Source organism: Adiantum capillus-veneris, chromosome 26 (assembly GCF_014529385.1).
Source record: "Adiantum capillus-veneris isolate H3 chromosome 26, ASM1452938v2, whole genome shotgun sequence".
Classification (NCBI taxonomy): domain Eukaryota; kingdom Viridiplantae; phylum Streptophyta; class Polypodiopsida; order Polypodiales; family Pteridaceae; genus Adiantum; species Adiantum capillus-veneris.
Genome location: NC_140956.1, coordinates 9140979 through 9246773, shown reverse-complemented (window position 1 = coordinate 9246773; position 105795 = coordinate 9140979). Strand labels below are relative to the sequence as shown.

The window sequence follows — 105795 nt, the reverse complement described above, 5'->3', positions numbered from 1 at the left end:
GGCTTGGATGCATTGCTAGAGTAGCACCTTCTCCAAGGCATTGACTTGTTCTTCTAATGCAAGAGAAAGAGCTCCCTCTTCTTCTATAAGTACTTCCTCCACCAAGGAAGTACGTTCTTTTGCCACCAAGGAGGTGAGGAGGGCAAAATAATTCTTCTTCTTCTTTTCTTAGTTTAAGAGGGTGTTGATCTAGCGGGTAGCCGCCTCATACGAGGAGCTTGGTTTACCTTAAGAGCAAATGGAACCTTGCCAGTTTCAGAAGAGGACTCTTGTTTCATTCGGGTTGGGGTGGTGTGTGTGTGTGTTGGTGGTGGTGGTGGGGGCGCGGGGGGGGGGGGGGGAGTCTCTTTCGCTCCTTGCATTCCACAATGGAAGCATGCATCGAGCTTATGCTTGTAGCAAATCGCATGTAAGAAGCTAACAACGCCATCTCGTTGAATGAGAAGGTACTCATGTAGGTCTTCGAGAGGTTAAGCTCCATTAGAACTGAGGACACCCTCTTGGATTGAACTCCTGCTATGGTGAGACACACTGCATTTCCTAAGGGCTTGACAATAGTATTGATGGATAGATGATAGTCAAGAGGGAAGTTTGGCAACTCCACCCATACCAGAAAGAGGGAGGGCTTGATGGCAAGGAGAATTTTGGTGACCACCTTACAAGCTACATCGAGGGTTGTAGAACATCCAATACCTTGCTCCATGGACATGCTCTCATCTCTGAGCATAATTTTTTAAAAGTCCGTGTGGTGCACACCTCCACCCCTTTGGGAGCCCATTGTGTTTTTTGCATGATTATATGGCCTACAACGGGGGGCCAAAAAGTACCCAATGATGTCTCTTGAAGCATAGTGATCTGCATATTTCTCAATAACCAAAAGAGGGAAGAAAAATTGCCTGAGGCATACCTTGAGAAGGTGGAGGAGTCGTTGGAGATTCCAAAGCCATTGGAGAGAATTCGAGAGGCAATATGAGGGGTTTCTTGGGGCTCTTGGGAGAGGCTAAGATGTTTGCTTATCTCTAGGAAGTACTAGTCAATAATAAACAATGGGGAAGAAGACAGAAGAGAAAATAAGCTTGAGGAGAGAAGTATGGGGGGAGAAGCTTGCAACAACAAGAGGGTAGAGGTATCATGTGATCTAGGGGTTCTTGCAACAAAAGCGATGACAACAAAATCTCGAGGGTAGAGGAACGGCTTGACAAAAGTCAACGGCAGGTCGATGATTGTGGATTTGAACCCACTACCTCACATATGGAATCCTAATGATCTAACCACGTAGGTGTGTGTGGTTTGTTGAAACAATTGTGACTTCACATCGTCATAGTTCATGTTTACTCCCCCCCGTGTCCTTGTTTATTTTTATGTTTGCGCGCACCTTTGCTTTTGTGTCCAAGCTTCTCTACTGTTGATCCCACCACTTTAGCTTCATTTACTATCTTGTGTCATATAGTGCTGAGGGATGATGACGGGCAACCACCATTGCTGGGTTTCATAGGTGTCCCAATGCGAAGGGGGCATCCCATAGACACTCATCTTCTTGATTTTATCTCTCTCTCTCTCTCTCTCTCTCTCTCTCTCTCTCTAGCATGGTCTCGAGATGTTCCAATAAATATCCTTTCAAGTTTTATTAGTCTCTTCAACTTTTGTTGATATTGGCTCTCTATTGGCTACTCTAAAAGAAGAAGAGAAATTTTAATATCGTAGGTACAAGAACAAGAGACCTCAAAGATCTATTTGACTAGTCTTGAAAACAAACCTCCTTAGTGGATGGGATGCTTTTGTTCCTTTATAATGATTGTTGATTTTGGCTAGCATAAAAGTTAATGGCAAGACATTAGTTTGAACTAACTCAAGGACTTTAGGTCTTTCAATGCCACATACACACACAATATTTGTATATGATAGAGCTTTGTCTTTTAGCTGCTCCACTAGATATTGATTTTTTTGAATTGTGCAAAAAATCATCTCCTTTTTGGCCCATAGAAGGCCTTACTATATTCTTGTGGTCAAAGGTCCTCTCAATGATCATTGGGCCACATCTACAAACAGTTTACAAAGTAGCGTGCTCCACCATCATGAGCGGCTAATCATTAGGTGTGGCTTCCCCTAATCACTATAGAGATATGCATGTACATAGACCCATTGTCTGTTGGTTATTGAACATCATGGTGAACATGCACTTGAAATGACTCTTGTAATGCACATAGTTTCCTTATGAAATGAATGCTAGATTGTATTAAAAAGAGAGAGCAAGACCCTGGAGTTCATTTAACTGGACTAGAATGCCCTTAAAAAATTGGGCAACAATAAAAATATAAGCTATGATGGGCTTTCAAAAGAACTCCCAATTAAAGTTTGGTATCCCTTTGAGATTGATATTCTAGGGATTTAAATTCCAACTAGTTAATGGTCAATTTGATAATCAATTGATATCTAGCATTGTTAAGTTATTACCTAAACAGGTCATGTTTCACACATTAAATCATTGGAGACCTATCACCATGCTTTGTATACTGTACAAAATACTAGAAGCATTATGGATAATATTTTAACTTTTAAACTTGGTATATAATATACTTAGCTTACACAATAACATAATGGCTTCTGTACACAAATTTCTTACATTCCAGATTGCTTCTCAAATGATCATCAATGATAGAATTTCTCCCTCAATTTCTTTAGCCCAATCCGTTAGGCAAGGATGTTACTTTAGCCTTCTCCTTTTTTCCATTGCTACACACACCCTCTTTTATGTTATCTAGAATATCTTGCTAATAACCATGAGATTCTAGGCTTGTCCATGCCTTCTAGACAATTTATAGGGATTGAGTTTTTTTATGATACTCTTGCGTTTCTTAAAGCAACAATGTGAATTTTCCACATTGTATGCATGTGTTCAATTGTATGCTCTTGCTTCTAATTGCACTCAACCTTGACAAATAAACGTTAGTTTACATTAATGCCTCTGATTTTGATTTACTTGTATGGGGAGGGAAAAAGGTTCCTAAATACATGTCTTTGCCATTTGGGTTATCCTCTTGGGGTTGATGTCTCCACCAAACAACTCACAGACTCAGTAAAACACAATGTTCACACAAAGATGGCTGCATGGAATTGCTTTGAAAGGCCACCTCATGTTTGATTCATGTTGTTCAAGCTATCATCATTCCATATTTTTTATATCACTTGCCCTTGCTAGATTGGAGGAAGAATCATTTCCTCTCCTTTTTCTCACAAATCAAAAAGTTCTTTTGGTCATCTCATGATTGTTTATTTTGATACTTTGCTACCATTTTTTGGGATAAAATCTCATGGTCTAAATGTCAAGGGGATCTATGAACTTGGATCTTACTACTCACATGATTACTATAAGGGCTTCATTCACAATTTTTTTAAAATTTGCCACGGTTTGGTCACACATATTATCTAATATTGTGCATTAATCTTCTTGTTACTTTTGGTATAAATGGAACATATCTGATTGGTATAAGATATTCATCACTACTTTTCCTTTAAAACCTCCCTCTCACAATACCACCTTTTTTATTGCTTCAAGAAACAAGTTTTAACACCCTGGATTGGAATGGTGGGAACACTAGGAAACTCTATAGGGTTTAAAACATGCGTTGGAGTTTTTTCTTTTAAAGATCTGCGTGCGTTATCATTAGAAAATCAAAGTATATCAATCAATAGCAAAGACATGACTAGGATGGCTCAATTGAAAGATGCTATATATAATGATTTCTTGTGTTTCTTTGCAACTAAGAAACAATTCAAACTTGGTGCTTGTTTGTGAAACTCTTAACATATTCTTTGCACATATGTACACAATATCCCTCTCCCACCACCAATTCAAGATCATAGACTACAAGATTGGTAGTTACGCAGTTCTCAAACTCCTTGGTGGAGAGCCAAAAATTCACACAATGCATGACAAACACACTTGGAGCATTTACAAAATTCTCAAAGCCTTGATAATATTTGGTGCTCTTGATCAATTTCATTGAAGCACAAGTTCCTTTTGTGGCATGTTGTTTGAAATGCCCTCTCCATAGCAACCATTTTGTATACAAGAGGATTCATGAATCTGGAAGACATTGTGTTTGGTACTATGACTTTGCCATTGTTTGGAAGAGTAATCTACAATCCCATTTACGTTCATCTCTCGACATTTGGATCACCCAAAAACAAATCACTTAGGCTTGTGGGATCTTGAGTTTCCAAAACCTCTCCAAATTGTGCTTAAGGTTCTTTGATATTGGTTTCTTTTTAGTATGTGGACTTGTAGAAATGCCATCTTTTTTAAAATGTTAAATGGCCACATTCTCTTTCATGATGTCATATTAGAGATGGAGTGTTGATTGATGTTGGTTGTATTCAAAGTGATTCTAAAGACTTTGAAGAAACTCATCAGTTATGCTATTTGCTTTGTGTGTGTGTGTGTGTGTGTGTGTGTGTGTGTGTGTGTGTGTGTGTGTGTGTGTGTGTGTGTGTGTGTGTGTGTGTGAGAGAGAGAGAGAGAGAGAGAGAGAGAGAGAGAGAGAGAGCACTGGGGGCTCATAATGCCATAGGACCGGGGCTCTCTCTCATATGATGTTGGTGCAAGCACCCCATGTGGCCTTTCATGGGATATTGGCTACATATGCGATTGTGGGGGAACTGGCAAGTAAACACCCCCCCAAGCGTTTTCCATCTACTTGCCTACTGATTTAATTGCTTTCCTTTTGTGAGACTCTTTAATTTATCTCCTTCTTCTCTCTCTTCTTTTCTCTCATGGGATTATAATGGTTGGTTAGCAAGCTTAATCATGGAGATTGCTGGAGAGTGAGAGAGACACCAAATGAAAAGAGCTCTAGAATACAATACAAACACTACTTCATTACTTCATGTGTTCTACGAGGATTCTTATAGAGATGTGCAAGATATAAGATAAATACCGAGGGGGATGTGGAAGATAGCATTAGGAGGTGGCTTAACTCATCAACGATGTCATGGGTAAGAGAGGTTTCCTATATGCCCCTAGAATTGGTAGCACATATCCCAACACCCTCCTTAGATGGTATCCAATTAAAAGAGTATTGGGACAATTCAAGAGGGACTCTAACCCTAAACAAGAATTCATACATGCCCCATGAGAACACAATTATGGAAACCTCCACAGTATCTAAAGTACCCAAGTAAAGGATAAGATACACGTAGGAGAATTAAGAGGATAACATACACCAATCAATAACAAAAATTTAAGCCCAAACGTTTTGCCCTCTTCCAATGTAGGCTATTCAATTGATTCTTCTTCTTCATGTGCATTAATTTCTCTAACAAGATTTGTCAAGATCTTGTTCTTGATGTAGAATTCCCAACAAGTGGTATCAGAGCCAATGGTTCACATCTAGGCCTAATTAATCTCTCTTAATTACACACTTGATCACTCTCTTTTCATCAAGTGTTCGTAGCCATAAGCTACACAATCCTGATGCGACTCTCATGGATTTTGAGAATGTTCATTGCAAGCCATTACCCTCATCCATGAGAGATACATGTGATTAGTAGTATTTAGTGTGTGCACTAGTCCGCATTTTCACTTAGGCTTGATTAGCACACAATTAGGCACTTGCATATAGTGATTGGAAGCATAATTTGCAATCATAACTAATCCCGCTAAAGCATCAAATTGTTGCATTGGCCAACAACACCAATGAAGATCAAGCAATTCAACATAAAATCAAGACAAAGATAACAACCATCAATGAGGAAGAACAACACCAACACATGAAGATGACAACATTAACAATGACACATGACAATGAAAAATTACCAGATCATTATGAGAAAGTGGTGTTGACATCATATCTAATTGATAAATACTAGGTGTTTGAGGTTCAGGTTGCACCACGCAGTAGACAGGTGTTTGAGGGTGTTGAGGTGGAAGTCATTCTAGATGACACATTAACAATGACACATGACAATGAAAAATTCCCAGAGCATTATGAGAAAGTGGTGTTGACATCATATCTAATTGATAAATACTAGGTGTTTGAGGTTCAGGTTGCACCACGCAGTAGACAGGTGTTTGAGGGTGTTGAGGTGGAAGTCATTCCAGATGATCTCAAACCACGAAAACTTTCCCTTGAAGAAGGTGACAACAATGAGGTGGAAGTCCAAGTTCTAGAGGAAAATACTAAGAAATAGGTGGATGCAATTCCAGGATAAGACATGGATGAGGATAAAGTGGATTCAATTAATGCACTTCAATTATTTGCTGAAAGTGTTGGAATAAAGTTAGAGATAGATATTTTTGGAGCTTTGGATCTTTTTGAAGATGAAAGATCAATGGACACTTAATGTCTCACTTTGTAAGTAACTTTTTAAAAACATCTTCTTTCTTATCACTCTATTTTTCTCCAAGTGTACAAAGTGTTCTAGCTTATATTTGTTGTAAATTTTTTTGGATTGTTTGTGTGTATAAACATTTTATATTATGTATATCTACTATATTATCATTTTGTGATAGAGAAATATAACTATTGATTTGCTTTAATGTTTAATGCTTGCTTACAATGTTTCTCCACCATGGATACTTCTCCAAGGGACGATTTCACCGTTTTAGCGAGTGGTATGCCAGACTTCACCATGGGCCTTGATTGGTTTGATAGATGGGAAGGTATGGCCATACTCGAGCAATAGCAAAGTGGCAGAGTCAGGCAGTGTCCCCCGTTGGTCCATCTACATCTACTACCACCCCCTTCGGATGAGCTACAAACACTACACCATTAGGTTCGTCTACATATATGAATGCCATCGGTCCCTGCCCCTTAGGCACTCCACCTTGAGGGCATACTCTAGCCGACACCACACCGGAGGCCACACCTTCATTGTCCTGTACATCAAGAAGCTCCAAGACATAAATATAGTAGTAGCAACGGAGAATGGGGAGGAGGATTCCAGAGGGATAGCTCTACCAACACCCACACTCCAAAGCATGTACATCCATTGACATCGATTGCTCCAACCACACCATTAAGCACATCTGAAAGCACACCATGCAGCACATCTAGTACACCTTGGGAAGCTCATAAGTATACTCCCACCAAGGTGTATAAATGTGAGAATAAAGTCCCACTACAAGATGAGTCTAGAAAAGCAATGACAAAGTGCATCAACAACTATGCAATATTCGATTTGGTCATAAAATAATTTTTATTTTTTTTGCCAACTAAGGGATTTGAAGCAGTAAGTATTCAATGGATGTAGACTTGTCCATGTAATCTCATGGCACATTGCCACTTAAAATCCTATGGTGCACAAAGAAATAGGAAAGGTAAGGTCGTCTAGATGGACACGTGTGAGTGGGTGTAGCTCAAGGAAGAGTTGGCGAGGACTCCAAACAAATACATACAACAGAGGGAGATTGCATTGGCGAGACTATATATTTTAGGTGTTTTTTATTTGGATAGTGGTGGATACAATACTTTATGCTATGAGTTTGTAAATGCATTTACATTGTCTAAAAATCGTTCACAATTTGAATTTTTTAATATGGACACAAACTGTAGTTAATGTTGTTTTCTTTGCAGGAGTATAAGCATTGATATTAGCAACAAACTCATACCATTGATATATGCACTGAAAATATCGATGTTTATACTGTCAAAAAACTTGCAATTTGTTTTTGGATAGAGTGCAAATTCCTTTGCTACAGCTACTACAAATGACTTATTACAACCATTTTAAGGAGCTGCAGTAAAGAACCCACACTCTACCCAAAAAAATACAATCGATTTAAAACTTTCACTCTCATAACTAACTTGATAATTTGGCATTGCAAAAGAAACAAGACTTTACGGTAACACTAGGGTTGTATGAACACAAGCCACTTTTGTGGCTATAAGCAAGTTTTTTGTAAATTTTTATTCTTACAAACCATAGAAAACCTCATCAACACCTTTCAAGGATTGGTTCTCAAGGCATGTACAAAGTTTAAAAAAATAGAAAAAAATAATTTTATGTAAAAGTATTAATTTTCAAGAGCCATATTTTATGTACAATTGAACAAAAACTGATTAAAAGCTTTGATATCCCACGTAGACCCGGTAAAGGCCTTCAAAGCTTTGATGTCCCCTGTAGACCCCATAAAGACCTTCAAAGCACATTGAAAGTTTTGTGAAAAATACATGGACATGTATACACTGAGAATTTATGTATATATTATTTCTAGAAAAAAGACTGTCAACTTGTTATAAGCCTTAAAAACGTGTATGTTGTCAAATTCAAAAGCCATTTTTGTGGCTCCTTACTATTTTTAGAAAATTAAAAAAAGTTGAATTTTTTTGGGATAAATAGTATTTTAAAATTTCCTCCATGTGATAAAAACAAGAATCCTCTAGAGACCATTTGAAATTAAGGTTAATTAGAGACTAGTCAATAGAAAGAGGGTGGTGGACACACTCTATATCCTCAAAAAAGTAGGGGGACAAGGAAGCATTACCTCAGCACTATATGGCACGGGCATGCTCAAATGGGATCAAGGGTGGAGGTGAGAATGGTGAGATGCGCGCATTGTAGGCTGTGCGATCGGGCGGCTCCAATTTATAAAATTGTCTCGAATTTACAAATCGGCCCGCATTTACATATGTGGCATTGAAATGCCACATACTTTAGTGAACACATGCGGGCGTGGTGGTTAGAGCACATGCACTGCACGGGGGATGTTGTGGGTTCGAGGCTCAAGGTGCGAATCCGAATTTACCTACTAGCCCGAATTTACATGCTAGCCCAAGTTTACTTTTCACCCCAAATTTACACGATGGCCCAAATTTACAAAAACGCATCCGACGGCTCGAATAACCCCCACCGTTGATCCGATTTGAAAACTCCTGTGCCAAATAGTGTGGAGGGTAGCATTATACCTCCGAATGGTCACTTACCTAGTGAGAATGTCCTTAAGGGAGGTGGCTAGGGGAAAGGGATTGGGTATTCGGGGGGAGGGGGGGGGGGAGGTAACCATTGTGACGTCCTTCCCCCACTTTCTGGTATGGATTTGAAAATACACTACAAATTTAAAATTTTCAAAAAAAAATCAAAACTGATATTTTTCCTCCTTAAAAGCTCCCCAAACCTATTATATGATTAAAAAAAGTACCAAAAGTAAAAAACGTGAACTTAAAAACCCAAAAAAACAGAAAAAAAATCACTTTCCACCCTCCAAAGTCTCCCCAAACCTAATCTATACCTAAAAAGTGATTTTGTCTCTCTACAAACACTTTCCTAAGATCTCCATTGCTCCAACAACCACATGCACCCTATAGTCACACATTCTCTCTCTACTAGCTTTCTCCCACCTCCATTGTAGCACCAAGCAAGCTCCTCTCTCTTCTCTTCCCCCTGCCAGCACATATTTTCACACCAAGCTAGCTACTCTCCCTTATCTCACCTCCATTGTAGCATGAAACGATCTTCTCCTTCTACTTTCATTTACTCACAATACACATGTAGACCTCTACTCTCAAAGGTGGAAAAATGATGATCTCAAAGGAATTGTATCCACAACAATAAGAGGTGTAGATGGTGAGTAGGCATTGCAAGGGTTTACCTCAAACATGAGGATAGATTAGTAAGGAAACTATCCTTGTAGCTTAGATTCATAGCTTGACAGTATCTCCATCTCTAAGTTTATCATACTAGAGACAATCAACCTCTTTATGGCTTTCAATGCCTAGGGCTTTACATCAAAAGTAAGTAAATCTCATCATACCATTGGGGCGTGATATTTTGTTGGTGGCTTTGCAAAGTGCACCATCTAGTGTTGCATAACATGTGATTGAGTTTCACAATGCAAGTAAGTTGGTGGCTTTGGTGAACCATATGCAAGTAAGTTATGCTATCTATGGAGAGTCATTTTGTGCTTTATCCCTTTGTGCTCACAAAATTTAGTGTTTACTTACATTGTCAACTAGTTTTGAGGGGACATGAGCAAGCAACCATGTGTAGAGATGGAAAATGCTCTATTCTTTATCTAAGAGGAACCTTACAATACCATGTTAAAAGCTTTTGATAAGATTAATAGGATTTGTGTTAGCTACTCTCTAGGAGCTCCTAGAAAAGCCTTCCATCAAGTATTAAAATCTTCCCTACTATCATAGACACAAAAAGACTCAAGTGTATTTGAATCTCTAGATTAGGAAGATAAATACTTGTAAGAGAAGCCTCGCAACAACAATATTGTCTCGCTTTGTAAATTTTTTGATGAGGTCGAAATCCTCCATAAATTCTTTGTATTTATACCCATTTTGGTGCAATATAAACTTTTTTTTTCCAAAACGGTGTCATGTTGAGTGAGAGCATTTAATTTGAATTACTAGAGTTTCATATAGATAAGAGAAATATTGTTGACCTTTAAGGATATTTCAATTTGTTGTTATTGGTTGCCTCTAAGATGTTTCAAATCTCAAGTGATCACTCCACCATGAAGAAATGTAAACAATATTTTGATTGTTGCAGCTTAAAGAATATTTCAAATCTCAAGTGATCACTCCACCATGAAGAAATGCAAACAATATTTTGATTGTTGCGGCTTAAAGAATAATGTGAATCTTAATCTTTTTCAAGATTTTATTATTTGGGGATGTTGAATATATCTTGGCTCATTAGAAACATTTGACAAGTTGAGAAATCTAAGTTCTTTCTTTCCAACATGTCACTGTTTTCATATTAGTATGCCTATGCAAAGCTTGACTAAGGACAAGGAGAGCTTAAGATGGAGGTGTTGATGTATAGTAGTGATTAATAAGGGAACAATTAACTTATTGTCGATTCATGTTTTAGCATACATATGTTGTAACACCTTTGAGTTCCCACCTTCTTTGAGTAGTGTTGACTAGCAAAATACTTGCCTAGTTTTTGGTATCAAATAATCTTAAATCTCCCTATTCATTGGCTAGTTTGTTGATGATACCAATAGCTAAACATAAATTATAAATGCATATATTGTCAGCATAGAAGATATGTGCCATTGAAGTGTATGTCAACTGCTAATCAAGAAAACCTTTGGTTGGATGTTATAACAATAGGAGCCACATGTAGTTCCAAATACCAAAGCAATGACTTTACTAAAACATTTCCAAGAACGAGGGGTGGCCATAAGGGAGTAGAAATTGTTCCCTTGTTTGGTCGATTTTCTAGTCTTGAGTGTTTAGTATAGAGGTTTTGTGAGGCCTTTGAACATAGAGAAAAATGGGGGGGCCATGTATTAAGAAAGGTCTGGGAGCCATTCTAAGGCCCGAAGACCCCTCAATAAGAGGGGCGATTCTTATTTGGCCAATGTGTGGCCCCTCTCATTGAGGGGACATGGGGCCTTAGAATGGCTTACGAACACTTTTTTTAATGCATAGCCATGAGAGAGATGCAATGTGTTTTGTCGACCAAATTATGTGATATCAATCCTAAAACCCTATTTTTCCAACTGGCACCGCCTTTGGCTAGGGCCCTTTTTTTGCATCAAGCTCTCCAAGCAGCACACTTTGGACACCAAAGATCCAAGTTTCATGGACTCTCCAAGAGTTTCATGCATAACCATTTGGTACATAATTAGAGCTCCCATGAGTCACCTCATCAATAACCCAATACTCCCCATTAAAGAAGAGCCTTTGCATTTCCTGTAGCTCATTGTAGCACTTGTTTTCCAGAGCCAAATGTAACATGCGGTAGTGTTTCATTTGATGTTTTCCTCCTTTGTTGAGTCCATGTTGAGATTGGAGTGATATCAATATGCAAGATTTGGTATATTCTCTCTTGACCATGAGATTGATAACGCAGAGCTTGTAGTTGCTCTATGTGGGAAAAAGATTGTTCTTGCCTATATGTTGATCACAGATCTTTCGTTTTCAAAACATTTGATGCTTACATAGCATAAAAGGGCATGCCATCCTATTGTCCATAATTAATCTAAAGATTGTAAAACAAATTAACAAGTAATAGTGAGTGCACACAACATGACTATTAGGAGAGCCAAACCAAAGGCAGATAACAACGTAAGTTACCTACCTCACATTCTCTAGCCATGACCGATCCCTACACACCTTAGTTTAGAGGTGCACGGAGATCACGTGCACTGGGTAATACTTTTGTCTTTATTGGTCAATGCTTATATTCATGGGTGTGACATAAGTACACGCCCATGTTTACATGACGGTGCATGTAGATTGAGAATCCCTATCATAGTATGCCACCATAACCCAGCTTGCAAAATATTCTCGTAAGTGATATCAATGGAAAAGTAATCCCTTGAGCTCCCACTGTGAGCTTCAATTATAACTTGCATCCTACCCTGCATGGGCACACATTTTCTCATAATTCCATCGATTCCTAGCATGTATAGTGATCCAACTTGATAGTGAATTTCACGCTTTTAATGATCATAGCCTTCTTGTTGGACTAGGACCAATCCTTGGAAATCATCCAAACTAGAGAAAACCATACACATCATGTCACTCTTGAAAGGGGAAGCTAAATTGTGGTGGAAAGAACATTGCCACAACATGGGTGTATTAGAGGACTCCGAGAGTTGGAAGGAGATTAAGAAAGTAGTAAAGGAAATTCAACAAAGATGAACGATTTCTTTAGCTTAAAACAATATAACTTATCTTTAAAGGAATACTACCCGAAGTTTATATGGCTTAAACGTTATGGACCATCAATGACCATAAAGCAATAGGTGGATTTCTTTTGTCAAGGCCTAAGGGAATCAATTAGTTTGCAACTAGACATCATGAAACCCATCAGTGTGCAAGATGTTTACTATGAGCTAAGTGCTTGATGAAGGAGTAAGGGATTAAAAGAGATTTGAGCAGAATCAGAGTTAAAAACTAGTTATGTAATTGGACGCTCAAGTGTCCTAAGACGCTTTACTATTTTGTTTTTCAACCAAATGTTATATTTATTTGCCCAGGCTAGAAATAAAGTTTGAAGAGCTTGTTCATATTGTAGTAAGGAAATGAAGATTAAAATATTTTTTGTCATAGAAAAATATATAGTGCATGAAGAGATTCATGATAAGTTTTAAGGTGAAATTTGCAGCAAAACTTCTCCCAAGAAGTGCATATGTATCAAAGAGACCTTACCAAAGGCCATGAACTGAAGGAGCAGTTTTGTCAACTTCTAGAACAAGGATTTATTAAACCAACAAAATCAAGTTGGGGAACATTGTTACTCTTCTAAGAGAAGAAAGATGGAACTCTTTGTCTTTGCATTGATTATAGAGAACTGAACCAAGTAACCACCATTAAGAACAACTACCCTATACCATGCATCGATAGATTACATGAATCTACACAAGACAGAGAGCTGAAAAGTATACAACAAAAATAATGCACTTTGGAGGCCTATATAATGATTTGTTGGGTAGATGACATAAATCCACCCATGAGGTAGAGAGCTGAAAAACATGCAACAAAATAATGCACCTTAGAGGCCTATATAAAAGGGTAGAGGGGCAAGCACAGAAACTTTTATGCAATGGCAAGAGCTGCCTCCAATCCCGCCTCTTTCTCCCCCACGACTACCTCCAAAGAGACCAACAAAGGCCACCAACAACCAAGGCATCCAAGTAATTTTGATTGATTCTATCATTAAATGTGTACTATGCGAGAGATGGCTCCACAAAAGAGGAACACACAAAGACTAGTCAGCCCTCAAACAATAGTGCATATGAACGAAGTTATGATGGCTATTCTTGATCGCATGTCGATCTTGCACTCACACCCATCGTGGTAATGTTACCATGTATATGGTCGTGATTTGCCTGAACTCATTTAGGACCATCCACACACTTTTTTCCCTCACTATGAGGTTTTTTTCCCTCTTTCTTTGTACATCACTCTAGGGATAACTTATTTTGTATTTGAAATCTTAGTAATATGTTCTTTGTTGTGTGCCTTGAGATTTTTCTTGATCTCCAAGCTATGTACATTCCTACAACTCTAACTCCAAGAATTGGTGTCAGAGCATGTTGCATCCTCTCGAGGAAAGTCCCTAGCACCCTCCTACTCATGTTCTCCAATTTTTGTGAGCTTTGCCATGCGTAAGTAGATAAAAAAATACTTTTGATATGCTTGTAGACCTCGCTGTGATCACTATCTCAATTTGGGTTTGTTTTGGCCTTCATTTTCACTACTACAAGTACTATGTAGGCAATTTCATTCTTTTATGCAAAATTTCTTCCACTGCAACTTTCTGCATACCAAGTCTTCGATAGTCTATTATGGTTTGTGATATATAGCACATATAGTTTCCATTGAGTTTGGGTATTTTCTACATTAGATTTTGTCTTTCACTACTATGACTGAGAGCAATGATGTTTTCAAGATGTTGTCTGTTGATGACAAAATAAATGGAGACAACTATCCATTGTGGTCTTACATGATGCAACGTATACTTGTTTCCAAAGGTGTATGGAACATTGTTGAAGGTTATGATGTATGCCCACATTTTGTGGACAGTGGATAATGTTGCAGGTTCTACCATTTTGCTCTTATTGCTAATGCTATTTTACCTATAGTTGAAGAGGCTCATTGGGGCTAAAAAGGGATGTGCAGGCAAATGCATTGGTTGTGATGTGTGTATTGCTCCTCACATTCGTCAGCCAAAACAAAAAATATGCTTAGAGCATTCTAGCTAGCTTGTATCCACTAATAGCTAAAGAGGCTCATTGGGATAGTAGAGATCCACATATGCATGCGTAGATTGTGTTGTTTGTCAAGTGCACCATTCTTACATTCTTCAGCCAAAATAGAAAACGGGCTTGCTCAAACAACTAAAATCAAAGGTCACGCATGAGGAAGATGAAATGGACATTTTTCTTTTGGAACTCAAAGATATCAATGAGCAACTCATTGTTGTAGGTAAAATCATTCTCCACCATTCACTTGTGCGGATTGTCTCGAATGCATTACCATATTTGTATTAGACTTTTGCTTCTACTTTAAGGCTTGTTGCATAGGGCAATGGTAATGTTGTTAAGTTTTATGCATTGGTCACTTTGCTATTACAAGAGGCTATGTCAAGGAAAAACAGGGCTAAGCAATGTGCTGTTGATCAAGCTTTTATTGTTGCACAAAGAAGAGTAGCAATAAAAATGCTGCTACTTCCAATATTCCTTCTTCAAGTAGTAGAGCATTTGTGACAAATGCCTCTCATAACAACAAAGCATCTGGTAGATCTATTGAAAGAGAAAAGAAAAATTTTCATTGCAGCAATTGCAAAGCTACTTATAAATTGATAAAACAATGTCCTAAAGTTAAAGCAACATATAAAAAATAAAGTGAATCTTCTTCAGATGCCGTCGTTACAAAATCTACAAATCTGTTGTTGATGCAGAATGGGCTTTTAGTGTGCAATGTCAGTATGACCCTTCTATCCATGATACATGCATGCATGATTGAATTGCAGATTCACATGTGTGGTATTTTGACGGTAGTGCTACAAAGCACATTATATTTCATCATGACTTGTTTACTTCTCTTGATATTGTCCCTAATGGGAATACTTTCACTTGTGCCAACAATGCCACTTATCCAATTCAAGGAGCTGGAAAGATTGTGTTCACTACAGTTAAAGGCATTTTCTTCACACTTTCTGGTGTACTTTTTTGTGCTTGGGATCAAGAAGCATTTGTTGTATGTTTTTGCTTTAGCAAGACTTAATGTTGTTTTAAAGTTTGTGGATGATAGATACACTATTCACGATCTTAGTTCGAGTGATACTATTATGGCATCAAGTACCTTTTTTCATGGGTTGTACAAGCTCAATTTTTATGAAAAGTGTGTGGAGAACTTTGCAAACACAATTAAAGATTTTGAAGGTATTTCATGTGTTTACAAGAATTTGATATGGTTTCCTCATTGCCCCAATTAGAGGCACCATCTAAGCATGTTTATGAAGGTTGTAACTTGGAGAAAAAAAATGCAACGTTCTAAGCTTCCGAAAGATAGTTCACTGCAAGCTACTTGTACGTTGCAGCTTGTTCACCGTGATGTTTGCGACTCGATTCATACTATTTCTTTTGATAATCATTTGTACTTCGTGACTTTCATTGATACTTAAGTACTCATGGCATGCATGAATATATCTGCTCAAGGCTAAGTCTTAAGTTCTTATCTGCTTCAAATAGTATTTGTTGTTGATTGAAAATGTTTTTAGTTGTACTGTAGGCACCCTCCATTTTAATCGAGGGAGAGAGTATATGTTTAAAGAATTTGATGCAATTTTGGCTAGTTGTGGGATTAAATCACTAGAATCTACAAAGCCTACACCTCAACAAAATGTGTTGTTAAGAAGGAAAACATATCACCTATAGAGATGACATGATCATGTATGGTTAAAAGCCTAGATTTGTCACATGAGGCTACCCATGTGTGTTGCCTACATACTTAATAGGTATCCCACTCAAGCTTTGCATGGCATAAGCCCTAAACATGGAAAATTGGGTGATAAGCCTGTCAAATGCATCTTTGTCAAAATTGGATGATAAGCTTGTCAAATGCATTTTTGTTGATTATAGTGTTGAGATCCACGGTTACATGTTATATCATCCGTAGTCAAAATGCGTCCTAACTTCTCCAAACGTTATTTTTGTAGAAGATGCAGTTCATCCCTTCTTGTTGTGTCCTGAAGAGACATGCACAAGCTCACATGACATTTTTGATACCTTGTTGTTTCTTTTCAATGGTGGGAATACAAACGTTAGTCCAAATGAGGCAAATATTTAGCCTATGCAGATTTCAATTGATGTCACAAATCACTCTATTTCTGATGCAAATGTAAATGATACACTCAATGAGGAGATGGCTAGAGGTATGTCAAAATGGTTGGTGCAGACTTTGCGTGATAGTAAATTGGATGCACATTTGTCTGATCATACTCATTCAAGCTCTCATAATGCTTCATATTGTTACGCTTTTGCTATTTCAAGTATATGTAATGAGAAGGAATTTCTTACATTTGATAAAACACAAAATTCAAAAAACTGGATGGTTGCTATGACAATACTTCTGCTTTATGTGACTTGCCTCTTGGCAAGAAGGCCATTAGTACAAAATGTAGTAAAAATAGGCTTATAATCTAAAACATAAGGTGGATGGTAGTATTGATCGTTACAAGGCAAGGTTTGTTGTAGAAAGTTCTTTGTATGATTGTTGTTCATTTCATCTGGTGCACGGATAGCTTATCTTGGATGCAATATACAATAATCAAACATTAAAGATACGTGTGTAATTACATAGCATTTTTGACACCTTGTTACCTCGTTTCAATGGTGGGAATACAAATTTAAGTCCAATGAGAAAATTTATAGCTTACGCACATTTTTACTTGATATCACAGATCAACCTATTTCTGATTCTAATGTAAATGATGAGGATATAGCTGAAAATGAGAAAGCTAGAGGCATGTCAAAATGACTAGTGCAAACTTTGCGTGAATATAAATTGGATGCACCTTTGTTTAATCGTATTCATTCGGATTTTGAAAATGTTTTTTGTGTATCAAATTGTTATGCTTCGGCTACTTCAAGTACGTGTGCATTTCATGAAGCACAAAATTCCAAAAATTGGATATCTGCAATGCAAGATGTATATGATGCACTTATGAAGAACAATACTTAGTCTTTATAATTGCCTCCTGGAAAAACGGCCATTGGTACAAAATGGGTTTATAAGCTCAAACAGAAGTTGGATAGGAGATGGTCGTATGGCTATTGTTCATTTCATTTGTGTATTGACAACGTATATAATACAAACTCATGATTTTGTCAAAAAAAGACAAGAAAAGAAAGTATACATATGTAATAAAACATTGTATGGTTTAAAGCAATCTCCTCGTACTTGGTATGAGAAGATGGATAAACATTTGACCTCCACGTGGCTTTTGAAATAGTCCAATTAAGAGTACTTTGTTTGTAGAATGTGCAAATGATGTATATCTTATCATTGTTGTATATGTGGATAAATGATTACTCATTGGTCGAATGACACATTTTGTTGGATTTGAAGCTCATTTGAATGCCACATTTGAGACACCATATTTGGAGTTTGCTTCATTATTTGAGCATTCACTTTAAGGAGTATGATGAGGTGTTGCATTATGTCATACAAAGTATGTGAAAATTTTGCTAAGCAAATTTGGACTTGATGATTGCAAGCCAATTGCCACACCTATGGAAATAGGATTGACGTTACTTTTATATAATACTAGAGATCCTATACATGTTACCCTCTATAAGAAAGCTATTGGTTGCCTCATTTATGTATGTATTACAAAGCCAAATATTCAGTTTTCAGCCTCACAAGTGAGAAATTTTATGCATAGCCCAAGTCTAAGCATTGGGAACAGTGATGAGGATCTTTCACTACTTGAGTGACAATATTCTTGTATCCCTAGAGGAGATCATTGTCGCTAGATTTCCATGCTTTTTTTAACTTGGATTAGATAAGTTTCCATGACACACAAGTGTTCACAAGTGGTTTTTGTTTCATGCTCGATAGTGTAATGGAAATGGCCTATGAACTTTGAGGAAAGCGGAATTAAAAGAATTAGAGTGAGCATTTTTATGAGACTACTTTGAGAACATAGAGGGTGAACTTAATTAGCGGTAGCAACATAACCATTATATACTTAATTAACTTGGCATGAACAATACTTTTGCAAGAGAGAGAATTAGAGAACTTTACAACAGTTGAAGACCGGATTTATGTGGAGCCAGTCCCCCCTTCAATAGGCTTTTGTATTATAGATTCTCCCATTAAGAGAGACTTGATACAATACAATCTTAGGCTTCCTTGAGACCTAGGTGATGCAATGAAGATGGAAAACTCCATGCATCACAAGCATAACATAACCTTTGTAAAAGCATTAACCATCCTGAGCCTCAGTCCCACGGCCTCAAACTCCTTCAAAGATTGAGAGAGCTAGCGGGGAATGAGGGAAGGGAAGAGGAAGAAGAAAAATTCATATGAGAAAAAATAGTTCCTCAATTATCATCACTCTTCTTGCTTAGCATAGCATAATAGCAATGTAATGAAGACGGAGAAGATGACAAGCTTTAGCATTGGAGCATGGCTCTTGGTTGGATTTCATTCCATTTCCAAAAGTGTTGGTGTAGGCTCTCAACTTCTCAACAAGCTTGGAGAAGGAGATGGAGTTCTTGCACTTGGCACTTCACACAATGAGTGTGTGTGTGTGTGTGTGTGTGTGTGTGTGTGTGTGTGTGAGAGAGAGAGAGAGAGAGAGAGAGAGTATACCTGTCAAGCTAGTCCCCCAATTTTCTTGGATCGACCCCCTCTTTTTGGCCTTGTTGAAGCTCATTGGCTCTCTCAAGCCTAGCCAATCACAAGCCTGGGTCATAACTAGCAATAGGGGTAGTTCTTGGACAAGTGTCCTCCTTTCTCCTTTGAGAGAGAGGACTTGATAAATGCATAAAGAATCAATTTTATTAGCTAAATTATTATTGGACACCTTTAAGGGTCAATTAATAGCCTTTAGGCACACCATGAGGGCAACCTAGCTAGGGGCTTCACATGTGTCCCTTTTGCCTCTTTGAGCAAGGGGTGCCCTTTGGATGGGGGAGTGGACACTCCAGCCCATCCCCTACTCTCATGGCTCACCCCCTCATTTATAGGCTTTCTTTTGACTTTTTGAACACCTTAATCCCCTCTAGCACCTTAGTCATTAAGCACCTTAGTCAGAGAGCATGACAAGCACCTCAAGCTTGGGCCAGGTTTCCACCTCAAGCACAACCCTAGCTTGCCTAAGGTCTAAGGACTTTTAACACTAACCTTTGGAGGTCTTTAATGAAGCTAACCCTAAGGTCTGTAAGCTCCATTAGCACCTCAAGCACAACCCTAGCTTGCCAAAGGTCTTGCCTAAGGTCTAAGGACTTTTAACACTAACCTTTGGAGGTCTTTAATGAAGATAACCCTAAGGTCTGTAAGCTCCATTAGCTAGCATTTCTCTTTGACAGACCATCTCTTGTTTTGACCCTTTGACTTTGGCCCCGTGTTGAGATAGATCCATAAGCACATGTCTATATTCTAACCCTTGTTTGCCTTTATTCTCCCACATTAAATGATCAATTTAATATGAGAAAATCATTTGGGTTGGTTAGATATTAGATTTTATGATATTACCTCTCTCTTGAAATCATAGTCGTCCTCAACTATGAGGTAGACGAGATAAAACCTGAGTCATTAGTTGATGTTTCTTAGCGGGTAGAGGATCCCTTTTTACGCTACAACATCATCCCAAGATGGATGACTAATCTATTTAGAGCTTGGGAGACTTAGCTCCCACAAACATGTCTGCTCTTGAGTTCATTTTATTCTCCGATAGTAGAGTGACAAATTTTACTTGGTGGTTGAGAGACGTTGTCATCACAAACATGATTCTAAGTATGCATACTATTTAAATCTGTGCACAAGAAAAAGAGAATTAGTCTTATAAGACTAAAACATTTATCATTTAAAAGAAACATCTAAATTTGCTTACTCTAATGTAGCATTGTAAGCATTGACAAGGTTCATACTATCCTTAAGTTGTATTCCTTGCATCCATCTAGCATCTTCCAAAGGATAATTTTTGAATTTATATAAGATATCGTCGGATAATCTTACCATGTCGTAGCACCTTGTCCTCATGCCGAAGGATATCTTCGGAGTGTAGCACCTCTTCTTGATCTTCAATCTCTCATGGGTCTTCTATAATTGATTCTCTTGGTGGCTCTCCTTTATAGGTCTTAAGTAGGCTCACATGAAAAGCATTGTGTATGAGCCAATGGTTGGGCAACTTGAGTTGATAAGCCATGTCATTGATGGGCTTCCAGATTTGAAAAGGACCATAGTATCTTTTTTCTAGTTTAGCATAATACTTTTGATGGCCCGTAGGATTTTTGCACGTCATTTGCCTCAATCGAGCCTTGGAAAACTTGAGTAAGATCCAATCATTTTTCTTGAACGTTAAGACCCTCCTTTGCTTATCAGCAGCAACCTTTTGCTTTTGTTGAGAGATGGATATAGCCTTCTTAATCTTTTGGAAAGATACTTGTAGGTCACGGCTATACTCATCAGCAGTAAAGATCTTCCAATGTACTGTAAGTAGCAAGGCACTTTTAGGTCTTCCCTTTATTATCTGAAAAGGTGCTTTTCTTGTAGTAGTATGAACAATATTATTCTATGCGTACTCTACAAGGGGTAAGTACTTCTCCCATTGTGAGCATTGATCTACTTCTGTAACATAAGTCTTTAGTAGATCAAGAATCGTAAGATTGGCTATCTCACTTTGCCCACCCGTGATAGGCCGAAGAGAAATTCAATCTTATACCTAGATTTTCAAAGAGACCTTTCCAAAAATTACTGGTCATTCAAGGATCTCTATCTTACACAATGGATATTGGTAATCCATGGTATTTGAAAATTTGAGGTATGAAGAGGATTGCAATTTGGTGTGCCTTAATAGTCTTTTTTATAGGAATAAAGTATAATTGCTTGCTAAACCTGTCGACTATTGACCATATTCCCGTATTCCCATGGATAAACTTGGATAATCCAAAGATAAAATCCATGGATATACTCTCCCGTGGTGAATTAGGGATTGGCAATGGTGGTTGGAGTAATCCAGGTTGCTTTCCACTATCATACTTGGTCTTTTGGCATACCACACATTTTGAAACATACTCTTGTATGTCTACTTTCATGGTAGGCCAATATAAGTATGTCTCTACTCTTTGAGGAGTAGGTTGAATGCCTCTATGCCCTGCATAGGAAGGAGCATGGGATTCATACATGACTTTCTCATGAAGGGAGTGGGTAACACATAGCCTCTTGCCATGGAGAAGATAACCATCCTGTAAGGTGAATGGTTCTTCTTTCTTGCCCAATGCAAGGGCTAACATTATATCTTTAAAGTCAGAGTCAATAGCATACTCATCTATCATAGAAGATATAGATCATTGTGAGCTACTATAGACATCGCATTGACTCGTGGTTGTCGTCAAAGTGCATCGGCCACATGGTTATGCTTTCTAGTAATGTGAGCAATATGAAAATATAATTATGAAAGAAAATTTGCCCACCTGATTTGTTTGTCGAAAAGCTTGGTTTGCGCCATGAAGTACTTGAAACTTTGGTGGTCCATTCGCAAAATAAATGGAGTCCCCGATAGATAGTGTTTCCATGTGTCTAGGGCATATAGAACAGCTAAAAACTTTTTTTTGTATATGTCCAAGACCCGTTCATCGGCATTGAGCCTTCGGCTCTCATATGTTATGGCATGCCCTTCTTGAAGCAAGACTGCTCCAAGGCAATCACCACAAGCATCACATTGGACCTTAAATGGCTGTGAGAGATCCAAAAGCATAAGCATTGGTTAGGAGGTAAGATTCTCTTTGAGCTTGTCGAAAGCATTTTTCTCTTTAGCAGTCCATGAGTACTTAATGTTCTTCTTTATTAAGTCATGCAATGGTCCTCCTATTTGAGAGAATTTTGCTATGAAGCGTCTGTAGTATGCACACATACCAATAAAGCTTCGTAGCTCATGTAGATTCCTTGGATAAAGCCATGCTTTTAATACCTCCAACTTTGATGGATCCATACGGATACCATCTTGAAAGATAATATGACCTAAGTATTGAATCTCTTGTAGGAAAAATTCGCTCTTCTTTTGATTGATAAAAAGCTTGTTCTCCCTCAAAACTTGAAATATCACCTGAAGATGTTGCTTATGCTCCTCCAAGGACTTGGAGTAGATGTTGATATCATCAAAGAACATTCCAATGAATTTGCGGTAGGGTCTAAAGATTTTCTCCATTAAAGGATTGAACGTGGCTGGAGCATTTGTCAAACCAAAAGGCATAACAAGATACTCATAAAGACCAAACGTTGTATGGAACGCAATCTTTATGATATTTTCATTCACTATCCTTATTTGATGATAGCCACTTTTAAAGTCAATCCTACTGAAGTAGGTTGAACCTTGTAGCTTATCAAAGAGACCTACCCACATTAGGAAAAATCTGTTTTTGATAGTGATATAGTTTAGTGTTCAATAGTCCACACACATGCGGTATGTATCATCTTTCTTTTGCACTAAAAGGGCCGAAGAACAAAAAGGAGAGGAGCTAGGCCTCATCATCCCTTTTACCAATTCTTGTACTTGCCTCGTAATCTCCTCTTGTTGAGCTTGGGAAACTCGATAAGGAGGCTTGTTAGGCAGTGAGCTTCCTAGTATGAGCTCAATTCAATGGCCTCATCCCCTGGTTTTGGAGGTGAGTCCATAGGCATATCATCGACAAAAACATCTTGGAATCTGTTTAGAAAATTAGACAAGTCTAACTCTTGCTGATTCCTACCATTTTTATTTAATAAAACATTAGAACTTTTTATGGATTATGTGACAAAAATCATACACGCAAAAACTGAGCTTTTCATTGATTTGTCAAAAGCAAGAGAATTTACAAGGGATATAGTACGGCCAGGCTCATAAGCATCTATGTACATATTCTTTTACTTGTACTTGAAATACAACCTTCTTTCAGGGAACTTTACATTAACAGCCATACGGTCAAACCATGGTACTCCTAAGATGACATCTTCATGCTTGAGGAGGAGAGATGAAGAAATCTTCTTTGTCAACATAGCCTTGAACATTAAGCCTCAATTTTCCAATCAAAGAAGTAACTGCGGCTTCTTGTCCCTTGAAGGCTCTATCGGCTAGAACCACATCTCCCATCTCACGAGCTTGAATGCCTAACTTGGTGGTCAACTCCGTTGATATGAAATTGTGAGTAGAGCCAGGGTTAAAGAAGATGAAGACATCATGCTCGCAAGTATAGGAGAGAGGTGATCCTTTGCAATGAGCATCCTCTATTGGAGCTTCGATCCTGGAAGCTCTAGGAGTCTCAATGTGGGCATTTCTTTTGGGTTAAGAACGATAGCCATGTCCTTGCTTCCCACAAGCATTTGTGATCCTTACGAAAAGCTTTTAGCTCTTCAGGAGAGAGTTTATTTTTACCTTTGTAAACTCCCTTCTCCTTGGATCGATTGTTGTTGTTGTTGGAATTGCCTTGGAAAGAACTTACATTGCTCTCTCTCTTTGCATCATTTTTGTCTTTGTTTTTCATGGGCTTGATATTCCTTTTAACTCCTTGTTAAAAATTGATGCGCGAAGCAATCATAGTGTGGTAGATTACTTCGGTGATAGAACCAAGCCGTTGGGAGTTGACATACTCTGTCATTTCTTCAGGTAATCCCGCACAGAATTGTTGCTTTTGCTCGACGAAGTCTATCTTTTGAAAGACCATAGCCTTGAGATATAAATCCCAAGACTTGTGAACATATTTATTTGTGGATAGACTCATTAGAGAGCAGCTTTAAACTTCAGCATTCGATAAGCACTTTGTCATTTGCATCGCTTGCAAGGAATTTCTTCATGATGAAGACTCATAGAGTTTTCCATGTCTTTGGGGCTTCGTCGTTGCCACGAAAGCTAGGCCACCATCGGCGAGCAGATTTTTGGAAGTGCATACCTATATGACGTAGCTTAGAGGACTCTGTGAAGCCCTCGCCTCCAAAGGTCGTATCAAATTGTTGGATGAAGGCCAACACTTTGTTGATATCACCAAAGGTACTATCAATAGGTGAGAAAAGGGATACTCTTTCTTCCCTCTTTGCATTTCTTGAGCTTTTGAGACCTTCACCATGCATGGTAGGATTTGTGATGTCCTCTCCACTTGTATTCTCTAAGAGAATAGTTGTTCTTTTCGTCGGAAGAGGAGGAAGGTAAAGAAGAAGGAGAAGAGAGTGACCTCTTTCTAACCTTTTTCTTCTTTTGTTTCCTCTCTTCCTTTTCAGAGTCACGAGGACTATGAATCGATCGTTTCCTCTTAGGAGGAGCTAACGATCGTTTAGACCGCCATTTTCATGGAGCTATATTTCAGAGGAACTTCGTTATTCACTTCTCTCACGTTCATTGAATTCCTCCTCTCTTATGAGAGATAGTCTTCTTTTGGGAGTCTTATCAAGAGACCTCCTAAACTCTCTCCCTCGTGGAGAGAAAGGGAAATCCCATAAGCACGAAGTTATTGAGTAACTTCGGCTTACAAAGCAAGACTATCCATAGCTTATTGCAACCTAGTAACAAGATAGTTAACAAACATTGAAGCATCATCAGTAGCATTTTCATGTGCACAATGAAAGTTGTCAATATTCATTCTACTCTCTTGATTATTGTCAATTCTACTCTTGATTGTTGTCAACCATGCTAATTAAACTTATATAAAAATTAACTTGTGCTTTGGCATCCTCAAAAATCATAGTCGCTACTCTTCTTTTCCTCTGAATATTAGTTCTCGAACAACCACAACCGCGGCTTAGAGACTGTTGATTACAAAGCTAGTCAAAAGAGTCTAACATTGCTCGGTTCATTATGGTTTCTATAGTAGTTGTTAATAGCCCAATAATGGTCAAGCCAAAGGCAAGCCCCAAAAGACTCCATTATTAAGAACGGTGTAACTCGAACTAAGTCCTTTTCAACCAAGATAATAGATCCCTATCCCACTTACCCTATTGCAATGATCAGATCCAATCTTTCATGGACAACTTAAGGACCTCTCTTCTTAAGCAAGAAAAGAGAAACCAATAGCTCTAATACCAATGTAATGGAAATGGCCTATGAACTTTGAGAATAACGAAATTAAAAAAATTACAGCATTTTTATGAGAGTGAACTTAATTAACAATAGCAACATAACCATTTCACTTAACTAACTTGACATGAACAGTACTTCTGCAAGAGAGAATTAAAAAACTTGACAACAGTTGATGATCGGATTTATGTGGAACCGATTCCCCCTTCAATACGCTTTTGTATTATAGATTCTCCCACAAAGAGAGACTTGATACAATAAAGGGTACAACTAAGTCTACGTGGAATTTAGATCAAGGTCTTCCACAACTAGACTCGAGCATGTCTTTCTTTCCTTTAAAATTTAGAGCAAAATCCGCGTTCTATGTTCTTAGAACAGTAGCATGTTATGCTTATCTTCACAAAAGCACAATCATGTTTGTTTGAATATGTGCAATAAATCATTCAAAAAAATTTCGGAGTGAATATTCAACTCAAAATTACAATTTAATGGCATTCAACATTTATTTGCATACATATGTACAGAAGAATCTCTCTCTCTCTCCCTCTCTCTCTCTCTCTCTCTCTCACTCACACACACACACACACACACACACACACGTACGGCACTCGACATATTCTCTCTTATGCACAGAACACACCTGATTGCAAAATGGTGTATATGTAGCTATGGTTTCCGGCCTCTATGGTCATTATCAATCCTTTTCCTTTTCTTCCAAGTCCTTTTCTTGTGTGCATGGCATCATTATCTTGATTGTCTTACCCATGACTGCTTTTTTGAAAATGGGCCTAATTAGACGGCCAATAGTGCATCACAACATTTTACACACTCAAAAGCCCACCCCCAGACAAACAACCTTCACAAAAGCGGTTTTTTTTTTTTTTTGCAGCATGCCTAATCGACATATTTCACCCCACAGTAGGTAATTAGCATTGAGGCAAGAAGGCTGCGTTGGAAAATGTGCACGCAAGGCACTCACTGCTTAGGGTAGTAAGGCAGGCAGCGCCAACAAAAAGGTTGAACTCAGTACAATTGCTCCCTAGACTCAAGAGTAGAAGAAGATTTGCATCGTTGCATAAACACATGAGACAAGCTCGACGTTCAAGAAAGAGGTTGTAAGGTCATCTCCACACCTTTTCGAAATGGAGTGAGTGATATATTTAATGTCGATGTACATCTGTTCACATTCATGGATATGTCTGCTGGACTTGTAACTCCACGATTCACCTGTACCATCAGAAATAGACCTAGGGTTGTAATGTTGCCAAAACTTAGATTGGAAAGCATGCAGCCAATGAGATGATACGTACAGAAGCAGCTGAAATATCTGTTATAAGCGATTTATCAAAGCCTCTGACCTCTGCAACCACCTCCGCCATTTCCGCGCGTGAAAGCCTTTCGGGACCTCCAACATTCAGTAGAAGCTGTAAGGTGGATTCTGCAACCCAGACACAGACAAGAGGCGACAGCAAGTTGTTTCAACACCTAGACGAGCAAGTACTCCTATGAAGTAAAAGGTGGCGTTGAAGCATTAGCAGAGTCTTTCCTACAGAATCTTATTTCAACCGTTCCAAAAGACAGCGATTTCCTATTAGACTGTAGTACTAGAAGTATTCATTCCTTTCATACACCCACCGTTATTTTTGAGCTTCAAACAAATCTTATGCAGCATTTTTTAAGCTTTCTTGTGGTTGTGAGGATTAGCTCACGTAACGAAACCTAAGGAATGCTGGCTTTCGTGAGCTTGAGAAAATACTACAGCATCCAGAACCTCTGTTCTAAGTTAGAAGTACAGCATCCCACAGTAAAAGAATGTATTTTTTGTGTATAGATGGCTGCCCAAACTGTGAATGTTGACATTAACTTCTACTTACAGGCCATGCCATATTTATGAAAGTGTAGGGTGAACCTGTAAAAGAGGCTGCGGAAATTTATACTAGCTCGGCTGCATGAGACTTAAGAAACTATCCAACATGACAAGAACACAAGGATGCAAGCATACAAATGAAAGATGCACTACTAGTTAAAATATTAACATGCCTATGGATGCATCTTGCTGTCAGAAAATAACCAAGTTTCCATCCGTAGGCATCCAAGCACCAAGACAGGAATGCAATCTTGGTGTGTACCCAAAGTTTGTGTCATCAATCCTCCCTCATAGTCCACAAAGAAACAAGGCATGTTAACTCGTCAAAATTCTTGTTCATGCTGCATGCAAGTCCAGCCGCCCCAGTCCTTTTCCAGCAAAACTGCCCATCCGCATATGCCTTTTTAAACCCAGTGATAATCCCCAAGATCTATCCTCTATACCAAGATTTACTAGTTCAGAAATAATGAAGAAAAGAAGAGCAATTAAACAAATTACCTTTCTCTTGTTTTCTGAGTAGAAGCTCAACCACCATGACAACATCCTTTACAAAGACTGGGCATCGAAACTCATCATTGAAAAACTCTAGTCGCTTGCCATCGAAAAGGACACCTTCAATCCACTGAGAATTGTAACGGGATACAGTAAAGAGAGTTCAAGAAGCAGCACTACAAAAGAAACACGAGGCTACCAAAACCTTCTTACCTGAATAGGAAGTGATTTCTTGACCTGCACAATAGGTTTGGGTCCATAAATTATGCTGCTCCTCAAAATTGCATAATTGGGCCAATCTTTCATGATAGTCTGCTCTGCTTCCAGCTTGGACTTTCCATATGTATTTACAGGTTTTGCCTCATCCTCCTCTTTGTAGAAAAGATTAGTGCCTTCATAAACTGACATGACCGATTGATGTTAGCCATTCCGATTTATATAGAAAAGATGAAACGAAAATGGTAATAAAAAATCAGTGAGATGGAGGCATACAAAAATAGGAAGGAATTTGTAATAGACACTCTAAATCAAAGATCGACTACAACACAGGTGAGGGAATTGCTAACAACTGAATAAACTTGAATAAAGGGGGAAAGAGAAAGGAGAAGATGCATTGGCACCAAAGACCCGCGCCCCTCCGGTATTTCTTTATTATTACTTTGCACGAGTACCATGTCCGAGGGCCCTCTCTCTACAGTGCTCCCAAGCTAATCTACCAGAGAAGAGGCCTCAGCAACTTATTTAAAGGCTGCCAAAAGCATACAAGTGAAAAGCCCTGCTCCCAAAAGCTCCTGCTCAAAAAGCTAGCGCCCAGAGGGCTGTCCGTAAATCGCGGAAATCCGTACAATTGCCACATCAACAAGTTTTGCAATTCTCGGGGCGTCCGTACAGCTGGCTGCGTGAGAGTTGCATTAATTTAGGTTTTCAGGCCCCTCAGCCAATTTCTGTAAGTCGGGAGAAATTAACCCTTTTCGGCCTCTCAGCCAAAAACTTCTTCTGCTCTTCCATTAGGTTTTAGGCCCCTCGGCCGGGTTTTATCAATTAGGCCATGAGCTTGTGACATACCCCCCTCTTGAAAGAATTGTAATCGCCCTCGATTACGCCAGCAAAAGAAGACAGGACAGAAACTAGTTCCGCACACTATGACTCGTAAGTACCGACGTACTAGACCACACATATCAAACACTTGCACAAAGACAACAGTCATTAAACATATCTTGGATGAGAATCATGATCATCATAACTTATTTAGCAATCACAACTAGACCGCGCTGACCTTTTCACAGACGTCTTGATCTACTAAATCATGGTACTATCACATTCACATCACCCCTCGTGTAATCACTTCTGACAAAGGATCATATGGAAATTCAGAGATAACTACAATCTACACACTTGGCAACACTATTAGTACTTCAAAACAGCTGTGAAACGGAAAGAGAGAGACTCCACACGAATGACACGAAGTAGCGGAGTTCCATCCCTAGACGCCACTAGTCTCAAAGACAAAAGTATTTCTTTATTATTACTGTTCGCAAAGTACAACTCCCGAGGGTTCGACTCTCTCCAAGACTCTGCGTCTAGATGCTCCTAGGAAGTGGCCCTCTAGGCACTTATAGAGAGTACAAGGGATGCCAAAAGTAGAGCCCCAAAAGCGTCGGGTCAATAAGTACTTAATCCTAAAAGCACGTGTATCCAAAAGTTGGCGCTAAAATCTGCCAAAATCTATCGACGCAAATTGCGGAATTTCGTACAGCAATGCCACGTCTTCAATCAGCGCAAAAAGCGAAAAAGTCCGTACAAACTGCCACGTCAACATGTCAGTGCAAAAAGCGAGATTCCGTACAGTTGCTGCCACGTCGGCATGCTCTATGCAATTTTGATCTGTGTGTGTGCTTGTTAATTTATTGGACCCTCTCAGCAAGCATCTATAACTTGGTCAGGGGTTAGGATTATTAATTCCTAACCCTTTACTCTAGCCACTCGGCATGACTTTTGGACCTTCATTTTCTTCTTCTTTTCTCTAGGTTTTAGGCCCCTCAGCCAGTTCCTACAAAACTTAATCAAGTTAGTTCCAGACCCAAAGGTCACTCAGATGTCCCCACATCATGCAAATGACATTCAAATGTAGAAATCACATAGAGAGAACTGATCCCGACACATAGGATTCCTGCTTTGACCAAAAGATTGGCATGGACCACCTACCTAGGGACAGTGAGTCTCAGGCGATGCGTCTATGACCTCAAAGCAAAAACCCTAACCCTAAAACCCGTCACACCTCAAGTGACTAAGATAAAATGTTGCAGTCATCCCATCTTTCCAATACATACTCAAACAAAGCACACATGAGAGAGCACAATTAACATATTCATTTTAAGAATTTCATTTCAAATGTACATCTTTACATAAAGTCATTTGGAAGAATACTGTCAGCCTGTCAGTATTCCTGAAATTTCAAAAAAAAAAATGACTTTATTCGCATTGAGGTAACCTGTGATGAAGCAGTGGAGTGACTCCCCTCTTGTGCAACCCGCATCACACCAAATTCCACGTGCTGAATCATCGGTAACCTTTGGAATAGTCTATGCTAAACTAAAAGCCTCGAGGTAGACCTCTAGTATCTGAGAAGTATAAGTCCTCCTATATCCAGTTGGCATCAAAAGCCGGAGATAATTCCTGAACTTGACTATATACTGTCATGTCAACTTACCTTTCACTTTCCTTTCCTTATGGGCCAGAAACTGTTCTAAATTGAGTATCTCTTTTGTCTCTTCCACTTCTCAATGCTCGTATGGCTCCCTGTCCACTGGCACTTCACCTTTGAGAGGTCTCAATACACTCACATGAAATGCATTGTGAGTCATCTAAGTATCTGGTAACTTCAATTTGAAGGATACATCATTTATCTTTTCCTGTACCTGGAAGGGTCCATATTTCATACTTAGCTTTGGAAAAGCCTCTCCTTACCCTTCCGCTTCCATCAACGTGCTTTCTCAAACTTGAGTAGCACCCAATCATTTTCCTTCAACTGCAAGTTATGTTGATGCTTGTACGTTGTCTTCCTATGCCGTGCTTGAGACTTCTCCAAAGCCTCCCTTACCATGGCAAAGGTAGTATCTAGATCCTATGTGTATTAATATGTTTCAAGAAATGTATCCTTGGTGCTCAAAATAGGTGGAACCTTTCTAACACCCTCGACGATCTCAAATGGCACCTTCCCATAGACGTATGAACTCTGTTGTTGTAGGCAAACTCCACTAGAAGCAAAAAACTTATCCCATCGAGTCTTTTGATCCAAGATATATGACTTTCTTTAATAAGTCTAAACCCATTGAATTGGCTATCTTTGATTCCCCATTTGCCTGTGGATGAAACGGGTGTAACAAAATGCTGACCTGTCAAAGCCTAAAGAATGGAGTCAACTTACATATGTGGCCGAGGGGCCTAAACCCTAATTTCTGCCAGAAACCCTAATTCTGCCCAAAACCCTAATTCTGCTAAAACCCTAACCCTGAAATCAGATTATGCCCGAAACCCTAACCCTAAAATCAGAAACCCTACAAAGAAGCAGCAGAAGAAGAAGAAGAAGTTTTACAGACTTACAAAGTCTTGACGAGTGGCCTATTTTTAAAGAAGAGTTCCCACCAACTTATGGGACCCCGTCCGATGGGGCCCAAGTGACATAAAGGCATTGAAAATAAAGCAGAACACACTCCAAAGACTTTGCACATCAAAATATGATGATGTGACACATGTACGGACGTTCTGCAGTTCGTGGCAGATTTTTAGGAAAATCCCGAAATTTTAGGAAAGTGATTTTTTGGGGTCAGCTTTTCATATTTGATGCTTTTAAGCTTTTGGGCCTTTAAATATGAGCCTTGGGAGCCCTCTCTGGCACTCTTCAGTGCGCAGCTTGCAGAGGAGGTGTCCCGGACTGTTGTACTTTGCGAATCACCAGTAATATAAAGAAATACCGAAAGGGGCGCCAAGGTTTGGGGCCAATACTCTCTGGGGTGGAATTCCGCCACTCCGTGTCGCATGTCATCTCTCTCTCTCTCTCTCTCTCTCTCTCTCTCTCTCTCTCTCTCTCTCTCTCTCTCTCTCTCTCTCTCAGTTCAGTTGTTATTGAACAGTTGTTATTGAAGTGCTAAAATTTTGTTCAGCCTGTTCTTTTCTATTGGCACGTGGTGCCCGCCTTGTGACAATGGTATCAGAGCATCAAGCGTGTGCTTTTCTGAAAGCACACCGGTCCTACAAAAAAGCAGACAGAGTTATTGGAACTTTTATTTGAGGTATCTTCGCCCTCGAACCCGGACTTATTAGCCACTCGCACCCTTACTTCATCGCGCATAGGGCGCGCTCCCGTCTTCACCGCTCATGTCTTACAGGGCATAAGCCATTAAGATCACTTGCAAAGAAGGATCCAAGATTTGTTTCAAGTCACTTTTTTTTCTTCTCAGAAGCACTGCCATGCAGATGCTGATGTCTACAACTACCAAGCAGCATACTCCAAGTACTTGGCAAGCTTTCAAGAAAATTTTTGCTCGAAGTTCTATGGTTTCTGACATCTTCCTTCGGAGTGCGACTTCTGGCAGAGTGGGGTATCCTGAAATGCTCATGCCATGGAAACCCTAGCAGATTATATCTTGAAATTTCTAGACATCTCTTAGTAGATGTCTCTTCTCGAGTTGATAACCTTGGAGGTTCGGTGTGATTGCTATCTCTTGGGACTACCATCGCCGCCAAAGAAACACTGTCTGTCCAAGAGCTGATGGACCATGATGTGCTCGGCTAGGACCTTATGGAATGAACCTAACCCTAATTTTTGGTGCAGGTTTCAGGATGGAAAGTCAGTAGACTTTTCGAGCTAGACTGATGTCGAGATTGCTTTTTTAAGTTTGAGTTCTGTTTGAACTTGTTTGGTGATCCTGTTTGGAATTTGTTTAAAATGGATGCTTTATGTTTTATACCTGTCTTGGTGCCGATTTGAATTGTTTGACTCTGGTTTGATACTGGTTTCAATGATTGGTGATTTTACTCCCGGATGGAGAAGTGAGAAATACTGTTTTGGTATTGTTTGAACCTCGGAACGACCCACGCCAATGCCAGGGGAGCGTTTCGTTGTATATTTGAAAACCTCTGAACGATGCAGGCCAATTCCTGGGGAGCGTTTGGTTGTATGCTTGTAAAATAATTGTTGTTGTGACTCCCAGCCCGGACTTGGATGGTTATGCGGGAGGAGTATTAAGAAGTCTGAGCAATGGTTACTCTCAGCATCTCCAAACGACACAGGCTGCGGTTTGGGGGGGCGTTTGGTTGTAAAAGGCCTCTATATCTCCCGGCCCGGACCTTCTTAGGTTATGCGGGAGGAGTGAAGAGGGAGTCGTTGAAAATCTCCTGGCCCGGACCTTGTTAGGTTATGCTGGAGGAGTGTTCATCAACGGCTTTATGTTTCTATGTCTTGTAACATGCATATGTGAGCATTTGTGTTGCATTGTGATGTGCCAACTACTGAATATTCCTAATTGGATGAGATTCCCTGGGTATGTAATTTTAGTGCATCAACACACCCGTGGACGATCAGTACGGTCTGGTTCTAATGGCTAATTTTACTACACCGGAATATCAAGAGTTCCGATCTGGACGAAAGGAGAAGTTAACTCCTTGATCAAAACAGCCGAAAGGAGAAGCTAACTCCTTGATCAAAAGAGCAAAAAGGAGAGCTAACTCCTTAATAAAAAGAGCAAACTGATTGTCCCTCGGAATGTCCCTCGGAAATTTTTGAGCTAACTTGAGTTGTTTTGCAGATATGCTATAATCGAGGACGATTACTCTCTTTCAAGAAGGGGAGATGTAACAAATTGCTGATGTGTAGACCTACTAAAGAACGGAGCTACTGGCTGAGGGGCCTAAACCCTAAGAAGAACAAGTAACGGAAGAAGTGTCACAAAGTGATGGCGTGGTTGCCCAAGAGCAAAAACCCTAACCCTAATTTCTGCCAAAAGCCCTAACTGTTGAAACCCTAATTCTGGAAACCATAACCCTAAAACCTGCAAACCCTAAAACCTGCCAAAAACCCTAAAAGTTGAAACCCTAATTCTAGAAACCCTAACCCTAAAACCTGCAAGCTCTAATTCTGCTACCAGAAACCCTAAAACTGCAGAAACCCTAACCCTAACCCTAAGGGCAGATTTCCGAAATTTGCGTTGGCTGGTGACGTGGCAAGCTGTACGGATTCCGTGATTTACGTTGGCAGCTTTTTGGCTTTGCTTTTAGACTAGAAGCTTTTGAGTTTTAAAAGCTTTTTACTGTAACTGCTTTTTAGGCCAAGGGCCTTTAAATATGAAGCTAGGGCTCATTCTCTGGCATGCTTCCTAGCGAAGGTGCAGAGTGTGGAGTACCGGCTTGTAATGTGTTGATGTAATATAAAGAAATACCAAAAGGGGCGGCAAGGTTTGTGGCCAATACTCTCGGGTGGAATTCCGCCACTCTGTGTCGCGTCTCTCTCTCTCTCTCTCTCTCTCTCTCTCTCTCTCTCTCTCTCTCTCTCTCTCTCTCTCTCTCTCTCAATTCAGTTGTTATTGAAGTGCTAAAAGTCTGTTCAGTCTGTTCTTTTCTATTGGCACGTGGTGCCCGTCTTGTGACAACGGGGACAAGAATTCAAGTCGTGTATCTATATTCTCCCATATTGCTCTTCAAAACAAACTCATAAATCGGGGATTTCTATCTGACACAATAGATTCAGGCATACCTTGTAATCTAAAAATCTACCAGACAAACAGTTTGGCCAAATACACGTGTTTTGGGCTTCAATCGGAGAAGAATATTTGGTGGCTGGTAGCTTTTCCTCCTCGTTGGAGTCGGAGGAAGAGGAACTCTCCAAGCTATCAAAAGGAGAAGATGAACTAGGGTCATTCGCAAAGCGCACACGCTTCTTGGATTAGCTAGCTACCTTAAAGATGGATTCCTGACCCAAATAGCCAGGATAGTCCGAAGCGCGACTCTTCTTCCTAGTTTTCATTACTTTATTGACTTGTTGCTCAACAGCAGTGTCAAATTTACCTTGGGATTATAGTTTTCCCTTTTCTGTACTCCGCTTTGCTTTTTGTTTCATAGGTAGGATGTCACGAGGACGTAGCAACTGTTAACTATGTCACGAGGACGTGGCAACTGCTAACCATAGCTGTTGGTTTCTTTCCAATGATTTTTGTTTTATTTTTGAGACCCTCTTTTTGAAGTTGCAAATGGTCGGACATTGTATGGCCAATGTGAATGGTAGTTCCACCCGCAGACGGGAAGTTGGTCGGCACTGGAATTCGTATAGTAAGAGGATGTCTAGGCTCAGTTCAAGATCATGTAGGTCCCCCCGTCGCACTTAGCAAGTTGGTGGATATTACGAAGTGAACTCAATAAAGGCATAAAGCCAAGGTGGGGTCACCAAAGGAAAGTACCTGACAATTGGGCTACATTGCATTTTTGGATGCGGTCCCAAGGAGGATAGATGGTCAGAAGACCAATGGGAGACCGACGGAAGCCCAACGGAAGCATCTCCTAAAAATTAGGGAACTGCTATTTTGGGCCATGAAATTTGTTCACGTCATTACCTCCGGAATGACAAGGAGAACATTTTAGAACTGTGCTGCAAAATCAATTGGGCAACCAGACGGGAGATTTTTAAGCGGCAACCTCGAAACCGGAAATTGCTTGAAAATGGGTCTGCCTCGTGCAGAAACTTGGGCGCTCGATTTCTAGTTGAGAGAGAGCTCATTTGCAACTGCCACAGGTTCAGAGCTATTGACTGCAAGCTTTCCTCTCATGTACAGTGTGGTGCAAGAAGTCATGTCCTGCACACCTCACACTCCTCTCTCTTCCCTACGTGCAGTAATGTGATGCCCCACAAGAGGGCTTCATTTGACTCAAGTACAATTGTGTGGTTGCATGCGTTTTTGTTGAGGCAAGAGCCTCTCTGAGCAAGAACAGGAGTAGCTAACTGCTACTCCAAAAGCAGGCACCGGTGAGGGTGATAACCTCACCGTACAGATGCGTTTTCAGCACTGGTTATGCGCTGAATTTTGACTGTTTTTCAGCCATATGGATGCCAGAACCATTGGGAACCATGCCCCAATGATAGAAGATGACTGTTTAGGGCTGAAAACAAGGCAAAAACCAGTAAATACAGCGAGCTGAATTTACTGTTTTTGGGCAGAAATCAGAGGGTTTAGGCAAGTGGAAGTGAGTTCCAGTAGGGGAATTGGTTTCGGGCGAGTTTTGGGGCTGTTATGCTGCCGAAATTTTGCCAAAACAGGTGGTATCTAGCTGGATACAGGTAAAGAATTCCCAAGACCCTTCTTTGTAATCTACCCTCTTAAAGAATAAAGAAATACCGAAAGGGGCGCCAATTTTGGGGCCTACAAGTTGTCGGTGTCTGCTTGGAGCATTCTAGCTTCCGAGCCGTGTGTGCACTTAAGGGTTAAGTCCGCAGGTTCCCTTTGCAAAGTATTCTCTCTCTTTGTGTGTCTAAGTAAAGTAAAGAATTTCGGGTGAAAGCCAAAGCCTACCGCCCCACGGGCCGGTTTCAAGGTTCTGTTGCCGCGACATCAATCCCTTTTTCCTCAAGAAGTGAGCCTCGGTTGTTTTGGGTAAAGACACAAAGTACAGGAACGCGGGATTTCACTATGGCCGACATAGGGAAGGGCATTATGGAAGAGGGTTCCTCTTCGAAGGACAGACAGGAAATTCGTATGGTATTCAAGATTGGCGAGAGCTCATGGCCACTCCTCTCTATACCTCCTGTTGATGTGAATTGTCCATCCAGTATAGGGCTTTATGACTCGGCAACTCGAGAATGATGCGTTCAGGATTCAGTTAGTTGCCGCGGTGAATGTGTTTTCGCAATTGGTGCAAAACTCAAGGTTTATGGAGTTCTTTGCAAGTGCCACTAGTGCCACAGCAAAATAGGCAACCTACACCGCGAACAAAGCTTGTTGAGGCTCAAGCCCAAGTACTTCATGCGTCTCAGCAGGATAGGAAACACTCGCATGTTGCGGAGTCAGGGGCTCCAAAACAGGTTCATCGCGTCCTTGAACAAGTGGTTAGGACGCCTATTCCAAAGGCTATGCCAGTTCAGCCCGCATGCTGTCTTGAATGGACAGGGAATTGGTTACCAGGCAATGCACCCAGTTTTTTCCACCACCCACAGTACATCCTGGGTATTTCGGGGGTGGATCTGTGTTCTAGAGTATGGTTGGTTATGCGCCTGGAAGTCAGCCGTACATGCCAGGAACAGTGTTTGGGGGTATGCATGGCATGATGCCAAACCCCATGTATGGTAGCATCGGCATGCAGCAAGGTTTTGAGAGCAACCAGGGCCGCAGGCTCATTTTGACATGGCTGGTTTTTCTGGACAGCAGCCAGATATGGCACCTCGTACAGTACAGTGCCTATGTTGCAGACTATTCCTTATGACAATCAAGGGGCACTGGAAAAGCCGAAAGCTTACAAAGAAGGTGGTGCAGCTGTAAAGTTCGGCACTTTCAATAGCTTCAAGGATAAAGCAAAGGCTCTCACTTTCCTCCAGCAGTTTGATACAGCTTATGCAGGAGGGAATTTCACAGAGGCCTCTAAGGTGAGGAAAGCTGCCACTTTCTTGAAGAACAATGCGCTTACATGGTGGACGACATTGTTAATGCAAGGACAAGCACCCGCCACTTGGGTCTACTTCAAACAAATGTTTGCATCTGCTTGGCTGTCAAATGAATTTAAAGCCGACGTCATGACAAATTGGCACCAGCTTACTTCGGCTACACGCAAGAGCTTGCTGGAGTACAATCGAAGGTTTTGTAAAGCGTTACTCTCAGTGACCTCCTACAGATTTGTGCCATTGACAGAGCACATAGAGAAGTATTGTTGTGGGTTGCCTAGAGGGCTTCGGGACTACTGTACCAAGAACAGAGTGGCTACCCTAACCCAGCTCATGGAAGTTGCTAACACTGGTCTTGCCTTGTTGAAAGGAGAGGACAGTGGATTTCCGAGCAACGAGAAAGGAGCCAGCAAAAGAAAAAATCGGCGAAGAAGCCCTTTGTGAAAACGGCTCCTGAAGCCTCACAGGGGTCAGAAAAGGCCACCAAAGATAAGATTCAGCTGGGACTTCTGGAGCGCAGGCAAAGAATCAGAAAAGGAAGCCTTTTGTGCGTAAGTCGCTCGAGGAAAAGAAGGTCCTAATGGCTGAAAACAAATGCTTTATATACGAGCAGCATGGTCACTTTGCTACTAATTTTCCACAAAGGAAAAGACCAACTGACTCAGATAATAAAGAGGACCAGAAAGGCAAGAAGCCTAAACCCACGGCAGGTTTAGTGCCAGATATAGTGGGTGATAGGCCCAGTACAAATGCCAGCGAGTTATGCAGAGCATGGGGTAAAGTTAGAGATCAGACGGCACTCATCTTCTTTGATCCGGGTGCCAAAGAAAACTTTATCTCACCAGTGTTAGCTATGAAGCTGGGCATCAGAGTTGAAGAGATGGGGTACACGGCAGAGGCAGGATTGGCATGTCCTGGCCACTCAGTGTGTTACTCCCATTATTGGAAAGTTGCGTCTGCATATTCAGTCATATGTAGACACAGAAGAATTTTATATCATGCCATTGGAAGTGTGCGATGCGCTACTTGAAATTCCGTGGATGTTCAAAGTACATGGCGTGTTGGATGCCTTCGGCAAGACTATCACCCTTTAGCATAGGGGCAAAACTCATGTTTTGGATGTAAAGCTCAAAGGGGAGTCTGTCCCTATTGTATCTGCTTCGGCTATCACTTCTGTAATAAAGAATCATCTTTCTATGTACTTGATTTTTGCACGTGATGCCTCATATAATTGTCAGTCAAATTTACCTGTGTTAGATAAAGAAAGGTCAGCATTTTTGCAAGAGTTTAGTGACTGTTTTTCTGATTCATTACCGTCGCAATTGCCACCAAAGAGACCTGAGGATCATCGGATAGATGGTGCCAGGTGGCAGGGTGTAGCCCACCAAATAGACCTCTCTACAAGGTTAGTGCGGCGCAGCAGAAAGAGATTATGGGCCAGGTTGAGGAGTTATTAGAGAAGGGGCTGATTCAGCCTACTTCTTCACCCTTTTGCTCCCCAATGCTTCTAGTGCAGGAAAAAGGATGGCTCATGACGCATGTATATTACCGTGCATTGAAAAAGAATACCATCAAGAATAGGTTTCCTATTCCTAGAATTGATGATATTCTCGATCGTTTAGAGGGTGCTGCGATTTTCAATAGGATAGACCTAAAGAGTGGGTACCATCAGATTCGTATAAGGCCAGGGGATCTGCACAAGACTACGTTTAGAACGACATTTGGTCTTTATGAGTTTCTAGTGATGCCGTTTGGGCTAACAAATGCTCCTGCCACGTTCAACAAGATGATGGACCGGATTTTCCGCTCGCATTAATAATTGTTGGGACGTTCTTCGATGACATGATAGTCTATTCGAAGAATGAAGAGGAGCATAGGCGTCACTTGACCATTGTGTTCGAAGAGCTGCGCAGTCACAGGCTACTTGTCAATCCTAAGAAAAGTGAATTCTTCCTAGAAGAGATCCACTTACTTGGCCACATAGTTTCAAAGGATGGTGTCAGAATGGATCCCGCAAAGGTCGAAGCTATTAAGACACGGCCAGAATTGAAGACTGTGCACGATGTCAGAAGCTTCTTGGGATTGTGTTCCCACTATAGAAGGTTTATCAAGAATTTTGCAGAGATACCATCACCTCTTCACGCTTTGCAAAAGAAAGAGGTCACTTTCAAATGGACCCAAAAAGAGATTTCAGCTTTTAGTCTCTTAAAGGAAAAGTTGACTTCAGATCCAGTAATTGTTTTGACAGATCTCAAGACCACCGAAGACTTTTGTAGGAGGAAAAGCAGGCATTTTAGTGGGATTTTTGCGTCCACCTTCACTCCAAATTTGAGGAAGTGATAAAAATACAAAATTTAGCTCACAAGATGAATAATAACCTCATAATTTTTTGTAATTTTTGGAGCTTCCACCAGTGAGATATGATTTTTTTAGTGGACCCCAGTCCGCTCACTTTTTCTCACAAGTCACCCTAGTCTTCTCTCACCTTCCTTCACATCCCCCCCCCCCCCCCCTTTCCCCCCCCACACACACAGTCATTTCTCTCTATCCCTATCTCAAACCTACACCTTCCATTGTTCCTCTCACCCTCTTTACCATTAACCTCCCCTCTCACCTCCATAGCCCTCATAGCGGCATATTTTTATTTTGTTGTAGAGTAGATTGCAATTTAGAAAGAATTATCGTGTAAATTTCTTTAAGAAAAAAAAACAAAACAAAACATGTTGTCATTTTGAAATTGATTCAATGGCGGCCCATCTTTAGAGTTATTCCCCTCAGAGGTTATATTACCGGATGGTAGAAGCCTTACCGAAGTGCAAGAGGTTGTCATTTGTGGTCCAGTGTGATGCGTGTGGCAGTAGCATCAAAGCAGTGCTAATGCAAGATGGACGGGTAGTAGCTTCTGAAAGCCGAATTTTGCAAGGGCCAGAGAGGACTATGCAAGTCTATGAGAAAGAGCTCTTGGCCGTGATTCATGCGCTTTCTAGCTGGAAGCACTACCTCTTAGGCGTTGATTTGTTGTCCAAACAGACCATTAGACCTTGCGATACTTCTTGACACATTCAAAGTTATCCGAAAAGAATATTTCGATGGGCAAACATTCTTTCTATGTTCCACTTCCAGATTATGCACGTGGAAGGCAAGAAGAATGTTGTGGCTGATGCGTTATCAAGGAAGCCACAAAGTTCAGCTGTGTCAATTCCTTATCATCATGAGTTGGATGACATGAAGGAACAGTATGCTACTGATGAAGATTTTGCAAGGATCTTTGAACAATTACAAGAGGGGTAACATCATGAGCACTACCTCCTCAAAGATGATTTTACGATGATGCATGGCAGACTTTGTGTCACTAGGCCATTGTGACATAAGGTCATGGAAGAGATTCATGTCCCACCGTATGCAAGGCATCCTGGTATTGATGCGACAGTTAAAACGGTAGAGGCATTCTTCTATTGGCCTACCTTGAGGAGAGATGTGGATGCCTTTGTGCGAGCATGCATGATTTGCCAAAAGGTCAAGTTAGACAGGCAAAAGACACTAGGGCTGTTACAACCACTACCGATTCCGGATAAGCCATGGGAAAGCATTGCTATGGACTTTATCTTTGATCTTCCAAGAACGCCAACAGGGAATGATGGTATATGGACCATTATCTGCAGGTTCAGCAAGTAGGCCCATTTTATCCCTGGAAGAAGATAAAATCTGATCAGATGGCACGCTTGTTCGTGTACAATGTGTTTAAGTACCATGGAATGCCACAATCGATTATCAGTGATTGTGATCCTCGCATGGCAAGTTTGTTCTGGAGAGGATTGTTTGAGAATATGGGCACTACGCTGAAGTTCTCGTCTTCGTTTCATCCATAAACTGATGGTGGACAGTCAGAAGAGGTTAATTCTACTGTCTTGGATCTACTGAAATGCTATGTGTCAAATAAAAAGGGCAAGTGGGAACAGTATTTGCCTATGCTTGAGTATGCATACAACAATACGATGCATTCGTCCACAGGCAAGGCACCTTTTGAGATTGTTGAAGGCGGCAAAAAAGTTCCTCCCATTTTGCATACAAAGGACAAGATCTTTGAGGCAGATCAATATGTTAAAAACATGGATAAAATGTATAAGAAAATTAAAGTTGACTTGGAGAAAACTCAGGCAAAGCAGAAAAAGGTTGCTGATCGTCACCGTTGTGAATTGCTGTTATCACCTGGTGATTGGATTCTGTTAAGGTTCGAGAAGGTAAGGTTAAAGAAGATGAAGGGCAAGGAACGGTTGTTTCCTAAGCTCAGCATGCGTTACTATGGGCCTTTGACCCTCCGTGGGTGATGTGTCAGAAGATATGCCAGATGAGGATCAGCCAGAAGTTGAGGAACTTGATGAGATCGTGGTACCTGAGCAAGTTTTGGCACATAAGGACAGAAAAGTTCAAAAACTATCCGCCTATGGATGCAAAGAGAATGGAAGAGCATGAACTGTCAAAGTCACCAAATGTATTGCATCTTTACCTTGAGGCCTTTGGGTTACAACCTACTTATACCCCAGCCCAACGTGTGCAAAGGAGAGGTAATGATAGGGCTAGCACATCAAATGTACATATGAATTCAGTGTAATAGATGGAAATGACAAAAGTATGAAGGCCTCATTAAGTCATTTGTATCTATGTGTTACGACCATTCCTAGGGATACATGCGATGATAAAAGAGTGCTGACAACACAAGATCATCACTGGCATGTATTTATGGTATGCAATCGAGGACGTTTGCGATTTCAAGAGGGGGGTATGTCACAAGGACGTGGCAACTGTTACCTGTGTCACGAGGACGTGGCAACTGCTAACCTTAGTTGTTGGTTTCTTTCCAATAATTTTTGTTTTAATTTTGAGACCCTCTTTCTGAAGTTGCAAATGGTCGGACATTGTATGGCCAACGTGAACGGTAGTTTCACCCGCAGACAAGAAGTTGGTCGGCATTGGAATTCGTATAGTAAGAGGATGTCTAAGCTCAGTTCAAAGATCATGTAGATCCCCCGTCACACTTAGCAAGTTGGTGGATACTAGGAAGTGAACTCAATAAAGGCATAGTGCCAAGGTGGGGTCACCAAGGGAAAGTACCCAGCAGTTGGGCCACATTGCATTTTGGATGCGATCCCAATGGCGATAGATGGTCAGATCACCAATGGGAGTCCAACGGAAGCATCCCCTAAAATTTAGGGAACTTCTATTTTTGGGCCACGAAATCTGTTCGCGTCATTACCTCCGGAATGACAAGGGGAACATTTTAGAACTCTACTGCAAAGTCAATTGGGCAACCAGTCGGGAGATTTTTAAGCGGGAAATTGCTTATAAATGTGCCAAGCGGCACCTTCCTGTGTACTTGCCTCATGCAGAAAACTGAGCGCTCGATTTCTAGCTGAGAGAGAGCTCATTTGCAAGCTGCCACAGGTTAAGAGCTATTCATTGCAAGCTTTCCTTCTCATGTACAGTGTGGTGCAAGAAGTCATGTCCTGCACACCTCACACTGCTCTCTCTCTTCCCTACGTGCAATAATGTGATGCCCCACAAGAGAGCTCTTCATTTGACTCATGTACAACTGTGTGATTACATGAGTTTTTGCTGAGGCAAGAGCCTCTCTGAGCAAGAACAAGAGTAGCTAACTGCTACTCCAAAAGCAGGCCCGGTGAGGGTGATAACCTCATCGTACAGGTGCGTTTTCAGCGCTAGTTATGCGCTGAATTTTGACTGTTTTTCAGCCATATGGACGCCAGAACCATTGGGAACCGTGCCCCACTGATAGAGGACAGTTTGGGGACTGTTTAGGGCTGAAAACAGGGCAAAAACCAGTAAATACAGCGAGCTGAATTTACTGTTTTTGGGCAGAAATCAGAGGGTTTAGGCCAATGGAAGTGAGTTCCAGCAGGGGAATTGGTTTTGGGCGAGTTTTGGGCGAGTTTTGCTGCTGAAATTTTGCCAAAACATGTGGTATCTAGCTGGATATAGGTAAAGAATTCCCAAGACCCTTCTTTGTAATCTACCGTCTTAAAGAATAAAGAAATACCGAAAGGGGCGCCAATTTTGGAGCCTACAGGTTATCGGCGTCTGCTCCGAGCATTCTAGCGTCCGAGCCGCGTGTGTGCTTAAGTGTTAAGTCTCGTCGCAGGTTCCCTTTGCAAAGTACTCTCTCTCTCTCTCTCTCTCTCTCTCTCTCTCTCTCTCTCTCTCTCTCTCTCTCTTTGTGTATCTAAAGTAAAGTAAATAATTTCGGGTAAAAGCCAAAGCCTACAGCGTCATAGGCCGATTTCATAGGACCCTTGTTACATGGACTTCCCGGGGTCAAAGTCTCTATTTATCTGCACTTTTCCCTTATATGCACAGCCAAGGACCAGATTTTGGTTCCATGGGCCAATCTATTATCAATTGAGATGATGTCGCATATTTATGGGACACTCACTCATTTATTGGGTGCAATTTGTTTGAAAGTAGGTAGGGCAATCTAGGGGACTCCATATATATGGACCCCTACCCTTAGTACTTTCACATTGAGTCATTGCAGAGTATTGCCAACGCTTAGGGTTTCCACTGCTCTCTACCGTTTTGTATGCACCTGTGATCTCTCTCTCTCTCTCTCTCTCTCTCTCTCTCTCTCTCTCTCTCTCTCTCTCTCTCTCTCTCTCTCTCTCTCTCTCTCTCTCTCGCTCGTTTCTGGCTTGCGATCTCGCTTCCTTGCCCCAGCGCTTCACTCTCTGTCGTCCCCCTCCCCCTCTACATTCCATTCACTGTGACATGAAACGTTTCATGGTTTCGGTCGTTTCGGGGTTTCGAGGTTTTGAAACGTTTCGTTTCATAGCGTCAAAAACATGAAACAGGTTTCATAAACGACATTAAATTATATATTAATAAAATATGATAAATATGTATACAATGTAGCACACATGACTCTAGACTTTAATGTCCGAGAGAGAGAGAGAGAGAGAGAGAGAGAGAGACGTGCTCACTGCTCAGTGCTCACTGCTTAGAAGTGACTTCAAGCGAGCACGATCAAAGAGATGTTCAGTATTGATGAAAGTTAAAACACAGCCACTAGTTTCATGAATCATAACTGATGCATCATTGATTCATTTAGCAAAGTACTTCTATTGAACAAAGTTCAAACTTAATTCAATGTCACAAACCATAAGTTTTAGGGATCACAATCATCTGTTAACTGAAGCTAGACCTCAAAAAAATAGAAAAAAAGCACCAATTTTAAACGTTTCATAAAAAATGCCTGTCCGTTTCATGCATTTCGGCAAAACGTTTCATAGGTTTCGGGGTTTCGGGGTTTCGGGGTTTCATCTGCATGAAACGCATTTTTATGTCACACTGATTCCATTGCTTGCAGCTGTTATACGAGAAGCTCGTTTGGAGGATGGTCGACACACGAAGGACATTACGTTGTAGTTACGAGATCCAATGGTTGCCCGGTTCTGAGAGGAGATTTTCTCACGGTATCAGATTTGATCATCACCCGTTCACCTTTTCTACTACACCTTTGACATGGTATCAGTGTAACAAGTTGATGACATGGTAGATACTGTACGAACTTCTCCGCATTTTACCTTGACACGTGGCAGCCGAACGCCCGAGAATTGCGTTGACCAATGACATGGCAGCAGCTGTACAAAAAATTTGGGATTTGCGCTGATGGTGATGACATGGCAATTGTACGGATTTTCAAAATTCGCGCTGACTGATTTAAGCAATTTTTAGCGCTAGCTTTTTAGAGCAATTGTTTTTGGGATAAGATGCTTTCGAAAATTATGCTTTTGAGCTTTTGGCATCCCATGTACTCTTTATAAGTGCCCGCAGGCCACTCTTCTAAGAGGATCTGGACATAGAGTCTCGGAGCGAGTTGAATCTTCGGTGTACCTTTGCAAGTAAATAATAAAGAAATACCTAAAGGGGCGCCCGTCTTTGGAGCCAACACGTCTTGGCTCGGAACTCCGCCGCGTCTTGTCGTCTCTCTCTTTCTCTCTATTATTCGAAGTACTAAAACTGTTGCCAAGTGTGTAGATTGCCGCTGCGTCTCTCTTTCTATCCGATCGGAAGTGATTACAGTGATATCGGAGCCAGGTTGCTCCCTTGCCCTCTACAAACCAAAGCACAATCCTATCAACGTGGACGGAGCACCGGGAGAAAACCGATTCTTCGTCAACCTACACATGAAAGCTATGGAATGGCATGAAGAAACGAAAAGAAAACGAGGAAAAGAAGATACAGGAGTTCGTCTTTGACCTAAAAAGCTCTAAAAACATGTTTTTTGATGCTTTTCTATGTTGCAGAGACCTCTAAAAATCTCTTCAACGGTTGAAGAATTTGGAATATGTGACAAAAGGCAAAGTTGGTCCTCTCGACAAGCGCTGCGCATTGACGCGAACGAATTTTGATTCTGATAACTTTGAAAAATTAGGGTTTCCAGCAGAAAATTAGGTTTTTTGCCAAAAAAAAAAAAAGCATGTGGGAAATTAATGTTTTTGGAAGATTTTGTTATTTGTGTACAAATAACAGGTAATAGAAGCGAGGAACACGCATTTGGAACTTGGAAGCATGGAGCTGGACATCCAATCTTTTGCAACAAGGTGAGCCATCTCCTTGACATTTTGTCTGTTTTGCAAGCGAAATCAAGAATGAGATTGCAAGGAATTTGCATTTGAAAGCAATTGAGAGCAATGATGGATAAATGTGATGACTTTTTGATTGACAATAGGAATTTTATTTTGCTTTACGAAATTTGAATGAATATATGATAATGATGAATGATGAATAAAGATCACGATTAAGATTAAGATCTTCGGTGTGTGCACGCACCACAAGTAGGATCCAATGAACTTCTACAGGCATTGGCTAAGATCTTGGATGTGTGATGGACATCCAAGCAAGATCCAACGACCTTTTACAAGTGTTGGCTAAGATAGCGGGAGGTGTCTGCAGCTAGCTTTTCTTTGTGCACAGCCACCATGACACAAGAATGCGTGATTGAATGATCAATTATGAGTTTTTCTGTTGCATAAATGTTCGAAGTGTAAGCATTTTCTTGCACCCTGCAATCAAGGACGATTGCTTTGATTTTAGAAGGTGGTATGTGACGCGTTTTAGGGTTGGGGTTTCTGCATTGAAGTCATAGACGCATCTGATCCATGCATTCATTTGGGGTTCACAGATTCACTCTCCCTAGCAAGATCAAAGCTAGAATCCTCTGTGTCGTGAACACTAGTCTCTATGTGGCATTTACATCCATGATCATCTGTGTGGCACTAGGATATATGAGTGACTTTCGGCCCGTAGGCTAACTTGACTGTGCTTTGCAAATTTTGGCCGAGGGGCCTAAACCCTAGAGAGTACCTACTTATGGGGCATCGGTCGAGGATCCCAAGTTAATAAAGAAGAAGGCACAAAAACCTTCCAACTTATAAGTCCTGGCAAGGCCCATTTTGTTTTGAAATTTGAATGAATGATGTTAAATGATGGAGTGCATCAATAGTTCGAGAGGGATGAGATGCTACACAGGGATCTGGGTGCATCAAGACTTCTGGATGGATGATGACTAGACTAAATGATTGAAACAGTGTTCAATGTGAACTAAGTGTGTGATTTGTGAATGATTGAAACACAGTGTTCAATGTGAACTGAATGTGTGACTTGTGGGCTGCATGTTCAGAAAATGTACGTTCTTGTGGACTCTAGTACATCGGTACTTAGAGTCGGTGTCCACTGAAGAAAGTTTCTGTCCTATGGCTGTTTTGCATTGTAATCGAGGACAATTACACTTCTTTAAGAGAGGTGTATGGGACAAGTTGATGGCGTGGCAGATACTATACAGACTTCTTCGTGTTTTGCACTGACAGGTGGCGGACGGACGCCCGAGAATATCGCTAATCGATGACGTGGCAACAGCTGTACAAAAAGTCCGCAATTTGCGTTGCTAGTGATGACGTGGCAACTATACCAATTTCCGAAATTCACGCTGGCTGATTTGGCAATTTTAGCGCTAGCTTTTTGGAGCAATTGCTTTTGGAATAAGATGCTTTTAGAACTTATGCTTTTGGGGCTCTTCTTTTGGCATCCCATGTACTCTTTCTAAGTGCCCAGGCGACGATGGGGATGACGAGAGGGCTGAAATCTGAAAATACTAATGGCTGAAATCTGCAAATCATTATCTACTGAATTCTGACTCTATGTCGGTGATGATGTCGATGGCGACGGTACGACGACGACGCGCTGAAAACACAGATGCTGAAATCTGCATTTTCCGGGCTGAAACTGCGAACTTTGCGGGATCTGACTGTGCGGCGAGGATCTGCTGCGGGAAGGTGAGATCTGCGATGTTCGGGACTTCTTCTGCGAGTTCTAACGGCTGGAAACTCAAAACGCTGGTCTATGGGCTGATCTGTCACGAAGGTCTGCAAAAACGTTGAGGGTGTCAAGCTGATGCAAAAACGTTGGGCTCAATTCTGTCTTCTGCTGCTGCCGGTTGCCTTGCAATGCAAAACGCTAGGCTAATCTGTTGTTCTAATGTCACCCGGAATCTGCAAGTGCAAAAACGCCAAGACTGATCTCTGGATGCAAAAACGCTAGCGTTTCTTGCTGATGCAGAAAACGCTAGAGTTGTAACAGACTTGGACACTCCAAGTCAAGAATCAATCACAACAGCACCAAATAACCACTTCAAAACAATTCACAATTCACAATAAATTTGCACTGGCCCGGCGGAGTTCCGTGCCTAGAGATATTGGCCCCAAAGACTGACGCCCCTTTCGGTATTTCTTTATGTATTAATCAGTTCAAAGTACAAGAGAGTGGTTAGGGTTTCACTCTCAGACTCTGTGTCAAGATGCGCTGTAGGTGTGTGTGTGCCCAAACCACTTATTTAGATTACAAAGGGATGCCAAAAGCAGAGCCCCAAAAGCTTTAAAAATCAAAAGCCTAAAATAAAAGCAAAGGCTCTCTCTGTTCTCTCTCAAACTCTCTGGAGTTTTCAAATAAAGCAAAAGCTATTCTCTTTCTCTCTCTTGCGTAGAGCAAAGATGCCGCAAACGTTGAAGATTTCCGCAAATTACAGGACTGCTGTACTGCCACGTCAACATACCAACGCGTTTCAAGGAGTTCAGTCCTGCTGCTTTTTAGGGTTAGGGTTAGGGTTAGGGTTAGGGTTATGTCAGATTTTTAGGGTTAGGGTTTTTTGGCAAAAATTAGGGTTTGCAAGTTTTAGGGTTAGGGTTTCCAACAACAGTCAGGCTTTCCTCTCAGGTAGCCACGTCATCACTTTGTGACATACCCCCCTCTTGAAAGCATTGTAATCGCCCTCGATTACGCCTGCAAAACAGACAGAGGCCATAAACCATCTTAGCAGACATTGACTGTTAGTACCACGTACTAGGAACACACATCTAGCACATGTACCAATCGACAAGTCACATCACACATCACAGGACATCACTAGACATCACATGACACTCAACATTCATTCGGATCTTAGAGAATGATTTATCGGCAATGTAGCTAGCAATCACATCTAGATCCAATCGGGACCTCATCGATGTCTGATTGACTAATCCCTATTGCAACCATGTCTATTCGAGATCAATCATACCAAAATGCTGCAGTCATTTCGTCTATCAGTTCCTACACTCAAAAAGAAGTCAAGAACAAAATAGTATCATAATCAGGAATTCCATTTCATAAAGTCATCCAGCAGAATACTGTCAGCTGTCAGTATCCCTGAAGCTCAAAGAGACATCAGTGACTTTACTATCAAAAATCAAGGCATCTGTTGACAAAGGAGCGGAGTAACTCCCCTCTTGTGCATCCTACTGCACGAGATCTCCGGTCAAGCTGAATTCTGGGTTCCATTTGGAGTAGACTATGCTAAACCAAAAGCATCGAGGTAAAGTTTTACAATCTGAGGAGTATCTGCCAGGTCCTCCTCCTCCATCCACTTCGCATCCAATGCAGGATAGTTCTTGAACTTAACCAAGAACCGCCTTCGGAATTTACCTTTCTTCTTATCGTTCTGTACCAAAATCTGTTCAGGAACAAGGATCTCCTCGTTCTCTTTCACTTCGGGTTGCTCATCAGGCTCCCCATCATCAGGCACATCACCTTTAAAAGGTTTCAAGAGACACATGAAATGCATTGTGAATCCTCCAAGTATCAGGCAATTTCAGTCGGAAGGAGACATCATTTATCTTTTCAGTGATCTGGAAAGGTCCATAGTATCGCATACTACGCTTTGGAAAAAGCCTATCCTCTTCCTTTTTCTTTCTCAGGCGTGCCTTCTCAATACGTAAGAGCAACCAATCATCCTCCTTCAATTGTAAGTCGCGACGATGGCGATCCGCTGCCTTTTTCTGTCGTTCTTGAGACTCGCAAACCTTGGCAAAAGCCGTATCTAAGTCTCGCGTATATTCATCCGCTTCAAAAATCTAATCTTTCGTGCTTAGGGAGGGTGGAACCTTCGCAGCACCTTCAACAATCTCAAATGGCGCCTTCCCCGTCGAAGAGTGTATCGTGTTATTGTAGGCAAATTCCACCAAAGGTAGATACTTTTCCTATTGAGTCTTTTGATCCAAGATATAAGACTTTAATAAATCTAGAACCACTGAATTGGCAATCTCAGATTGCCCGTCAGTCTGCGGGTGGAACGATGACGAGAACTGCAACCGCGTGCCAATGTTCTCCCAAATTGCCTTCCAAAACAAACTCGTAAATCTGGGGTCTCTGTCAGAAACAATCGTCTCAGGCATGCCATGTAATCTGAAAATTTGGGCCAGAAGCAGTCTCGCTAAGTGATCCGGCTTGACTGTTTTCTTCACTAGAATTAGGACTGATTTTCTGTTGCGTTTTTAGGGTTTGCAAGTATGAACCAAGATGAGATAGTGAGAGGTCTCACGGTGGTAGATTGCCCACTTGATCTCCTGAGGGAGTGATGTGGGTCTGCCAGGTGACACGCTGCTTACCGATGATCTGAGACGATTGCTTGGATTCTTTGATGCATCGCTAAATCATCTTGAAATTTGAGCTTACTTGGTCGTGGATAGTACGCCACAGTGTTGTGGAATTGCATAGGCAAGAGCCTTTTGCACAGGTAAAAAGTCAAGGGACAGGTTGCAAGATGCTATGTGGTGGAGTTCAAGAACTATCCACCTATGGATGCAAAGTGGATGGAAGAGCATGAACTGGCGGAGTCACCAAATGTATTGCAGTTTTAACTTGAAGCCTTTGGGTTACAGCCTACGTATGCCCCAACCCAATGTCTACAAAGGAGGGGTAATAATAGAGCTAGCACATCAAATGTACTCATGGATTGAGTGCAATAGCAGTGTGCAGTTTGACTAAAGTATGAAGGTCTCAATAAGTCATTTATACACATGTTTTGACAGTCTTTCTTGCGGATACATGCGATGATAAAAGAGTGCTAACAACACAAGATCATCAGTGGCATGTATGTATGGCACGCAATCGAGGACATTTGCGATTTTAAGAGGGTGCTAACCTTAGTTGTTGGTTTCTTTCCAATGATTTTTGTTTAATTTTTGAGACCCTCTTTTTGAAGTTGGAATGGTCGGACAATGTATGGCCAATGTGAACGGTAGATTCACCCGCAAACGAGAAGTTGGTCGGCATTGGAATTCGTATAGTAAGAGGATGTCTAGGCTCAGTTCAAGATCATGTAGGTATCCCTGTCGCACTTAGCAAGTTGGTGGATACTAGGAAGTGAACTCAATAAAGGCATAAAGTCAAGGTGGGGTCACCAAAGGAAAGTATCCGATAGTTGGGCCACATTGCACTTTTGGATACAATCCCAATGAGGATAGATGGTCAGAAGACCAGTGGGAGCCCAACGGAAGCATCTCCTAAAAATTAGGAAACTACTATTTTGGGTCGTGAAATGTGTTCGCGTCATTACCTTCGGTATGACCAAGGAAACATTTTATTACTCTGCTGCAAAGTCAACCGATGCACCAGTTGAGAGATTTTTAAGCGGGAAGCCCAATGCGGGGAAATTGCATGCATGAGTGCCAAGTGGCAGTTTTTGGCCAATTTACCAAGTTTGGGAGAAGAGAACTCGTAACTGACTTTTTAGAGCAGTTTTGGAGGCTGTTAACTCTGATTTTCAGCCATTTCTCTCCATTTTTGAGCTTCCCATGACTTTACCTTGGACCAAGGAGCTCATTTTCAGCATTGGAAGACATCAGATGTGTGTTTAGAGGGCTGTTTTGCTGCGTTTTCAGCGATACGCAGGTTTTGGCAGCCATGGAAATCTTCCCCTTTTTGCATCTATTTGTTCACAGATGCATTACAGGTCAAGGGCAGCAGAGGGGGTGTCACCAGCCAGTGGCAATTCCATTTTTGTTTATTTTCTCTTTCTTTGGGGAATTTCGTTTGTTTTACCTTTTGGAAACACCCCTTTGGAAATCTAACTGCCCTGCATTGCATAGCCAATGTGGAACTGTTCAGAGAGAGTCAAGGCCTGAGGGCTAAAGAGCACTAAGGCTGGACAAGGACTATGGTTAGCCAAAGTGGGGTCATTGGTCAGCCAAAGCGGAATCCTTTGCTACATAGGCTACATTTCAGTTCTGGGTGTGGCTGCAGTGTACAAAGAGGGTCAAATGACCTAGAAGAATGTAATGGCAGAAACTCCTAAATTTTAGGGACTGCTATGTTTGGATGGCAAAATGTCTTCGAGTCATTACGTGCAGTTTGACATGGGGATCATTTTGTTACTCTGTGGCCAAGTCAACAGAGGCTGCAGGTGAGATATTTTTAGACCCGAGGGTCTAAAGCGGGAAAATGCACAAATGAGTGACACTTGGCACTCTGAGGCCAGTTTACTACTTAAAGAGAAGGCAAAAACGTGATTTTCAGCTGTGAACTCGTTTTTGAGTGCTGTCACAGGTGGGAGAGCTTCAATGGAGTGCTGGCTTACCCTCTATGTACAGTGAGGTGCAGGATGTCATGACCTGCACACCTCTCACTGCTCTCTCTCTCCCCTATTCTTTATGGTTATGCCCCTCTAGTGGGCTTTTCATTTGACCAATGTACAGTTATGTGGGTTCATGCGCGATTGCCGAGGCAAGAGCCTCTTGCACAGGTACTGGATTAGCTAGCGGCTAATCCCCCGCAGGGACAGGTGAATTCGGAGAGGTTTCACATGCGAAATCCCGTCCGATTCAAAGGGCAAGTAGCCCTACACGTGCGGGAGCTCCAGGACTTGCTACGGATGCGACCGGCACACGAAACGCAGCCCGAAACAGTGAATTACAGCCTGCTGTGTATTTTTGCAGGTTTAGGGTTTTGGCCCTAAACGGACCCTAATACCCCCAGGACGTTCGGGGACGCAAGGGGACCGCTGTACAGGTGATCTGGCGCATTTTCGGGGCAGAAAACAGAGAATTCAGCGTGCTGCAGATTCTCGCCAGGTTTTGCAAAGTGTCCGTATGCGTCGGGAAAGTCATCTAATGAGTGGGGATACTGACTGTGAAGGGTCCTAGTACAGTTATGTTGCCGAAATCGAGCTAGAACAGAAGAAATTCAGCCCAGATTGTGCGGGACAGCTTGTAGGGAACCACAGCTTTTATTCCCTCTTTTAAAGAATAAAGAAATACCGAAAGGGGCGCCTATTTAGGGGCCAATCTGGTGTCTGTGTAACAAATTGTTGACGTGTCAAAGCCCTGAAGAAGGGAGCCAACTTGCAGATGTCGGCCGAGTGGCCTAAACCCTAAGAAGAATAAGTAACAGAAGAAGTGATGATGTGGTTGCCCGAGAGCAGAAACCCTAACCCTAATTTTTGCCAAAACCCTAACTGCTGAAACCCTAATTCTGAAAACCCTAACCCTAAAACCTGCAAACCCTAATTTCTGCAAGAAACCCTAATTGCTGCAAACCCTAATTCTGAAAACCCTAACCCTAAAACCTGCAACCCTAATTTCTGCCAAAAACCCTAACCCTAACCCTAAGGCAGCAGACAAATTCCAAAAATTGCGCTGACATGATGACGTGGCAGGCTGTACGGATTTTCGTAAATTGCGCTGGCAGTCTTTGGCTTTGCTTTTGAACCAGAAGCTTTTGAGTTTTAAAGGCTTTTTACTATAACTGCTTTTCAGGCCAAGGGCCTTTAAATATGAGGCTAGGGCTCATTCTCTGGCATGCTTCAGTATGAAGGTGCAGAGTCTCGAGTACCGGCTTGTACTGTGTTGATGCAATATAAAGAAATACCGAAAGGGGCGCCAAGGTTTGGGGCCAATACTCTCTGGGGTGGAATTCCGCCACTCCGTGTCGCGTGTCGTCTCTCTCTCTCCATTTCAGTTCAGTTGTTATTTGAAGTGCTTAGAGTTGTTCAGTCTGTTCTTTTCTATTGGCACGTGGTGCCCGCCTTGTGACAGTCTAACTCACATACAGATGCATTCTAGCATCTATATCCCATTCCCCTCTCTTGTGTCATTATAGCACAGGTAGAATAGACGACTAATAATGGGTGAAAGCTAAATCAAGGTTTGAAGTAAAGTCTACTGAAACCGGCCTGTTCATTCCAAAAAGGGCGGTAGACTTTACTTTAAACCTTGATTTAGCTTTCACCCATTATTAGTCGTCTATTTTACCTGTACTTTCAAAACACAACAAAGGGGAGAGGGATACAGGCTGCTAGATTGCACCTGTTTGAGTAGACGGACACCAGATTGGCCCCTAACTTAGGCGCCCCTTTCGGTATTTCTTTATTGTTCAAAAGAGGGAAATAAACGCTGTGGTTCCCTACAAGCTGCCCCGCACAAACTCGGCTGAATTTCCACTGTTCCAGCCCGATTTCGGCAGCATAACTATACTAGAACCCTTCACAGTCAGTATTCCCACGCATTGATTGACTTTCCCGATGCATACGGGCACTTTACAAAACCTGGCGAGAATCTGCAGCACGCTGAATTCTCTGTTTTCAACCCTAAAAATGCGCCAGATCACCTGTACAACGGTCCCCTTGCGTCCCCGAACCTCCTGGGGGTATTAGGGTCCATTTAGGGCCAAAACCCTAAACCTGCAAAAATACACAGCAGGCTGTAATTCACTGTTTCGGGCTCCGTTTCACGTGCCGGTCGCATCCGTAGCAAGTCATCGAGCTCCCGCACCTGTAGGGCTACTTGCCCTTTGAATCGGACGAGATTTCTGGCGTGAAACCTCTCCGAATTCACCTGTACCTGCGGGGGGATTAGCCGCTAGCTAATCCAGTACCTGTACAAGAGGCTCTTGCCTCGGCAATCGCGCATGAACCCACACAATTGTACATTGGTCAAATGAAGAGCCCACTAGAGGGGCATAACATACTGCCAAAGGGGAGAGAGAGGGCAGTGCGTAGCGTGCAGGGCATCACTCCTGGCACCGCACTGTGCATAAGAGGGAAAGCAAGCACTCCATAGCTCTTAACCTGTGACAAATCTGAAAATGAGGCTCTCCCCCTCCTAAATTCAGCGCCACTTCTTGATGCATGAGGCAAGTGCACCAGAAGGTGCCACTTGGCACATTTATAAGCATTTTCCCGTTTCGGGGTTGCCGTCTAAAAATATCCCAACCGGTTGCCCAGTTGACTTCACGGCAGAGTAAGAAAATGTTCCCCTTGTCATTCCGAAGATAATGACGCCAACACATTTTCAAATCCCAAAATAGCAGTTCTTTAAATTTTAGGAGATGCTGCCATTGTATCTTTCTAGGTCATCCGACCCTCTTTGTACACTGTGGCCACATCCAGAACTGAAATGTAGCCTCTGTAGCAAAGGATTCCACTTTGGCTAGTCAATGACCCCACTTTGGCTAACCATAGTCTTTGTCCAACCTTAGTGCTCTCTTGCCCTCAGGCCTGGACTCCCTCTGGACAGTTCCACACTAGCTATGCAATGCAGGGCAGTTAGATTTCCGAAGGGGTGTTTCCAAAAAGTGAAAGTAAATAGATAATAAGAAAGAAATCAACAAAAAGGATAGATAGTAGTCACACGCTGGTGACATACCCCTCTCTTGAAATCTCAAACGTCCTCGTTTGCATCTATGTCGTACATGCTTACTGTCAACACTGATGTATTCCACACCTGTCGACACATATACGACACATACATGCTCATTGTCAACCCTGGTGTATTCAACACCTCGTCGACTCATGTATTGCCTGCGTGTGAACCCTGTCCCAATGACATAGTGGTAGCTTCGCACTCTGCCATTGCTTTGAGTCACTAACTTTCCAATGCAAAATGGTAGCTGCACATTTTGCCACTGTCTTATAGTACACGTTGGATCCCGTAACACTTTCGAGCATACCCAAACCGACAATTTAAGAATGCAGTTACACATGTACTCTTTAATAGAAGCAATCACTGTATCCTTGACAAACTGACAAGAAATACTCACTTCTATAGCACTAAGCAAACTTTTGGACATTCTATAAGAGCAATTGCAGCAAAACTGACAATCTGTACAGCTCTAACATTCATGTAACAGGTATTTGATTTGAGCTCACTTTAAATACCATGTACATCATTTGTTTCAGAAGCCATTGTCAGACTGACAATCCATGTAGCTTTGAAACTCAAGGGGTCAAGGTAGGTTGCAAATCGAAGGCTTCCAGGTAAAGTGATAACACAGTTGGTGACTCTGCAACTTCACCTTCTTCCATCCACTTAGCATCCATTGGTGGATAGTTTCTGAACTTTACCAAGTAATGCCTAGCAATCTTGCCTTTCACTTTCCTTTCTTTGTGTGCCAAAATCTGTTCCGGGACCAAGATCTCGTCAAGTTCCTCGACTTCCGGCTGATCTTCAGCTGGCATATCTTCTGGCACATCACCCACATAGGATCTGAGAAGACTCACATGAAACGCATTGTGAATCTTCCAACTGTCAGGCCATTTCAGCCTATATGCAACATCACTGATTATGTCGCATACTTGAAAAGGCCCATAGTAACGCATGCTGAGCTTTGGAAACAGTCTTTCCTTGCCCTTCATCTTCTTTAACCTTGCCTGTTCAAAGCGTAAAAGCACCCAACCACCAAGTGAATATACCACTTCACGACGGTGACGTTCAGCTGCTTTCTTTTGCTTTGCCTGAGTCCTTTCCAAGGCCACTTTGACCTTCTTGTACATTTCATCCATGTCCTGAACATACTTATTTGCTTCAAATATCTTGTCCTTTGTATGCAGTATGGGAGGAACTTTCTTGCCACCTTCAACTATCTCAAAAGGTGCCTTGCCAGTTGATGAATGCACTGTATTATTGTATGCATACTCCACCAATGGCAAATACAGCTCCCACTTTCCTTTATGCTCTGACACATAGCACTTCAGCAGATCTAGGACAGTAGAATTTGCCTCTTCTGACTGCCCATCTGTTTGAGGATGAAATGACGAAGAGAATTTGAGAGTGGTGCCCATATTCTCAAACAAACCTCTCCAGAACAAACTTGTCATGCGTGGATCACGGTCGCTAACAATCGACTGTGGCATGCATGATACTTGAAAATATTGCTCATAAACAAGCGTGCCATCTGATCTGGCTTTATCTTCTTCCTGACAGGAATAAAATGAGCCTGTTTGCTGAATCTGCAAATAATGGTCCAAATACCATCGTTTCCTGTCTGCGTTCTCGGAAGATCAAAGATAAAATCCATAGCAATACTTTCCCATGGTTTATCTGGAATAGGTAGTGGTTGCAATCACCCTGGTGCCTTTTGCCTGTCAAACTTGACCTTTTGGCATATTAGGCATTCTCGCACAAAGGCATCCACATCCCTTCTCAATGTAGGCTAGTAGAAGAATGTCTCAACCGCTTTAACTGTAGCATCGATACCACGATGCCATGCATACGGTGGGACATGACTCTCTTCCATAACTTTGCGTCGCAATGGCTTTGTGACACACAATCTGCCATGCATCATCATGAACCCGTCTTTGAGAAGATAGTGTTCATGACGTTGTCCATCCATTAGCTGCTCGAAGACCCTTGCAAAATCTTCTTCATTTTCATATTGTTCTCTCATATCATCAAGTTCATGATGATAAGGAATCGACACAGCTGAAATTTGTGGCTTCCTTGACAAGGCATCAGCCACAACGTTCTTCTTGCCTTCCACATGCACAATCTGAAAATGGAACATGGACAAGATATTTGCCCATCGCATATGCTTCTCAGATAACTTTCTCTGTGTCAAGAAGTATCGCAAGGTCTGATGGTCCGTTTGGACAACGAAATCTGCACCTAGCAGGTAGTGTTTCCAACTTAAGAGCGCATGAATCACAGCCAGTAACTCTTTCTCATAGACCTGCATGGTCATCTCTGGCCCTTGCAAAATTCTGCTCTCATAGGCTACTACCTTGCCATCTTGCATTAGCACTGCACCAATGCTACTACCACAGGCATCACACTGGACCACAAATGACTTCCTAAGATCTGGCAACACAATGACCAGCTGGATTTGAAGTCATCTTTTCCTTTAAGAGATTAAAAGCTGAAATCTCTTTTTGTGTCCATCTAAAGGTGACTGCCTTCTTTTGAAGAGCATGTAAAGGTGAAGCAATCTCAGTGAAATTTCGGATAAACCTTCTGTAATAGGAGCATAGTCCCAAAAAGCTTCGGACATCATGCACCGTCTTCAAATTTGGCCATGACTTGATCGCTTCAACTTTTGCAGGATACATTCTGACACCATCCTTTGACACAATGTGTCCCAGAAAGTGAATCTCTTCCAGAAAAAACTCACTTTTCTTTGCATTGATGAGCAACCTATGACTGCGTAGCTCTTTGAACACAATGGCCAAGTGATGCCTATGCTCTTCTTCATTCTTTGAATAGACTATCATGTCATCAAAGAATGTACCAACAAACTGTTGGTGTGGACGGAAAATTCTGTCCATCATCCTATTGAACGTAGGAGGAGCATTTGTGAGACCAAAGGGCATCACTAAAAATTCGTAAAGGCCAAACGTCGTTCTAAAAGCAGTCTTGTGCACATCCTCTGATCTAATGCGGATCTGATGGTACCCACTCTTTAGATCTATCCTGCTAAACATAGTTGCTGCTCCTAATTTGTCCATAATATCATCAATTCTAGGTATAGGGAACCTATTCTTGATGGTATTCTTGTTCAGTGCACGGTAGTCGATGCACATACGCCATGAGCCATCCTTTTTCTGCACCAACAACACTAGAGAACAGAATGGAGATGAACTGGGCTGAATCAGCCCCTTTTCTAACAGCTCCTGTACTTGGCCCATTATCTCTTTCTGCTGAGCCGCACTAACCCTGTACGGAGGCTTATTTGGTGGGCTACAGCCTGGCACCAAATCTATCGCATGGTCCTCGGGTCTCTTTGGCGGTAATTGACACGGTAATGAATCGGAAAAACAGTCACTATACTGTTGTAAAAACATTGACCTTTCTTTATCTAGCACAGATAAATTTGATTCATCACAATCTGACACTTCACGTGCAAAAACCAAGTACGCAGAAAGATGCTTTTTCATTACAGAAGTAATAGCAGAAGCTGATACAGTAGGAATAGACTCTCCTTTAAGCTTTACTTCCAGAATGTGAGTCTTTCCCTTGCTCTGTACAGTGATCTTTTTGTTGTAGGCATCCAGGATTCCCTGTACACGAAACAACCAAGGAATACCTAACAACACATCACATCCGTCCAGTGGCATGATGTAAAATTCTTCAGCATCTACATAGGACTGGATATGTAGACGCAACTTTCCAATGATGGGTGTCACAGCGTCTGTATGGCCAGGACATGCCAAACCTGCCTCTGCTGTATACCCCATCTCTTCAGGTCTGATTCCCAACTTTGAAGCCAATTCTGGGGAAATGAAGTTGGCTTTGGCACCTGGATCAAAGAAGATAAGCACTGTTTGATCCCTGACCTTTCCCCATGCTCTGCAAAGCTCACTTGCATCTGAATTTGGCTTGTCGCCCACCATATCTGGCACTAGACCAGCCATGGGCTTCTATCCTTTCCTGTCCTCCTTGTCTTCAGAATCAACTGGCCTTTTCTTTGTAGGACAGTTGTAAGCAATGAGGCCAGGCTGCTCACATATAAAGCATTTGTTCTCTGTCCTCAGGACCTTCTTTTGCTCTTCTGACTTGCGAGGAAAACGTCTTTTCCATTTCTTTGCTGGTCCCTTTTCTGATTCAGCCGTAGCTTTGTCTTTCCCTGCGTTGGCCGGCTCCTGAGTCCCTTTAGGAGCCTCATTGGGAACGTGCTTCTTGGCTGAGAATTTCTTGCTTGATCCTGCCTTGACGCCAGTGTTAAATTCACAATCTTCTCCCTTGAGCAAACCATTGCCAGTGTTTGCTACCTCGATGAGCAGCGTCAAAGTAGTGACTTTGGTCTTTGTGCAGTACTTTCTCAATCCTTTGGGTAGGCCAAAACAGTATTTTTCAATCTGTTCTGTCAAAGGCACAAACCTATAGGAAGGTACTGGAAGTAGAGCTTTCCAAAACTTCCGATTGTAATCATCCAGATTTCTGCAAGTGGCAGCATTAGCTGGTGCCATTCTGTCATGACATCTGCTTCAAAGTCATCAGATAACCATGCTGCTGCAAAAATCTGCTTGAAGTAAATCCATGTGGACGGAGCTTGCCCTTGAAGCAATAAAGTTGTCCACCATTGTCCCGCATTCCCTGTCAAGAAAGTGGCTGCCTTGCGGACCTTTGAAGCCTCTGTAAAGTTTCCCCCTGCATAGGCCTTGTCAAACTGCTGGAGGAATGAAAGAGCCTTCTTCCTGTCATCAAACCCTGTAAAGGTCGTGAATGACACACCTTTGCCACCTTCTTTGTACAGAGTTGGCCTCTCCAGCGGCGTTAAATTGTCATATGGAAGTGACTGAAACATGGGAACACTATTAGGGTTCATCTGTGTTCCTTGGCCGCTATTAACTTGACCTGGAAATGCCATATTTGGCTGCTGATTTGTAATTCCAGCCATACCAAAATTTGCCTGTGGCATCCCAAATTGGCCCTGAGTGCTCTGAAACCCTGGTTGCATACCCATGACACTGTACATGGGGTTAGGCATCATCGTTTGAGCACCCCCAAACACTGTTCCTGGCGTATAAACTGATTTCCAGGTGCATGACCAGCCATGCTCTGGAATACCGATCCACCTCCAAAATAGCCAGGGTGTACTGAAGGTGGTGGGAAGACCTACTGCATAGCCTGTAGGTTGCTTCCCTGCCCATTAGAACCAGCTATAGGCTGCTGAAAGGTGGCGGGCTGAACTGGTACAGCCTGAAAGACTGGCATCTCAGCCACCTGTTCTTGCACCTTAGGCACAGGTTGTGGAGACTGCATGTTCTCCGTCAAGTGTACAGGTGTTTCCATTGACTGTGCGGTATGAATCACCTGTGCTCGAGCCTTAACAGGCTTTTGAATATGATCCAGTGACCCAACTTGCTGAGACGGAACAGGAGGTTGCAAAAAGGCTAAAAACCTCGGATTCTGCATTACTTGTGTGAACATAGCCACAGCAGTAGCCAACTGGGTCCTGAATATATCGTCATCTGTCTGTGGTGGTCTTGAGGACTCACCCACTTCATGTGTCTGTTGACCCTGTGAAGAGGAGACCTCTTCAGTCACATCATCTGGTCTGTCAGCCATAATTGCAATTCCCTGAGTCTGGTCTATGATCCCCTGTGTCTTCAAGCCCAAAATTGACCAAGGCTCACTTCTATGGGAAAAAGTGATTTAATCCCGTCGATGGAACCATGAAACCGGCCTGTTCAATCCAAAAAGGGCGGTAGACTTTACTTTAAACCTTGATTTAGCTTTCACCCATTATTAGTCGTCTATTTTACCTGTACTTTCAATACACAACAAAGGGGAGAGGGATACAGGCTGCTAGATTGCACCTGTATGAGTAGACGGACACCAGATTGGCCCCTAACTTAGGCGCCCCTTTCGGTATTTCTTTATTGTTCAAAAGAGGGAAATAAACGCTGTGGTTCCCTACAAGCTGCCCCGCACAAACTCGGCTGAATTTCCACTGTTCCAGCCTGATTTCGGCAACATAACTGTTCTAGAACCCTTCACAGTCAGTATTCCCACGCATTGACTGACTTTCCCGACGCATACGGGCACTTTACAAAACCTGGCGAGAATCTGCAGCACGCTGAATTCTCTGTTTTCAACCCTGAAAATGCGCCAGATCACCTGTACAGCGGTCCCCTTGTGTCCCCGAACCTCCTGGGGGTATTAGGGTCCGTTTAGGGCCAAAACCCTAAACCTGCAAAAATACACAGCAAGCTGTAATTCACTGTTTCGGGCTCCGTTTCGCGTGCCGGTCGCATCCGTAGCAAGTCCTCGAGCTCCCGCACCTGTAGGGCTACTTGCCCTTTGAATCGGACGAGATTTCTGGCGTGAAACCTCTCCGAATTCACATGTACCTGCGGGGGGATTAGCCGCTAGCTAATCCAGTACCTGTACAAGAGGCTCTTGCCTCGGCAATCGCGCATGAACCCACACAATTGTACATTGGTCAAATGAAGAGCCCACTAGAGGGGCATAACATACTGCCAAAGGGGAGAGAGAGGGCAGTGCGTAGCGTGCAGGGCATCACTCCTGGCACCGCACTGTGCATAAGAGGGAAAGCAAGCACTCCATAGCTCTTAACCTGTGACAAATCTGAAAATGAGGCTCTCCCCCTCCTAAATTCAGCGCCACTTCTTGATGCATGAGGCAAGTGCACAAGAAGGTGCCACTTTGACACATTTATAAGCATTTTCCCGTTTCGGGGTTGCCGTCTAAAAATATCCCAACCGGTTGCCCAGTTGACTTCACGGCAGAGTAAGAAAATGTCCCCCTTGTCATTCCGAAGATAATGACGCCAACACATTTTCAGGTCCCAAAATAGCAGTTCCCTAAATTTTAGGAGATGCTGCCATTGTATCTTTCTAGGTCATCCGACCCTCTTTGTACACTGTGGCCACATCCAGAACTGAAATGTAGCCTCTGTAGCAAAGGATTCCACTTTGGCTAGTCAATGACCCCACTTTGGCTAACCATAGTCTTTGTCCAACCTTAGTGCTCTCTTGCCCTCAGTCCTGGACTCCCTCTGGACAGTTCCACACTAGCTATGCAATGCAGGGCAGTTAGATTTCCCGAGGGGTGTTTCCAAAAAGTGAAAGTAAATAGATAATAAGAAAGAAATCAACAAAAAGGATAGATAGTAGTCACACGCTAGTGACATCTACCGCCCTTTTTGAAGTTAACAGGCCGGTTACAGGGGGCGCTCAATTTATGCTGGGGGGGTGCTTCATTGAGGACCTGCCACAGTCAAGAGCTATGGAGTGTTTCCTTTCCCTCTATGTACAGTGTGGTGCCAGGAGTGATGCCCTGCACGCTACACACTGCTCTCTCTCTCCCTTACGTGCAGTTATGTCATGCCCCACAAGAGGGCTCCTCATTTGACTGATGTACATCAAGTTGTGGAATAATGCTCGTTTCTAGAGGCAAGAGCCTCTTTGAACAAGAACACGGGATATCAATCACTTTTTCCTCAATGAGTGAGCCCGGTTGTTTTGGGTAAAGACACAGTGCAGGAACGCGGGATTACACTATGGCCGACAAAGGGAAGGGCATTATGGAAGAGTGGTCAAATTAGGGCTGATTTTCTACTACGTTTTTAGGGTTTGCAAGTATGAACCAAGATGAGATAGTGAGAGGTCTCACGGTGGTAGATTGCCCACTTGATCTCCTGCGGGAGTGATGTGGGTCTGCCAGGTGACACGCTGCTTACCGATTCTATGAGGCGATTGCTTGGATTCTTTGATGCATCGCTAAATCATCTTGAAATTTGAGCTTACTTGGTCGTGGGTAGTACGCCACAGTGTTGTGGAATTGCATAGGCAAGAGCCTTTTGCACAGGTAAAAAGTTAAGGGACAGGTTGCAAGATGCTATGTGGTGGAGTTCAAGAACTATCCACCTATGGATGCAAAGTCGATGGAAGAGCATGAACTCGCAGAGTCACCAAATGTATTGCAACTTTACCTTGAGGCCTTTGGGTTACAGCCTACGTATGCCCCAACCCAATGTCTGCAAAGGAGGGGTAATGATAGAGCTAGCACATCAAATGTACTCATGGATTGAGTGCAATAGCAGTGTATAGTTTGACTAAAGTATGAAGGTCTCAATAAGTCATTTATACACATGTTTTGACAGTCTTTCTTGCGGATACATGCGATGATAAAAGAGTGCTAACAACACAACTTACAAGATCATCGGTGGCATGTATGTATGGCACGCAATCGAGGACGTTTGCGATTTTAAGAGGGTGGTATGTCACGAGGACGTGGCAACTGCTAACCTTAGTTTTGCGCATAATCCTGCGCTGTTAGTTTAGAGGGTATTAAACCTCTTGTGTCCTCCCACATAGGGAATGCTCAAGTCATAGAGCATTAAGCTCGATGCTTTCTTGCACAAACAAAGTTTGCGATCACCTTAAAGAAGGTTCTTGTTTCAGATTCTTTGTGCACGGCGGCACTTCCTTCCAATCTTTTCCTCCTGCAAGTTATTACCACCAGCAGTGTTTTCCCGACGCCCATTAAAGTCTATTCCTTTCAGAATCATCAAAAATGATTCACCTTGCTTGCATCAATGACGCCTTGCAAAATCTCAGGCGGATAGGATTCTAGCCATAGCATTTTCTGAACGTACGTTCAAATCCGGTTCACAATAGAGCGAACCCTCTTTGATTCTCAGGGATGTTCTCCCATATGTAATTCTTACGGTTGGCGAACTATATTCTTACGAACATAATAGTTCGAATTTATTCCAGCAGCATGTAAATGCTACTTGACCTGCTCATGGAGAAACATATACCGCAACCAAAAGTTACTACTGTAATGGTAAAAGCACATAGCGTACTCAATGATCAACGACCATAAGAAAACCTCTTCTCCGTAGAGAAACTCAAATTCCTTCTACCGAACACATCTCAAATAGAGATTCTCGTGTCGGAATAGCCTTGCGCGCAAAAAGGCGCTCAAGAGAGTATAACAAGCTCTCATCCAGTTCCTTGGCATAGGTCTGCATCTTCGTGTGTTATCCATGTACTCAAAGGTGTGCATAATTCTTACGCTGTGTTAAAGTTTCAATGAACCTGGGAAATTACCTTCCCTTCGTAAGATCCTTAGAGCGAAGACGCTCAACCTCACGATCTCTTGGCTCAATCTTAGAGCAAAACCCGCTCATCAAATAATCTAGGATTTCAATCCTTGGATTCCTCGAGCACAGGCCGTAGTTGTCACTTGTTCCTTCCCTCGTAAAGAGAGTGTTCATTCACTTGTGCGAAAAGCACTACCATGTCTTCCCTGACCGGGTAGAGGGTGTGGGCTTAAAGAGTATTCAAGCTTGATGAAAGCTTTTCTTTGCTGGAAAGCTCATAATGGTTTCTTCATAATTTCCTTTCTCAGAGAGGATCAAGAATGGAGCTACCTTGGCAAGAGTGAACCACTACTTGCTTTGACTTGCTCGTGTTCCTATTGGGCAAACCGATCCCAATCTTCTTGGATGTCTTCCTCAAAGCGTAGAGGAAAAAATTTGTCGGAAAATTTAGCCTTGAATTGAATCCAAGTCTTGTTGTAAGTTCCTTGCAGAGCTTTGGTATACCACCAAGTACTTGCAATCCCCTTGAGGTGTTTGGTCACATGCCCACCTTCGACGCTTTTTTTCAAAAATTCCCGTTTGCAAAGGCAACTTCAAACTTGTCGAATGAAAGCGGTAGCTTTCGGGGCATCTTCCGTTCCGTCAAAAGTATCAAACTTGACCGGAGTGTTCTGAGGTCTAAAGACCTTCATATCCATCCCGGAATGACGAGATTTCTTGGCTATAATTCTGGATTGACGTTCATGGATATTTTCTGGATTCTGAAGTATCTTGAGCATTCCGCTCCTGGGATTCTCTAGGTTCTTGAGCATCATGCTCTTGTCGCCTTCTCAGAGAATCCCAAGTCTTGTGTCGTCTTCTTGCAGAGAGAAAAAAATTTCCAACTCTGCGAGCTTTTCCTGCAGGACTTAGGTTTCCGCCTGCTTACCTCTCTCTTGGCTTGTCATGGCTTCTTCCCGTATCTTCCAGAGTGGTCCTCCTTTACAGAGAAAGAGAGGAGACCATGCTCTGATACCACTGTCACAAACGGGAGCGAATAACAATATAAAATATACTCGGACAAATAGACTTTATCACTTAATACTGAAGCCAAAGGATATAGAGAGAAATAAATAGAGAGAGAGAGAGAAGATCGACACAGTACTGGGGACCAGAAGATGGGCTGGTCCCCCCCCCTTAAAGAGTATTCTTTATTAGGGAGAATCTTTTTACAAGCACAAGAACCGGAGAAAACCCCTCCGTTCTAAATCTCTAACTCGATGGTCGTTCCTTCCCGTAAGGGAAATCCGAGAGACAAGCTCTCAATCCTTTTTCCGTCTGTACTCGGAGTTGAGACTCCGAAGACAATTTCCGAATTCCGTTTCCGGAATTCCCAAGCGAAGACCGAAGCCTTCTCGCTTCTCCTTCGCAATGAAGTACCTGCAAACACACACGCAAACACACGACAACAATTCGTATGGCGAATCCACAATAGGTACCTGTCGCTCTTGCGCGAGAAAAGCGACTTCCGTGCTTCGTAGTCTCGCGATCTCTCGCGTCTTCTGGCAGCAGAATCTTCTCTGCTGACGCTGGAAACCTCCCTTCATTGAGGGCATGTGGTGCTTTTATAGCTCCACCACCACAGCACGAATAGCTGCTCAAGGAGAGATCGCGGCCATTTTAATTTTTTTTTCCAAAATTTTTGTTTTCGTTTTTTTTCTTTTTTTTTTCTGTTCTACCCGAAATAGGGAGAGAGAATTCGCTGGTTGGTTTTGTTGCTTTGTTTTCTAACTGGCTGCCCACTTATTAAGTGGACGGCCGGCATATTTTTAAAATTGGTCTGAACCTGCCCAAAAACTCAATAAAACCTTATAAGTTAAAAACAATGCTTTCACAGCACTTCCCAGGCGTCCCTGGATGCAACCACATGCACGAATGCAATGCAAACATAGATTCCTCGCGGGAAAGCGTTTGCTCTTCCCGGAAAACTCGTTAAAATATTCCGCTTTTTAAGAAAAGCTTCTCAGAACCCATCTTTATTCTTGTGCTTGCGTCTTTACGCGTATTCCTCTTTCCAGTTTGGATTTCCTCTCGACTATGGATATCCCCTTTCCGATGCACCCGTCACCCACCTCGTGACGCATCAGGAATACCCATCACCTAGTCCTTTCCTACCAAACTTACCCCTTCACGATGCTCTATGTCACACATCCTATGACGCATCACAGATGTCCGTTCCCGGATGGTCGGATACTTCTTCCCAATGCTCCCTGTCACCCATCCGATGTGACGCATCAGAAGTATCCGTTCTTGGTGGCCTTACAGATATTCCCGTTCACAGTGCTCCCGTCATTACTCACTAGGAATATTCTGTACTCGGATGTCTCCAATGAGAAAAACCCTCTCACTTAAAATTCCAATAATTCATTTAGAATTATTTTTCCTGTTGTTCCAAGCGAGAAAACCCTCTCACTTATAAATCCAATAATTCATTTAGAATTATTTTCTTGTCAAATAAAGCCAGTTTAGCAACATCCCTCTCACTTATAAACAGTTGTCCTCAACTGTAGAGGTCCAACTGAACTGCCCGGGTAGAAACTAGAAAGATTCCAAATCTTGCTCAATGGTGAGTTGAGCTGGTCCTTTCTCAAAAGAGAACTTAAAAATTAAATTAAACAGAAATTCAAAAATTCAATAATTCAATACTTACCTTACCGGTTCATGTCCTTTCTCTAGTACCTCGAGGATATCCTTCACCAATCATCAGACTTACGAGCCATGTAAGAACTCGTCATTCGCGTCTTTCCAACAGAGGGGGCGCTCGATTTATACTCGGAGGATGCTTCATTGAGAACCTGCCACACAGGTTAAGAGCTATGGAGTGTTTCCTTTCCCTCTATGTACACTGTGGTGCCAGGAGTGATGCCCTGCACGCTACACACTTGTCACAAACGGGAGCGCATAACAATATAAAATATACTTGGATAAATAGACTTTATCACTTAATACTGAAGCCAAAGGATATAGAGAGAAATAAATAGAGAGAGAGAGAAGATCGACACAGTACTGGGGACCAGAAGATGGGCTAGTCCCCCCCCTTAAAGAGTATTCTTTATTAGGGAGAATCTTTTTACAAGCACAAGAACCGGAGAAAACCCCTCCGTTCTAAATCTAGATGGTCGTTCCTTCCCATAAGGGAAATCCGAGAGACAAGCTCTCAATCCTTTTTCCGTCTGTACTCGGAGTTGAGACTCCGCAGACAATTTCCAAATTCCGTTTCCGGAATTCCCAAGCGTAGGCCGAAGCCTTCTCGCTTCTCCTTCGCGATGAAGTACCTGCAAACACACACGCAAACACACGACAACAATTCGTATGGCGAATCCACAATAGGTACCTGTCGCTCTTGCGCGAGAAAAGCGACTTCCGTGCTTCGTAGTCTCGCGATCTCTCGCGTCTTCTGGCGGCAGAGTCTTCTCTTGCTGGCGCTGGCAAACTCCCTTCAGTGAGGGCATGTGGTGCTTTTATAGCTCCTTCACCACAGCACGAATAGCTGCTCGCGGAGAGATCGCGGCCTTTTTTAAGAAATTTTTTTTTTTCGAAATTTTGGTTTTCGTTTTTTTTTTTTTTTTTTGTTCTATCGGAAATAGGGAGAGAGAATTCGCTAGTTGGTTTTGTTGCTTTGTTTTCTAAGTGGCTGCCCACTTATTAAGTGGACGGCCGACATATTTTTAAAATTGGTCTGAACCTGCCCAAAACTCAATAAAACCTTATAAGTTAAAAACAATGCTTTCACAGCACTTCCCAGGCGTCCCTGGATGCAACCACATGCACGAATGCAATGCAAACATAGATTCCTCGCGGGAAAGCGTTTGCTCTTCCCGGAAAACTCGTTAAAATATTCTGCTTTTTAAGAAAAGCTCGCAGCAGAGGGGACACTCGATTTATACTCGGATGTCTCTAGTGAGAAAAACCCTCTCACTTAAAATTCAAATAATTCATTTATAATTATTTTTCCTGTTGTTCCAAGCGAGAAAACCCTCTCACTTATAAATCCAATAATTCATTTAGAATTATTTTCTTGTCAAATAAAGCCAGTTTAGCAACACACTGCTCTCTCTCTCCCTTACGTGCAGTTATGTCATGCCCCACAAGAGGGCTCCTCATTTGACTGATGTACAGCTGTGTGGTTTCATGCTTTTGTATTGAGGCAAGAGCCTCCTTGAGCAGGAACAAGGGTAGCTAACTTCTACTCCAAAGCAAGCACCGGTGAGGGTCATAACCTCCGTACAGATGCGTTTTCAGCACTGTGTATGCGCTGTAAATTGACTGTTTTTCAGCCATACGGACGCTAGAACCATTGGGAATAGTGCCCCACTAGCAGAGGACAGTTAGGGGACTGTTTGGGTCAGAAAGCAGGGCAAAAACCAGTAAATACAGCGTGCTGAATTTACTGTTTCTGGGCAGGAGTGAGAGGGTTTATGCCAGTGGGAGAGAGGTCCAACAGGGGAATTGGTTTTGCGCAAGTTTTGGGGCTGTTATGCTACCGAAATTTGGCCAAAACAAGTGGTATCTAGCTTGATACAGATAAAGGATTCCCAGGACTCTTCTTTGTAATTTACCCTCTCAAAGTATAAAGAAATACCGAAAGGGGCGCCAGTCTTTGGGGCCAACAGGTTGTCGGTGTCTGCTCGGGGCCATTCTAGCTTCCGAGCCGTGTGTGTATTCAAGTGTTAATTCCCGTCACAGGTTTCCTTTGCATAGTGCTCTGTGTGTGTGTCTAAAGTAAAGAATTTCGGGTGAAAGCCAACACCTACCGCCCCACCACGGGCCGGTTCACGCAGTCTTGTTTAAAAGAAGCGTGGACCACCAAGTTCGAGCATTCCCCGTAAAATAAGAGGCAGCTCTCCGAATCTTGGAGTGCTCTGAGTAGCGTCCTCCCGCGAAAGCGATGTCAAACTGCTGTATAAAAGACAAAGCCTTTGAAGCATCTTTGTATCCTGAAAAAGTGTCAAATTTGATCAACTGTCCACCTTCCTTAAACTCTCGAACTTTCTTGCTTTTATCTTCCAGAAAGTCATACTGGTTGGCTTTATGAAAATTCTTCTTGTTCGCATAAAATTTTCAGTCATCGGAGTCTGAACTGTCTGTAGACGAGTTCTCTGTAGAACTGTCACTCACTGGGCAAGATTTAGACTTCTTTGCCTTTTTCTTGCCCTTTCTGAAGCGTTGTTTCTTGCTTCTCTTTTTACCTTTTCGGTCTTCTTCGCTCGAATCTGAAGAGCTAGAAGAACTGTCAAAAGAAGAAAAAGAAGAACTGGGTACTTCTTCAAATCGAACCCGCTTCTTCTGTTTCTTTGCTTTATCAAATGTCGACCGACGACCCAAATAACCCGGGAAGTCAGTGCCTTCTTCTGCTTTTTGCCGTGCTTTTTAGCTTTATTCTGCGTGTCAAAAAACTGAGTAATCCGTGCATCAACCACCTCTTCTAATTCCTTCTCTGAATAGGTTTTGTGAGCAGAAGGTTTCTTGAGAGCAGGTTTCGGGAGTGATGTGGTGGTTTTCTGCCACTGCTCGTACACTTCCTAAAAAGAAGTCTCGCTCATATATTTTGCCAATTTCGGATCCTTCGCAAAACTGAGCATCATCTTTGTTGCATCGCCGATTAATTGATGACGCTTCATCTCTCGTTGCTCCGCCTAAGTAGGCCGAGGCAGGCCATACTCTTTGCCGGAATCTTCGTTGTGATCCCTGTCCGCATCTCCCGATGTAGAGGGAGTCGATTGATCCTTGCGTGAAGCCATAGGTGCCACAGAAAAAAAAAATTGGGGATCGGATTTCCCGTAGAAGAGAAATCGGTTGTGCTCTGATACCACTCTAACAGACTTGGACACTCTAAGTCAAGAATCAATCACAACAACACCAAATAACCACTTCAAAACAGTTCATAGTTCACAATAGATTTACACTGGCCCGACGGAGTTCCATGCCTAGAGATATTGGCCCCAAAGACTGGCGCCCCTTTCGGTATTTCTTTATGTATTAATCAGTTCAAAGTACAAGAGAGTGGTTAGGGTTTCACTCTCAGACTCTACGTCCAGATGCTCTGCAGAGTGTGCGCCCAAACCACTTATTTAAATTACAAGGGATGCCAAAAGCAGAGCCCCAAAAGCTTTAAAAATCAAAAGCCTAAAATAAAAGCAAAGGCTCTCTCTCTCTCTCTATTCTCTCTCAAACTCTCTTGAGTTTTCAAATAAAGCAAAAGCTATTCTCTTTCTCTCTCTTGCGTAGAGCAAAGCTGTCGCAAATGCTGAAGATTTCCGCAAATTACGGGACTGCCGTACTGCCACGTTAGCATGCCAACGCGTTTCAAGGAATTCAGTCCTACTGCTTTTTAGGGTTAGGGTTAGGTCAGATTTTTAGGGTTAGGGTTTTGGAAAAAATTAGGGTTTGCAGGTTTTAGGGTTAGGGTTTCTGGCAGCAGTCAGGCTTTCCTCTCAGGCAGCCACGTCATCACTTTGTTACAAGAGTTGTCACCGGATCGGTCTTGCCGAGAAGTTGCCTCTTGAGCAAGATGCTCCTGCTGCCTCTTCTGCCAGAAAGTGCTAGCGCTAGGTTCTCTTATATACAACTTAACAGAATTGCCCTACCTACTTTCCAACAAAAGTCACTTAAAAATAATAAGTGAAAAATGTGCAAACTAGGGAAAATAGGTCTATGCACTGTAAAAATGCTACTGATGGTTTCTGACTGGAATCTAATGGTCATGTTGTGTGCAACCAGAGGATATGCATCTACTCTAAGTGCCTGGGCATGCACGGTTTGCGAACAGACTCACAAAAGTGCAAGATCACTTCCTATTCTAAACTGACTTGATTGAACTGAACCCTGGTCATGCTGCAGCTTGTCCACGGACACATAGGGTTGGATGTGTCACGTGACAATATGTAAGCATTTGTGTTGCATTGTGATGTGTCAATTACTGAATATTCCTAAGTGGATGAGATTGCCTGGGTATTATGGGGACCCTATCCGATGGGGCCCCAAGTGACATAAAGGCATTAAAAATAAAGCAGAACACACTCAAAGGACTTTGCACATCAAAATATGATGATGTGGCACCTGTACGCACGTTTTGCAATTCGCGGAGGATTTTTAGGGAAATCCTGAAATTTTAGAAAAGTGTTTTTTTGGGATCAACTTTTCATATTTGATGCTTTTAGGCTTTGGGACTTTAAATATGAGCCTTGGGGGCCCTCTCTGGCACTCTTCAGCGCGCAGATTGCAGAGGAGGTGCTCCCCGGCTGTTGTACTTTGCGGATCAGCAATAATATAAAGAAATACCGAAAGGGGCGACAAGGTTTGGGGCCAATACTGTCACCAACGTGTGACTACTATCTATCCTTTTTGTTGATTTCTTTCTTATTATTTATTCATTTTCACTTTTTGGAAACACCCCTCTGGAAATCTAACTGCCCTGCATTGCATAGCTAGTGTGAAACTGTTCAGAGGGAGTCCAGGCCTGAGGGCACGAGAGCACTAAGGTTGGACAAGGACTATGGTTAGCCAAAGTGGGGTCATTGACTAGCCAAAGTGGAATCCTTTGCTACAGAGGCTACATTTCAGTTCTTGGTGTGGCTGCAGTGTGCAAAGAGGATCAGATGACCTAGAAAGATACAATGGCAGCATCTCCTAAAATTTAAGGAACTGCTATTTTGGACCTGAAAATGTGTTCGCGTCATTACCTTCGGAATGACAACGGAAACATTTTATTACTCTGCCGCGAAGCCAGCTGGGCAACCGGTCGGGAGATTTTTAGGCGACAACCCCGAAACAGGAAATGGCCTGTAAACGCGTGAAGTGGCACATTTCTGTGCACTTTCCTCATGCATAAAGAAGTGGCGCTGAAGTTAGAGAGGAAAGGCTCATTTCCCAGCTCCTGTCACAGGTTGAGAGCTATGGAGTGCTTCCTTTCCCTCTTATGTACAGTGCGGTGCTAGGAGTGATGCCCTGCACGCTACGCACTGCTCTCTCTCTCTCCCCTATGGCAGTATGTTATGCCCCTCTAGTGGGCTTTTCATTTGACCAATGTACAGTTGTGTGGGTTCATGCGCGATTGCCGAGGCAAGAGTCTCTTGCACAGGTACTGGATTAGCTAGCGGCTAATCCCCCGCAGGTACAGGTGATCGGAGAGGTTTCACGTGCGAAATCTCGTCCGATTCAAAGGGCAAGTAGCCCTACAGGTGCGAGAGCTTGAGGACTTGCTACGGATGCGACCGGCACGCGAAACGGAGCCTGAAACAGTGAATTACAAACTGCTATGTATTTTTTTGCTGGTTTAGGGTTTCAGCCCTAAACGGACCCTAATACCCCCAAGAGGTTCGGGGACGCGAGGGGACCGCTGTATAGGTGATCTAGCGCATTTTCGGGGCAGAAAACAGAGAATTCAGCGAGCTGCAGATTCTCGCCAGGTTTTGCAAAGTGTCCGTATGCATCGGGAAAGTCATCTAATGCGTGGGGATACTGACTGTGAAGGGTCCTAGTACAGTTATGCTGTCGAAATTGGGCCAAAACAGAAGAAATTCAGCCCAGATTGTGTGGAGCAGCTTGTAGGGAACCACAGCTTTTATTCCCCTCTTTTAAAGAATAGAGAAATACCGAAAGGGGCGCCTATTTAGGGGCCAATCTGGTGTCGGTCTTCTCATACAGGTGCAGTCTAGCAACCTGTACCCCTTTCCCCTTTGTTGTGTCTTGAAAGTACAGGTAAAGTGGGCGACAAATTAAATGGGTGAAAGCAAATAAAGTTTAAAGTCTAAGGTCTACCGCCCTTTTTGGATTTAACAGAATACTCTCTGGGGTGCCGCCACCCTGTGTCGCGTGTCGTTTCTCTCTCAGTTTAGTTGTTATTGAAGTGCTAAAAGTCTGTTCAGTCTGTTCTTTTCTATTGGCACGTGGTGCCCGTCTTGTGACACCTCCTTCAAGGGCCCCCCTCTCTATGGCGAGAGAGGTCTATGCTATTGATTGCACAAATCTGGTACAATGATCTAGATGCAATGGACTTGCCGACGACGTCAACCACAATGATGACGACGACGAGACGGGCTGAAATCTGAAAACGCTAGGGGCTGAATTCTGCAAAACTGCTAACTGCTGAATTCTGACACTATGTCGGCGAGGACGGCGATGGCGAGGACGCGACGACGATGCGCTGAAAACGAAGATGCTGAAATCTGCGAACAGCGGGCTGAAACTGCTGGCTGATCTGACGGTGCAGCGAGAATCTACTGCGCGAAGGTGAGATTTGCGAGGGTTGGGGCTGTTCTTGCGGAGTCTAAGTGCTGAAAACTGGAAACGCTAATGTGCTTGGGCTGAACTGTCGCCAAAAACTAGAAAACGCTAGGCACTCTGTAGCAAAAACTCCAAGGCTGATCTGCTGAGAAAACACTGGGCTGAAATTGCTGGTGAAAACGCCAGATGGTCTTGATGGCTGAAAACGCTAGAGAATCCTATCGGTCTTGCTGAGAAGGTGCATTGCCAGTTGCTGGGACTCTGCTGCCTCTTCTGCCAGAAAGTGCTAGCGCTAGGTTTCTTTTATAGAACTTAGCAAATTTGCCCTACCCAGTTTCCCAACAAAGTCACTTATTAATAATAAGTGAAAAATGGATAAAATAGGGAAAATGGGTTCTGTGCACTGTAAAATGTTCACGATGGTTACCGACTCTGATGCTGATGATCATGCTATATGCAACCAGAGGATATGCAACTACTCTAAGTGTTTGGACATGCACGGCCTGCGCAGAACACTTCCTAAGCTGACTTGAACCCTGGACCTGAAGTAGCTTGTCCACATGCACATAGGGTTAGATGTGCACGTGACATGCAAAGCAACTCAAGTTAGCTCAAAATTTTCCAGGGTCATTCCGAGGGACATTCCAAGGGACAATTCAGTTTTCTCATTCCAAATCAGAGCTCTTGATTCCCTTGGTAGTTGGCTTCCCATAAGAATCTCATCCAATAAGGAGTCTCATTCTAGATCGGAACTCTTGATATCCTAGGTCGTTGGTTTCCCAGAAGTATCTCATTCAATAAAGAGTCTCATTCCAGATTGACACTCGATATCCTATGTCGTTGACTTCGCAGAAGTATCTCATCCAAGAAGGAATATTCAGTGGTTGGCACATCACAATGCAACACAAATGCTCACATATGCATGTTACAAGACACAACGAACAGCATTGCTGAGCACTTTCCCGAGACAGACAATCTGCGATATGAAGCTACTCAACGACTACCTCGTCACTCCCCCGCAAATAACCTAAAAAGGTTCGGGCCATGAGTTCAGAGGACTGTACAACAAAACGCTCCCCGGACCGCAGCCTGTGTCGCTTGGAGGTTCAAGGATACAACCAAACGCTCCCCAGACATCCCGTTTGCATCGTTCAGAGGTTTTCCAGGATACAACGAACAGCTCCCCAAACCACGTCTACGACGTTCCGAGGTTTTCAAAAATACAACAAAACACTCCCCAGACATCCCGTCTCCGTCGTTCCAAGCTTCAAACAATACCAAAACAGCATTTCTCGCTACTCCACCTGGGAGATAAAATCACCAATCATTGAAACCAGTATTAAAACCAGAGTCAAACAATTCAAATCCGCACCAAGAACAGGTTCAAAACACGTACCATCCATTTCAAACAAATTCCAAACACGATCACCAAACAAGTTCTCAAGCAGAATTGAAACTTTAAAAGCAATCTCGACATCAATCGAGCTCGAAAAGACAACCGGCTTTCTGTCCAAAAACCTCCACCAAAATTACAATAAAAAATTTTCCATAAAGTTGTAGCATGTAACTTCGCGCAAAAAATTTCTTGAAAGCTTGCCAAGTCCTTGGAGTGTGCGGCTTGGTAGCTATAGACATCCATCACTTGTTGGGATCGGAGAGCACACACACAGAGAGCCAACACGAAGAAGGAGATAGACACAGTGTGTGGCGGGGCGGTACTCACACTACAATGTGTAGTTATGAGTATAGTTATTATGAATGAGTAAATGAATGGCTGTACATGGGCGGCTGAACAACGGGCAGCCGGGCACACGGGCCTTTAACCCAACAATCTCCCACTTAAAGGCAGTGTGCCCTTAAAGTGGCCAAAGTACAGCAAAAGAAGTCAAGCCATACCCATCAGCGATCTACAGTGTGCAAACCGCTGTGAGGCTAACAACTTCGTGAGTAGATCAGCAGGGTTATCGTCAGTGTGTACCTTGACAAGCTCTATGCGCTTGTCCTCTAGCACCTCTCGTATGAAGTGATACCTCACCTCAATGTGCTTTGTCTTCGCATGGAAGACAGGATTCCGTGCCAACGCTATGGCACTCTGGCTATCACAATGTAGAATCGCAGCATCACAAGCCATACCAAGATCTCCCACTAGTCGTGAGAGCCATACGGCCTCCTTGGCAGCCTCAGTGGCAGCCATATATTCAGCCTCTGTAGTGCTCAAAGCAACGCATGGCTGTAAACGTGATGCCCACGAAACCGGTCCACCTGCAACTGTGAACACATAGCCGCTAGTAGACTTCCTCGAGTCCACTGACCCTGCATAGTCTGAATCTGTATATCCGCAAACAGACATATCCTTCTCACCATAACATAGGGACAACTCTGAAGTCCCTCTCAAGTATCTAAGAATACCTCTCACTGCATCCCAATGACGCTTGCCCGGGTTAGACATGTACCTGCTAACCACACCAACTGCATGAGCAAGATCTGGACGCGTAGCCACCATGGCATACATCAAGGAACCAACAGCTGACGCATAGGGAATCTGAGACATCTCTGTAGTCTCCAAATCTGTCTGAGGGCAGTCATCATGGCTGAGTTTTACATATGGAGGCAACGGGGTACTAATGGCCTTCCCCCCTTCCATATGAAAACGCTCAAGCACCCTGTCAATGTACTCTTTCTGACTAAGAAAAAGCATCTTGCGAGAACGATCACGAGTGATCCGCATACCCAAAATATGACTGGCATCCCCAAGATCCTTCATGGAAAAGGTCTCATGTAGCCTATGTTTCAAGGCATCCACATCAGAAATACACTTCCCTGCGATCAGCATGTCATCCACATACAAAACCAAAACAATAAGACTACCATCTGCAGCCTTGCTAGTATAGAGGCATGGGTCCTCATTACTGCGTACATAGCCCAATGAACTCATGAATGCATCAAACTTACGATACCATTCACGAGATGATTGCTTCAGCCCATACAAGGTCTTAAGAAGCCGGCATACCATCTTCTTTGAACCATGAATAACAAACCCACTTGGTTGCTCCATGTACAAATCCTCGTGCAAGTCCGGATGTAAGAAAGCTGTTTTTACATCCATTTGCTTCAACTCCATGTCTTCTGTAGCTACTAAAGCAAACAACATACACAAAGTAGACATCTTCACCACTGGGGAGAAGATCTCGTTAAAATCAATGCCCTTCTGTTGCTTGAATCCTTTAGCCACAAGCCTTGCTTTGTACCTAGGCTTTGCATCCATTGAACACAGTTTTATCTTGTAAACCCACTTGCATGGTAGTGCCTTCTTACCCTTTGGCAAAGGAGTAAGCTCCCACGTTTCATTTTGGATCAACGAATCCATCTCTGACTGCATAGCCTGCTCCCACTTGAGCTTGTCAACACTAGACATGGCCTCATCATAACATGATGGCTCCCCGCAATCAGTCAACAATACATAATCCATAGAAGGCACAAAACGCTGAGGCTGTCTTGCACGCCGCTCTGAACGCCTCAAAGACTGTGCAGGAGGTGCATCTGGCTATCCCACATCTACATGATCTCCCAACAAGGGCTGATCTGGCTGTCCCACATCTACATGATCTCCCAACAAGGGCTGATCTCCCACTTGAGGGTCAATGGGCTGCCCACGAGCAGCCATGGGACCATCATACCGATGTCCATCCTCCTCAAATATCACACGCCGAACCTCAACCGTTCGCGGTGATGCTCTATACATAGAGTCCTCATGAAAAACAACATCATGGCTGCGCACAATCTTCCTGTCAATAGGATCCCACAATCGATAACCCATCTCACCAGAGCTACCATAACCCAAGAAGATACATCTCTTGCTCTTTGGATCCAATTTGCTGCGTTTTGCCTTAGGTACATGTACATAAGCTTCACAGCCAAAAACACGAAGGTGACCATACGAAGGTGTCAAACCTGTCCATACCTCTTCAGGCACTTTGAAGCCCAAAGGAACACTAGGTGAACGATTTATCAAATGCACAGAAGTGGCAACAGCTTCAGCCCAAAATCCATTTGACAAACCAGCCATAGAAAGCATACTACGGACTTTTTCCTGTATAGTCCTGTTCATGCGCTCTGCCACACCATTTTGAGGAGGTGTATAGGGAGCACTAAGCTCGCGCCGTATACCCTTCTCAACACATAATGTTGTGAAAGCATGAGACATAAATTCACCCCCATTGTCCGTACGTAAGCACTTCAACTTACAACCTGATTGGTTCTCAACAAGAGCCAACCATTGCTTAAATATATCAAACACCATATCCTTCTTACGAATGGGGTTTGCCCATACCTTCCTGCTAGCATCATCAATGAACGTAACAAAGTACATAGCACCTCCAAGAGAAGCATTGGGCATCGGCCCACATACATCACTATGCACCAAAGCTAGCTTTTCCAAAGATCTGTGTGGAACACTTTTCTTATGAGAAGACCGAGCATGTCGACCATAAAGGCAATGCTCACAAAACTCAAAACCACCAAAATCTGAAACGGGAATGTAATCCGCACGTGCCAACAACTTCATACCTTTTAGTGACATATGCCCCAAACGCTGATGCCATAAAGAAGCAGGAGGTTGCTCAGTGATCCCCACAATGTGATCAGCCACACTAGCTACACAAAGGGAATACAACGTATTCCTCTTAGCACCTTTAACCAAAACAAGGCTGCCCTTAGTGATCTTCCAACCTCCATCACCAAAAGATACATTGAAACCAAGTGAATCCAACTGACCCACACTAATCAAGCTTTTTGCAAGAGCCGGCACATGACGCACACGCTGCAAGACAAACGTAGTAGAGTTTGGCATAGCCAAATGAATATCCCCAATGCCATGAATCTGCATAGAACGCCCATCGACAATCCTGACAGTACCCGTGCTCGAAGCATCATAGTCATGAAACCACGACCTATGAGGCGTAACGTGAAAAGAAGCACCACTGTCAATGACCCAATCCATAGGCATACTACGCTCATGAGTGAGAAGAAAAGCGTCATCAAAATAGGATGCAAGCAACACATCACCAAGCTCTTCACTAGTAGCACTAGTCGGAGCACATACATGGTCATCTTGAGAGCTACACTCTCCCTGTGTTGCATTTAACTCCTCAATCTTGACATTGGATTTAGGCTTGTCCTTAGCATCATGGTCTTTCTTCTTACCATCTCCATTTTCCCTTTTCCACTTGTAACAATCCTTTTTGAAATGGCCTTTTCTACCACAATGAAAACATTCCACATCCTTTTTACTTTTGCCTGCACGGGACTTGCTTCTAGATTTACCCCTGTTGGACTTATACTTGTCCATAGTCCTGCCTCTGACAACCATTGCACTAGAAGACTTACTACCTGCATTATTCTTTCGATTAATCTCTTCCGTGAGAAGACTAGACTCCACATTAGTACTTGTCAACTCATTCGCAGGAACCGAGTTACTTATGGCTGTCCTAAATGTGTCCCATGACTCAGGCAACGTGACAAGTAAAAACATAGCTTTTACATTTTCCTCAAACGTAATTTCCTGCGTAGCAAGTTGGCTGAAAATTGTATTGAACTCATTCAAATGCGCATTCATGGAAGCACCTTCCTCCATTCGCAAATCAATAAGCTTTTTAATCCAATACACCATAGAAGCAGCCGAATGCTTATCATACATATCGCAAATCCGCTGCCATAGCTCATAAGCTCCACCCTGTGCATCTTTCACATTGTAATAAACAGACTTTGAAAGGGAAAGCCTAATGGTAGACCTGCACATCTCATCCAACTCCTCCCAATCATCCCTCTCCATGTTCTCTGGCTTAACTCCCTGCAACTTTAGAGGTCGAATCTGTTTCTTCTGCACCAAGACATCCCAAATCTGATCTTTCCAATATGAGAAGTTAGCACCATCCAACTTCTCAATATCGAAAACTGTGTCCTCTTTAGTGCCCATTACAACAAGAATGCAACAATGAGAAACCTGTAACCAACCAACAAACTGCCACAACAAAGTAGTGTTGCAAATCTAACAACACCTGCTGCTCAATCAAAGAGCAAACGCATAGAGTATAAATCAGCCCATAATATGGTCAAAAAACGTACGTAGAAATCCACAAACAAATGCATAAACCCGTGACACCTGTAACTCAACCGGCCTAGGCAAACTGTGCCACAAAATGCATCAACAATGAGTTGTCATAGAGGCATAAACATACTCCATGTCTGAATAACCACAATAGAGACATAAGCTGACCAAGCTTACACAAATCCGTGAGCATAAATGGATCCAAGTGAGCATATAACCAATGCACAAGCTCAGCGAAGTCCAATCTCTACTGTCAACCAAGTACCTGTCCGTACTCAAACCGCAACACTGCAAGCAAGAGCAAACCCGCTCTATGTATAAGTGAACCAAATCTCCACAATATCATGCATAAAGAGTGTCTGTCAAACTGCCATATCCACATCCATCAACATACATAGATGATGTAAACCTGTAGCTCAAGAACACGCATAAACAGACTGCCCAGAAGAGTAGAAGCTCCCACTCAAATCACAACCATATGCATGGCTGTCCCACAGTCAAAATACATGTTTTGTAACCACAGAAGAAACCTGTATCCAAAGCTCCCTGTAACCTGTAACCTGTACCCGTACCTGTACCTGTACCTGCACCTGTAGTCGAAGAAGACAATGTCGCCAAACTCCCACTCTATCTGTGTGTATGAGGCCACTCCAAGAAGAGGCTACACACTCTCAAATGAGCTGTGGGCTCACGTAAGTGGAAGACACTACAACAATGGCACCTGTAATGGCTATGGAAGCTCTGACAGCAGAAAACTACCAAAGAGAGATGAAAAACGTAGCTCCTAGTCTGTAGCTCGGATGGGATTTCTAATGGCACGAATGGCTCCGAAAGGGGGGTTAAACCCCAGGACGCCTGATGAAAATACTCGCAGAGTGCTGAACCTTTCAATGCCAAGCTCAGAAAAACCTTCTGCTCTTTAGAAATGCGCGCGTGCGCGAAACCGAAAAACGGCAATGAAACAGCAGCAAGTTTCAACACACTCAACAATGATGATGAAGCTCTCAATGCTCTCACTACCAAGCTCTGATACCACTTGTTGGGATCGGAGAGCACACACACAGAGAGCCAACACGAAGAAGGAGATAGACACAGTGTGTGGCGGGGCGGTACTCACACTACAATGTGTAGTTATGAGTATAGTTATTATGAATGAGTAAATGAATGGCTGTACATGGGCGGCTGAACAACGGGCAGCCGGGCACACGGGCCTTTAACCCAACATCACTGCATGGCACTGTCTCTGAGAAAAACAGCAGCTTGAAAAAAATTTGATCCTTCTTTTGCAAGTAATATTTATGGCTTATGCCGTGTAAGACAGAGCGATGCAGACGGGAGCACGCCCGATGCACAATGAAATAAGGGTGGAAGTGGCTAATAAGTCCGGGATCGAGACACAAAGATGCTTTAATAAACTCCCTGTATAACTCGGAAGCACCATCTTACTCCGTCTGCTCTTTAGTAGGATAAGTCTGCGGTCGGGACACAAATATACTTTAATAAACTCCTTGTAAAACTGGGAAGCACCATCTTGCTCCGTCTGCTCTTTTGTAGAACCGGTATGCTTTCAGAAAAGCACACGCTGAAGCTCTGATACCACTATCACGAGATTGGCGCCACGTGCCAACGGAAAAGAATAGACCGGAAAAGAATAGAGTAATCACTTTTAGCACTTCGAATAAGATTGAACTGAAAGAGAGAGAGAGAGAGAGAGAGAGAGAGAGAGAGAGAGAGAGAGAGAGAGAGAGACGCCAGACGTGGGACGGAATTCCATCCCAAGAGAGCATTGGCCCCAAACATTGGTGCCCCTTTCGGTATTTCTTTATATTGCTTGAACTCAGTACAATGTCGGTACTCCACCCTCTACACCTTGGTTCTAAAGTGTGCGAATGAGTCCACACATATTTAAAGGCCCTTGGTCCGTGAAAAACAGTTACATAAAAAGCATCAAAAACAAAAGCATCTGGTCCCAAAAAGCATCTTTGTGAGGATTCTAGGTCCTAATCCTTAATTAAGTACTTAAACTCATGATTAAGACTAAAGAAACTTGAATTGAATTTAGAAAGACTCGGAAGACTCTGTGTTCGATTGATTGAATGACTTGTTTTAAACCGAGTACAATAGGCTCCTTATATAGGAGACGAAGAGACACAAATGAAAAGACACGTATCATGGTGAAGAGACATGATTTTAGATGTAAAGACACATCCTTTCGGCGAAGAGCTGCAACCATTAGGCGAAGAGTCACACCCGTAGAGCGAAGTGGTGTGACCAATCATCGAAGGAGTGTGGCTTTTGGCGAAGAGGCACGTCTCTTGGGCAAAGGGGTGTGACCATCCAAGCGTAGGGGTCCTCCTTGGCATGGCACTTCACGTATCTGCAACTAGGAGTAGATGTAATGTTGTTAACATAGTCACAATCGTGACATTCCCTCCCTCTTTAAATAAAACCCAGGGTAGTTGTAGAAACTCCGAGAGAAGGAAATGCATTCTTGTAGTGCTTCTGCATCCAAAGCTCTTTCTGTTTAAGTCCCACGTCATGGCACTGTTATTGACCATGACTATATTACCAAAGTGAAAACTGATCATATTTGCAACTTGATAAGTGCCTTTGTCAAAGTCTTTTGTAACTTCGAGCTTTGGCCAAGAAAAGATTGAACCTTTATCTGCTTCTAGTGAAATTAATGGTAAACTGACTTGAGTTGTCTGTTGAGTAATGACCACTGGTTGGAAATCTGTAACTTATTCCATTGGTTTGTCTGGAACAGTAAAATACTCCTGAAGGGATGTCATAGACTGAGACAGAGTAGTTTTTGGAGGTATTTCCATCTATAAAGGTTTAACTATGGAACAAATTGTGTCCAAAGATTCAATTGTAGCGACTAAAGTCGTGCTGCACCAATCTGCATCAACTTTATCCTTCGCACCGTTGAAGGCAAGGATTGGAGTCTTCGAGTTTGAAGAATTATCATTCACCATAGCATCTGGTATCTGTTTAGAGACAAAGACTGTACTCTGCAAGGGCGGTGACGAGGCGAATTTTCCTACCTGGATCACAGTCAAAGAAGGGGTTATGTGCTTGTTGGTTGTCACATAAGAATTGGAATCTTCTGAACTTTCAGCTTTCTCAGCGGGTATTAAGGCTTCCAATTGAGAAGGGGGAGGTTGAGGAAGTTGTCGCCTCTTAGACCTCTGAAGGATCTTCTTGCACAAGGAAAGGATCAGTAAATCACCACCATCAGATAAGTAAGACTTAAATGTAGGGCATGGCTCGCGAGGGGGAACTTGTCCAGCGTCGCAGCATTCACGACCAAGTACTCGACTAGGGTCGGATATATGTGCCACTAAGTAACTCCATCTTGATATCGTTGATGATCCATTGGAAGCTTCATATTGCTACTTCTGTTGCTGACGATTCCAATAAGAAGTTGGTTGCTTAGTACTGTAACTTTTCCGAGAATATTCATGCTGAGACTTTTGTTGCTCACACAAAGGTACTTTGTGTCTAGTTTTCTCTGAGAAACCATGCTTTGGGTGAGAAAATTTTGGTTCCGAAGGCTTATGTTTGAGTGGTTCTTTCTGGTCGACCACTGAAGCGTCGGAAGAAGATGCATGTATTGTCCGAGAAGCAGTTGGGTGACTTCGAGAAGAGGTTTGTATTTGCATCTGATCCAAGCGAGTGTGAATCGATGCAAGGCTTGTTTAAATTGCTTCCATCTGCTTTTTGAGAACTGCTATCGGATCCTCGTGTAATATATTGTTGTCGCCATCTTGTGATTCGGCCATGCCAACTGCTCAACGAAAGTAACTTTTTCGTCGAATAAGCTTAAGAACTGATACTTCGGGAGCGGAAACTGCGTCTGGAACGGGTTTCGGCTTAGGAGTATCGAGAATGACGATTATTTTGGGTGCCGGGAGAGGGTACGCCGGCAAGACTGCTATGGAAATCTCGTCTACGTACGGAAGATATTAGACAGGTACATTGAATTCTCCGTCGGCCATGATGGCGAAGAGTCCCACACGCAAAAAGTGCACACAGAGCCAATGCTGTTGAGGGTACTTTGCAAGATAGGGTGCGCAAAATCTAAACACTGCTTGTTGTGTGTCATTAGGCCTCACGTAAGAGAATTGGGGAAATTTAATGTCTCAAGTGAGTTCACATGAGGGGTTTTTTTATTTATTAATAATTTGGGGTTGGTCAGCCAAGGGAAGGAATTAAAGGTTTGGTTATGGGTAAAAAAAACTGTGTGCTGCTTATTTGCTGACGTAAAAACAACTCCAGTAAATTGAATGAAGCGTAGCGTTATCAGCAGCCAGCGCATCGTTTTCCAAGGGCAGCCAGCGTGCAATTCAGCTAATCAGCGTGTGTTTAGTCAAGCGTTTCCAGCCAGCGTTTTAGCAATTCAGCCCAGCGCATGGGGAGGGGAGGGGTGCAATCCTTTGGAAGGGGTGCGAACTGGAGGAAGGGGTGCCAGAACGAACGGTCAATTCAGCCCAGCAATCAGCCAGCGCAAAATTTCAGCCAGCACCTCTAACGTTTCAGCGATTTGAAAGTTGCGCAAAGGGGCTCCCTGGGAAAGGGGTGCGCAAGGTTCTCAGGGTACGCCGCGCACACGCACACATCTCGCTTCTGTTTTTTTATATTTATATACGTGAAACAAAAAGATACTTGTTACCTCATGCTCGCGTATGTGTGCGTGTACCACCTTTCTTCTGCTTCCATGCAACTCCGGGAAGAGGGGGAGAGGGTAGCGGCGAGGGTGAGAGGCTCACAACCTTCGGGTCTCGGAAAAAAATTTGCTCTGATACCACTGTGAGGATTCTGGGTACTAATCCTTAATTAAGTACTTAAACTCATGATTAAAACTAAAGAAACTTGAACTGAATTTAGAAAGACTCAGAAGACTCTGTGTTTGATTGATTGAATGACTTGTTTTAAACCGAGTACAATAGGCTCCTTATATAGGAGACGAAGAGACACAAATGAAAAGACACGTCTCATGGTGAAGAGACATGACTTTAGACGTAAAGACACATCTTTTCGACGAAGAGCTGCAACCATTAGGTGAAGAGTCGCACCCGTAGAGCGAAGTGGTGTGACCAGTCATCGAAGGAGTGTGGCTTTTGGCGAAGAGGCACGTCTCTTGGGCGAAGGGGTGTGACCATCCAAGCACAGGGGTCCTCCTTGGCATGGCACTTCGCGTATCTGCAACTAGGAGTAGATGTATTGCTGTTAACGTAGTCACAATCGTGACAATCTTGCCCAAAAGCTGTCAGCGCAAACTGTGGAAATCCGTATCTGCCACGTAAACAGTCGACGTAAAATGTGGAAATCCATACAGGTGCCACGTCAACATGTCAACGTAAAATCCGGAAACCATTACAGGCTGCACAAAGAAGCACTTAAGCAATCGATAAAATCCAAGAGAGTTTTCACTTCTACCTGGATAAAGGAAAAAAGATGTCATCACGGCTTGGCATCATCTGAGAATGAATAAGAAAGACACTTTGGATGACTATTGCCAGAGGTTTTGGGATATCTAATTGCTAGTATCCTCGATTCAAAGGATCACTTTAAAGAACCAGATTGAGCGGTTTTGTTGTGGATTGCCAAAAGAGATTCGACCGTATTGTCTACAGCAGAAGTCTGAAGCCATTGTACGGCATACTATGAGATACGAGGCGACTTTCACTACCTCTTTAAAAAGGGTTTTGGGCCTCTATCTAGAGTTATGAGATACCACAATCAAAGATGTCTTGGAGTCTATGAAACCGGCTTGTTCAATCAAAAAAGGGCGGTAGACTTTACTTCAAACCTTGATTTAGCTTTCACCCATTTAATTTGTCGTCCACTTTACCTGTACTTTCAAGACACAACAAAGGGGAGAGGGATACAGGCTGCTAGATTGCACCTGTATGAGTAGACCGACACCAAATTGGCCCCTAACTCAGGCGCCCCTTTCGGTATTTCTTTATTGTTCAAAAGAGGGAATAAACGTTGTGGATCCCTACAAGCTGCCCCGCACACACTTGGCTGAATTTCAACTGTTCCGGCCCGATTTTGACAGCGTAACTGTACTAGGACCCTTCACAGTCAATATTCCAACGCATTGAATGACTTTCCCGACGCATACGAGCACTTTGCAAAACTTGGCGAGAATCTACAGCACGCTGAATTCTCTGTTTTCAGCCCTGAAAATGCGTCAGATCGCCTATACAGCGGTCCCCTTGCGTCCCCGAACCTCCTAGGGGTATTAGGGTCCGTTTAGGGCCAAAACCCTAAACCTGCAAAAATACACAGCAGGCTGTAATTTACTGTTTCGGGCTCCGTTTCGCGTGCCGGTCGCATCCGTAGCAAGTCCTCGAGCTCCCGCACCTGTAGGGCTACTTGCCCTTTGAATCGGACGAGATTTCGAGCGTGAAACCTCTCCGAATCACCTGTACCTACGGGGATTAGCCGCTAGCTAATCCAGTACCTGTGCAAGAGGCTCTTGCCTCGGCAATCGTGCATGAACCCACACAACTGTACATTGGTCAAATGAAGAGCCCACTAGTGGGGCATAACATACTGCCAAAGGGGAGAGAGAGGGCAGTGCGTAGCGTGCAGGGCATCACTCCCGGCACCGCACTGTGCATAAGAGGGAAAGCAAGCACTCCATAGCTCTTAACCTGTGACAAAATCTGAAAATGAGGCTCTCTCTCCTTCAAATTCAGCGCCACTTCTTGTTGCATGAGGAAAGTGCACCAGAAGGTGCCACTTGGCACATTTACAAGCATTTTCCCGTTTCGGGGTTGCCGCCTAAAAATCTCCCAACCGGTTGCCCGGTTGACTTCACGACAGAGTAAGAAAATGTTCCCTTTGTCATTCCGGAGGTAATGACGCCAACACATTTTCAGGTCCCAAAATAGCAGTTCCCTAAATTTTAGGAGATGTTGCCATTGTATCTTTCTAGATCATCTGACCCTCTTTGTACTGCGGCCACATCCAGAACTGAAATGCACTTTGGCTAACCATAGTCTTTGTCCAACCTTAGTGCTCTCTTGCCCTCAGGCCTGGACTCCCTCTGGACAGTTCCACACTAGCTATGCAATGCAGGGCAGTTAGATTTCCCGAGGGGTGTTTCCAAAAAGTGAAAGTAAATAGATAATAAGAAAGAAATCAACAAAAAGGATAGATAGTAGTCACACGTTGGTGACAGCCTACCTACGGGACATTCAACGACATCGAGCAAGGCTACTCTGAGAGAGAGGGGCTCATAGACTGGAGATAAATCACAATGTTCTTCCACCCAGAGATTGAGCAAAGAGGAGAGCAGCAACAAAGGAGGGATATAGAGCATATCACTAACAAGGGTAAGGTTGGGCTGATTTTCGAAAAATGTGATCACTGCCACATGGCACTCTTGTACGGTTTTGCACTGGCTATAGAACACAGATTTTCGCAAGCTTTAGAGAGCAAGTGCCTTTGGGATGATCAAGTACGTTTACTTGAGAGCTTTTGGGGCTTTGCTTTTGGGCATCCCTTGTACGTTTATAAGTGCCAAGAGGGCCACTCTTCAAAGAGCATCTGGACACAGAGTCTCGGGAGAGTGTTGGACCCTCGCAGAGTTCTACCTTTATGAAGCAATAATAAAGAAATACCGGAAGGTGCACCAATCTTTGGGGCCAATACATCTAGGCTCAAATCTCCGTCATGCCATGTCTACTCTCTCTCTCTCTCTCTCTCTCTCTCTCTCTCTCTCTCTCTCTCTCTCTCGTTTCCTACGACAATAAAAAATCTCCTTCTCCTTCTTCTGTGTGTGTGTGTGTGTGTGTGTGCACGCGCGTGCTCTGTGTGTGTGACGAGAAGTTGCTTTCAAGTTTCGTTGGATAGATTTAAGGTCTCTCTCTCTCTCTCTCTCTCTCTCTCTCTCTCTCTCTAAACTCTGCATCTCTTGGCAAGTTTGTCAGTTAGACGCATGATCACGCATCCCATGCCTACATTGTCAGACGTTTTGTGGATTGAGCAGTTGTCAAAATTATGCGCACTCTTAAACAATGTCAAAACTCACTTGACTGTATTTCAAAAGAGAAGTTAAACAAAAACGGAAGCTGCTCACCTTGGTCCGTGGAGAGATGAATGAGCAGAGGGTGGTCCGTTCCGGCCAATGAAGAAAGCCAGCTGAGCAGAGCGTGAGGCACATTAATGGCTCTCGCAGTCTCAGGATCCAGCTCGCATTCACGAGGATTAGAAATAGCCGCACAGTTTATCACCGCTCGTGGCTACGGCAAGCAATCTACGATTCAGATCTACTTCTCAGGAGATCTCTTAATTTCCTTTACGCACACTGTGAAAAAGAAAACAAACTCACGGGGCCCATTTGGTGGGAGATGGAGTGAAAGCCATCTCCGGATCGTAAGTCCACAGGGAACGCTCGAGCGTTGGGGAGGGCGGCGCAGAGGGCAGGAGAAGGAGAGTGAGAGAAGTAAGTGAAGGCCAAGCGATAATCATGGGAGGCCAAGGATTGTAGCAGGTGCAACCCCAGATACCCAGAGCCGCCCACCACTACCACTAACTCGCCCGCGTCCTTCATTGCGGATCCTGTCTCTCTCTCTCTCAGGGCGTCAGCTCCTTCGAATCGTGGCGTGGCAGTCGGCCCTTGCATCCGGAGTCCGGACGGCGGATAGAGGGGTGAAATTCCCAAAATACCCCCAATATTTTGTCATAAATTCCCAAAATGCCCTTCAAAATTCCAAAATTTCCAAAATACCCTTGGTGGTGAGCTTAAATTTCTCCAAAGGTATAAAAATTTGTAGTTTTTCATAAGAAGATTGATTGTCTATCAATACAAGATGCTAAGACTAGAATTTGAGTTGATTATGTAAGCTTTGAAGATGAATCGCTTCATTATTTTTAGATCATAATTGCCTTTTTTTGCGAGGTAATTTAAAACAAATTACATGCTAAGCACTCAAAAACTGATCTCGATTGTCAAAAAGGAATGAAGATTAGAAAATCTTGAACAATCCAACCAAAATAGATACAATAGCACCATATCAGCTAAGCCTTCCGATCCAGTAGATGTTCAACATAACCTAGAACTATATATACATATATATTTTGAGAAAACCTCTGAATTTTTTTGCTACATGGAACCAAAGAGAAGGAGCTTACATTGCTCAATCAATCTCTTGGTAATATCTTTTATGAAGAAGTTGAAGTGAGCAAAGCTTGGTTTAGCAAAAACTTTCAATCAAAAATCAGTGACAACCAATTTATATGAAGTAAATTGCCAAAGTAACGCATGTTTAATCCTCAGTAATGTTAATCAAACGCCATAGTCAAAAAACCTTTTAAAACAATCAGTTACTACAGAAAAAAACCAGATTCCGGTTGCAGCAAATGGTTCGGCACCAACCTAAGAAGTGGTGCTTTGCTCAACCAACTCCATAGTGCAAGGCCTTAGTGTAGGAGAAGCTCGGTAATCCAACACACACACAGACTTGTAGTGCAATAGCCCTCAAACTTTCTTTCCACGACACACATAAACGCAAAGCAAGGCTAAGTGAGGGGAAAGAGCATCCCTCACCTTTAAGTAGAGGCTCCTCCAATCAATTTCAAAAAACAACACCCACAAGCTTTGCTTCCAGAATCGCCCTAGAATTCAAGTGAGCAGGGAGAGCCATTCACCAATTATACATGCATGAGTCTATGGTGGTGGCTTGGGGGGGGGGGGGGGGGGGGGGGGGGGGGGGGGGGGGGAGAGAGAGAGAGAGAGAGAGAGTAGGGATCAGATATAGTGCTCATAAGCATTAGGCGGGGACGAAGCACTCAGTGAACCTCACATCTCGCTCGAGAGGAGAACCACCATTCAAGGGCATGTACTCAAAAGTGTCAAGGTAATTAACCCCTTGAGAATAAGTAATATGTTCATACGACTGCAGAATGTCAAGTTACCCCCCTATGTATTTAGGGATAAGTTTGTTAGGACACCGGCAAGGCCGGACTAGACAAGGGAAGGGCCGGGCTAAGCAATGTGGAAAGGGAGTCCAACTAGGGCAAATGGCCAGGGGCTATGCTATATAGTGGGTGGTTGGGTGGTGGACTCCTAGGTTCTAGTTCCCCTTGTCTAACATTGGTATCAAGAGCTTGGTTCTTTTTTTGGAAAGGCACAGCCGTGGAGGAGGGGAGCCACACAACTTTGCTAAGCAAGTTGCATGTCGGGGTCACCAAGTCGTGGAACACCTCTCCTGTGAGGAGGAGGACAAGGCAAGCAGTCCGTGGGCAACCCCCCTTGCAAGGGGGAGCCGTCGAGGCGGACTTGCGTCAAAAACGCCATTCGCGGGCTCTACGGCTGCGCGCCGGGCGGGGGAGTATTTTACATCACTGGGGCCAGAGCCCCTACCTCACCACAGTGGTGGCCATGGCGTTTTTGCCTACTCACGTGCTGCTCTGAGCAGCCATATCCGTTGTGTGAAGCTTTTTTCCCACTATACGGGCGCCCAACCTCCTTGGGGGTTAGTGGTGGCCACACCCAAATTTCAACACTAAGGGGCGGTACCCACAGTGGAGTACCCCACCCCCTTCCTCCACGTGCGGATTCGGCAAGGCCCAGAGAGGTGCGGCATACCATCGACGAGGCCGGCATAACCTCGAGCTAAATTCTCTGCGCGTTACCGACAGAAACTCAGAGATTTAAAGAAAACCATTCCGACAGGAGTTCAAAGTACAATTAATTGGTAAAATCAATTAATGCTTTCAAGTCTAATTGATTCGGCTATCAAGGACTTGTGAAATTCCATATAGCTATGTTTAACAAAGAATTTTTGCATACAAATGAGGCAGATTGGAATTGGACGGCTTGGGATACATGTTCCATGCGCCAATACCCATCACTGCTTGAATATATCTCTCACTATTGGGATGTTATCCTCAAATTGGAAGGCTTAGATACCTTTCAACAAGTACGAGGGTTCATACAAAGTCTGACACCAGAGCTTAAGAAGTATGTCAAGACCCAAGACCCTAAAACACTTGAGGAAGCCATAGTGAAAGCACATATTCATGATGATCCAGATGAAAAGAAAACACATAATAGTCATGTGCCTGCTAATATACATGGTAATACACGCACTCAGTATGGGCACAATAAAAGGAAATTTATAGTTGCCAATTCGGATGCATCTGAAAAACCCAAGGGGTCCAGGGGTCCTCTCTCTCCTGAGGACTTTGATAAAGCCAAGAAAGAAAAATTATGTTTTCAATGTTTAGGAAGAGGTCATGGCAAAAAGGATTGTCCCAAGGGAAAATCTGCTGCTCAGGGCAAGGAGAAAGCAGTGCATACGGTGCAACTTCTGCCTCTTGAGTCTTCCTCACGATTCTCTACAGTGGAAGTAACACACACCGAGGTGGTGCATGAATGCTGTCTCACAGCTTCCATGTGACAACCAACCTTTGGACCACATGAGTTAGTACGTATGCACGGATATCTACAGGGCACAAGGTGCGCATCTTGGTAGATGACGGTGCTACTCACAATTTCATCAATTACGGATTGGTAAAAAAACTCAAATTGCCTCAAACTCCGAGTACCCACCGCTACAAGGTAGCAATGAATGGACATGATACCGAAATGTGGGACACTCAATGCCGAGCTATTCCGTTGGAAGTACAAGGGTACTCCACATGCTGGGATTTTCAGGTTATGAACATGGAAAGGGCAGATGTGGTTCTTGGTAGGGAGTGGTTGCATAGCCTAGGACCATCACTGAAGCGTAGCTATGAGCACGATAGCTTGATGTTTGAATCCCATGGCGCACATGTGTTGTTGTTAGGAGAAAAAGATATACCTTCATCACCACTGATTTGTACCGTTGAGCTTATGCAGCTCGTTCTGATAATGAAATAGATCAGGTTTTCTTGTGTTATTGTCTCATTTTCTTATTAACATTGAATCTGTTGAACATTCCTCAATGCCGCATGCTTCTCTCTCATCTTTTCCACCAATGGCTAATTCTAAACAAGCAAACATTGCTATTCAGTTACAGAAATTATTAAAGGAATTTCAAGATGTTTTTTCTAATGATTTGCCACCAGGATTACCGCCGACATGATCAGTGCAACATAGCATCGACGTAGCTGCAGGCTGTAAACCTGTTAGTAAACCGCCCTACCATATGAGTTATTCGGAAGCTGCTGAGGTGGAACATCAGCTTGCTGACTACCTTAGCAGAGGGTTTATACAACCTAGTTCTTCACCATGGGCTTCACCTATCCTATTAGTGAAGAAAAAAGACGGAAGTATACGCATGTGCGTAGACTACCGTGGCTTAAATGCAGTTATGATTAAGAACAAATACCCATTGCCCAGAGTAGATGAGTTGTTTGACAAACTCACTTATGCTCGCATTTTTATGAAAATAAACTTGCGGTCAGGATATCACCAAGTCCGTATTCGACTTGCCGATATACCCAAAACTGCATTCCGCACATGGTTTGGACACTACGAGTTCTTGGTGATGCCCTTTGGGTTAACCAATGCACCCGCAACATTCATGACACTTATGGATAGTGTCTTGAAGCCATATTTGGGCAAAATTGTCATTGTTTTCCTCGATGACATACTAGTCTACAATGCTTCTGAAGAAGAACACTTACAACATCTTAGGCAGGTGTTTGAGTTGTTACGCACAAACAAATTATATGCCAAGGAATCTAAGTGTGATTTTCTAAAAGACGAAATTCACTATTTAGGGCATGTTATTTCAGCTAATTGGCTAGCCATATATGGATCAATCCAAAGTGGATACCATCCGGAATGGCCTTCTCCTAAAAATTTGGAAGAGTTACATAATTTTTTGGGATTTGCAGGTTTTTACCGAAGGTTCATTAAAAACTATGCTAATATTGCTATCCCCATGATGGATCAACTAAAAGGCAAACGCAAAGCTTTTCAGTGGGGATCCGCTCAACAACACAGTTTTGAAACTCTCAAGGATGCATTAGCTACAGCTCCTATACTGGCTATTGTAGATCCTTTGAAACCATTCGTTTTGGAAACAGATGCCAGTGACTGTGCTATTGGAGCAGTCCTGTTTACAAGACGGACGTCCGATTGCATTTGAAAGCAAGAAGCTTGATGCAGCTCAGCAAAAGTACTCTGCTTATGAACGCAAACTCTATGCAATAGTGTCTACCTTAAAAACATGGCAGCATTATCTGTATGGTGCTCAATTTGAGATTGTGTTTGATCATGGAAGCATCAAATGGTAAATTTACACAACAAAAGGATTTGAAGGGTCGAAAAGCCAGGTGGGCCGAGATTCTTCAAACAATCAGACTGGGAAGAATACTTACCTATTCTCGAGTTTGCCTACAATAGTGCTAAGCATGTCACAACGGGCTTTAGTCCTTTCATGCTCATGTATGGGTTTCAACCTAGGTCACCAATTATGATCGGGTTGGCAACCAAAATACTCCAATAGGTTAAGGATTTTCTCCAAGACCACATGGATATGCTGAAACTTGCTCGTCAGAATGTCCAACAAGCACAAGATCGGTATAAGAAGTACGCTGATGAGAAACGTCGGTAAGTTATCTTCGAAGAAGGGGAGGATGTATTTTTACGTGTGCCAGAACATTCAGAAAGTCTGAAAATTGGGCCAACACCTAAATTATGTCCCCGATATTGTGGGCCTTTCAAAATACTCAAGCGAGTAGGTGATCGTGCCTACAAATTATTGCTACCTTCACATTCTTGTATTCATCCGGTGTTTCATGTAAGCCGTTTACGTAAGCGGTTACATGGGGACGACAATGTCATTGACCAACAGATTTTGGTAGATTTCATTGAACCTCCTACCTTACCGCATGAACCTGAACGTGTTCTCGATTATCATGAATTGCGTACGCGTCATCATGTACGTCAACAAGCCTCAATCAAGTGGAAAGACTGACCGGAGGAAGGTGCCACTTGGGAAAACTTTAGTGTGCTTAAGAAGAAGTTTCCCACTTTTGTTTTCAAGGATGAAAACTCTTCTTAAGGGGGGAATAATATCAGGACACCGGCAAGGCCATACTAGACAAGGGCAGGTCCGGGCTAGGCAGTGTGGAAAGGGAGTCCAACTAGGGCAAAGAGCCTAGGTTCTAGTTCCCCTTGTCTAACAAAGTTCCACCAAAAAAGTTATTTGTCCAAAGAGTTGTGCCAAAGTCGAGATAGAACAGGCAAAGGTTCAACTCATTAGGAGAGCTTATAGATTATAAGCATTAAGTGAAAGGTTCTTTAGGGCTAAAAAAAAATCAAGAATATATATATATATATTTTTATTTATTTATTTATTTATTTATTTATTTTAAGTTAGGTTATATTAGGAGTGTTTAAAGGTGAGATCAACCCTATTGGTCATAAAAAGTTAGGTCACATAGGAGTGTTTAATGGTAAATTCCTCTCTACAGCAAGCCAACCAAAGTATTCTACTTGAGTTGAGATATTGTCGGAAGGGATTTGGCCCCAGAGGGGAGCTATAGTCTAAAATCCTCTAATGGAAGGTCTTTCCATGAACAGGGTCAAGTCCAAATTAGTATTATAGTTTAAAATTTTGAGATAGAAGTTTCAAGGTATAGGATAGGCCAATAGTAAGTCGCATATAAAAGTGAGAGAGAGAGAGAGAGGGAGAGAGAGGTCACCCTTGAGTTCTCTCTCTGCTTCTGCAAGCTCATCAAGTCAAGCGCATGTGCAAAGGAGACGAGGAAGCACCTAAAAAGGAGAGGTATAAAGGAAGCTTGGGGCTGGGAATGGCCTACAAGCGATTGACGAAAAAAGGAGAGGAGGAATGGCACCAAAGCCAAACTAGCACACAGAAAGGCTCTTATTGGACAACACATCCATGGTGGTGCTGCTCAACTCTCCATAGCCATGTCTATTAGAGAGGCTATTGGCGTTCGCACGCCCTCAACATGTGGTATCAATGCTGATGGCACGGTTGACAAAGGCAACAGCAAAGGCTTTATAGTTTGCTGCTCGACAATCTGCTTAGTACGCTCAACACTTGGTCCAGCTGCCATCTTTACTCTCGCACAAAATGCAAAGCCTTTGTTGTTGCCTTTGTCAATCTTTCCATCATCTCTGATAGCAGATGTTGAGGCCATGTGAAAGCCAATAGCTTCTCTGATAGATATGGCTATGGAGAGTTGAGCAGATGAGAGAGAGAGAGGGGAGAGAGAGAAGAGGATAAGATAGTGTAATGGAATTGATATTTTGGTATTTACTATAGCTGACAGGTGGAAAAGGCTTGACCGAGCTAGACCTATGCAAATGGATATATATTTTCTGTGCATTTTATTCTTCAAGTGCTCTTTTATGAGCTTTGGCCATTTATGACAGTCCGGCCAATTTGTACTCACTTTGACCATTCAAGAAATCTATAAAGTAAATATGTGCAAGAGGGAAATGGTCACTCTTGTGCGGGGGGAGATTGCACTCAGTGTGTGTATTTCTTCTCCCTCTTCTCTCTCACGGTGCCGATGTAGCACTCCTCTCTCGGAGATGCATCCGCACACGCTCTTATGTTGTATCTCGCTCTCTATCTCTCTTTGTTCGTGTACAGCTTGGATTATGTTTTGTGTGATTTGTCATGTATGTAAATCTGTTGTTTTATGCCTTCTAGTACATTGTTTTTGGTATTTTGCAGGCCATCGCACCCTCCGTTTGTAGCAGTGGTATCAGAGCCATGGTCACGCTCCTAGCTTTGCATGTACGTTTAGGTACGGAGAACTTCAAGATCAAACTACCAAAGCTAAGTATGTTGGCAATTTTTGTTTGTTCTTTTTACTCTTGATTTTCCATCTTTCGCTCGGAGGAAGAGTGTTTATGCTTGAGTAATTCCTCACTAGGTATGACTAAGCAAACTACATAGCAAAGAAATTAATCACTTATGATAGATTAAAACTAGTTATACTTGAGTTGATACGTCAATGAGCATTTGATTACATTAGCAATACATGTATAATAGAGAAGGTATAAGGGATGTAAGTACACTAGAAAGATGAGAGGAAGAAGGATTGAGCAGTCCATACTTCTAGGAGAAAGAGAGTCATTTATTAACAAGCTCATCGGAGTGTAGAGTCAGGTGGTGCCATGGAAAACGTGAACTTACTTGAGGGTTTTTGGATGTTTTCCTTTTGGGTTCCTTGTCAAAAGAAATTACCAATTTTGATTGGCATCATAAATTTGTAGACTTCAAATATACTGTAGAAAGGATGGCGAAACAAGAGGAGGAAATTTTTTGAGGGGTTGTGGGAATTGACCCTAGAACACCTTCACACAAATGGACATGCAGCACAGTGGACTAAGCTCCATCATTACCATCACGCAATGTGGGCAGCTTGGAGATTCTACGCATATGCAGGAAGCAACCCTATCTAAATGACTTAGGAGGGAAAGATGATAAGATGTTGCTATGTTTTCAGCCTACGGAACTCCATCCGCCATCTGCTAACACCTTTATCTACTACAACTTAGCATCTTTACCTTGTAGCCCTGCTAACTAGCCGCAAATGGAACCAGTTGTGGTAGCACCAATAGCAGCAGCACTAGGCATCCGACGTTGTAGACAATAGCAGCGGCACTAGGCATCTGACGTTGTAGAAAAACGGCAACTGGTGGTGATGGATTAGAGGGCTAACGGGACGGCCACCTTGGGAAAAGCATTCACATGCAGCATGCAATAAGCAGCAATGACCCAGCTGCCATTTCTCTCTCTCTCTCTCTCTCTCTCTCTCTCTCTCTCTCTCTCTCTCTCTCTCTCTCTCTCTCTCTCTCTCTCTCTCTCTCTCTCTCTCTCTCTCTCTCTCTCTCTCTCTCTCTGGGGCACAAACCACCCATGCATACAGTAAGGACTCTTCTTTTTTTCTAAAGTGCTGCTATTTTGGCCTTTGTACACCACGCAGCGTTTTGTTTACCACTAACGCATGCATGCACATGCATCCTTACGTTGCCAACTGCAGATATCTCACCCCCACCAACCCAGTCACAAAAGGAAAACTTTTGAGCCGCCATCTTTCTTTCTCTTTTTCTCTCTACCCCTCGTTGTTGCAGAACAAGTGCGCACACACCAACTGCGACCTAGTGTAGCACTACCAGCCCCATGCACTACCCATCACCTCACGTTAATGCGAGGCTGCCGCTCAATGGCTACTTTTGTGTGAACAACTATAGCGAGGAGAAAATCTCTAATCAAAATCTAGCAAGAGGACGCCACTGGATGGGCGAAGGAAAGGTTGGACAGTGGGTCCATCTCCACAAGGGTGACGTTAGGGAACACTAAAGAAAAACGGAGGCTGCAAGGCACAGGGGGGAGAATAGAAGGAGGGAAGTGAGCACGGCTATAGAGTAGGAGAGGAGCAACGTGCATGGCGAAGAGTTGAAGGGTCATCAATACATGGGTTCAGGGCTTCCAGAGATGGCCAACACTCGAGTGTAGTGTTTTCCTTAAGGACGCTAATGAGGATATTAGTGATAATGAAGGTGATGATGAGGATGAGGATAATGCAGACAATCAACTCTCAAACTCTCTCTATCTCTCTACAAACGAACCCCCCCTCCCCGCCCCGACTGTTTCTCTCTCCCCCAATAAGCCTGCATACAGAACCAGGCATTGACGAAGCTCTTCAGCGCCCGCTGCAGAGCATCCACGGGAATTGACAACGACGATGATGATTTTAGTCTGACATTCTTAGACTTTTTGTTTTAGTCTATCACCTTACTTCATTTTCTTTTAATACCTAGGCATTACATTCAATCATCAAGGATTGTATCAGTTTGGTCTCATAGGCCTTTTGAAGATGAGTGATATAACATTTCATTTCATTTCGCTCTCTCTCTTTCCCCTCCCAGTACCACTACTTACAAAGGCAATATTTACTCCGACAATGTCGGGCAGTGACGATGATGATGATGGTTTACTCCGACGATTTTAGACTTTTAATTTCAGTCTTCCACTTTATTTAATTTTACTTTATTTTGTACCCAAGCATTGGTTTAGATCCACAAGGATTGTAATAGTTTGGTCTCATGTCCTTTTGAAGACGGTTGATATAACCTTTCATCTCTCTCTCTTCACCCCCCTCCCCCCATTTTATCCTGGCTATGATGCGCACTTGCTGACGTTCAAGCCCACCACTTACAACATCTGCCTCATCAAATATTTGCATGGCAGCGCTTTCTCTCCACCTTCGTATAAAGCTTTAAATCTTGACCTAAAAAACCGCGAGAATTTCAAGTTTGCACTTATTTTCACCCCGGTTAGCAAAAATGTATTTTTCTAGCTCTGTCGGTGTAGCCGCTGACATGGTTGGCCTCAACACCATACAACATGGAGACCATACTCGGGCATGAATAGTCAAGATGAAATTTGTTATACCATAGCTAGAGACCGTCCTCAGCATAGTAATTTCGGACGTAGAACGAGGTACAATTTAAATCAAATACGGGAGAAATTGTGAGACAATTGTCTTAATTTGAACGTTTTTACACTAAGTTATCTTTACATTATCTAGGGCTTCTCGCCTTCAAATTTCAAATTTAGAGGTACATCTCACGTTTGTACATGAGATTACACTAACCCTAGGTTTTACTTCAAGCATTGCTAATTATTCTCACTATTGCCTAGTCTAACCACCCCCACCAACTCAATCATGACTTGTTTTTCTAGCGGCAGAGTTCCCAATGCTAAAGGAATCCCCAAAAAAAAAAAAAAAAACCCACTATCAATTGGACTAAGATGGCCACATACTGTTCCTAAACCTACTAAGCATTGACAGTTTGAGTACAAGTCATTTCTTTGAACCACCTCTAGGTACGTAATCTCTCGATGTTTTCTAAAGCATTTTAATTCTCTTTAATGGGTCAGTTCTTAAATATCTATTGTTAACATTTGTCTTAAGATCTCATCATTATTAACCATCTCTCATCTGCCTATAATCCAATATACTTGCTTAATATACTACTATAATACTACTCACCTTCTCTACTTCCTTGTAAGTTATTTTCTTGGTACATAAATTTAGGGAGACAAACTCGCGCAGTTTGCAATAAGGATAATACCATTGGACAATTTGAAAGGAATTTTAATTAATAAATAAATATATTTATTTATTTTTGCTTATCTACATTCTCTTACGACATGGAATTAACCATCCGTAAAGTTCTGCCTTGTGCTTGCACTGAATGTAATTCGTATCGAGAGGATTTGTCATTAAGCTACACAATCACTAACAAGAGCTAAGGTGCTTTTGGATAGTGGAAAACAATTAATAAGTACTTGGACACTTGAAAATACTCCATTTTTGTGTTAATATTTTGTTTTTTTTATGCTTGCCTAGTCCATTGGTCACATGTACACAGATTCGCCGATTTAGGCAGTGTGTAAATACTAATCTTGGTGTAGATTTGTTGATTTAGACAACACCATTTATTCGTAGAGATTCGCCGATTTAAGCAGCACATTGATAAATTGCAGATTCATGATTTCAAACAATATCAAATGCAGATTTGCCAATTTAGGCAGCACGACCTATTGGTGTAGATTCATTGATTTAGGCAACACCGATCACAGAATCATGCTGCAGGGCTGGCCACCACTGTCCTTAGTATGATTTTTTTACCCCAGTATACAAAATGAAGGATATTTGGATTTGAAATGGGTATATGTTGGCAGCTATTTGGATTTGGAATTGGAATTGGTATACAATGATTTTCTCTCACAACAGTATTTATGAGAATTGACTTATACAATAATGAGTGTGACCAATGATATCCTGATTGATCAGGATATGACATAAACTCCTTATTCTAGTGGTATGGGACACTAGAATAGATAGTATGTGGATGATGGCAAGCATAAGCAGTGTTGTTTAGTTTCCTAAATTTCTCTTTTACTATGTGATATTTTTGACACACAATACTAATCACGGTTTCGACAAGTATGGTTTGCAGATTCTTATCTTTGCAACTGAGGACAATTGCTTTCTAACGAAGAGAGGTATGTAATGGAATTGATATTTTGATATTTACTACAACTGACATGTGGAAAAGGCTTGACCGACCTAGGCCTATGCGAATGGACTTCTTCGTAAGGTATATCCAACACGAGATCCAACATGGTCATTGTAAAGAAGCTCTAGGCTATTTTGTTAAGTATTTATGTAAGGGGGCGAGACCACAAAAAGGTGTTCATAAGCTTCTTGAATGAGATGTCATCAATTGGAGTGTGTTATTACAAAAAAATATGCCTTACATAGGCATGGCAAATAAGCTCTATTAGCCCTGCAATTAGAAGGCTCCAACAACCTTCCAAGGAGGTTTTACCCTTCTGGAGGAGGGCTAGGAAAATGCTACCCTTCAAAAGAAATTTTGGAAATTTTAAGAAATAGTTATGTGCCCTTCCAAGGCCTTCAAAATGAAAAGTAGAGCCACCTTTCAAATTTGACGGTTGAGAGCTCTAAGGCTCAATGCACTTACTAGAAAACACACGTGTACATGTTATATTTTGTTGGCGGAGGCGACGGGTCGCATACTAGTCTTTATATAATAAGACTAGAAGTATGTCTAGTAAATTCTACAAAAGTCGTCAAAAGGCAGAATTTGCAGATGATGCTTGAAATGGATGTGGCAGTGAGGGAAGCGAGAAAGAGAAGCCACATGCGCCAAGGGAGGAGGGCGGGTGTAGTACAGCGTGGGCTCTCTCTCTCTCTCTCTCTCTCTCTCTCTCTCTCTCTCTCTCTCTCTCTCTCTCTCTCTCTCTCTCTCTCTCTCTCTCTCTCTCTCTCTCTCGTTGGGGTCAACCCAACTTGGGCGGCCACCTAGTGTGTGTGAACATCGTAATGAAGAAATCACTTTCATTTTGTGCTCCATCCATGCCCTATCTGCTACAAATGGAGGGTGCGGTGGCCTGCAAAATACCAAAAACAATGTAGTAGAAGGCATAAAACGACAGATTTACGTACCTGACAAATCACACAATGCATAATCCAAGTTGTACACGAACAAAGAGAGATAGAGAGCGAGAGAGGAGTGCTACACCGACATTGCGAGAGAGAAGAGGGAGAAGAAATACACAGACAGTAGGTGCAATCTCCCCCCTGTACAAGAGTGACCATTTCCCTCTTGCACATATTTACTTTATAGATTTCTTGAATAGTCAAAGTGAGTACAAACTGTCCGGCTGGTCATAAATGGCCAAAGCTCATAAAAGAGCACTTGAATAATAAAATGCACATAAATTATATATTAAAATTTCACCACATATGCCTTACATGCCAACGTCGTGTCTTGCAAACACCATTCAAAAGCTTGTCAAGTGCACTACATACATAATGACTAATATGTTTTTAAAGTTGTTTTGTGCAATTTTTATTTTCTCTCAGTGAAGAGAGTGTGGGCTGAAATGTTTTGCAAATTTACGTGTATAAGTTGAGAACATTTGGTGGATGTATGCACTCTTGTGGACTCTCAAGATTTGAGAGCAGATTCATCACAGGTTATGCATATTGACTCGTGTGATTGAGCCAATTTTGGAGAGAGAGAGTGGCGCACGGATTTGCAAGCATTTATGGCATGATTGTGAGCCATTTTTTTAGCTGATTTGGATGCTCATTTGATGCACGTTTGGTGCATTCTTTGATGCTCGTTTGTATTTCCATGTGGATATACATGAAGTGTGCTTTTTGGTGATGCTATTCTCCATTTTGCAATGGCATATGTGGGCCAATTTTTAGCTATTTTTGAGCAGCAATTTGTGCCATATTTTGGCTCATTTGCATCCAAGTTCTTGCTGGTAATTGCCTCGCTTGTAGAGTGTGATTGATGCACTTTTTGTTTCAGATTGCAAGACTATATTCTAGGTTCAGAGAGTTGAGATTTTGGGGTAGATCATTTATGCTTGAGTGTAGATTTTGCGCATGATTTGCTCATGGTTTTGAGCATGTCTATAGCATGTATGATTATTATGACCACATAGCCAAAATACTCCCAAAACTCTATCGAATTTTCTTGCAATTTTGTGTGTTCATGCGCATGCTTTGCAGTCACGTTTGATTGCATTTGGCACTCAGTGGTTTCTTTACCATTGTGCCTTGGCATTGCGTTGTGAAAACGGTCGTGCTTGATGTGTTTGGCTTGAGTTTGACTCGCCATATCTTGTGAGGCGTGGTGTGGAGTATGCGGGTGCGTGTGTGCAGTGTGGTGAGCAAGAGGACACAACACAGATATATGGGTGGGGAGACTTAAAAGTCTGAGCAGCCCCCTATACATTGTAATTGTATCAATGTATAGAAAGTGGGTGGGTGCCCATGGCTTGGGTGGTTGTGCAAAGCACAGAGGCTTTTGCCCTAACAATCTCCCACTCAAAGGCCAATGTGCCTCTAAGCAAGAGAACCTAGTGCAATTACTATATACAAGAAAAATAGGTGAGAGTCTCTCTCAACCTAAGCCCACTGGCTCGCTCAATCGATCTACATGCAACCGTATTGGCTCTAGTGATAGGCGAGCGTACGTATCCATGCTAGAGCTTGCATGTAGATCACATACAACTTTGTATGGTCTGCAAAGCCCCACAATGGATCATGCTAGTGTCAATCACTATACGAGTGACAATCCATGTTGCAAATGCTCCCACTACAACTGCTAGTTCATGCCTCGACACTAGTAGGGCATGTATGAGAACGTTGACAAAATCCACATAGACCTAGCTGTCCTAGCCTTCCTTGTGCTATTTGCATGCATTGAAATCATCATGACTATCCATCACATATGGATGTGTCATCACCGACACTGGGATGGCTACATCCCTCTCACCCATAGGTGGAACCATGCGTCCTGGCATCAACTCATCAGCCTGTAGCATGAGCATATCAAAGAACTCCGTATCCGGTATCTATGTCTATGTCTTTAGGGAGCAGACCCGCTCTACCTCTGTCTGCACAGACTCTAATGACACCTGATGTGTCTCACTAGAGCATTGCCGCTCTACCTCTGTCTCTACAGAGTCTACTGGCATGACCTGCACAGTTGAATGCTCAGTCTTGTGAGCATGGTGTAGCTCACCCATGAACGAGACACGTCTCGCCTCTCGCTCAAACATGCCAACACAACCACTGAGGTTGCACCGTCTTGTATCTGATCCACGTGCATAGGGTAAACAATGCCATCCCTAGCACCCTCTTGCAAGGACCAGTGCACCCAAATGCATCGTAAACGATCGTTCTCGAAGCAAAGTATGGCATCCACAACCTCTGAGCTGACCAACTGAGATCAAACTCACTATCATGTATGGCACATGATGCACATGTCTAAGGACATATGATGCACCACTCAGTAATGACAATCTCACCTATCCTGCACCAGCAATGTCAAGCACTAAACCATTTGTCAAGCGTACACTACCAAGCATCCCACTAGAATAGCTACAAAACCAATCACGGTGTGGACGGACGTGAAATGTAGCATCCGCATCCAACAACCACTGTGAAGGAAGTGCACAATCCATAGAAATAAGAACATCATGAGAAAAAGATGAAGCAAATGTGACATCCTCGTTACTCGTGTACTTAGACACTGGATCTTCTCCTGCAACTGTCACATCAATTAAGCTAATAGACATTAGACAAACACGTCTCTTGCGCTGTCTCATACGATGAAAACAACATTGTTTGACGTGCCCTAAATGACCACAATGCCAACACATAACATGTTGACGTGTACGTGAACACCACTCTCTCACACAAGCCGTAGATGACTCAGATCTATCATACATGACATGTAATCTTTGCCACAATGCTCTCTTATTAGGCTCGTGCATAACAAGAGCATGTGTTGAATCTACAAGGTGTAAACAGATAGTAGATAATTCCACCTCCTCTAGATCCTACCACTGATCACCAGTCATCCCGCAAGGTCTACCTGCATCACCACTCAATGGTCCATGCAAACCTTGTTGTGTCAATGCATGAAGCATGCACTCTCGCCGTGATGCAAAGTTTGAACCATCAAAACCTGCTCATCCCTGAGAGGTCACAACTTGAATGATCGCCCGTCTTTGCCATGAGACCAAAGTAGCAAACTAGAAGGCAAAACTACATGTCCAAAAGCATCCGCCAACTGTCCAAAAAATATGGGACCAGAGATGCAAAACTGTGAGACAATCTCTATCAATGCATAAACCACATCAACCACAAAATCTCTCTGCCAAACACACTACCACCAATGCATGAGTCTGGAAACTATCAATGAGAGTGCAAACAGAAGACCATCTGTAAGTATGAGCCAAAACCAAGCTCAAGCACCTCTCAGAACTTGTCACAAACCTGGCCAACAAATCCCGGAAAACCCTGCTCTGCCAAAACACTGGGAATCATGAGCTAATCACCAAGCTCACACTGTGCGTTATCGATGCATGCACGCACTATCTCCCACGTGCAGAGAACACCGCACTCAACTTCATATGAGCAGCCCCTATACACGATACCACTTGTGAGAGCGCTAGGAAGCGATGCGTGGTGCGTGCAGAGTGCATGGGAGGAGAAGATTAGAAGACACACTGTGTAGGTGGAGCAACGTCCAAGAATGTGACGAGGAGCTCCTTATTCTTTGTGTATATGAAGAATAAGGAATGTGTATGTACATACAGTCGACAGCTGAACACCGGACATCTAGCCCCAGGTAAAAGCGGATTGCCTTTACCCCAACAATCTCCCACTTAAAGGTGATGCACTAATAAGTAAGTGCTACTAGCTAAACTACTAGTATGTAAAAGAAAATAGGTGAGGAACTCTCTCAACCTATTCCCATTGGCTTCTCGGTCGATCTACATGCAGCCGTATCGGCTCTAGATATAGGCAAGTGTGCGTATACAACGTAGATTTACATGCAGACTCTAACGTATCCACGCTAGAGCCCACATGTAAATCCCACAGACAACTCTGTATGATCTGCAAAACTCCACGGTGCATCATGCTAGTGTTAATCATCATACGATTGACAATCCCTGCTGCAAATGCTCCCATTGCAGCTGCTAGGTCGATACTAGTAGATTGTACATGAGACACCCGAACGCTGAGAAAATCTACGCAAACCTGGCTATACTCGCCTCCCCTGTGCTATCTACATGTACTGCATCAACAAGACTATCCATTGTGTATGGATGTGTCAACGCCGACATTGAGATGGCTATATCCCTTTCACCCATAAGTGGAACTGTGCATCCTAGCACCAACTCATCAGCCTCTAGCATGAGCATATCAAAGAACTCCATGTCCCCCATCTTTCTCTGTCTCTAGGGAGCATACTTGCTCTACCGCTGCCTGCACAGACCCTGACAACACCTGCCGAGTCTCACTGAGAGCAAGCTATGTCTCAACTGAGGAACATAGCGCACATGTTGTAGCATAGATGATGCACCATTGGGCATTGGCAAGAATACATCTTTTGCACCTGCAATGTCAAACGCCGAACCATTGGCCACATGTAGATAACCAAAGCTCCCACTAGAGAAGGTGCTAAACCACTCATGATGCAATGTGACGTGGAAAACTGCATCCTCA

General features: G+C 42.7%; 1 protein-coding gene across 3 annotated transcripts; it reads right to left on the bottom strand.

Moving 5' to 3' along the window:
• Window positions 1-26540: 26540 nt before the first annotated feature.
• On the bottom strand, window positions 26541-88879 carry LOC147422964 (NAD(P)-binding Rossmann-fold superfamily protein). Of its 3 annotated transcripts, none has more exons than XM_086501251.1 (6): window positions 88571-88879; window positions 88319-88481; window positions 28256-28443; window positions 28049-28172; window positions 27042-27121; window positions 26541-26910 (listed from the first exon to the last, which is right to left on the bottom strand). In XM_086501251.1, the coding sequence occupies exons 1-6, from the start codon at window positions 88862-88864 to the stop codon at window positions 26785-26787; spliced, it is 975 nt and encodes a 324-aa protein (XP_086357377.1). In that variant the 5' UTR covers window positions 88865-88879; the 3' UTR covers window positions 26541-26784. The 3 variants fall into 3 exon arrangements, with proteins under 3 accessions (XP_086357377.1, XP_086357375.1, XP_086357378.1); XM_086501249.1 differs by having other exon boundaries at window positions 26994-27121; window positions 88571-88876; XM_086501252.1 differs by lacking the exons at window positions 26541-26910; window positions 27042-27121 and adding an exon at window positions 27807-27932.
• Window positions 88880-105795: the final 16916 nt, after the last annotated feature.

Excerpts from the sequence above, each read along its gene's own strand:
- LOC147422964 (XM_086501249.1), bottom strand. The coding sequence starts at position 88,864 with ATGCAAGGGCCGACTGCCACGCCACGATTCGAAGGAGCTGACGCCCTG. Across the intron at positions 28,444-88,318 it reads TCATCTCTCCACGGACCAAG|TTTATGAAGGCACTAATCTT; the intron begins GTGAGCAGCTTC and ends CGGTCATGTCAG. Across the intron at positions 28,173-28,255 it reads AGAAATCACTTCCTATTCAG|TGGATTGAAGGTGTCCTTTT; the intron begins GTAAGAAGGTTT and ends TACAATTCTCAG.